The sequence below is a fragment of the Mesocricetus auratus genome, unplaced genomic scaffold (assembly GCF_017639785.1).
Source record: "Mesocricetus auratus isolate SY011 unplaced genomic scaffold, BCM_Maur_2.0 Super-Scaffold_100691, whole genome shotgun sequence".
NCBI classification, from domain to species: domain Eukaryota; kingdom Metazoa; phylum Chordata; class Mammalia; order Rodentia; family Cricetidae; genus Mesocricetus; species Mesocricetus auratus.
In genome coordinates, this window is record NW_024429267.1 from 48,445,768 (window position 1) to 48,569,369 (window position 123,602).

At 41.5% G+C, this 123,602-nt stretch overlaps 1 protein-coding gene across 13 annotated transcripts; it reads left to right on the forward strand.

The window, feature by feature from the left end:
- Nucleotides 1-15,528: 15,528 nt before the first annotated feature.
- Nucleotides 15,529-121,148, forward strand: Lrrfip2 (LRR binding FLII interacting protein 2). 13 transcript variants are annotated; one of them, XM_040739462.1, is made up of 30 exons: nt 15,529-15,841; nt 18,119-18,187; nt 39,535-39,683; nt 59,331-59,417; nt 60,925-60,975; nt 67,053-67,109; nt 67,203-67,247; nt 70,464-70,532; nt 73,232-73,273; nt 75,439-75,504; nt 76,439-76,513; nt 78,262-78,312; nt 78,393-78,437; nt 79,119-79,166; nt 79,483-79,539; nt 82,116-82,184; nt 84,133-84,222; nt 88,565-88,609; nt 90,110-90,226; nt 93,025-93,096; nt 100,699-100,869; nt 107,548-107,640; nt 109,084-109,176; nt 113,161-113,262; nt 113,513-113,645; nt 115,199-115,248; nt 115,706-115,826; nt 118,297-118,376; nt 118,917-119,021; nt 119,779-121,148. In XM_040739462.1, the coding sequence occupies exons 3-30, from the start codon at nt 39,594-39,596 to the stop codon at nt 119,887-119,889; spliced, it is 2,235 nt and encodes a 744-aa protein (XP_040595396.1). In that variant the 5' UTR covers nt 15,529-15,841; nt 18,119-18,187; nt 39,535-39,593; the 3' UTR covers nt 119,890-121,148. The 13 variants fall into 13 exon arrangements, with proteins under 13 accessions (XP_040595396.1, XP_021085703.1, XP_040595397.1 ...); XM_021230044.2 differs by lacking the exon at nt 15,529-15,841 and adding an exon at nt 16,656-16,793; XM_021230045.2 differs by lacking the exon at nt 15,529-15,841 and adding an exon at nt 17,346-17,364.
- The last annotated feature ends 2,454 nt before the right edge of the window (nt 121,149-123,602 follow it).

Sequence of the window (123,602 nt, forward strand, 5' to 3'; positions counted from 1 at the left end):
ATGGTTCATCATGTGCAATTCTCCCCCACTCCTTTTTTAAGACAGGGTCTCTCAGGCCGGGTGGCGCACGCCTTTAATCCCAGCACTCGGGAGACAGAGTCAGGTGGATCTCTGTGAGTTCGAGACCAGCCTGGTCTACAAGAACTAGTTCCAGGGCAGCCTCCAAAGCCACAGAGAAACCCTGTCTCAAAAAAAAAAAAAAAAAAAAGGGTCTCTCATTGGCCAGGCTACCTGGTCAGCAAGCCCTGGGCAATCCACTTGTCTCTGCCTATCCCACACTAAGATCACAAGGGCACACCGCCATGCCTGGCTCTTTTCAAATGTGGGTTTGGGACTGTATCTCAAGTCCACACGCTGTGTGGCAAGCACTCTGTCAAATGTGCTATTCCTCAGCTCCACTCTGTCTTCCTGAAGAGTGATGAATGCAGTCATTTCCAGGACACAGTTAACCTTATCAAGCCCAGCTCCTTAGGAAGCTCAGGAGCCTGACATCAGCATCCAGTTTCCAAGGATCCTATCAGGACAGGAGACATCCCAGGTTACCATGCTAGCTCTGCCACTCAGTGGGGTGCCTGCCCTTCCCAGCTCTCTCGTTTATTTCCCTCTTAACACAGTGGCAGGAGCTTAGGCATCTTAATCTTCACATGTAGAGTTTACCTGCTTGGTTTCAGGTTTTTAAGAGTGTAACTGTAGGCTGAGCCTCAGGCCACTTCTGAACCGTAGTGTTTTGGTTGTGCCTGTGTGCATATGCAGGGCTATTCAACTGTGAAATTGAATCTGCAGTTTAGCTGGTAATAGTCCTAATCCTAATCTAATAATGATTATTAACTATTTGGGCTGAAATGTTACAGTTTTATTGATAAAAACAATAACAGTAACTATCCTTTATTGTTTGTTATGTGCCAGTCACTATATTAAATCAAGTCAGGGACCACTTAAGGGTAAGGAAGTTGGTATGTTCAGGCAGCGATGTAGCCAAGTTTCAAATGTAGGAGAACTAACTCAGGGGTCCACTCCATCCCCGGCAATCGCTGCGTTCTCAAATCTACCTCCGCAGCTTTTGTTCCTCAGGTTCCTGGTTCTCCACCCTGGGTGGTGTGCTGCTCCATCCACACTGGCCGTGGTAGAATTTCTCTTGGCCTAAGCAACATAAAACTTCAGCAGGAGCACAATTAGCAGTCCCCATAAAATATGCCTTTGACCACTGGGAGAGGCAGTTTGGGTCAGAAGGGTCAATTTTCTGATGAATCAGTGACTAGCTCTAAATGGAACTAATCAGGCTTGTATTGTGTTGCCCTTTTCCTATGATCACCGCTCGATGATTGGGCCTTTGACTACCTCTCCTGCCTGCCCTCCACCTCCCCTCTCACTCTCCTGTCGCCCATGGACCACACTCGTATACACATTCGCACACACAGAGAGAGAGCAGCCAATGGTGAAGAAAAACACAGTTTAGGGACAGGAAAGCTCACAGAGACGCTAGAGGCTTAGAAAAAGAAAGATGGAAGAGGATAACTTCCGGGGGGAAAGAATGCTGCTCTCCCGGCCTCTAGGGTGGGGTGTCAGGTGTGGGGGTGTAGGGATCAGGAAGGCCTCAGGGAAATATGGCCCTGGGTATCAAATTAGCAACCCAGCTCTGCAAGTCCCTGGAGGATGGATTAGAAGCTGGGGATGTTCCCAGCAGCACTTGCAGGCACTGAGGCTGCCCGTCTCAGGATGGAGCATAGTGCGGCAGTGGGTCTTATTTCCAAAGCCTTGGTAGGTGAGGCCTGTGTTACCCATTATGCCGGTACTGTCACATGGCTTTGAGGAAAAGACACAGACTTGGGCCAACTCAAATTACCAAAAAAAAAAAAAAAAAAAAAAGACTACTGGAAAGCTCCCAGGGTCTTTTATTTGAAACCAATGAGATGGGCGAACAGCCACAGATCAGCGAAGAAACCGTGAGCTGATGGTTGTATTGTCACTAGCGTGATTTTGTGTCAGAGTACCCAGGCTCTCTGGCTCTGGGCCTGAAGTGTCTTATGCAGCCTCTGACTTAGTTCAGCTCCCCAGGAGCAGAGACAGTAAGAGTGCTCTCGTGGGGCAGCCTGAAAAGGAGCAAGGGAAATGGGATAGAGCAGGAAATGGCCAAGCAAGCCTGGACCCAGCCTGCTGACCTGTGAGACCTGTAGAGAGAGTGGCTGGACAGGAGCTCCCTGCCAGGCACTGTGGAGCAATGATGTACCCCATAGCCACTGGCTAGGGGCTGCCTCAGTCGGGGACAGACTTTTTCAAGCATTTGAGGACAAGGCGATTTGGTAGAAAGGGGCACTCATGAGCTTTATCAGTTAACACTCAGAGCAGCCTCCGAGACCCTGGGCTCCAGCCCCAGGCCCACCCCAACACAGCCTTTAGGAGTTTTCACTAGGATTTCACTAATACATAGATAATTTGGGGGAAACTGAAATTTTTTATTACATCTGTCCTTCCAGATCTAATGTTTATTGGTGATGTTAAGAATGCTACCAATGGGCTGGGAGACAGTTCAGTCAGTAACATGCTTGCAAGCATGAAGACCTAAGTTTGATCCCCAGAACCCATGTTAAAAAAAAAAAAAGACCAGTGTGGTGGCGTGCAATTATAATCCCTGTACTGGGGAGGCAGAGACAGGTGGTTGCCTGAGGCTTGCTGGTCTGCTCACTTAGACTACCTGGTGAGTTCCAGGCCAGAGAGAGACCTTTTCTTATAAAAATTGTGGATGACGCCTGAGGAACAATACCCAAGGCTGTCCTCTGGCTTTCACAAGCACACATATATGCGTATATGTACCTATATACACCTGCACACAAATAGGAGGCATGGAGGTACATATCTATAATACCATAATCCTAGTATTCAGGAAGTTGAGGCAGGAGGAATGTGAGTTCAAAGCCAGCCTGGAAAACATGGTGAGACTCTGTCTCAAGAAAACCAATCCCAGGGGCTGGAGTGCCCAGCAGTTAACAGCACTTCCTGCTTTTGCAGAGGACCCGGGTCCTGCTCCCCAGCAGCCACAGGTGGCTCACAATCACCTGAGATGAGGCGGCTGACATCCTTTTCAGGTCTCCAGGACCCATAGTCTCTTCTGCTCCTATACCCACATGATGCACACACACACAAAAATCCCCAAATACGTAAGTTAATTAAAAGGTTAGCATTTTAAACATTCTATTTTGTTTTTATTGTTATGATGCTGGAATGAAAAAGGACATTGAAATTTGAATCATTATTTGTCATGTGTTATATGAAATTTTTTTTCTTTATCTTATTCTTTTACAGCTGGGAACTGAACCCAGGATCTTCATGAATGCCAGGCAAGGGCTAGGCAAGCTACCTTTACCCCTGAGCTACATCCCCAGTCCTCTTCTTTCTTTCTCTCTCTCTCTCTCTTCCTTTCTTTCTTCCTTCGTTTCTTTCTTGTTTTTTTTTTTGTTTCTTGTTTTTTTAAGACAGGGTTTCTCTATGTAGCTTTGTAGACCAGAGATCCACCTCCTCTGCCTCCCGAGTGCTGGGATTAAAGGTGTGTGCTACCACTGCCCAGCCCCCAGTTCTTTTGATTAATAATTTAAAACGTCAAAATGATTCTTACGTTACAGGCCATACAAAAATAGATGGTGGCCAGATTTGTCCCATGGGCCACAGTATGCTCACCCCTGTTCTTATCTCCCAATTCCTTATACTCTATTGAACAGAATAAATACTGGCTTTTAATATTGAGATTATAACACACTGTTTACAGAGACTAGAGTAACTTACTGTCTCCTAAATTGATGAGTGTGCATTTAGGGATATACCTATAAAACATTAAACCAATATAGGTTTCTTGCTTTTCTATTTCTAAAGGTGTGCTTGTTTTTACATGTATGTGCCTCTATGAGCTTAATGTGAACCCCTTGCATGCGGGTGCTGGTAGAGGTCAGAGGGTGTCAGATGCCCTGGAACTGGAGTTCTAGGAGGCTGTGCGCCACCTGATGTGGGTGCTGGGAACTGAGCCCTAGTCCTCTGTAAGAACAGTAAGCACTCTTAACAGCTGAACCATCTCTGCAGCTCCATGGACATGATTTTCTTATTTCTTAAATCCCTATGCAACATAGGAGCATGCAGAAATGACCTCATATTTTAAAATTCTCTGTAGTTGTGTCTTAGTTATCTAAATGTATAATATGCTAATTTAATTTCTGTTGTTAACATACAGTTAAAGGGGCTTCATGATATAACGTAATGAGGATGCCTCAAATTTGTGTAGCATTTGATAGTTTACAAAAGTTATAGTTTCATATGTTATCTGTTAGGATCCTCACAAATGGCCTGGAATTGGGCACACAAGGCCTTAGTAGTATAATTGAAGGGAGAGAACTTCCCAAGATTACACGAGGGATAAGGGAGCAGTTGGAGTACTCTGGTCACATCCCTCAACCACAGAGTTACGTCCATAAGATACAGTCAAACAATTCACGAGCCGGGCAGTGGGTGAATCTGCTTGCCCAGCTGAAGACTGCAGTGTCTCTCACAGGACGCCTCTGCTGCACCTCAAACTCCATGTGCCCAGTTGTGGGAAACCCAGACCTTCCTCTTTCTTCCCCCTGCTTCCATAAGTCTAGGAATTAGAGTGATTTCAGCTCTGGTTGATTGACCCATGTGACAATAGCTGCTGTGGAAACTGGGGGCCTGCTGTCACTGCTGAGTCCAGAACATTTTGAAGCTATGCCCTTGAGAAACAATGCTCTTATCAACTTGAATTGCCACCCACAGGATTTGTACATGGTGTCCTTGTACCTAATAAAGCCTGACCTGATAACTGTGGCCCCATTCAACCCAGGCTCCAACTACCATTGCCTTGATGGCTTGCTTAGTGACATGCAGGCCATTTACAGGAAGTGACTTAGACTGAACTTTGTGGTGGATACTGTGCATCTCTCTGCTCAGTAATCTGCAGGAAAAAGGGAAGCACACTTTCCTTGGAATGGACATTTAGACACATGAGCCCAGTGCCAACAAGCTCAGGGACTTCACTTTGTGAGTCTGAGTTGCTGAAATAAAATACCGAGGACTGGGTGGTTTATCAACAAAAGAAATTTATTTTTTCACAGTTCTGGAGGCTGGGAAGGTCACAGTGATGCACTAGCAGATCTGGTGCCTGGAGAAGGTGCATTTGTCAACTGACAGCTGTTCTCTCACTCGGGGTGACAGCTCTGCCTTATGTCTCTTTTGTAAAGGCTTTGCCACCATGACCTAATCACCTCTAAGAGTTCTATGACTAAATGCCAGCTGTTTGGTGATTAGGATTTCAAATTTTGAGTTTTAAGCAGAGATGAATATTTAGGCCACAACATTATTATAATTATTTTTCCTTAAAAATGAATTTATCTGACTACAGGTAGAGATATTTAATTGGGGATACTTAAAAATAATCAGTAACTTTACTTCCTCCTCCTCCTCCTCTTCCTCCTCCTCCTCCTCCTCCTCCTCCTCCTCCTCCTCTTCTTCTTCTTTTGTTTTTCGAGACAAGGTTTCTCTGTGGCTTTGGAGGCTGTCCTGGAACTAGCTTTTGTAGACCAGGCTGGTCTCAAACTCACAGAGATCCACCTGCCTCTGCCTTCCATGTGCTGGGATTAAAGGCGTGTGCCACCCCCCCCCCCGCATAACTTTACTTCTTAAAGATATTATTTTTGATTATGTATATGAGTGTGTGCAGCTCTTAGTGCACATGAGCACAGCCTCAGTGGGGACCAAAGAGAGTGTTGGATCCCCTGGAGCTGAGTCACAGGTAGTTCTGAGCCCCACACAGGTGTTAGAAGTCAAACTGGAGTTCTCTACAAAAGCAGTCTATGCTCTTAACATGCACTGGGTGTTGGTGGCGCATGACTTTAATCCCAGCATTTGGGAGGCAGAGGCAGGCAGACCTCTTTGAGTTCGAGACCAAGCCTGGTCTACCAAGCAAGTTCCAGGACAGCCTCCAAAACAATACAGAGAAAAACCAAAAAAAAAAAAAAAATTGCGGTTATGAGAACACACAGTTCACAGTTCAGTAAACAGTTTTGTACATTCTAACATATTCTGTCGTTCCTGTAATAGAAAACATAATAGCTTCACTCCATTTGTTTCATCATCATGCCCCATTTTAAGTGCCCAAACCCAGTTTCTACAATCCTGGTGAGTGGGGTCACAAGGTGGAAGTTCCCTTCACCATGCTTGTTAACAGAAGCTGCTCCACAGCATGCCCAGGGCCAGTGTATACTGTGACTCTAGAAACCACTCACTTAGGCCTGGCCTGGTGCCCATCTTTATCATTGACTTCAAGTACTTCTGAAACAGAGTAGTGAATGAGAAAAGCCATCTCCAATTCCAGAGACAGTTTCCAATTCTCTTTATACCAAGTGGCGTGTGTTCTACAGCAAGTTCTTTTCTCTCTTTTAACTTGAAAACTTTTCAGACAGGTATATACCACACAGTGAGCGGGCCTCCCTACTCTTGACTCTCCCTTTTCATGCCCCTCCCCCCCTCCCCCGTGCCCTTTGTTCTCTAGATAACTTCACTTCTATTTTCATTTTTTATATGCATGATTTCATGTAACTATATGAAATCCAGGAACCATAAATGTCGTTCTGGGCCTGGCTTAACTGGTTAATGTAACCTCCCACCAGTTGCATCTATTTTCCTGAAAATGACATAACTTCACTTTTTTTTTTAAAGACAGGGTTTCTCTGTGTAGCCCTGGATGGCCTGGAACTCCAGAGATCCACCTGCTTCTGTCTCCCAGGTACTGGGATTAAAGACCATCTGACTAACTTGACTCTTATTAGCGGCTAAAAAAAAAATTCCATATGTATATGAAGCATGTTTTCTGTGTCTATTCCACTGTTGTTGGACATAATGGTTGGGGGTGTCCACAGCAGATTTTAAATGTTAATGGTGGTAATGATGTGTCACACACAGTGGGGAGGAAATAACTTTTCAGTATAGAGGAAGCATGAAGCTAGAAAGGAACACATCTGTAGATGTGTTTTCAAGATTCTATACTGGTAAATGTACTTCTAGCTGATTCACTGTCATCTGTGGTGGTTTCCCAGGCCTCTAAGTCAGCAGCCACCCTGTCCCCAGGGCACTGAAGGAAGGCAAATGAATACTTTCCTGCAAACTGACAATAGGAAGGAATTATAAAGACAAGAAACAACCTGCAAGGCCAGGTGGGAGTGTTCTGGAAAGAGAAGTGCTGAAATACTGACCGTTCCAGATGGTTAACTTCTACACACATGCCTCAGTGTTTACTCTTTTTGGTGACACACAGCAGTGACAACTCATTAACAGCTTGATGAACGAGCATGGGGCACGAAACTGGGACACAGTCAAAGTGTCAAGACAGATTTCTTTTCCTTCCCTTAGTTCTGTTTCTCACATCTGTGATTAAACACTTGACAGAAAGAGGTAGGAGGGATTTACTATGGCTTAAGCTTTAAGGGAGCTTCAGCCCATCACGGCAGAGTTGATGGTGGTAGGTGTGTGTGGTTTGGGCTCTTCACATCTTGGTGGATCAAGCAGAACAGTGCTCAGCTGAAACTTCAAGGCTAGTTCCCAGCAGCCCCTGTCAATCACCAAGGCATGTTCTCTCTCTAACATTCCCAAACCTCCCCAAACCACACCCCAGCTGGGAACCCTACTCAAACCACAATATTATTCTTTAAGACAGACTGGCTTTGAATTTAACACTGTCTTCTCAGCCTGCCTGGGATTGAGATCATAAATGTGCCACCACACCCCAGGCTGAAGGAAACTCAGGCCTTTGTGTAACTGGCACAGCAGGCATTGTTTTTTGGCCACTCATTCCATTTTCTTTTTCTTTTCTTTTGGTTTTTGAGACAGGGTTTCTTTGTGTAGCATTGGCAGTCCTAGAACTCGCTCTGTAGACCAGGCTGATGTCGAACTCACAGAGATCCTCCTCCCAAGTTCTGGAATTAAAGGTGTGCATGACAATCTGTCTTGAAGAAGAATATTGTGGTTACAGTTATGAAGTAGCAATGAGAGAATTTTATGGTTGGGGCCACCACAACAGGAGGAACCTAATTAAAGGGTCACAGCACTAGGAGGTTGAGAACCATTGCCCTGGGGACAGGGAAAGTAAACCATTCGGTGGGAAAGTAACACCAGAGTTCCTAGGAGAATCTCTTTCTTGAGGGATCTAGAGTTTGTGTAAAATCAGAGTTATTGAGAACTTCCTTGGTGCCTCAGAAAGTCTGAGTACAAAGCCAATATGGAAGAGTCATGGGATTTTTGTTGTTGCAGAAGGTTCTTTTACCTAACCTGAAATGGCCACAAGCTGCAGTAGATCAAAAATTCTCCCTCTGTCTTTATTTTCCCAGGGTACTTCAATGTGTCTAAATGTAATATTTACAAGAAAACAGTTGGTGATCATCACAAGTTCAAGGCCAGCCTGGGCTACAGAGTGAGACCAGGCTAGACAGGAACGCAGAGTGAGACTCTGTCTTAAAACAATGAAAGTTGACCTTTTATAAAAATAGAAGACACAAAAAGCTCTGTATTTAGGTATTTAATTTTATTCCATGCACATCTGGGGACATGGTGCTATGGTGTGTAGAAAATAGATCTTTCCTCAAAAAACATATAATCTTGGGAAGACAAAACTAGTATTTTAAAGGCCAGGAGAGGGCTACAGAGATGGCTCAGCAGTTAAGAGCATTGGCTGCTTTTTCAGAGGATCTGGGTTCAACTCCCAGAACCCACATGGTGGCTCACACTATCTATAATTATAGCTCCAGGGGATCTGATGCCCTCTTCTGCCCTCCACGGGCACAAGGCACACATGTGGAGCAGACATGCATGCAGGCAAATACTTACACAAAAAAAAAATAAAAAATCTTTAAAAAAGAACAGTTGAGCATGATGTTGCACACTTTAATCCCAGCACTCAAGAGACAGAAGTAGTGGGTCTCTGTGAGTTTGAAGACAGCTTGGTCTACATAGTGAGTTCCAAGTCATCCAAGACTACAGAGGGAGACTTTGTCTCAAAAAAAAAAAAAAACCAAACCCAAATGAACAAAATTAAAGTATAAACCCTTTTGAAAACAAGTGAACTGGAGATAGTAATTATATTAATATATAATTACACATGTTAACATATAATTATATATTAATTGCATTAATATATATAAAGATCTGAATAAATATAAAGTAATTGATAACTATCTACAAACACAACTACCTATACCAAAAGGTCAAAGGCCTTAAACTCTCCACTTAATTCTCAAGGTACTGCTCATATTCCTAATATGCATTTATTTGTACTTCCTATCTAGTTATTTCATGAGTTAGCAACTTGCATACTGTGGACTTGACATTCCTGTTCAGGTGTCTACAAGGCATCTGGAGCTCATGTCTGGGGAGGTTAATTCTCTCAATCATTCAGACCTTCCCAGACTTCCACACTCTGGTTGATGGCAACCCAATCCTTTTAGTCATTCAAGGTCTAAAACCTTAAGTGTTATCTATTGTCCTTTGTCTCACACCCTTAATCCATTCTGCAAGCAAGTATTGGCATCTCTATTCAAAATTTCTTTAGAGAGAAACTAGCTCTTCTAATCCAGAGTTACCAGGCTCTTCCTGCTCTCATTCTTACTGCCCAAACTTTATTTATAGCAAATCAGCTAAAACAATTCTCCCAGTGGAGGTGACCAGAGAGACGAGACTCTTCAACAATAGCATTTTTGATGGGAAAAAGTCACAAGGTCCAGACATAGGGGATGAGTAGAATAAGTCATTGCTGATTTTGATGCCGGACATTATGATTCATTAACTGTTTAACGACCTGGGCAAACATGCAATGTGAAATTTAAGCATTATGTCTTACTGCTGTGGATGCTTCTCCAGGAACATCATGTGTAAGTTAAATGATATGTTTTGTATGATATCCTATATAAAACTTATGTGAGTTGTATCCTTGTCTCTCCAGACTTTCCTCTGCTCCAAACCATCCTTCCATGCTTCCTGACTGAGGCCCTTCTCAGCTGCCCTAACCTATTCCCACCACTACCTTTCTTTCCTGCTTGGGCTTCCCGAAGGTAGATGCTTCTCTGCCTATTGGTGCTTGGGATATAGAGAAATCTTCTTAAAGGACAACTCTTCCACTTCAAGTACTCCCTTCTTTGTTTCTCCAGACAACTCTCTGATATCTAGTTGTCTTTCTAATCCCCACTTCCCCATGTCTCCCTTCTTCCCTATACAAGATGAGCACAGCCATTTAAAAAGTTATGCATTACTCTGTGTGTGTGATGTAAGTGTGGGTGTGAGCATGACACATGAGCGTGGAGGTCAGAGGATGTGGGTTCCAGGCAATGAACTCAGGTGATTAGGATTGTACAGTAAGTGATTTACCATCCTGTAACATCTTTTTTTTTTTTTTTTTTTTTTTTCTTGAGACAGGCTCTTGAGGCTGGCCTCAAGTTCATGGCCCTCCTTCCTTAGCCTCCCAATTGCTGCAGTGCTGGGATTCTAAGTGTGTGTGCTGCACCTGACACACTGCATTAGGCAAGGAACCACACATTTTTGTGCCTTCATGACCGTGTACACCTATTAATACTTGTTGGGCTGTGAGGTTACTTTGTGAGGTTGATTCTCTTACAGGAAAGCAAGTCTCATGAAACAGAGACCTCACATCTTTCCTCCCTCCCTCTGAATCTCCACTCCCATTTAGGAAGTGTCTGGAACATAGTAAGAGTACCACAGTCATTTCAAAGTGTATTTAGGGGCTCAAGAGATGGCTCAGTGGTTAAGAGCTTCTGCCACTCTTGCAGAAGATCCAGGGTCCGTTCCCAGCCACCCACTGGTGGCTCACTACAATCCATAACTCCATTTCCAGGGGATCTGACTTCCAGGGGTACCAAGCATGCATGTGGTGCACATACATACATGTAGGCAAAGCCTGCATACCAGTAAAAAAAAAATCTAAACATGTATTACACAGAAATGGTGGTACTTCAGCTCCTTAAGGGGAGAGATCCTATTTTATGGCCATGTTTCTACTGATTGTGCTTGGTATATGAATTAAAATTTGACAAATAAACCACAACATGAAGTTTTATTGCTCATTTATAAGTGCATAAGGAGCCATCACTTGATTATTTGTGATAAGGCATTCAAATGAAATTGATAATGAAACAGCTTCTTTTTTCTTATCAACCTTTCCTCATTTTTAAGACTAAAGAAAGTACTTTATACTTCCTTGTTCATTCTTAGCACTAAAGGGCGAGCAGCCCCTTCTGGAAGAATCTGTACAGAGCCAGAACTACTCATGAGATTCTGCATTACAAGGTTATGGTGCTCTCACTATGATACTTAGGTATTTGTCCTAGCTTTGTTTCTATTGCTGTAATGAAGACCACCACTAAGACACCTTTGAGAGGAAAGGGTTTATTTCATCTTACACTTCCAGATAATAGTCCAATTCTGACTTATATCAGGGAAGCAACTAAGGCAGGAACCTGGAGACAGGATCTGAAGCAGAAGTCACAGGGTTGCTGCTTACTGGAGTGGCACCATCCATAGTGAGCTGGACCCTCCTACCCCAACCATCACCAGGAAAATGCTCCACAGACTTGTCTATAGACATTCTGATAAAGGCATTTCTCCACTAATATCCCCTCTTTTCAGGTATGTCTAAGTTTGTATGATAATTTGAAGAATGGCCCCCAAAGGCTTACATGTTTGAATGCTTGGACTGGAGGTGGTGTTTAGGAAGTGGGCCATGTTGCTGAAGGTGTTTTCCTGCGCGCTGCCGTGTAATTTCCAGTTGGCTTTCTACCTCATTTTGGATCAGATGTGAGCTCTCGGTTTCTGTTTCCCAGTGCCATGTCTCCTTGCCTACTGTCGTTCTCCATGTCACCATAGCAATGGACTCACCCATCTGAAGCTGTAAGCCCCTCAAATGCTTTCTTCAATACGTTGTCTTGGTCATGGTGCTTTGTCACAGTAGTAGAAAAGTATCTAAGACTGTATCAAGTTGACAAAAATAAACCAGCAGTGTTTAAATTCTTTTCTCTCTCCAGCCAAGTGAGGATGCTCTTTCCTTTCACTTCAACATTAGCCTCTGGCAATATTTGTGATCAGATGTATTAAAATATGCACACAGGTTTACAGAAAAATTTACTGGGGGGTAGGATGACATGGAACAGTATAAGACAAAGTAAGACAATCCAAATGAGTAGTTTTCTTTCTTTTTCCTTTTTTTTTTTTTTTTTTTGGACAGGGTTTTTCTGTGTAACAGCCAAATGAGTAATTTTCAATTTTGTTGTCTGAAAAAAGTAATTAATTTACAGATAGGCTCTCACTCTTCAGCCCAGGCTGGCCTAACTTTTGGGTTACAGAAGTGAGTCACTGTGGTGGTCTGAATGAGAATGCTCCTCAGAGGCTCATGTATTTGAATATTTGGATACCATTTGGTGCTGACCTTTGGGTAAGTTTAGGAGGTGTGGCTTGCTGAAGGGAGGATGTCACGGGGTTGGGCGTTCAGAGTTTAAAGACTCATGCCATTTACAGGTCGTTGTCTCTGCTTCATGCCTGTGGGTCAAGATCTGAGCTCTCAGCTTGCTGCTCCAGCCGCCCCGCTTGGCACTTCCCTGTGATGGTGATGGCATCTTGTCCTCTGGAGCCCAAACAACCCTTCCTTCTATATGAAGCCTCAGTCATGGTGTTTTATCATAGTCATAGACAAGTAATTAATACAACCACCATACCTGGCTCCGGAAGAATTTTTAAAAACAAACATAATTTGAGATGGGAACCATGGCAAATTTATTAGCTATTGACACATGCCATATCAATAGCTTCCTTTATTTAGTAAAGGAAAAGACACAAATCAAATATAACTGAATGAATTACACAGAAACAAATTACTATAAAGTGGTACCTTTTTTATGAAACAAAACTTAAAAAAAAAACACTAAAAAAACCAAACTAGATTTAAAAACTTGACTATAGGAGCTGGGTGGTGAAGGTGGTGCATACCTTTAATCCCAGGACTCAGGAGGCAGAGTCAGGCAGATCTCTGTGAGTTAGAGGCCAGTCTGGTCTACAAAGTGAGTTCTAGGACAGCCAGGGCTACACAGAGAAACTCTGTCCCGAAAAAACAAAACAAAATAACTATAGGTGTGTAAGATGATGCTAATGAGGAAATTAGGGTCTCTCTCTCTCTCTCTCTCTCTCTCTCTCTCTCTCTCACACACACACACACACACACACACACACTCACACAGATGAGATAAAAAGAAAATGGTAATCTAGTCAAGGAAATATAATAAGAATACAAAATAAACACACATAGCCTATGGCAATTGTATTACTAGGTTTCCATAGGCTTTTTAGGAGAAAACAAAAAATTTAAAAATGTTCTCAACACACACACACACACAAATTAGACTTAACAAAGTGGCGGCCTATTTTTTTTGTGTGTACATGAGTAATGTGCATTTGTGTTCATATATGTGTGGGTGTTTGCTACCATATTTATTGAGGCAGGGTTTCTCAGTCAAACACAAAGCTTATGGATGTGACTTGTAAGGTTAGCCAGCTTGCCCTGGGGTCCTGTCTCTGCTTTCTAATGCTAGGATTACAAATGAATTCCACACTTGCCTGGCATTTATGTGGATTCTGAGAATTCAAACTCTGGTTTTCATGCCACAGCAAGTGATTTAGTTGCAGAACCATCTCTCTAGCCCAAGAAGCCCATTAAAAGATCATTTTATTCTTTGAAAATTTCATACATGTACATAATGTATTTTGATCTTATCTACCCCAGCCACGACCACCTCTACCTTCCCCTGGACCTCAGAATCCATTTCCCTCTCAACTCTATATCCTCTTTTAAAATTATTATTATTAATAGTCCTGACCAATTATTTTATGATTTGTTTTTATTATTTTTACTTATGTGTATGTGTGTGTGCCTCTGTGTGACTATGTATGTGGAGTGCAGATGCCCAATGAAGTTAGAGAAGGGAGAGTTCCCTCTAGTTGGAGCTATAGATGGTTATAAGCCACACAATATGGTTGCTAGGGGTCAAACTTAGGTCCTTTGAAAGAGCAGTATGTGCTCCTAACCACTGAGCCATCTTTCCAGTCCGAGTCCAATTATTATTGGACATATGCACGTAGGTGTGGGGTCATCCACTGGGGCATGGGCACATCCACAAAAACAGTTACTCTCTTTTTTTCAGCAGCCAACAACAGTCAATAGCTCCTTACTTACAAGTTTGGGGTCTCAGGAGTTCCTCTGCTATCCGTGGGAAATTCTGACTGGCTTGATCCTGTACGAGCAAACACAACTCCTAGCAGCTTATTTTTAATGCTTGAACTAATGATGTTTCCAGATATATTTTCCAAATAAAGAAACATAGGATTGCTTTTGTCAAGACAATTTTGTCTAAAATTATGAAAAGACAAAGAAACATGAAAACACATTAATGTCACTAAGAGAATATATGCTAAAAATATATCAATTTCACCTGTTACAATAATAGAAATAGCTGCCTTTAATCCCAGCATTTGGGAGGCAGAGGCAGGCAGATCTCCATGAGTTCAAGGCCAGCCTAGTCTACAAATCAAATTCCAGGTTTTCCAGGATTGTTAACCAAGAGAAACCCTGTCTCAAAAAAACATTAGTACAAATAAAAGGTATAATATCAGATTCGGGCAAGTAAACATAGCAACGAGTATTTGTTATTAAAAAGGAAACATTTTATTTCTTGACATCACCAAGGAAAACCACGAAAGAATTGTTATGGAAAGAATAAATATGTACATATTTAGCCATCTCATTCTCCAAAACTGCACAAACATTTGCAAAAATTTCCTTCATCTATTAATATATCCTCAGAGCTGCCAGCCCACACAGACCTGGGGCATTCACATGTCAAAATATTCCATAAAGATCTGGGAACAGATATTTTTGGCAGAGATAAATTGTTAATGTGCAGAGAAAGACTGTCTACGACATAATTCAGGGTTATAGACTGAGTCAGGAACTCCCTGTAATGACAAAATGTTAGTGTCAGTCTAAAAAGTTCTTTACAACATTCAAATCATTTGATATCGCAGACTCTTACAACAAAAGGAGCAGCTGCCGTTTTCGTTGCCAAATAGATGGCAAAAGGCGAAGGAAAGGTAACACTACCTCCATGCCTGTTTTTACAGAAAAAGAAAGCCAGTTATGGTGGTGCCTGCCTATATTCCCAGCCCTGGAGAGGCTGGCGGCTTAATGCTCCTGGTGAATTCCAAGTCAGTGAGAGATTTTAATGTCTTAAAAAAGAAAATACAAGGAGTATGGCTCCTAAGGAAAAACACCCAAGGTCGTCTCCTGTGTAAGCCAAGTGTGTGTGGACGGACAGGCAGATACACACAGTTTGTCTTAGCACACTTTTCCCCGTGTGCTGAACCTCCAGGAATGACGCCATAATGACAGCCGCATGAACTCTAAGGTTGGTCAAGCCTTTGATGTCTCCGTGGAAATGGGCAACCCAGAGAGCCCTTCTAGAAGCCATTAGACAAAGGCCTATCATGGAATTTGGAATCTGTGGGCTTATTCGTGGGTTTCCGAATCTGCAGTCTTTGTAGGTAGGTAGTTGAGTCCAAGAGCATTTTGTGCCCTTTCCCCCAGATACCTGCTCAGCTATCACTTCCTGCCAGAGGTCTTCTCTGACCATCTTCCTCAACCAGAGACCTCACCCTCAAAATTTTCTCATCATTGCTTGCTGCTGAGTTTCACGACTATCTGTCATCCGCCTTGTTTATCTGCTCAAGTTCATTGACTCAAAAGGTAAGTCCCCGTCCCCCCAGCCCCCCAGAACAGGATCTGGTCTTCCGGTGTCTTGAACTTTGAACCTGCTGGGCTTCCAGATACTCTGGGATTGAAGGGCAGGTCCACGATTTGGTTCGTGTGTGTGTGTGTGTGTGTGTGTGTGTGTGTGTGTGTGTGTGTGTGTGTGTGTGTGCGTGCACGGGTCTCACTACGGTGAGTCAAACTCCTGCGCTCTGCCACAGGCTCCAGGGACAACAGGTGTAGGGTATCCTACCTGGGTTTATGCTAGGAACGGAACCCGGGGCTACGGGTACGCTAAGCAAGCGCCCTATGAACTGCGCTACAGCCTCGGCTGGAAATCTCTTAAAAACCAGGTGTTTGCGTCTCGTTCGGCCACACCCACCCTCCGCATCCTTTCCCACAGTCGGTGCGCCAGGTGTCTCACTTACCCAAGCCCTCCCGCCGGACCGCTTAAGGCCACCGAGCTAAGTACGGCCACGAAAGGCTCCGGTAGCAACTCTCGGGACCAGGCCGGGCCTGAGCGAGAGCGAGTCGCCCTCCCCGCCACCGCTCCATCGTCCGACGCGACCCCGGTTCTCCGCGGTCCAGGCAGGAGCCTCTGGGCCGCGCACGCCCGTCAACCCGCCGCCCGCCGCAACTACTTCCGGGTGAGCGGGTCGCCGGCCGGTGGCCCCGCCCCTCGGCCCCGCCACCGCCGCAGCTGCAGGCACCGCTCGGGCTGCGGCTCATCCCGGTTCGCGTTCAGCCGTCCCGGCCGCGGCGCGAAGGGCGCCCTGAGTGTGACGGCGCGACCGGCGGCGGTGCGAGGAGAGCTTCGTCTGCCTCCCTGCGGCCCGCGCGGTGGACCGGGTACGGACAGAGAGCGGCCGCCGCGCCCCTCGCCCCGCTCCCCGGCGGCCGCTCCGGCCCTTCCGGGCGGCGCCGCAGCCTCAGCCCGCTCCACACGCAGGTAAGGGCAGGCGACCGGGCCGGCTGTCCTGAGGCGCTGTGCCGGGGCGGCTCCGGGCTGGGGTCTCCCGGCGGGTCGCCGGCTCCCGCTCCTCCCGCCCCCCTCCCCGCGAGGGAGGAAGGGGTTACGCCCCTTGGACCGGGCATCACTTGGGACGGGTGGGTGCCCCCGCTCCCTTTGCTCCCAGCGCCCCACTCCCTCAGACTCTGCCCTCGCTGTCCCGGGAGGAGCCGCCCCGGGAACGGTGTCAGGCCGGTGGAGGGCGTAGCTTTTTAAGATGAGAGTCCCCCTCTGTTGCTTCCTTCTTGATCTGAATTGAAGCGCGGGCTTAACAGGCTCTGGGCAGGACGGTCGGGGTTAATGCTTGACTAATAAGGGGCGTTATTTACACCCACATTGTGGAGTGGAGCTCCATAGCTCCAGTCAGGCCTGGTTTCCCAATGCTGTGGATAACCAGCAGGAAGCAGGGGGACGTAAGAGAACCCAGAGGAGAAAAGTTCAAGTGTTTGCTTTATGTATTTTTCCCCCCACCTCAAGACATACAAACAACACGCTGGAACATGACTGATGGGTATCCTAAACTTTCATTATTTGTAGCTCTTTTTAAATTTTTTTCATTCAGTGACTCAGCGTTTTTGCCACACAGTTTTTGTACAGTAGGTTGATTGACTCTAAACTATGTAAGGATAACAAGTGGCTGCTATTTGTGTTGCGTTATCACAATGGAAAGACATGCGGTAAAGGACCGACGAGATGGAGTGCAGGGTAGGGATGGATACATTCTTAATCAGTGTTTGACATGTCGTCGCGGCCCCCGCCCCCCCAGTGTATGCTGGAGAAGGGTGTGAAAAGCTGCGATTACTGGGGAATGAATAGTTTTGCAGGGAGAGTTAGTTGGCTAAGTTTACCATGACGTGAATGTCTTGCAGAGTTAGCTCTGTTTAACTACTCATGCTCTGTTTAACAACTACAGAGAGACGATGACCTCGCATTTAATACACTCACACCGAATAAGAATTTCGGAAAGTGTGATTCATGTAGGAAGTTAGGTCACACTCACTGCGTGAATCATTGATACGGATCTTCACAAACGGAATAGTGGAAACCCAAGCTTGTTTCTCCCCGTTTAATTAGATAATTTTACTCTTTTTATAGCAAGTGATGTATAATGTTTGGTTCTGTTTGTTGCTGGGTGGTTATTGTCATGCACTACGGTTTGGAAATAAAACTTTAAAACTTGCAGAATGTTTTGATTTATAATCCTTTGTTAGTAACTAAATGGACTGCTGTGATTTTAACACCCCCCTCTTTTTTTTTTTAACCAGATGTGGGAAGACAAATGAAGGGGTTTAGATGCCAAATAAATGTCAGTGGAAAGAGCTACCAACACTAAGGTACGAAAAAGTACCGTGGGAGAGCCTGTACTATATAAAATAGCTTTTGAGTGGGAAGCTGTAGCACTTGGCTTTCTATCCTGAAAAATGTTGAATGAGACTATACTAACTTCTGTTCTGTTCTGGAAGGAATTGTGTATTGAAGTTTTGGTTTATTTTTAGAATTGACTAATTTCAAACTAGAAATAACATTTTATTGCTGCAGTGTAATTTGGTCATTTTAGCCTTTCAAAACGAGATGCAAAATAACTTTGAATACCACAGTTCTTGGTAGCGATGACCTTGTTTGCCCGGTTTTTGTTTTTAGAGTCCTGCCTATTTTATCTTGATTGGCAATTAGAAGTCCTATTGATTAATTGGAAAGTAATATCAAGTTTACTTTATTGGTGTTGCTTAAGACAGATATTTCTTTCATTCTTTGGCTACATTTTGGCATCTTTTTCACTTTGGATATCCATTCTTATATTCAGAGTGTTCCCTAATGTTGCTTTTTATTTTTGCCTGGCTGATAGGATAATGACTTAAGAGTTTCTTTTCCTTGTAAGTAGAGATTACTTTTGGAAAATTCCTTGTGAAAACCTTCATTGGGGACAGTCTTGATGAATAAATACATAAGGGATAAATCTTCTTAGGTTAGGACTAAAGCATCACCACAACAAGGGAAGAGAGATAGAAAATGCATTTCACTAGCTATCTATGTTTTGCAATACAAAAACAATTCTTTTCATTAATTTAGAAAGAAAGAGGGAGCGATCTCTTGCAAAGGTCTTTGTGAATTGCTTAGCCAGTTCCTAGAGTGAAAATGAACAGAATTGATGAGGTGGGGTGATACTTCTTTCGAATGGTGGGAGTACTGGTGAGACTGTTTAAAAGGAAATAAAATTCTTCTGTCTTCACCCAAGGAGTGCTGTTCATTGTCCCTACAAAACAGTGTAGTTTGCAGGAGAGTGAATGGGGGACTCCTGATCCCATACCTGGGAAAACTCACTACTTTATCCATTTTGCAGATAAAGAATACTCTATCGTTCAAAGCTTAGCTTTTAAAACTTTAGAAGGGTCAGGTGTTGCTGGTGAGCACTTTTAGTCCCAGCACTCAGGAGGCAGAGGCAGGCGGATCTCTGTGAGTTCAGAGACCAGCCAGGTCTACAAGATCGAGTTCCAGGACAGCCTCCAAAGCCACAGAGAAACCCTGTCTCAAAACAAACAAAAAGCTTTAGAAGGAAAGGATTCAAGCAGAGTTGACCCTGTGAGTAAAATGTCTTAGTCCTTTTCTCCATTTCCCCTGAAACCTGATAGAAGGGAGGACTATCTTGGGAAACGAGAGTGGCTGACATTGCACTTTGCACTTTTACCTTTCAAACTTTTGGTCAACAGTAAATTTGACTTAAAAACAATTATATTTTAGACTAAACTTATAAATTATAGAACTGGGCTTGTGTGCTATATGTTTTCATTTGTTCAGTTATTTATTTACTCTGGTGGTTGGTGTGGGGAGCCAAGAGAGACTGCTGCTTCTTGGACAGTCACTCAACCTCTGTGCTCTGCTAGTCTAGCGGGAAGGAAAGAAATAGGTAAAAACAGAGACAGTGGAAAGAGGGGAAAATGACATACATAGAAAGAAATGCTGATGATACGGGCTCAGTGGCATTTGTGAAGCCTTTAAAGACTGATAAAACATGTAAAAAACTGTCATACAAGGAAAAAAGTTCACAAACTTTTTACCTTCCTGTGTATCTACTACCTCTATCCAAGCCCCCATGGGTAATGTGTCCTTTTTTTTTGTATTCACCTCATAATTGTCCATTAAATACACAGTTTCATGTGTTTAGAAGTGTTGTTTACCTGTGCTGTAGCTGAGATTTTTTTTTGTATTAGCACCTATTCCAATCTCATTTTACTTTAAAGACAACTGGATTTATTAATTTTTTGTAGTTTTACTAAGTTCTTATTAGTAAACATTAGGTCATTTTTAGTATTCTGTAAACAGTGCTATAAGAAAAACCTTTGAACAAGTATAAGTGTATCTATGGAATATATGATTGTGAGGTTGGTTCTTAGGTTGTGAACATGAGAATTCATTTTATATTAGACTTTGTTTTTTGTTTTTGTTTTTGTTTTTTTTGAGATGGGGTTTCTCTCTGGCTTTGGAGGCTGTCCTGGAATTAGCTCTTGTAGACCAGGCTGGTCTCAAACTCACAGAGATCTGCCTGCCTCTGCCTCCTGAGTGCTGGGACTAAAGGCGTGTGCCACCAACGCCCAGCTAGACTTTGTTTTATAATAGAAGATAATGTTTTCTCAGCCACAGGAGGAAGAAGATTTTAAAAATTACTTTGTTGTGAGCTGGGCTTCATATCATGCAGTCTGTTGTCAACATTTGGGAGGCTAAGCCAGGTGATTGAGAGTTTGAAGCTGCCATGGTCTATATAACATGTAATAAGACCCTGTCTCAAATAAAATTGCAAATATAAGTCAATTTAAGACATCGTGGAATGTCAGATGATTAATTTGAACTGGTAAATGTCAAAAGACCATAGTTGAAGTCTGGTGTTGACCAACATAAGCCACTTATATTTGGTAAAATGGCTGTAGGTTAGTTTCAGAGTTTATATTTTCTGTTAATTAAAAACTTTTATATAGCGGGGTGTGGTGGCACACACCTTTAATCCCAGCACTTGGGAGGCAGATGCAGACCTCTGTGAAGTCTATATAGCCAGTTCTAGGCCTGCTAGGGCAACATACAACCCCCCCCCAAAAAAAAACCCTCAAAAAAAAAAAAACGTTTAGCTGGACGTTGGTGGCACACACCTTTAATTCCAGCACTTGGAAGGCAGAGGCAGACGGATCTCTGTGAGTTCCAGGCCAGCCTGGTCTACAGAGCTAGTTCCAGGACAGCCTCCAAAATAATATAAAGAAACCCTGTCTCGAAAAAACAAAAAACAAAACAAAACAAAACAAAAAACCAACCAAACAAAAAATTCCCACTTTTATATAGTTTCTGTTTTTGCTCTGGTAAAGTTAACTGATACTAGTCATAAGAGAAAGAAATGACCCACCATTTCTTCTTAATCTTCCACATCCTAGCCTATCTATTCAAAGTAGAATAAATGATGGAACCAGAGAACCAAAAATTCCTTTGCAATCCAGAGCACTGTGGGTGTATTCCTTTGTCAAAGCAGTAAGTAGGTATAGATTTAGACTTTATTCTGCAGAGTCAGTAAGCAGAGTAAGGGAGGTTCAAAATTTAAATTTGAAGTTCTGTAGGTGACTCATGCGTAGGGTGAGGTTGGGAGCCTTTGTCCTTCTGGAATGAGAGAGACCAGCGAGGAATAAGTACTGAGAGGCTCAAGTGTGGTGGAGTTGGAACTCCTGAGTGGCAGTTTCCCTGGATGGTGTCCAGGCTCTATTTTGAGGCCCTGTCAAGACTTGCCTGACAGATCTACCACATAACCGTAATCTGGCCTGGCCCTGCTGCAAGGCAGGAAGGCCTGTGGTTTAGGGAAAGTGGCGACTGCAGAAGAGGGAGTTATGAAGATCATGTGCCTTCAGAAGATTGAGGCCAAGTTTGGGGTGAAAGTCTGCTGAGTGTGCCTTTTACATATCCCAGCATCCAGGTGTTTTCTGTTTTAGTCTCCAGATTTTTGTTTTCTGTTATTTGTTTTCTTATTTTTGGAAAGAGTTTGATTGCAGAGAGCTAAAGAGGAGATTTTTAGAATAATGTGCATGAGGAGGAACATTGAATTGTCCCAGCATAATGCCTTATATTCTGGTTCTGGGAGCACTTACCAAGAATCAGTCAAAATGATTGACAGTATATGTGTGTGCATTGTTATGAGGGAGCCATATAGTTGAAATGGTCCAATTCAGAGTCTTTCACATTTGCCTCTGGCAGCTTGGAATAATGACTGACTGTTTTACAGGAAGTTTGGAATTCACACAGCTAAATTAGTTTCTTACTTTATCTTCCCCATGAAAGTGTTATACAATTGTATCTTTTATTTGATTTTTTTCAATTTTAATTGTTTTGTATGTGTGTGGGTGTGGTTATGTAAATTAGAGGACAATTTGAAGGAGTTGGGTGTCCCGCCAAATAGCTCCTGGGGATCAAATTCTGGTTGTAATGTTTGGGATAAGTAAGTGCCCTCACCCAGTGAACCTTCTCCTGGCCCTGAATTGTACTTTTAAACTCTTGTTTTTTTTTGTTTTTTTTTAGCAGACTGCATAGTTATCTCCTTGTGCTGTATAGTGCTGCAGGAAAACCTTAGTGTTTTCTATGTTTAGTGAGCACTTAGGTTTAAAGTTCTTTAGGTAATCTCACTTCTTTGCCTAGAAAGCTGTCACACAACTTACTGTTACACCCTGTGAGCAAGGTTCATGTCTCTGTTTCACTGCTGAACTGTGCTACAGTCAAGGGTTTCTGAAGGATTTAGCTTGCAGATATAATTTATAGATGTGATCCTGCAAATGGTTTTCTGGTCATTTACTTTAGATTAGATTGTTACTTCAAGAATTTGGTTGTGTCCCAGGCATCAGCCTGGGAATCCAGCATGGGACTAATCAAGACCCCCCTGAATCTGGGTGTCAGTGAGGAGGCCTAGGTAATCTATTGAGCCTTGGGCAGCAGATCAGTACCCATACCAAGTAATACACACGGACTTTGGACTCCCGTAGAACAATGTGAGGTGCACTCTCACCCTGAACTCTTGGGGAAGGGTCTAGGCCCTGCCCTATATGAAATGACAGACTATGGACACCCCCATGGAGGGCCTCACCCTCCCTGGGGGAATGAGGGGATAAGGGGGGGGGATGGGGGGAGGGCACGGGAGGAGGGGAGGGAAAAGGAGAGGGACCTGGAACTGACTTGTGAAGCAACCTTGTTTCTTATCTACATTTAAAAAAAAGAATAAAAAAAAGTCATAAAAAAAAAAGAATTTGGTTGTGGTGTCATTAGCATTTCATGATAATGTCCTTGGGGTTTAATATAAGGAGAGCAAAATGAACAATAGTTTCTTTTCCTTCTGTTATCTAGTTTATTCCTGTCATCTCTTCCTTCTCTCAGGCTTTCTCCCCTAGAACAATAAAACAAAACAAAAAATAAAACACAGGGTGAGCTGAGAATGGTTAAAGATTGGGAGAAACCATAGAGTGCATAGCAAGGTGTTTCTGTTTTCTGAGAAGGAACTGCTGACTCCGTGTATCCCACCATGAAAGGATCACAATTCACTTTTCCCAGTGTTTTTACTTTGAATCTTGTATATATCTTAGGGTTTCTTCATATGAGCATCACATTTTAAACTAGTTTCGGTGTAACAGATACATTTAGTGCTTTTGAAACATTTAATTTTTAAGCCATTTGCAAGCAGTTTGTTATTCTTTCTGTAGTCCCACTTTCAAATAGAAACATTTTAACAGCTAGGAATTAAAATATACTCTCTACAGAAATAAGATGTTAAGATGCTTATTTTCCTGGTAAATGGTTTAAATGATCCGTGTTTAATAAAATTGAATAAATTTAGCAAACACATGTGGTTACTATTTTTTTAAAAAATAGAATTAAGTACTCCAGCTGAGTGATTCAGTGGTTATAGGATATAACAGACAGATATTTCAGTTTCAAATGAATTTTTTCCCCATGTTATGGATAATGCGTTATTTATCTGGACAATCAAGGAAATGAGATCATTGTCTCCTTGTCTTGCCAAATTCATTTATTGCAATCCACCCTGCTTTTTTTTTTTTTGCTTGTGGTAAACTTAAGTAATATTACCATATTGAGTTTTTCCATTCTTTTCATGATGGAAAATGTGTACAATGTAAAATTTAACCTTCCGCTCCTCTTTTGAGTGCTGGGGTCCAGGGCCTTGCACATGCTACAGAAATCCTCTGTCAGTGATCTCCACCCTAACCCCTTAAACCATGTGTAATTGTACAATTTCGTGGCATTACAGTACATTCAAATTGTGGTGCAGCCACCCAAACATCTATCTCCAGAACTTTTCATCATCTTAAACTGAAAACTGCGCATCAGACCGTAACTACTCTCTTCCTCTAACCCTTGGCAGCCACTTGGCTACTTTTGGCTCTGTGATTTAACTACTCTACTCTAGGTACCTAACATATTTCTGGAATCATGTATTTGTCCTCTGTGTCTGGCTTATTTTATATAGCATAATGCAATCAAAGTCATTCATGTTGAAGCACATATGTTTGATTTCTGTTGATTACCATTTATGTCTCCTGCCTTTTGATTATTGTGAATGATTCTGCCAGAGACATGGGTATGTGACTATGCATTCAAGTCCCAGTTTGTTATTTTGTGTATATACCCTGAAAGGGAGCTGCTGAATTATGGTAATTTTATGTCTAAATATTTGAAGAATCACCACGTTGTTTTCCACAGTGGTTGTACCATTTGACTTTCCCACGAGCAGTGCACAAACATTCTGCCTACTAACACTTGTTATTTTCCCTTTTAATTTTTTTTTCTCTTGAAAGGCTTTTTGTTTTAGTTTTTTTGAGACAGGATTTCTCTGTGGAACAGCTCTGGCTGACCTGGAACTCCAAGCTGGCCTTGAAACTCATAGAGATCTGCCTGCCTCTGCCTCCAGAGTGCTAGGAGTAAGTGTGAACCACCATGCTCAGCTTTCATGAAAGCCATTTAAGGAGTTTGTGAAGTATATCTCATTGTGATTTGGATTTGCATTTTCCTAATTACTAATGATGCTGGGTATCTTTCTGTCCACTTACTGACTACATCTGTCTTTGTAGAACATACTGGCTTTGCCTTTGCCTCTTCAGTGCTGAAATTAAAGTTGTGTGCCACCATACCTGGCCCATCTCTTAATGAAAAATTATTTTATGTGTATGGATGTTTTGCCTCATGTATGCCTATGTGTGTGTGTGTGCAGTAAGTACTCTTGGAAGGGAGGTCTCTTTGGAGCTGGTGTTAAGACGTTGTGAGCTGCCATGTGATGGAGTAATTAGTGCTGTTAACCATTGAATCGTATCTCTAGCCCCACATCTTTTTAAAAAATTAGTTATATTAGTATTTTTTTATTTGGTATACACACACACACAAACAGGGTGGGATATATGTATCTGGGTGTACATACATGTGCTCACAGCATTCATGTGGAGGTTAGAAAACAACTTTGGAGGTTCTCTCCTCCCATGTTTACATGGGTTTTTTTAGGGATCAAACTCAAGTCATTGGGCTTGGTGGCAAATACTTTCATCTGCTGAGCCATCTTAGTGGCCCTTAATTTGTTATTGTTAGTGAGTTTTAGTTCTTTATATATCCTAGATATCAGCCCTTTATTTACAAATGTTTTCTCTATAGTTGCCTTTTTACTTTGTTGATGATAGACAGTATGTTTTGATGCACAGAATTTGAAATTTGGCGAAATCTAGTTTGTCTATTCCTTTTATTGAGTTTAATTTTGTCAAGTTTAACAAGAAATGTTTGTCAAATCCCATTTCATGATGATTTTCCTTGAAAAGGTTTATAGTTTATATATTTAGGTTTTGACACATCCCATGTTAATTTTTGATGTTTTGATTATGAGCCTAGTTTTGACAACCAAGCTGTCTCTCCAGCCCATGAATGAACTTTTATATATAGTGTAATCTAAAGGGTCTGATTTTATCCAAGTATGAGTTTACCAGTACCACCATTTATTGGAAAGATAGTTTATTCTCTTTTGGATGGTCTTGGCACCTCTGTTGACAATCATTTGACCACACATATGGGGATTAATATATAGGTTATTTAATTGATCTGTGGGTGTACTTTATGCCAGTAACATACTGGTTTTAATTACTGTAGTTTTGTGGTAAATTTTTAAATCAGGAAGGGTAGAAGGGAATGGGTTTGTTTGGCCTAAAATTTGAGATCACAGCCCATTATTGTGGGAAAGTAAAGGCAGGAATTTACAGGCCACATTCCACCCACAGTTAAGAGCAGAGAGAAGTGAATGCATCCATGCTGCTGACCTGCTTGCTTGATAACTTGCATCACTCTAATAATTAGAGTTCAGGGTCCAGCCTCTGCAGTGGAGTGAGCCTTAAGATAATCCCTTATAGACATGCTATAGGCCAACCCAAACTAGGCAGTTCTTCAGTTAAGACTGTCTTCCCAGGTATGACAAGTTATCGCTTAAAATAACCAGCACACTGGGCTTTTGATAGAATGTGTAGATTGTTTTTGCCAAGTTTGCTGTTTTTAATAGTGTTGTTAAAATCTGTGAGCATGGATGTTGTCTTTAAATTAATTTGTTTCCCTAGTTTCTTTTTTGCAGTATTTTTAATGTATAGACTTTTCTTCCTTGATTAAGTTTATTCCTAAGTATTTTATTATATTTAATGCTATCAATGGAATTATCTTCTGAATTTCCCTTTTGGATTGGTGGTATATAGAAATCTTTCTCTCTTTTTTTCCCATCCTCCCTGTGTCTTCCCTCCTTCCCTCCCTCTTTTCTCCAGGACACCCCTCCCCCTTGTGTTTGCATTAGTTTTTGTATTCTCTAACTTTGCTCAAAGATTTAAAGTTCGTAACTTCTGTGTGTAATTACACAAACTTAGTAGCTTGAAACAGCGTGTGTTTTATCTCCTCTGTTTCTGTGGGGCAGGAGTCAAAGAGGTTGAGCAGTTGAGTGGGCTGAGCTGAGTTTGCTGCAGTGTTGAGGCTGCACTGAGGGTGTTGACTCAGCTTAGTGTCTCTCACTGGGAGACTTACTTTGGGCAGAATCCACTTCCAAATTCATGCAGGTTGTTGCCAGAATTGATTTTCTCATGGTTTAGTACTGAGGCTTCTTCCTCAACTAGAGATCCTTAACTCCTAAAGATTCTTGTCAGCTAGCTCCTGGGGCAGCCTGCATTTGTTTGTAGTTATTATATTTTATCAAGCCACCTTGGAGAATCCATGCAACAAGTCAGCTGGCACCACAGTCTTACATAATGTAATACAGTCACGGGTGTGACATAATGTAATACAAGCCCAGGTATGACCGCTGCCATATTCGATTGGTTAGAAGTAAATCAGAGGTCCCACCCATCAGTGATATTTACACAATGGTGACTACTGGAGAGGAGATTCAGGGCAGGGAGCCACTGAAGAATTTGCTTGCTATAGCTGGTTACAAAAATGACACATTGTATATACATACCCACTTTGTTTAAAGAAATGTATGCTTTTACATGTTACTGTCTTTAGAATTACTGTTGATTTTGTTGTTATTTTGTAATTTTTTTTAAATTTTGGAGATAGGGTCTGACTATAAGTCACGTTGTCCTAGATTTACTATGTAGCCCACACTGGCCTCTAACCCATGGTGATCCTCTTGATTCAGCATCCCATGTGCTAGGAATATAAGGCATGGACCACCATTCCTGGGTTTCCTTTCTTCTTTACCTCTTTCTTTACCTCCTACTCTTTGTAACATTCCAGTTTTGAAGTCAGTAATTGATGGTTTCATTGTAATTAGATACTGTTTACTACTCAGCTGTATATTTTGTCTCTTTCTAAATTTTTTATTGAAAGTTTGCATGTGCTTCCACCCACATGCTCCAACAGTTTTTCTTTTTTTTTTTTCCAGATTTTCCTATATTTATCAACATGTAACAAATAGCAATTAGTTTATGGGACATAGAAAAAAAATGAAACAAAAATGGTTAAAGGCTTTATGAGCATCAGTATTTCCACTACTAGGCTAAGAAATTATACATGGCAGTTATCTTGGTGTGGTCCCTCAGGATTTCCTTCCCTGGCACCTACTGTCCTCCACCTGGTCCCAGACCCAGTTTACACATCAGTGACTCTCTTGAGACCACTGCTCCCAGTTACTGTGGTTTCCTGCACTCTCGTATGTGTGCATTGCTACCCAATGTGCAGTTCAGTTTTGAAAAACTGGAGGCCTGTGCCACCTGGTGTGTGTTTTAAAACAGACTAATTGCTTTTGTGGTGCTGGGGATTGACCCTGGGCCTTTTTTCATGTCTGGTAAGTGTCCTACCACTGTGGGACACCCATGACCTAGGTTAACCACTTTAACAATCCTTAAGGCTCAGTGGCTTAATGCAGTCAAGCCTTCTTTTTCCCTCACACTTACATCCTTGTCTGATGTGAGTTGGCAATCAGTTAGAGTTAGCCTCTTCCACAGTCACTGAGGAATTTTAGCTTTCTGCCTAGGGACTTTCCTATCCCCTCGGGCCTTGGAGGGCCTCACCAGTGCTGTGCATCTGACTGGTAGATGCCAGGACAGCGAGAGGGAGTGTTGTAGACTTCAGGAAGTTTGATGGCACACTTGAACTTGTGCTCTTGCCCACATGGCATTGATAGGACACAGTGAAATGACTCCCAGGAAGGGTGAGATCATACCATAACTCCAGGGTCCAGGCAGAAAAGGGGAGTAGAGTAGGAAGCCAGTCTTTGCCACAGCATTTCTCTTTGAGTGCTATATAGTTTGGCATTGGAAAACTGAGTAGCTATGGAAGGAAAGCCCATTTTGCCCACACTACATGGAGGCTCCTGAGGGCTCAGAAAATTGGAAGAGTCTTCCTTGAGCCCTTGGTGGGTATAGTTCTGGGAAAACTTGTTAATGAGTTTGGAGAAACATGGCCCATAATAATCAAGCCATCCATTGTAGCTGAAATGTTTAGAAGGTATTAGTAAATATCTAGAAAAAATGTGGTTAGGGAAGCAGGCTGTTTTGTAAGCTTTTTGCCAGTGTGTCATGTTCTGGTTCTCAGGGATAGATAAAAAGTTAAACACCCTGTTGTGAAGTAGGCCAGCCTGTCTATGCATCAGAGGAAGGGACCATAACTCCACATGAGGTCAAGGCAGACTGAATTCAGATGAAAACCTGCACAGGATTTAGGTTAAAGGGACATCCCAAAGATTGGGAGTCTAGTGGTCCTCTGTTACGTGTTTGGAGTTACATGGCTTCAATTAGTATTTTTTTTCTGAAATAGCCCTTAATGCTCCTCTTTCATGTTAGATTTATTTGTCATATGCTTAGGTCTTTTGATTGTCCTCTTTAATTTGAGGAAGCATTTTAATAGCTTTCTGAAAAAGGTGTAAAATAGGTGTTTTTCATAGTAAGGTTTGAGAAGAGCATGGCTTGATTGGGTTATAGGTTGATTGTAGGCTATCTGTGACTTTGCTTCATGAGTTTATCTTCTTATGTCCAGAATTCCTAGAAATCTGAAGGCATTCTAACCATCAACTTCTCTATGACTACTTTTCCTAGTCTTAGAGGCTTAGTATTGTCTTATTTCTAGTTTTTGAATTCACTGGGATAACTGTCCCGCACTCTGTGTGAATCACACACTGGCGTTGAACTGACCTCTTTAGTCAGTAGCTGTCCTCAACCTCACAGCCTCTCTTTCATCCTCCCCTCGTCTCTCTCCTCACTTTCTCAAATGTCACCATTGCAGACCCTGACCCTTGTGTTTATTTAAACACTGACTCTTTAGTTTCTGTCTGTCTTCTGACCTGAACCTCACTTTCCAATCTATCTGAAGTTTAGGAGATTATTATTATTATTGTTATTGTTATTATCTTGAGACAGGGTCTCTGTATGTGTAGCCCCAGCTGTCCTGGAACTTGTTCTGTAGACCAGGCTGGCCTCCAAACTCACAGAGAGCCTTCTGCTTTTGCCTTCCAAGTGCTGGGATCAAAGGTGTGTGTACCACTGCTGCTGCCAGCGCCTCACTGAGATGATTTCTTACATGTCACATTTACCCATTTGAAGTGATAGTCTTTGCAGTGGTTTTAATGCACATATAGAGCTGTCTAGCCAGCATCACCACTGCCCCACCCCAGAGCATTTTTATCACCTCGAGAAGAAACCACTCCCTTTCCTCCCTCCTGCAGGCTCTTAAAGGTAGGGTCTGCTTTCTATCTTTTTCTTTTTTCCTAGACAGTTTCTCTTTGTAGCTTTGGCTGTCCTGGAACTCACTCTGTACACCAGGATGGCCTTGAACTCACAGAGATCCACCTGCCTCTGCCTCCTGAGTGCTGGCGTTAAAGGTGTGTGCCACCACTGCCTGTGTGTTACCTCTGATGGACATTTCACAGAAATATCCACAATATGTAATCTTTGTTTCTGGCTTGGCTGAGTAGTGTCTGGAGGTCTAGTTATATTATACAGAGAACTTTAAGTGATGATTCTTTTTTTTTTTTTTTTTTTTTTTTTTGCCCTTGTCCCTCATGCCTGCCATCTAGAGATGCTGCACAGCTCTGTGGAGGTCACACTGCTTGCTTCTTGTTGGAGTCACTCTCTAAGATCTGCCGGCTATCCTCAGCTAACCTTTCTCCACTTGGCTTTATGCATCATAAATATTTATTGAAATTACAGCCTCCCACTGTTACCCATGCCTCAAAACTTAGGATTTATTGGAGTTTAAGGAAATAAATGAAGTAGTTGTGGTTATTCTTCTATATATAACTGAAACTCAATTTTATAATTTTTTACTACATTTATTTTTATGTTTGTGTATGTTTGTAGTACTCATGTGCCATGATGTGGATGTGTAGAGGAGCTGGTTCTCTCCTCCATGTGGGTCTTGTTGATTGAACTCAGGTCATCAGGCTTGGTAGGAAGTGACTTTACCAGCTGAGTCATCTCTTTGTCCTCAGCTTTTTATTTTAAAGACATTAAAAACATTAGCAACTTATATTTGAAATTATGACCATGTGTATGAATTAAACATTGAATATGGAATTAAAAAAATCAAACTAATTGAAGTGAAGATCCCCACATCCCCTTCGGCGCTTGAGGGCAAGACCCAGGGCCTCGTAAGTGCTGAGCAAGGTCTCCTGCTGCCCCTCTACTCTGCTGCTCTATTCATTGTGAAAAGTATACTGGTAGGCCTTACTTTTTGTATAATAAATGGCAAACAAAGCCAGTTTTAGTGAGGTTACTAGTTGATGCTGCAACGATAAACGGTGCACTTGAGGGCATAGGTGACTGTTTATTATAGAAATTACTAACGGGAAAAACGAGCAACCCTGATGAGTCGAGTAGTTTTCCGCCACCAAACTGGAAGCCGAAAAGGGGGTGAGTGATTTGCTGTTCATTCTTTTATTCCTTCTTCCGTACACGCCCCTAGCCACGCCCAAAAGTGGGCCTGGCTAGTGGCGTAGTTCCACCGCCCTGTCTCTAGTCATGCCTAAAGTGGGTGTGGTTAGCGGCACGGTTCCGCCCTTTTGTTACCTCATCCGCATCTGTATGCGTCTTTAGAGCATCACATGGCTAATGGCGGAGTCCTGTTTCCCCCTACAACTAGTTTTCATTCACTCATTCCATATTTACTGTACGTCTCTTGCTGAGCACAGGCTACATGAAACAAAAACATGGATAAAAGGCCAGGGTGTCATAGGGTGCTTACCTAGATATGCAAGGCCTTGGCTCCCATGCCTAGCATCAAAATCACTCAAAATGGTGGACCAGGTACAGAATTTTCAGAATTCTCACAGACTAAATGGATCCCTCCTCTATTTAGTTTATTGCTATAGTCTCAAAGTTGGTTATTAGAAGTTTATTTTTGCTTTTTGTATTATGTATGTGTGGTGTTCCTGTGTGTGTATATGTGGGTGTACATGTATGTGGAGGTTAGAGGTTGAAGTCAGGTGTCCTTAGTTGCTTATACCTTACATATTAAGGCAGTGTCTGTCTGTGAACCTGAAGGATGCTGATCACTTTTAAACTTCCCAGCTTGTCCTAGGGATGGATGTCTTGGGATGGAGAGGGAGCAGGGGACATGTCCATTTGTGCCTCACATAGCTGCTGGAAATCCAAACTCCTGTTTCACCCTTTTACAGCAAGGCTGTAGTTTCTAAGCTGTCTCCGCAGCCCAAAGTCGATGCTTTTCTGCTGGGAAGTAGCTCTGCTAATTAATGTCCATGTTTACTCAACAGCCTTAAAGCTTGCAGTTAAGTTGTGACTGGATCACCTTTGCTATTATTTATGTGCACAGCTTAGCACATTTGCTAGCTTGGTTTATATGCCATTTTCTATCTTTCTACTGTATGGGCATATTACATTTGTCTTTTTGTTTCCCTTCTATTTTCTGAGGCTGCCATTTATTGCATGATGTTGATCAGCTGTGACTTAAAGCTATTAATGTCAGCTTGTGCCATTTTCTGTTTTGTCTTATAGGTTAAAAAGAAATCGGGACAATTATATTTATTCATTTAATTTTCTCTTCTTTATTATTAATGACAAATCACAGAAACCTGGCCAAGTCTTTGTTTTTGTAGTCCTTAAGGCTGTATCATCTCAGCTGTTTTAGATGTTGGATCACCTGAGCCACTGCTTGGTGGGTGGGTGGGGTCTTGGCTTATCAAACCACAGAAGCCTAGAAGGAATCCACAGCTTTCCATTTTCGGTGGAAACAGAAATAAAAATATCTTTTCCAAAGTAACATATCCTTATACTTAAATTTTGAAGTCAAGGCATTTTCAAAAGATATAAGTTGGATTAATTTAGCAGCATTTATAATCAAGTGTACTTTAGCAGTTGTTCCTTCTTTAGCAGCTGAACAACTGAAAAACACAATAGCATACTGTTGTTAAAATGTCTAGATTTATCCAGTAACGAGACACAAACCATGACTCAACGATCCCACGTGGAGTTTTATTGGTGGACAGGAAGGAAAAGGGAGTGAGAGGTAACCAGCCCGTGCAGAGCTGAGAGAGGGAGAAGGGGGGCTGGAGGTGGCTTATAAAGGGGATGGTGTGCATGCGCACTGAGTCCCGCGACGGGTGACATAGTGATAACGTAGCCGTGTCACTGGCGTGCCTGGTTATCAAGGGGCGGAGTTAATAAAATGTCTTAGTCCCTACACATACAGCATCCAGACTCTGTGTATTTTCCATCTTTATGTGACTTATTTATTTATCTATTATATTACTCTGTTTCTTTTACATTTATGTATGTATTTATTTACGTATTTATTTATTTATTTATTTCTCTGAGACAGGGTTTCTCTGGAAATCTGTCTGCCTCTGCCTCTGCCTCTGGAGCAAATCCTATTGGTGTGCACCACCACAACTGGTTTCTATTTCTTTTACCACTATCCTGTTTCTTTTTCTCTCTCAAGCCTACATATATTTTTAAACAAACTGAATCGGACTTTACTGTAAATCTTTATGTTTTTCTGGCCGTGTGTCTGTTATCTGCTAAACAACATTGCTAATCAAAACTGCAGCTGTCTTAACTGCAGCTGTCTTAACTGCAGTTGTTTTAACTGCGGTTTTTCCAAGATGGCGGGCAAAAGTTTACCGCTAGTGCTGGCTGGCAAGTCTCTGCTTGTCTCTAGCAAAACAGAGCTCACCTGAGAAAAATGCTGGTAACAAGTAGCCATGCTTCTCTCTGCTCTTTTGTTTCTAAAATCCCTTTTAAGCTTTTGTCATTCTATGTGGAAATTCATAATCCAACTCCTGACACCATATGTAACGTGTTGTCTTCCCTGCCAGCAGCCTGGGCCCTGCCAAGCTGTCTGAACCCCCATATAACACACAGGACACGGATATTAATTATAAGCTGTTGGCTGTTTGTTATTGTTTCTTATTGGCTAGCTCTGACTTAAGTATTGCCCATAATCACCAATATATATTTTTATAAGGACCTATCTTTCCAAGAACACAGACTTGCATCCCCTCTTCCCAGGAATCACATGGCGATGGCTCTCTTCACTTCATTTCCCAGAATCCTCCTAGAGTCCTATCTTGCTTCCCTATTGGCCAACAGTGCTTTATTTACATATACACAGGACTTCCTCATCACCAGGTGATTAAAAAGTTCTACTTACTTATTAGTGTGTGTGTGGGTGGAGTGTGTAGGTGAGCCATGGTCCAGGTGAGTGGTAAGAGAACAACTTTTGTGGGCTTGATTTTTTTTTTTTGTACCTTTACATGGGTTTTGGGAATTGAACTCAGGTCTGCTGGCAGGCTTGCTTGGCAAGCACATATATCCACAGAGCTATCTTGACCCACCACCTGATTTTTTTTATAAGGGTAATATGATATTTTACTAGAGAAAGAGTAGTCTTTTCAACACATAGTGCCAGATTTTAGCATGAAAATGAATGACGTTGGATCTCTGCCCCATGCTATATTCAAAAGTTAACTTCATGAATAATAGAAGCAGGGGTAAATATTGTGGCCTTGGGATAGGCAGTGGTTTCTTGGATACAATACCAAAAGGTGAAACAAAAGAAAAATAAATAGGCCCTCCTTAAAATAATTTTTCTTTTTATGCGTATGTGTGTTGCCTGCATGTGTATCTGTGTTCCATGTGTATACAGTGTCCACAAAGTCCAGAAGAGGGCATCAGATTCTTTGGGACTGGAAGTAAGGAGGGTTGTGAGTATTGGGTGCTGAGCCTGGGTCCTCTAGTAGAGCAGCCAGTGCTGTTACCTACTGAGCCATCTCTGGAGCTTGTAGTCCCCCTCCTTAGTAGAGCATCGTTACAGATAGGTAGATAGAGGCACTGCAAAGGCTCAGCAGCAAAGACTGCACTGCTCTTGCAGAGGACCTAGGTTTGGCTCAGAGCACTCACATTCAGGTGACTCACTACCTCCTGTGACTCCAGGGTTAGGGGATCCAAGACTCTGGCTGCCACAGGCACATGTACACGTGAAGCACATACACTCAAGCACACATGTGTACACAAATAAAAATAATCTTCAAAAGGATGGATACATAGATTGTATAGGTACCTTCTGTCTGACATTTTTCCACTTTGATTTTCCCATTGTTCTCGTTTGTTCAGCTACAAAGCAATGGCCATACTGTATAAAAAGTGCCTTGAAAATTCTTGGTAGATCGATCTATTGATCCATCCATCCATCCATCTATCTGTCTTTTAAATTTGAGATGGGAATCTCACTATATAATCTTGACTGCTCTGTAACTTGCTACGTAGACCAGGCTGACCTCAAATTCATAGAGATCTGCCTGATTTTGCTTTCTGAGTTCTGAGAGTGAAGGCATGCCTTTAAAATAGCAGGCATTTTTTAAAATATAGAACAATATGATATATTTTGTAAAAAACTGCCATATTAATTATATCAAAAATTTTAAATTAATTACATCTTTATTGCCTGTTCTTGCTTGTAGCTTTGTTCTTTGTTACCTGGTTTATATTGTTCACTTTTATAATATTTTTAGTGTGTGTGTATGTGTGTGTGTGTGTGTGTGTGTGTGTGTGTGTGTGTGTGTGGTGTATATGCACATGTGTGTGGTGCCAAAGGAGGATGCCTGGCATCCTTCACTGTCATCTCCACCTTATTCCTCTGAAACAGAGTCTTTTGCTAAACCTAGAGCCAGGTTGACAGCCATCAAACCCCTGTTTTCCTGTTTTCACCTCCTGTAGTGCTAAGGCTACAGGTACAAGGCTACACCCAGTTATTTTTTACAGGGGTGCTAGGGACTTGAACTCAGGTTCTCATGCCTGCACACTTAAGTACTCTTACCCAACGAGCTGTCTCCCCAGACCTTTTTTCTTGTTTTGTCTATATTTCAGTTTTAAGTCTATCTTTAACAATATATAATTTTTCCGTACTGTTTCATTCTCTGAGATACTTCAACAGGCATAGAGAAAGAAGGCCATTTGAATGACACTAGAGAATAGTTTGCTTATCAGGCTGTTGGTAAAGTACATTGTACAAGTGTGCGTTCTCTCTGGTTGATAACCTATTATAAAAACTGTCTCACACTTATAATCCATTACTGTTCATTTATAGAATAGCAAGGAAATGTAACCACTGGTCCACCGTTTTATGAATATGGGAAGTGGGACAGATTATCTTTTGTGTTGGGTATGGAGAATAGTGTATGTTCAGACCATGGGAATAAAAAGGCATTTTTACAGTTCTTAGGATAACCCTGTGGCGTGTAGGCATTTTGCTTCATAGATATGAACCTAGCAAAACCATTATAGGTTTTGATGTTCTTTGGAGAGTGAGTTTTTGTTCAGTTTCCCCTTCTCTTAATTCTGTGAGATCCTGGGGTTTTGACTTATGTAGTTATTTTCTGTCTTTCGTTTCTTTATTCTTTTTGAGACAGGGTCTTACTCTGTAACCCAAAACATGTGAACTTGAAATCTTGAGAGACATGTCACCATGCTCAGCTACATTTAAAAATTCTTTATACCATTGTCTGTTCCTTTATTTAATTTTTATTTCTGTGGATTTTGCAATTGACTTACTCATTGGATGTACTAATCTCATCTTGATATTTGAAGGATTGTCATCTTGAACTAATTCCCTTTGCTCCTCTCTCTCCCCTGACCTGTTTTTTAATTCAGGGAATTAGACCATTCTTTCCTTTGTCGATCACTTTTTTTTTCAAGTGCATATGTAACTGTTTGTATGAGGTTACCTTTACTTTATTTTTCAAATCAAGTGTTTAAAAAACACCGCTGGGCGTCAGTGGTGCATGCCTTTAATCCCAGCACTCGGGAGGCAGAGGCAGGTGGATCTCTGTGAGTTCGAGGCCAGCCTGGTCTACAGAGCGAGTTCCAGGATAGCCTCCAAAGCCACAGAGAAACCCTGTCAGGAAAAACAAAAACAAAAACAAAACAAAACAAACAAAACCTGCAGCCAGCACAGTGATGTATTTCCATGAGGTCAGGTGCTCAAGAGGATGGGCAGCATACTGAGGTCCCATCTGCAGATAAAGAAGGAAAAGGGGCCTGTGCATGCAGCTCATTCATACAGTCTTTGCCTTATCTAGCGTGCAGCCCTGAGTTCAGTCCCTAGGATTATAAAAGACCACAGTCTAAAAATTGTAAATAAAGATGAGGAATGGCCTTTTGTCAGTTTCATAAGTTACGTAAGTAAAAGAGGTAGTTTAAATAGCTAGGTGTTGGTGGCACACACCTTTAATCCCAGCACTCAGGAGGTAGAGGCAGATGATCTCTGAGTTCGAGGCAGCCTGGTCTACAGAGGAGAGTTCCAGGACAGTCAGGGCTACACATAGAAACCTTGGCTCCAAAACCAAACCAAAATGAAACAAAAGATTCTTTCTAGAATGCTTAGTAGCTTATTAAATCTATTGTGACTCATTTGAGCCTTTATGGAGAAAGATTGGAGACCTCTAAGAAAGTTCCTCTGTACTTTTCAAGAAATAATTTATCAGTTGTTCCTTTCAGAGAGAAAAATTTGTTTGCTTCCACTCAAATATGATTTATCTAGAGTTATTTATTACAGTGAAGAGATAAGTCATTCTCAGCCTTAATTTGTTGTTTTGTTTTTTGAGAAAGGGTCTCACTGTGTAGCTCTGTCTGACCTGGAACTCAGGCTGGCATCAAACTCACAGAAAAATCCATGTGCCTTTGCCCCCTCCCCTCCCAGGACTGAAGGTATGTGCCACCAGGGCTGGCATCCACCTTTATTGGCAAATGGAAGCCAGTTTGGAACTATAGCACTGTCTCAGCAGTTGGGAGCACTTTCTACTTTCAGAGGACCCAGGCTCAGTGCCCAGACCCATGTGGTGGCTCACAGCGTCTGTTGCTCTAGTTCTGGGAGATCCACTGCTGTCTTCTGGTCTCCTCAGGCACCAGACACACATGTGTTACATAGACATACATTTAGGCAATAACTAAAATATCAAAAAAAAAAAAAGAGTAAGTAAGCTGTAGGTAATAAGTCTGTCAGAAAAGATAGGATTGGCATGAATTTCATTTGGAAAGTTATTTCTGGTGGGGTGTTTGTGCTTAATTTTCTTGAATCAAGTAAATTCAGATACATTAAAGTCACTTGCATTTTTAACATAGCCTGTTCTAATGGGGGCAAACTAACTTGGGGATCTTGGTGTGTCCTATAGTAATGAAATGTCTCCAGTTTCTTCTCTTGAAATTAGGAAAAAAACATTTAGACTTACCGGGTATTGGGTTAAATGAGCTGTTTGTTTCTCAGCAGTGTATCTAGAAAAGGGAGGTGTCATGCAGTTTGTCATGTATTTTGTACTCTGTTATGGGGAAATTTTGGGAGTGGATGTGATAGAAATTGAACCCAGGGCTTGACATGGCTTCTGCAGCTGAACTGGACCCTCTCTCTCATGCGCATCTTCATCTCAGGCTAGGTTCTCTTCATCATCCTTGTTATTAATTCCAGAAGAAGAGTTTGTCTTTCCTCTGTAAATAAGTGTATCTAATAATAACAATTGTAATAGGCTCTAGATATCATCTTTTTAAAAGTGTAATTTTATTGGCATATATTCATTTTACATAGTAATGGCTTCATAGGAACATTTCATACATGTATATATATTACTGTAACCGTGTTATGTCCCATGCTTTCTTTCCCCCCATGTTAGCTCCCTTTAGACAGTTTTGCTTCTAGCTCTCATGAATATATGTGTGTGTATACACACACACACACACACACACACATACACACTTTACACACAGACACACACACTGTCTCTGCCTGGAAGTCTCACCTATTTCTTCTGCCTAGCTATTGGCCGGTTCAGCTTTTTTTTATTACATCAATCACAACAATACCTCTTCACAGTGTACAAATACTCCACAGCACATATATATAATTTTATGTACATAGATACTTGTTTGTTGTTGTTGTTTTGTTTTTCGAGACAAGGTTCTTCTGTAGGTTTGGAGCCCGTCCTGGAACTAGCTCTTGTAGACCAGGCTGGTCTCAAACTCACAGAGATCCCCTGTCTCTGTCTCCTGAGTGCTGGGATTAAAGGTGTGCGCCACCACTGCCTGGCTTACAGATACATTCTTAATTGCCTGGCTACCTGTTTTGTCACTATATCTTCAGCACTTGTAGTACCTGGCAATAGCCAGAACTCAGATATTATTGCATGAACAGTGTTGGTTATAAGTACGCAGAATAACATACCTCCAGTTAGTTGTTCTGTGTATTGTGATTTAATTGGAATTGTTTTTTTTTTCAAATTACACTAAAAAGCAAATTTGCCTTTCTGTTACCTTAAAGCTCAATATTAAAATTTTGTTAGTATATTCTAAAACTTCAGGCTGAATGCCTTTTCTGAAATATCTTTCATGTTTGGAAATAGATTTTACAAAAAGTCATATTAATTTTATATTATTAGTTATAATTACAGCTTGATTACAGTTTTCTGAGCTAAGATAACATATCACATAGATTGTTGTGAATAGCTTAGTGAAGTTAGCAAGTAGGTAATTGATATAAATTTAAATATTCTAAAATGCACTGAAATAATTTGGTATTGGAAAAAGGTACTCAGTCATTGATTTCTTTGAGGAGAGATAGAATTGTAGTGTCAAAATTGAATGTTTAACTAAGTCTTAAGATTCCACAAGAAAAGTATCCTAACTTACTGTTTTGTTTATTTCAGGACTGAATACAAGTAAACTCATTTTTCAGAGTTAAAGAATTGTTTAAAAAAGAAACAAGATGGGGACGCCTGGTTCTGGAAGGAAAAGGACACCTGTGAAAGATCGATTTTCTGCAGAAGATGAAGCTTTGAGTAACATCGCTAGAGAGGTATGTGCTGAAGAACACAGAGGATGCGCACAGATGCTAGGGGGCATTAGGAGCACAGAGGATGCACACAGATGCTGGGGGTCGGGCATTAGGAGCACAGAGGATGCACACAGATGCTGGTGGGCATTAGGAGCACAGAGGATGCACACAGATGCTTGGGCAGGCATTAGGCACACAGAGGATGCACACAGATGCTGGGGGGCATTAGGACACACAGAGGATGCACACAGATGCTGGGGGGCATTAGGACACACAGAGGATGCACACAGATGCTGGGGGTCGGGCATTAGGAGCACAGAGGATGCACACAGATGCTGGTGGGCATTAGGCACACAGAGGATGCACACAGATGCTGGGGGGCATTAGGCACACAGAGGGTGCCACAGATGCTGGGGGACAGGCATTAGGCACACAGAGGGTGCGCACAGATGCTGGGGGCATTAGGACACACAGAGCATGCGCACAGATGCTGGGGGGCATTAGGCACACAGAGGATGTGCACAGATGCTGGGGGCATTAGGCACACAGAGGATGCGCACAGATGCTTGGGCAGGCATTAGGCACACAGAGGATGCACACAGATGCTGGGGGGCATTAGGACACACAGAGGATGCACACAGATGCTGGGGGGCATTAGGACACACAGAGGATGCACACAGATGCTGGGGGGCATTAGGCACACAGAGGATGCACACAGATGCTTGGGCAGGCATTAGGCACACAGAGGATGCACACAGATGCTGGGGGGCATTAGGCACACAGAGGATGCACACAGATGCTGGGGGGCATTAGGACACACAGAGGATGCACACAGATGCTGGTGGGCATTAGGCACACAGAGGATGCACACAGATGCTGGGGGGCATTAGGCACACAGAGGATGCACACAGATGCTGGGGGGCATTAGGACACACAGAGGATGCACACAGATGCTGGTGGGCATTAGGCACACAGAGGATGCACACAGATGCTGGGGGGCATTAGGACACACAGAGGATGCACACAGATGCTGGGGGCATTAGGCACACAGAGGATGCACACAGATGCTGGGGGGCATTAGGACACACAGAGGATGCACACAGATGCTGGTGGGCATTAGGCACACAGAGGATGCACACAGATGCTGGGGGGCTGTTAAGAGAAGCTTTTTCCTTGCTTGCCGATTTGGTATATCCCCCGCCAGTCGCCTGGGCTCTGCCGCGCCAGCCTGGTTCTAGATCCGCATGAGTCCCAAATAAACACACAGGAGGCTATATTAATTATGAAGCTGTTGGCCTTGTTCGTCTCTTACTGGCTAGCTCTGCCTTAAGTAATTACCCCATAATTGTTAATCTAAGTATGTTTCTTACCGGAGAATAGTTCCCGGTGTCCTACTCCCATGGCGTCACATGTTGACTCTCCTGTGTTTCTCCTACCCAGAATCCTCCTGGATTCCTAGCCCCACCTATCTAGATTCCTATTGGCCAGACAGTGCTTTATTAGCATAAGACTTCCCCAACATCTCCTCTTTTCTGTTTAAACAAAAAGAAAGGTCTTAACTTTAACACAGTCAAATTGTATATAACAGAACAGTTATCAAGTAAGAACATAGTTACAATATTTTAGCAAGATTTAAAGAAAATATCATCCATCCCATCCTTGTGAGTCCAAAGTCCTATATGTAGCTTATCTTTTATCATAACTAAAGAAAACTATAATTATAACTATCTGTCTTCAACTCCATCAAAGACCACAGAAGGATAATATATAAACACTAGGATTGACAGAGACATCTTACTGCCTGGACAGTCACCCGAAGTTCCTCTGTAACGTTGGGGCATCCATCTTCAGCCCATAGGCCACAATGTGTCTGGAACACTTCTCAGCAAAGCAGGAAATTTCAAACTGTCCATCTGCATTGGCAGTCTGTCAGTCATTTTTCTTTGTCCTGCAGACAGTCTCGTAGACTCTTCATGAAGCAGGAACCCTGTAAGACTGAGTTCAGTAGTCACTTTCCTGTGGGTCCTGCATGTCCAGTTTATACAACAGCAGTCAAACAGTCTAGGCAAGAGCAGTTTCTTGCCCAAATGGCTAATCTTGCCATGTTGAAAGCAAACTCCATAACAAGTTTCTTCGATGCCCATCTTCCTCTCAGATATAATTGGTGCTGCCAGGAGCAGACATTTCTCATTGTCAAAAAAAACCCTAGACCATTTTAAATGCCATGTTCTGAAGGTCTTTCAGAGGTTTGAAGACTGTCTATCTGTCTCAAATATATTTCTGTATATCTAGAAAACCTAACTTACCTAACTATAAATTCTATTATAAGTAACTATCTATAGTCTGTATTCAATTATGCATTACATTTTAGAAGATCAGTATAAGCACAATACTTAATCAAGAGGAGAAATATAAGCATCACAAAATTGACCTTGATTTTGTCTCAATAAATGAAAAACAATACCCATACCATAATTCCCCTTTTTACCATTAAAAAAGATTGGCTGTGATCACTAGCCAATTATAAACAATCCCATTTAAATGAAAACAAAGATTTATAAACAAGATGGGAATTGGGACGTCGCTCATTCCAAACTGCTTCCTGCTGGAAGGGGGCACTGTTTATACCATGGGGATCATGACAAAACTCAGAAACCTGTATAAGTCCGTATTTTCGGGGTCTGTAAAGCTCCATCATCTTAACTGTCTCAGTCGTTGGAACACCTGGTCCACTGCTTCCGGGGGTCTTGGTTCGTGAAACCACAGAAGCCTGGAAGGAATTCTCAGCTTTTCATTTTCTGTAGAAACATAAGCAAAAACTCCTTTTCCGAGTAACATATCCTTATACTTAAATTTTGAAGTCAAGTCATTTTCAAAAGATAGAAGTTGGATTAATTTAGCAGCATTTATAATCAAGTGTACTTTAGCAGCTGTTCCTTCCTTAGCAATCAAAAAACTGAAAAACATAATAGCGTACAGTATCCAGACTCTCTGTGTATTTTCCATCTTTACGTGGCTTATTTATTTATTTATTATTACTTTATTTATTTTTCTTTGAGACAGGATTTCTCTTTGGAAATCTGCCTGCCTCTGCCTCTGCCTCTGGAGTAAATCCTACCAGCATGCGCCACCACAACGCCGGCTTTTGTATTTATATACCACTTTGCCATTTCATTTTCTCTCTCAGTCTCACGTATATTTTTAAACACACTGTAAACCTTTAAAGGTTTTGTTCATCCAAGTCTGACTTTACTGTAAATCTTTATGTTTTTCTGGCCACGTGTCTTATCTGTTAAAACCGCGGCAGTTTAAACTGCCTCTTTTTTTTTTTTTTCCAAGATGGCGGGCGTAAGCATGATTCCAGCTTATCGCCTCAGTCCATGCTGACCTCCAGCAAAAGCTGCCACTTCCAGCTGTACGTACACACCTTTCAATCGTTAGCAGAGTCTCTTAAAACAACCTTGTTGGTTTTTTTTTTTCTTTTTCTTTTTATGCTGAGTCAGGAAGACTCCGGTAACCGAGCCACGTGAATCTCGGCTTGTGGCTAGCAAAACAGAGCACACCTGAGAAAAATGCTGCTACCAAAATCTGTGCTTCTCGCCGTTCTTCTGTTTCTAAAATTTCTTTAAAGCTTTTGTCATTTTATGTGGAAATTCATCATCCCACTCCTGATCACCATTATGTTAAGAGAAGCTTTTTCCTTGCTTGCCGATTTGGTATATCCCCCGCCAGTCGCCTGGGCTCTGCCGCGCCAGCCTGGTTCTAGATCCGCATGAGTCCCAAATAAACACACAGGAGGCTATATTAATTATGAAGCTGTTGGCCTTGTTCGTCTCTTACTGGCTAGCTCTGCCTTAAGTAATTACCCCATAATTGTTAATCTAAGTATGTTTCTTACCGGAGAATAGTTCCCGGTGTCCTACTCCCATGGCGTCACATGTTGACTCTCCTGTGTTTCTCCTACCCAGAATCCTCCTGGATTCCTAGCCCCACCTATCTAGATTCCTATTGGCCAGACAGTGCTTTATTAGCATAAGACTTCCCCAACAGGGGGCATTAGGCACACAGGATGCACACAGATGCTGGGGGGCATTAGGAGCACAGAGGATGCACACAGATGCTGGGGGGCATTAGGACACTTGTTTGTCAGATAGCTGTGAGGTATTTGCTAAGAACAAGACTTTAGGGTTAGTTAGCCTCTCACATACTAATAAATTTGTCCTGGTAAAATGTTCTTAGATTTGGATCCCTTCTGAATTTGATTGTCTGAGAATTCTTCTGAGATTAATTTTTCATTATAATTATGTGGGTTCTGTATGTTTCAGGCACTCATTTAGGATACTTAGAGTTTTGGAGTTCTCAGAACTGGGGCATGGCTCATTGAACCCCATAGCTCCCAGAGCTGCTGGGTGAATGTTGACAGAAACTGCAATCTGAGGTTGCTTTTTGAAACACTGCAGTGGACGTTTATTTACTTGTTTATTTTTTATGGTGGTTTTTTGAGAGATGGTCTCATGGAGCCCAGACTGGCCTTGAACTCCCTATGTAGCCAAGGATGACCTTGAACTTCTTGTCCTCTTGTCTCCACCTCCCACTGCTGGGATTACGAGTTTGTGTCGCCATATCTGGGTTATGTGGTGCTGGAGCCAGAGCCCAGGGCTTTGTACATGCTAGGCAAGCAGCACCAACTGAGCTGGACCCTGGGCTTTGCTGGAGTGTTTTGTGCTTAATTCTTTTGAATACCAGCAGAGCTTCTAGGATGTTTTTGTTTCTATTTGTTAATAACTCCAGGCGGGGTGGGGGTGGAGAGGATGGGGGGATGGGAAGGGATACTGCTTTTGAATTCTTCGAAGCATTTCCTGTTGTATGTGGGCATTAGGATAGCTCTCAGCTGGGGTTTCTTCCTGAGGCTCCAACTGTGTTTCAGATTCTGACTGTAGCTGCAGACTTGACCTTTAGTAAAGGGCTCATTCAGGGTTAGGATCGTTTCCTTTGGACTTAGTCTTTGCTTCCTCTTGAAAGCTAGTTAGTGTTTAAATTATGAATAATAGTATTTAATTTGGATTTTATTTGTATGAAATACCAGGCTAGGCAAATCTACAGAAGTTGATAGATTTGTGATTCCAGAGCTAATGTTGTACCCAAATTTTGAACTCCCAGATCACCAAGAAACTCATTTTGATGCAAAAGCAAAGAGTCTTTTATTGTAGTTGTCTAATGAGCTAACCCATTAGCTCGGGCCTGTCACCCATCCACCATGGCGGATGGCTGGAGAAAGACCCCAGAACCTGAAAGGCGAAGATCTTCAAGAGCAGAGTAAGGAGAGTGTCTAGGGGTATGAAACAGTCTCAGGATTGGTGCGATTTCAGGTTTGCATGACCTGCTCCATGTTGATTTGTCAACTGGTTCTTATGGCCCGTAGGCCCTCCCAAGGCGGTTGCTATGCTCTGTGTACTTCACTGTTGTACATTTGTCCATAAAGCACAACCCCCCAGCTAACTTCTGATTGGTTCCTTACCATGAGGAAGGCATCTGACCTCCTAGTGATTAGGACAGGAGCAGCAAGGTCATGCAAGCACATGTTAGCCTGTCATGGCTGCTAAAATGGGGGACTGGTCACTACGCTAGCAACATCAGGGAGTGATGGGTTTCTTTGTGTGTGTGATAACAGAATCTCCTGGAATTTGGCAATAGTGATGATTGTACAACTCTATGATTATGCTAAAAACAATGAATTATATACTCCAGAAGGGTGAACTTTTAGCAGGTATATATAAAAACTATTAAAAACTTTTCAGTCAGGTAAGTTGGCAGTGATATCCCTTTGCTTTTTTAATTTGAACTTTTTGTTGTTGGCATTTAAAAGTTTTTTTTCTCATGTAGCCTACTAGCCTGGCCTCGAATTCCTTATGTAAACCTTGAAATTCTGACTCTCCTGAGTCTGTCCTGTCCCCGACTCCTATTGTAAACACCGGTTTGTGTCACCACCCCTTTTAAAGTTACTTCTTACTGTGTGTGCACTAACACGGAGGCCAGAGGTTGATGCGAAGTGTCTTCCTCAATTGCTCTTTTCCGCATTTTTCTGTGTGCCAGAGGCCAGCTTTCAGAAGTCATTTTTCTCCTTCTCTTGTGGGAACTGAGGCTCAGAGTCACATACATCATCAGGTTTGTGTGTCAAATGCTTTTTCCCTCTCCCCCAGTTGCTCTTCACCTTATATTTGAGAGAGGGTCTTTCACTGAACTGGAGTTTGTCTGGCCAGTTTGTCTCTTCACCTGCTCAGTGCTGGGACTACAGGTGTGCACTTCTTTTTATGTGAGTTCTGTGGGACCTAACTCTGATTTCTATGCTTGTTTAGCAAGCATTTTAGTGTAGAAGCCCAAGTCTGCAGAAGAGTATTTGGAGTAACATTACCTAAAAATTGGGTAGGAGAGTATTGAAGTAAAGAAGAGGAGAGTATTGAAGTAAAGAAGAGTTATTTAAAAACTGGCTATAAAATTACTTTAGAAGCCAGATATTTTTTAACTAAAAATGGTATTTTAAAAATGAAAAAAAAAAGCCAGTCCTTTTCAGTGTTCTTAAGTATTTACATAAGTTATATGCTATTAGGTAAAAATTAAAATTACTGAAGTGTTTGGTTTAAATTTAGAGGTGGGTTGGGGAGAGGGTTCAGTAATAAAAGCACTTGTCCCACAAACCTGAGATGTTGAGATCCCAGAAACTCATATAAAGAGCCAGATGTGGTAGCACACATCTGTAATCTTTTCATACTTATGGTGAGATGAGAGGAGGAGGCAGGAGGATTACCTGAAAGCTTGAAGGCCAACTAGCCTGAAGTACATAATGCAGAGACCCTGTCTCATCGAAGTGGAGGGCAGAACCACTCTCAGAATTGTCCATGGAACCTGCACATGTGACCTGGAGACTATGTGTACACACATACACACCCCCCTACACCCACACCCACACCCCACACCCCTACACTTGTGCTCTGGAACATATGTATTTATCACACCCACTCCCCATCCCCCACACATGTGTCCTGGAGCATATTATACATACCACACACACACACACACACACACACACACACACACACACACACTTACACATGTACCCTGGAGCATATGTATACATACAACACAACACACACAGGAGAATAAAATCTATTTTTCTACAAATATGTGAGCATTTACCCACTCCTTCCCCCCTTTTTTTAAACAATTATATACAATGAGCAGTACTCTGATAAGTTGAAACCTCTAGAAAGGATTGTAGATAGCTGTTTTTCTGTAAATATATTTATTATCATCTTTTAGAATCTCATATGTATTCAATATGTATTGCTCATATCCATCCCTCATTACCCCCAGCTCCACAGCACCCCTCCTCTCTCTCCCAACTTCGTGTCCTTTTTTTTGTTTAATAACCCACTAAGTGCAGTTAGTGCTGCCTGTATGCACATTGGTGTGGGTGCACCTGCGGGAGCTTGGGCAGCCTACCAGAGATCACATCCCTGAGAAAACTGACTCTCCCTTTCCCAGCAGCCATCAGTGGTCAATAGCTTTCTAGCTAAGGGTGGAGCCTTGTGAGTGCCCCCCTAGCCATGCTGAAGTGTTGACTGACCTGATCTTGGTAAGTCTCGTGCGGGCATCCACAGCTACTGTGAGTCCCTTAGTGGCAAGGGCCCTGCCGTGTCTAGGAGACACTGTTCATAGCAGTCTTCCCTGATTGATTCCTGGCTCTTAATGATCTTATTTTCTTCTAGGCAGCCTTGATTCTTTTTAGTGACTGTGTAATATTCCATCGCTGTGTGTATATTTTTTATTTATATGTCCATCTGTTGGTTCTGCTTTATTGGATTACCATCTATTGCCTAAGGGCATAATAGCCATTCAAGCATCTAGGAGAACCAGAAGTTTGTGGGTTTTGATTATAGATTAACATCTTGAGGAAAAGGGTACAAAGAGGTGGATAGGTAAAAAGACAATTTCTAGCAGTGCTTTATGGAGTGGCAACCATGAGAGCTGGTCAGAGCTGATGGTAATATTGCTATTCTGAGTAATTGGTTTATTTTTAGGTCATGTATATAAAAGATTAAAGAAACTTTTGGCAAGTACAAAAGCCTTCTTAAAATGTGAAGAATGACCATAGTCGGCAGGAGTTACTGGCATTAACTCCAGCTTTCATTTCAGGCTACAGCTTCTTTTTAAAGCAAACATGAACTTTGCTTTTTTATTTATTGTTTCTCTGTTTTTGAGACAGGGTCTCTATAATCCTGGCTGTCCTGGAACTCACTATGTAGACTAGGCTGGCCTTGATTACAGACTCACCTGCTTCTGCCTTGAGAAAGGCATCTGACACCACCTGGCTGGTGTTTTGGTTTTGTTTTGTGTTTTAAAGACAGGCTCTCCCCATGTAGTGCTTGCTGGTTGGCTAGGAGCTTGCTGTGTAGACATGGTCTGCCCCATCTGGCAATGTTGGACTTCTAATATTCATTCAGCACACATTTATTGAGTACCTATTTTGTGTGGACACTGCTATGTTTAGAGGGTATGGAGTAGATGATTCTAGCATGGAGCTTTGATTCTAGAGGGAAGTAGACACAGAAGACCACGCAATGGATTCTTCCTCAAATTTTAGATACTTAGCAATTCCTTTTTGTCTTGAAAACTGGTTATCTGTGTGTGCTGTAGTCACTGGCATTCTTAGAATTGAGGAAATATGTAATATGTGTATTTATAACTTTGTTAAGTGCTTTGAGGGAACAGTAAACAGTTTCATTAAAGAGTGTGCCACAGGGGACAAGTTTGAGGGCCTTGGGAAGGCTTCCTTGGAGGAAGTGGCCTTTCACCTGAGGTTTGAAGGATGAGGGATATTCCCCCAAGGGAAAGAGTGTAGTCAGAGGACTTTTTTTGCAAGCCCGTGAGGCTGAAGGAGTGCAGTGGCTAACATTTGTTCAGTGTTCATGATTGTACCCTGGCTTAGTACTTTAGCAAAAGCCCCAGGCCTTTTTATGTATCAGTGTTTCATTGGTGATGAATATAAGCTATGGAGACATCAAGTAACCTTGCCAAGGCCATGATGCTAGGGAGGGCTAGCACTGGAGGTCCCATGGTTTATGCCCTCTTGACTGTGGTGCTTCTAGTTACCTTGGGGTGAAAACCAAGACAGAGAAGAAGAAAGAGGAATTAGCTAATTCAAGTCAGTGGTTTGCAGTTAGGGGCTAGTTTTGTTCCTTGGGGATGTTTGGCAATGTATGTAGACATCACATGAAGGGTGGCTTGGGGAAGGTGCCCTGTGTCTGTCACAGTGAAGGGTGGTGTGGGGAAGGTGCCCTGGCAGTCGTGGGAGGCTGAGGATGTTGCTCAACTTCCCAGCGCACAGCTCAAGCATTAACAGGGACGAGGCTGACCACTCTGATGGTACACTCTCATATATTATGTTTAGATTTAGTCTGTACTAAAAGCAGTGGGAAATAGTGAAGTTTTTTTGCAGGGGAGTGACATGATCAAAAGGATGACTTATTATAGGTTGGAGATCGTATCCGACAAGAGACGTCAGTGGTTGCAAGGAGGTGAGTCATGAGCCACAGGTAGTGGGGGTGGTTGGAATGGGGAGATAAGTAGTTGGTGCTTGTGAATGGCTATGGATGGGTGACAGAGACAGGCCTCTGTGGCAAATCCATCTGGATAGATGGTAGGGAGCATCAGAATGAGGGAGAAGGCTGTGATTGCATATTGGCATGTGTTGTATTTCAGGTGGCTGCGAGATACCCAGGTGAAGTTTTCAGAGGGTGGTTTTGAGAATGAGAGGTGGCTTTAGCAGATTTTTGGTATTTGGATCTGCTGTTGGTACATTGAAGTTGTTGAACTCAGTTGTGTGGACTCCATCATCTAGGGAGAGCAGTGAAAATGGTTTCTCTTTGCTCCAGGACAAGTTAGAGTTTTATCTTGGACATGTTTTTTCTTTATATATTTGATTCCGATTATTCTGTGCAAACAGATTTGCCAGAAAAATAGTTCCATATGATTCAGAATGACTCCTATTTGTAGTTTAAACATGTTGTTAGTGTTGATTTATGAAGCAGGAATCATTTTCTCAATTACAAGAAATGAATTTTTTTGTTTTGTTTTTCCAGACAGTCTCTCTGTAGCTTTGGAGGCTGTCCTGGAACTCACTCAGTAGACCAGGCTGGCCTCAAATTCACAGAGATCCGCCTGTCTCTGCCTCCCGAGTGCTGGAATCAAAGGCATGTGCTACCACTGCCCATTGAGAAGCGAATATTTTTTCATTTCTACTCAATTTAAAAAAGTCAAAATCTCCTCCTTTCTGTTTACTGTTTACTTACTAGTATGTCCTCTGAAAGTAAAGTTGTGACTTTTCTCAGAATTCTTTCAGGTGCCTTGGTGCACACAAGTCAAGCCAGTCTATTTCTCCTTATCCTCAGGAGCTGACGTCCCTCTTTCTAGCAGGTCTCCCCACCTCCTGCCGGCTTGTCACGGACTCTGGGAAGACAACCAGTATTGCTCTCAGTATCTCACTGTCCCTTGACAGTTGCTCTGTCTGGAATTAAGGGAGCATTATTCTGCTAAAGAGTTCATTTTCTCTAGGTGTGACTGAGACATTCACCTTTGCCGTTCATATCCTTCAACACTGGTACTGTAAATGGGAAGACATTGCTGGCAGCACCTCCCCCAAGTACTTTTACATGGAGACTCATGTTCCTTCCCTGGGTTAAATGGTGTCATTGCAGATCCAGGGTTTTGTTTTTCTTGGGCTATTAGTTTGTATCAAGACCTCAGTAATTAAACTTCTTAACCTTAAATTTCCTTTCTTATTTGGTAAGATTGTTTTTTAAAGATAGTTTTTGCTGTCAAAAGGTCTCTGAGTAAAAAGATGAAACAGTTGTTTGACATTAAGAAAAGATGAGTTAAAACTTCTAGTTTATTCTTTTGGTTTTATCTAATACACATTAGTGCTTATGTTTAGAAAAATTTAATTATGTGTCCTCAAGTACCAAAAACTTTCTTAAAAAGGGATTAATACAATACATTTCAAGATCTCTTTAAGAAAAATGATATCTCACATTTTGGATTGAAGGGAAGTTGCTAGGAACATGGAGTAATAACTTCTATTTGTTAATTTGGAAACCATGGCAACACAATAAATATTATGTCTCTTAATTTATCTTTCAGTGTTCTTTTGGCCTGAGTGCCATAGAAGAATAAACAAAATTAACACAGTAAATGCTGAATACAAGCTACCTGAGTTAGTCATTTTTCTTGAGTGTTTCATGTGAGGTTTTTTTTTTGAGACAGAATCTCATTATGTAACCCTGTCTGACCTCAACTTTATGCTCTTGCTACCTTGAGCTTCCAGGAGCTGTGTGAAAGGCCCATGCCTTCACATGCCTAGTGAGTGAGAAAAGATTCACTCCAGGCCAGGCTGTCCTCAGACTCATAGTGGCCCCTATGCCTCAGTTCCACGAATTTTGTACTTTGAATCCCAAGTATCTGCAGGTACAAAGACCAGGTAGCGGGGTGTGGAGAACTGCGGGGCTAGTAGCTTGCGGCCTACAGGGTGTACAACAGGAGGAGGTGATGCTGGAGGAATGGGGCCTGTCAGGAAGGGATGCGTCTGCTGAGGAGTTGGAATTGACTCTGAAAGTTATGGGGCCACAATCAGATTTTACTTCCAGGGTAATAACCCTAGCTACCATGGGATGTGTCTGGAGGAGGCAGGTCACAGTGAGGCAGTTGCTATGTTGGGAGATGATGAGAGCTTGAGGCAGGTGGTGAGAGGGGAAGGAGAGGTATAGGAGAATGGCATGTGTGGAGACTGGTGGGAGCTGGGTGGTTGGGACTCAGGGACTGAGTTGTGGAGGGAGGCTAGGAAAAGAGTCTTCATTTTATCTTCTGGTAATGGGGCAGTAATAGAAGCTGTAAACAAGAGAGGACATAGAGGGAAGATTATGCATTTAGTTAGGGATTTATTGAGTTTGGAGTTCTTGTGGAACACTATCCATCTTTAATAGCCTGCTAGATAAGCATGGTGGAGAGAAGCCTGTCTTGGACATAACTTCTGTCAGCTGAAGTCAGTATCACCCAGGAGAGAAGACAGAATGCAAAGAGCAGGAAGTTAAGCCCAGAAACTCTGACTCTGTTAAAACTTGAAGGATCTAGAAAAGAAATGTGTGTCCACATAGGATTCTGAAGGAGGGATGTTAGAGAACACAGAGGAAAACCAAAGGATTTAGTGCTGCAAGATGCCAAGAGCTTTCAGGAGGAATGAGGGTTAGTGATGTCAGCTCTCCAGAAAGAAGTGAGAAAGAACTTAGAAATTCCACTGGGTTTGGTAGTTAGAGGTCATTAGTGACCTTTGCCTGAGTAGTTTCAGTCCAGTGATTTGGGCAGAAGCCAAACTGTAGTCATTTGAACCAAGTGAGAAATGAGGAGGGAGGTATGTGAAAACGTGACTGCAAAGAGAGGACTAGATCTGAGCTGGGGTGGGGACTTGTTACTCTTTTAAAGATGGAGAGACCATGTACCTTATTGGATGAACCAACAGGAGAAGCTGAAGGAGAAAGGTGGACAGTTGGGTGGGGTTCCGAGTGGCTGAGTCTTACAAGGCAGTTTGGAGGGGATGTGTTTAGAGTGGCGGTCCTGGGGCAGCACCTGAAACAGGAGTGGCTCTTCAGTGGGACTTGAGAGAAAGGAAAGGGGACAGCATAAAGACTGGGAGGTGTCCAGGGCAGGGAGGTGTGGAGGAAGTGCTCCTTCAGGCCACAACCTGTATTTTCTACTTGAAGCACATCCTTAGACACATTTGAAAGATTTCTTCTGTTGTGGAAAAGCATTGGTACAAGAGAAGAAATACCGCTACATGTAGGAGAGAGAGAAGAAAAACTACATTGCAGAACTTTCTCCACGGAGAATGAAAACCACTGAACTTGTATTTCTTAGGAATTCTCCCCTTCTGGTTTATTTGAAACAGTCTGTAGTGGTATGATCGTTCTGAGTGGTACTATTTTGTTTCTGAAAGACTCTGTGGTTCATTGTATACTTAGAGTATATATGTCCTAAAAACAAAACAAGAACACATATCTGATTGTGGTTCACTAGGAAACCCAATTTATAGAATGTATGCATTATGTATGTCTTGTGGTTGGTTAACTCTTTGGCCTACAAATTGTTAGATACTAGATTTAGACTATTGTTAAGTAAACATACCTTTGTTCCCATACCAGAATAGTAGTCTCAAGGGAGATGTGCAATAAACGATCTTATCGAAGTAAACAGTGAGCACTGCCCAGAAGATCAAGCATGTCCCTCCTTTCTTGTCTATCCAGTGAGCAGAATTTATAACAGGATTGACAGGCCTCCAAGCCTCTGATTGGAATGCTACAGGGAGCCACAGCAGATTTAACCTAGTCCCTGTGCCTGCTAAGCTGAAACAGTTACAGAATCCAAATTTAAAGTGCAGAAAGCTGGTGAATGCTTTTACTCTGAGAAGTTTTAGTGTGCTTGTTCTTGGGGTTTCAGTAAGTTGACCCAACAGTATTTAGCCAGGAGTCTCGGGGAAGGGAGAAACTGAAATTGGAATTGGGAAGCTTTGAAGATTCTAAGTGAAAGTGGCAAGAGCTGTTGGGAAGACTGGGGGGGCAGGGGGGACAGTCTGTTGGAAGGAAACAAGGGATACTTAGGAGTCCTGAGGTTTGGGATTGAGTAGGTATGTGGAGGCCTCCATTGCTGGAGACTGGGGACTTTGGAAGTGAAACTACCCATTGGTTGAGGGTGGAGTTGGTTTCACTCACTCTAGGTCTGCGGGTAAGCTCATCTTCTGGTTGGTAGAGGTGGAGACTTTGATTATGACCGAGAAGTCCGTTTGTGATGCTGGATTTGAATCCTCATTGGCTCACAGCTGAAACTACAATCAAAGATGAGCACAAAGGCTGGGCACAATCAAAGGAGATTATCTGTACCTGAGTAAAGGAGAGGCCTGAGAACCAATAGGACCAAAATAGTGCAGTTCCTCAAAGAGAACCAGCACTCATTTGAAAGCCGCCCAAAGCAAACCTCTGGTTTGTCTGAGGACATGGGCTCAGACTCAGTGTATAGACAGGTTGGAGTAGCGCGGTTAAGAGTATAGATTATAGTGAGTCTCAGGATGTGGGTATTGGTTCCGAATTTGCTAGTTAGGTGATATTAATTGTCCCCTGTATCTCAGAGTTGAGTTTGTGGATTTAAAAGCAATCAGCCATCTAGTCTTGCTAGTAAGTCAGTGCTCAAATGAGGCAGTCAACGCAGTGTGAAATTTCGTTTCGTCCACTCTCTGCAAAGTATGGCTTTTGTTTATTTGTTTGAGATGGATCTTGCTATATTGTCTTTGCTGGATTCAAATTCCTGCGATCAAGATCCTTTGGCTCAGCCCCCAGACTACTTGGGACTACAGTGCCCACTGTGCCAGGTACAAGTTTGGGTTTTGATTGTGAGGAGATTATTCTGATAATATTGTTTAGTTTTAGGTGAGGGTATCCCTTAACAGACTTACCACAGTTTGAATTGGATTCTGTTCTGTTTTCATAAGCTGGTTTCTTAGACTCGTTCCCAGACCATGATGTTTAAAGGGTTAATTAGGTTTTATTTAGTAGTTGGTCCAAGAAATGCTATATATTCTGTATCCTCTTTGAGATTCCTGGTGTTTGTTGTTATTAAATATTTTGACTTAAAAAGTTCAATCCAGTATTTCCTAAACCACTTATGTCATAAACTCTCCTTCCTCCCATTTATACATTAATTTTTGTGAACTGGAATTTTGTATATTTTAGTATTTGTTTAGCACTCTCTCTCTCTCTCTCTCTCTCTCTCTCTCTCTCTCTCTCTCTCTCTCTCTTTCTCTATGTGTGTGTGTACTTGTGTGTGTTTGAGACAGGCTCTCATGTAGCCCAGGTTGGCCTCCAGCTCACTTTGTAGACAGGATGGCAGACTTTTGATCTCCTGCCATTGCCTCCTGAGTGCTAGGACTGCAAGCATGTGTCTCCATACCGCGTAACTTAGGAGGGGCTTGTTGCATTCAGTCTTATCTATTCAGAAAGCTTAATTTAAGTTCTAGGTCAGTGGGTTGGAGAGATGGCTCAGTGGCTGAGAGCACTGGGTGTTCTTGTAGATTCTCAGCACTCACATGGCGGCTCATAGTCTATAACTCCAGCCTCAGGGGATCTCACACCTTCTTCTGGCCTTTGTGGCTTCTGCCTTTACTTATCCTAAGACCCAGACACACTTGAAGGAGCCATTTCCCATCTCAGCTCCTACTTCACATGCTTTTAAATCTTTTTGAGATTTATTTTATTTTATGTGTCTGAGTGTTTTGCTTACATGTATGTGTAGTATATCACATGTGTACCTGGTACTTAAGGAAGTCAAAAGAGGGCGTTAGGTGGCCTGAAACTAGAGTTACAGATGGTTGTGAGCTGCATGTGGGTGCTGCAGGAGTAACAGACTTCCTAAGCACTGGGCTCTCTGTACCCACACTTCACAGAGTTTTGAATGTTTTCTTTTTCTTTTCTTTTTGTTCCACCATGTTTGCAGATCAGCTGGGTAGTAGTGTTAGACTAGCCTGAGTCTACATGTCCACTAATATTGATGCTGGTAGATGAATCTCCTTTCCCATTTTGATTTAGCTAATTTTCATGGCATGGCATCTATATTCTAGTAGAAAATCCATTGTAAAAACCTCAAGATCTCTCAATGTTCCCCTGCTACGGGACCTGAATTGCTGAGTTCAAATGGTTCTTCTGCCTCAGCCCACTAAGTAGCTGAGACTGAGATTACAAGTTCATGCCACAATAAGACAGCAGTCTCTGCTTATTCCAAGCTATCCTGAAACTGGATGTGTAGCCCAGACTGACTTCAAATTCACAACTCTCCTGCCTCAGCCTCCTGAGTGCTGGGATTCCAGGCGCACATCATCATACTCACCTCTAGTATGGTTTTAATTTTAAAATTGAATGAATTTCCCCTGAATGTTGCAGCTCTCATTTCCTTAATTTCCAAATGTCCATAATGAAAAATTCTATTTTTTTTTTTGGTGTTTTTACGAGACAGTCTGTTTTGGAGGCTGTCGGTCTAGCCTCGAACTCACAGAGATCTGCCTGCCTCTGCCTCCCAAGTGTTGGGATTAAAGGCGTGTGCCACCAACGCCCGGCCATAATGAAAAATTCTGATGGTAAAGGAAAAAAAAAAAACCAAACTCCTACTGTCCACTTTCTCAGTCCATGGTACCTGTGCAGGTCTTCCTTGTTTCTAGTTCTTTCGTGGTGATTGTTAAGACTCTTAGGTCTGGAGCTAATGCTCTGTAAATTCTGGAGGGTTCTGGGTTTGAGGTGACTGAGACCTGTGCTTTTTGTTGCCATTTTATTTTTCTCTTTGCCCCCAGTTTTGTCAGCAATGTAGTTAGACTCTGTCCAATTTTTTTAACCTTGTGTCACCGTTTTTCTACTCTTTCTGTACCTGTTCAGTGGGCTATTATATCCTTCCTTAGTCTTCTTGTGCCTCATATGCAGAGCACAACAACCAGCATCATTTCCAGAAACCTGGCCCTGTGGCCCGGCTGCACAGGAAACTTCTCAACCTGAATTTCCAAGTCCTCATTTTTTTTTAAATAATAACATTAGAATTTGGGGTCATTTTAGACTGAAGAACATAAATGATTCAAAATTCTGAATACTTATGATTTCATGTGATATGACTACTTCTGAATTTAGCTAAAACCTTTTTTGGTAAAATATGCAGGACATAGCCTTTACTATGGTAACCATTTTGAGTATGCATTCCTGCAGCATTATGTACATTTATGTTTTTTAACTGTCACCTGGATCCTTCTGCAGAACCTTGTTGTCTTTCAGTGCCAAAACTGCCCCCATCAAACATTAACTCCTCAAACATTAACTTCTTTCCAGCCCTTAGCTATCACCCTTCCATGTTCTGTCTCTATGAATCTGACCTTAGGTACCTTGCAAAAGCACAAGGATGGACTGTTTGTCTACCTGAGTCTGCCTTGCTTGATTTAGTGTCTTTACAAGATTCACCCATGTGGTCATATCTAAATGTCCTTCCTTCCCAAAGACTGAATGTTATTCAGTCATATGTCTGTAATATAATTTCCTATTTCATCCACTAATAGACTTCTGGGTTGTTGTCACCTTGTGGTTTTTGTAACTATTGACACTGTAAACATTGATGTATAAATGTGTGTTTGGGTCTCTGCTTTTAAGTCTTTTGTATATTTATCTTGTAGTGGAATTATTTGTATCAAATGATCTGTGTTTTGTTTTAACTTTAGTTTGAATTTAGTTATGTTCCATTTATTTTGTGTGTATGAGAGAGGTGTGCAGCAAAATAAATCTGCAGGAATGGCTCCATGGATTGTATTTCAGGGTGAAAACACTGTTGTTTCTCCCTAGAAACTGCTATCTGTGCTCATGACTGTTGATCTGAAATGCGGCCAGCTGTTTCTGAGTGCAGGCCCGCTTTGTCTGCTGGGTTGGACTCAGCCTCGGCTCCTCAGGCTGCTTGTAGTAGTGTATAGGAAGAAGCAGATAAAGAGGCTTTAAGCCCTGTTTCTGTATATTCAAACTGTGGCTTAAACACTATCTCCACGGAACTAGGTGGAATAGCAGAGGGATGAGAGAGTGTGTGTGTCTCTCTGAGTGCCTGGCTTTCCCATTGGTTGATAAAAAATGTCATTGAACAGATTTCAACAATCTATAATTCAGGTTGTTAAAAAGTTCCATTTTAGTGTAGATTTTACAGAATTGGCTGCAGATCCTGCAGGGATGAAATCAGTGTTTTTGAATTAAATTTCTAAGAGAGACTACAAGTACAAAGCTAATGTACCTAGAGTGAAAGTTCTTACTCATTGCCATGGCTGTAATTTAAAAGTATTTGAAAATTTTATTACTTTCATAGATTCAAATGTATTTGCTATCTACTGAAATGTAACTTAGCCTTGAAGTCTTTTTCCATGAAGTACAAACTCTAGTAAGGAAGTGACATCTGCTCATAGTCCATGGGAGCTTAACTTGAGGCAGAGAATAGGTGTTTAAAAAGGTAGGGACCAGTGTCTGACTTGGGCAGAAGACTGGTTGTTCTAGACACATCTGTAGTTGCAGCTTAGTCTATAGGTTTTAGTTTAGTTTGTAAGCTTTTGGTAGAAGACCTGTTTAGCAGCCTGGGGGTAAATAGAAATTAACTGTTAGCTGTGCCTTGCGAGGCAAAACTAACTTCTTCCTAGCATTTTTGACTCCCAAACATGAGAGCAGGGCAGATTTGATCATCTCACATTGTGTATTCTTAGCATCTAATATAATTGCTTATGGAATAGACTCTTTTAAGCACTGACTAAATCTATTCTTATGATTGTCATAAATATTACAACATGGGAAGAGGCATCCTCTGTAGCTATCCAAGGGCTGATCTGGATTTGAGTAAGGATGTGGCCAAGGGCAGGGGAAATTACTACAAAGCAGAAACCAGAGAGATTTGAAAGTTCTATGTTGCACATCGAGCTGCTTATGAATTTCCGTGATACTCTGGCCTTTACCTGAAGTGCACTTGTTTATTATTTAGTAGATGTTGGGGCATGCAAGTTGTGGGGTGCCAAGAGGTGTGCAATTCTAAAAGGTTTTATGTATATAGTTGTTTTGCTTGAATGTTTGTCTGTCTGCTACTTGTATGCTTGGTGCCCACAGATGCCAGAAGAAGGCATCAGATTCCATGGGACATGAGTTACAGACAACTGTGAGCCACCATGTGGGAACTAAGAACTGAATTCAGATCCTCAGGACCATCAGCCAGTACTCATAACCACTGAGCCATTTCTCTAGCCCCTATTTTTTTAAATAGTTTTAAACACACACACACACACACGCTTGCACACACGTAGTCCAAGCAGGAGATGGAGCTTTCCTGCTGTGACTCCATTTACATCAAACACTGGGATGACTGATTATTAGAGATTGGTGGTTGCCAGGAGCTAGTGGGGAGGTATAACAGGAGGAATCATTCATGTATATGGGCTTTCTCCTTGCGGTTCTTGAGTTAGCAGTGATAGTTGTACAGTCTTTGAATGTCCTAAAAAGCACCAAATTACATTCTTTAAGACTGCACAGCTATCACTATACCACCCTGAAGACACCTGCTCTCCTTTAAAAACGGTGAATTATCTCTGATGCTTAAATTATATCTCAATTTAAGAGGGAGAAGGGGTAGAAATAAGCAGGTTGGAGACACTCAGGGATAGAGAGTTTAAATATTAGCAATATTGAAAACAAAACAGTAGCCGTTTCTCAAGTTCTTAGTCTGTACCATTAAATTGATAAGGACAGAAATACAGGAATAGAACAAGTTTTGAGGAAATAAGTAGTGATCTGTGTATTAAATGTGTAACCAAGACTAGTAGCTAAAGATAATGGCCCTGATTTGAAGAAAGATATTTGAGACTAGAGAAAGAGGGGAATGTATGAAAGTTGATTGAAGTCAGGTGAACTTGTTGATAGATACTTTGTTTTTCCAACTTCCTTGAAAGATGTGCCCTGTTGTGCCTTGTCACCAAGTCTGGTGTAAGTACTTTTGTTCTCATGTAAAGCTGAGGTTTATGTTACTTTTCAGGCAGAAGCCAGGCTAGCAGCAAAGCGGGCCGCCCGGGCAGAAGCAAGAGACATCCGCATGAGGGAACTGGAACGCCAGCAAAGAGAGGTAATGAGAAGTGTGGTCTTAGCCTATGCGAGTGCGTGCGTGTGTGCACTCGTGAGTGTGGTTTACTGGGGTGAGGGGTGAAAAACAGGTTGGATGAAGGAGAGCTCTCACTGTCTCGAACCTCCATTTCCAGGGCTCAGGAGTACAGAGGACTTTTGTGAGATACAAGGCATTACAGTACGATAATGTTAGGGAAATCCCCACCAGGTTGGACATCTTCTTTCTCTTCAGGGTGCTGTCTCTTCCACTTGAGTGTTGATCTAGGTCTTGGCTCTCATAGGTCAGCAACTGCATTTTCTTTCTAGGTAAACCAGTTAAAAATGAACACTGAGAGAGGAGGGGGTATTGCAGGCAATATATGAAAAGAATGGGCTATTAAAAGCATTGGGAAAAGCCGGGGATCCCTGGGTGGCAACACTGAAGATTCCTTCATTCTTTACTTCATAATCCCAATTCTCTGCCTTAAAATAACCAACTTAGGAAGTCTGTTCTGGACATTTTTCTGTATTTTCTTACTTAGAGTATAAATATGGTTTCTGCCCTCATTGTTACCATCCTTACTGCCAACCCTTCTATTTCTATAAGATGTGGGGAGACATCTCTATAATGGGTCATTTGCTAAATGAGGACCAGCCTGGAAGTTTTAGAATGGAAGGTTTTGACATGACATCTCTGCAGGTCCAAGTGGAAACATCACAGCGAGCCCTTATCTCCCTAGCTAGCCAGCTGAATCCTCAGACTTACCATTTTGAAGCATATTTAATAATGTAGGAAATGTTCATGTAAGTATATGGACAAAATCCCCAAGCTGAAAAATTGGTAGAACACCCCAAAACAAAACTAAAACATCCAGTGCCAAAATATAGGGTCAGAAAGACCTGGTTTGGTTAGTACTTTGGTTTGACAGTGTGGAATTATAATTAGTCTAATGTTTTTCTGTAGCTTACAGATTTATATTATATTATGTTTTGTCAACAGAAAAGTAAAAAAAGAATAGGTAAATGAAAATTGAGCTAGGATGACATACTGTTAACTTTCTGATATGGACTTAAGTCTGAAAATTCTCACAAATATTTTGACTGTACTTATAAAGGGGTAAACAATTTATTTCCATGTTATCAGAAGATTTTCTATTGACAAGTTAAAAAAAGGATATTTATATATTTGTGCTCTATGTTGATATTATTTTCTCCCCTTGGCTACCGTTTCAGTATCAGATGCAGTTCTTGTTTTGAAATGTAATGTTCCAATGCATTGTCTTTATACTCCTAAGATTGTACTAAATTATAAATAGAAGAGATAGTTATTAGCAGAAGTTCTGTCTGTGCAGAAAACTATGTTTCTTTTTGTTACTGAACAAATTTTCTTAGTAATTTCTTTTATTTTCAAATTTAGGTTTGAGTCACCTATTGTTGTTGTCTTAGGCAACTTTATACGATTAAGATTTTCTTTTGGAGACTGTGGTATATTGAAAACCATTTAGTTTATAAAACCTTTGTATTTATAGCCCTCTCATCACTGCTCTGACCGGAAGTGGGGACAGATTCAGAAGTGGCTGGTAGGCCAGGATTGCCTGTCCTGCATGCTGTGATAAACTGTTGAACTAATGCAACATTGAAGCAAAACATTGACTAATGGTTTGCAAAGTAGCTTGGTTTGTGTGGACCTAAAGGTCACAGAGTAGCTGTTCTGTGTGTAGTAGATCAGCTTGGTGCTCAGAGTCCAACCATTTTCTTTGTGGTCGGTAGCCTCACTTTGAGTTCATGAGAGTCTAAGATTAAGAAAGAATCAGTAAATGAATGTATGCTTTAGTAGTTTAGGCCAGACTAGAAAGTATTAAATACAAACAAAAGCATATATTGAAAGTCTAATATTTCATTTTTCTGTTGAGGAGCTGTGAAGATAACCATTTAAAAGAATCACTGATATGTGTGTGGCAGTGAGAGTGTTAGACTTAGGAGGTTTTGGTTTGAGGTTTAAAATGTGGTTGGTGAACCTGAGTTAGGTTAACACATGCAGAAGGTGGGAGCTTGTTTCAGATGGAGTAATCAGCACTCCTCTCTTCTTCTGCCCCTGCTCTTTACTTCTGTCAAATGGGCTCTTCCACTCCCTTCCTCCTTACTCTCTGCTCCTTTGCTCCTGAGCCCACAGCCCTCAGGTGTGATAGTCTTGATATAAACTATACATGGCTATTAAATTTTTGGTGAAATCTATGGTGTATAACCATACATTGGACTCTCTATTGCTAGATGATTCCTTTCATGTCAAATATTTCCCTTGATTCTCTCTCTCTCTCTCTCTCTCTCTCTCATGCACACACACACACACACACACACAGAGAGAGAGAGAGAGAGAGAGAGAGAGAGAGAGAGAGAGAGAGAGAGAGAGAGAGAGAGAGAGACTGGCTTGCTGGGATGTGAGTAGGGAGTACTAGAAACATGAAGCTCAGGAATGAAGGAAGCTACTGTGTGTCAGCACCATACTGGAACTTTTTACCTTGCTTTACCATAGGGGCACTCTCCATTTTGTAGATGGGCTCTTTAGTTTTTTTTTTGTTGTTGTTGTTAACTTAAAACAAATCTAGATATACCTGGGAAGAGGGAATCATAACTAAGGGATTTTGTCCATCAAATTGGTCTATGACCATGTCTGTGAGGCATTGTCTTAATTACTAATTGATACAGGAAGGCCCAGCCCACTGTGGGTGGCACCATCCCTCGGCAGGTTGGCCTAGCTGTATGAGAGAGGGAGCTGAGCAAGCCAGAGGAAGCAGTGTAGTAAGCAGTGTTCCTCCATGGCATCTACATCAGTTCTTGTCTCTCGGTTGCCTCCCAGACTTCTCTCACTGATGAACTGTGACCAGTAAGCCATGTAAACCTTTCCTTTCCTCACTTGGATTTGGTCCGTGTTTCATCACAGCAACACAAAGCAGACCAGGACAGGAGACAGGAAGGAGAGGTATAGTGATGTAAGTGGCCTGTTTAATCATTGGCAGAGCCAGATAAGGTAGGAAGGAGTGCCACAACTGCTGACAGGTGGAGCAACGAGGGGGAGGGTGGGCTGGGGCTCCCTGGCTTTCCCTGTTTCTCATGGCTCTGATTTCAGGTTGCGTGCCTCAGTCAGCGTCATGTTGGTTGTGGCTGGAAGAATAAGTGCTGTTTCTAGTGTTTTCTCATCTGAAACTGAAGAGCAACTCCAGGCACCTTTAAAAATAACGTTTGTAGATGGAGACAATGGCTCGGCATGTTCTTGAGGCTGTGATTTTCTTTTACTAAAATCACTTTACCTCACTTTAAGTGAACTTTTAAAAAGAATGTGTTTTTTTTTCATTAACCTAATTTGAGTATAGCAAGATAATTTCCCAGAAAGTTTTGTTTTGAACTGCTTGTACTTTATTAATTCTTGTGAGAAATTCAGTTGTCATTGCAGAATCTTTGCTCCGTCTGTATTTTGCCATTACTGACACTGGCTGTTTATCCACAACTTAAAAATTTGAGAATACTGAGGCCTCACTTAGGCCAGGCAGAAGCTCTGCCTCTGAACTTTACCTCCAGCCTGCTTTTCACTTTTTGAAACAAAGTCCAAGTGAACTTCCTGGTCTGGGTATTGGGGTTGTCATCCATGATAGTGGCCAGTCCTTAGACAGCCAGGGAGGAAAAGACTCCCAGAAGTTTGGGCTAAATATGTCCCTGTCATTTAAGGCATTGTCATGCTTGGATTGTTCAGTCCTAATAAGGCCATCCAGGATTATGACAGTGGTTGTTTTTCATGACTATGTATTTAGTACCTAAGAACACAGTTTGCTGCCATCTGTTTTATTAGCTAGTGGTGCTATTACTTAAGGAAAAGCCACCGGTTGTTCCGTGTAGTATTGTAGTTCCTACCTGGACAATTAAGAGGGCTGTTCTTCCATGGAAGGAAGCCCTGCGTTTGTGGTTGTTTTTGTGTAATTGGGCTGAGCAGGGTGGATGTATGGTAGATGTTGTATTCATGGTTCTGTGTTCTGCTGAGTCTGAGGATCTACATACAGGCCCCAGCTTTATGCTCTGGGAGAGTCCTCCTTACCCTTCCATGTGATAACTTTCTACCCTCAAGACAAGGGGTCAGATAAGACTCTCTAAGGGTTCCAGAGCCTAAAATTGTGGTGCCTGCCTATAATCCTGGTAAGTTGGGAGGCAGAGACAGGAGGATTGCTATGATTTTGTGGCTATTTTGGTTTATTGAGTGAGACCCATCTCAAAAAACAATTCTGGAGTAGTAACTAAGGTTTTTCAGACAGTGTTTCCTTCTGATTCCTCACATTTGCCACTTAGCTGCTTTTCACAGCAAGGAGGTAATTAAGAACAGCCTTGTTGCTACTGAGAAAAGATGCTTTCCAGCTCTTTAGGCATGATAAAAATTTGCTTTGCGCTTTCCCTACATTTAGACTAAGCATACATTTTTAAAAATTGGATTAGAGAAGTGCACTGCATTTTGGTAGCCTTAGTTATGTTCGGGTAAGTAGATTTAAAAACTGATTAGAGTTAAATTTGATTTAGAATTTAGTTTTTCAGTTGTGCATTGTGTTAGGGTTTTCTAGAGGAACAGAATCCATGGGATGAATAAATGTAAAATAATTTATTAAATTAAAATAATCACAGCAGTTGTCTTGCGCTTGAGAGGCTGAGAACCAGGTAGTTAGTTGCTTGGTCCTTTTCACTGGGTGCTTCAGTAGTTGGAGTCATTGCACAGGAGCTGTTTTCTAGCTGTTGGGAAGTCAGCAACTTGGTGTTTGACCTGTTCACAGATGGGGTACCTTGCCAGTCTGGGTCTGGTGCCAAAAACCTGGAAGGTTCCCAGACAGCCATTCTTCCTTAATCCAGTCTGGAGAACTGGTTCTGCTGTCAGCAGGGACCAGAGGGTCAAACCAACCCTGCAGTGGAAGGGAAGGCCAAATTACCAAAGGTAGTGGTTTTCCTCTGCCACACCCCTTTTTGTCTGAGCTGCTTCTAGAAGGTGGGTCTCCCGTATCTGTTAAAGTGGGACAGTTCTTCAGTTGAGGCTTCCTACTCGGGTGATACGGATTGATTCTGGCAAGTTGGACCTTCACACAGTTCCAGCATTTCAAGTAGTCAGCCACATGTGGCTAGTGGGCTACCATAAATATTACACATATAACTGTTTCTGTCATCACTGTTGGACAGTGCTGGCTTAAAGTATGTCTTTTGACTATGAAATAAATGAGTCATATTCTTTGTGCGAATGACTGGACAGTATGGAACATAAATCTCTGTAGCCTTTTTAGGTCCAATTTTCTTTATGTCTGTCTGTCTGCCTGCCCATCCATCCATCCATCTATCTATCTCTCTTGCCAGGTGGTGTGGTGACACAAGCCTTTAATCCAGCACTCAGGAGGCAGAGCCAGATGGATCTCTGTGCATTCAGGGCCAGTTTGGTCTACAAAGCGAATTCCAAGACAGCCAGGACTGTTACACAGAGAAACCCTGCCTCAAAAAACAAAAACAAAAAAAGTTTTTTAAACTTGATTTATTAATGTTTTATTTTATGTATAAGTATTTTCTCGGCATTTATGTATGGGGATCATTTGCATGATAAGTGCCCGGAGTGATAAGAAGAGGACATTGGATCCCCTGGAGCTACAGATGGTTCTGAGCCTCCATCTGGGTTCTGGGAATCAAGCCCAGATCTTTTGGAAGATCAACAAGTACTGTTAACCACTGAGCCACCTCTCTAGCCCCTGTGTCAAATTTTCATTGGAATTAAAAAGAGAAACTGCAGGGCTGGGGAGATGGCTCAGTGGTTGAAAGCACTGGCTGCTATTCCAGAGGACCCAATTCCCAGCATCCACATGGCAGTGGTGGGGATCCAACACAGACACAGACACACATGCAGATAAAATAAATAAGTCATTAAAATAAGAAAGAAAAGCTACTTAAATATAGAAGTATATCGATATTTAACAAGATTTTATTATAATTGTTTTGATATAATTGCAAATAAATAGGGATTCATCTGTCCTTATATCATTGATGGGGATGTATTCTTCAGATGGGCTTTTGTTTGTTTGCTTTAGATACAGGGTTTTAATTATGCAGCTCTGACTGGCCAGGAACTGACTTGTAGACCAGGTTTATCTCAAACTCACAGATGATCTGCCTGCCTCTGCCTCTTAAATGCTGGGATTAAAGAAATGTACTATCACATCTGGCTAGATGGTTGTTTAGAAGTACTCTATGGTTGGTGGAATGGAAAGGAAGGACAGAGTAAAGGGAGGAATAGATATTCAACCTTGGATAGCAACTTAGTACCCCAAGTGACACTGAGGGATATGTAAAATTAATTCACTTGTGTGATCTAAGGCTTTCTCGTTACTTTGAAATCAGTTCCCACTTAACACTGTATGCTCTGCTAACTCACATGTCTCCAAGACTTTTGTGGTATCACTTACAAAAAGTATAAATTGGTGATTAATGCCTAGAGATCATAGTACCCTGTTCGAAATCAAGTCATCAAATCATCATGGTATCTTTGAATAGACTTTGGGACATTTTTTAAATCAAGTGTAGCAGTGTATACAGTGGATGTCAAAAGATGATTTTTTTTTTAAATTACAAAGATTGAGACCAAAATGAAGCAGTAAACTGTGGTACTTTGGTTGAATTATGATTTCTGTTTATAGATGAATGGCCAGAGATAGCCCTGTCTGTTTTTTAGCTGCATGGTGGTCTAGCTGGAATGCTGTGGAGTGTTGTAGCATTATTTCATTTTGGAAGATAGCTGTTGATATGTGAGCCCACCTAGATAGTTAACTGTAGTTTTTAGTCACAATGGAAATTACTTTTGCAAATCAGACCTTAAAATTCTAAAAAATCAGAAATTCCTTATGGTGCCAGCTGACCACATTCTGGGAACTAGGTCTTTGCTACCCATGGCTTAGACTTTTCCACAATCTAACTGCTGACGGGCAAATATGGAAACATTTAGAATTGCACACAATTAAGTGTACTGTTAGGTGTAGTCAGTCTCTTTATAAGCTGCTTAAGGCATGATTTAGCTATCAACTGTGAAATGTTTATTATTTCTTAGTAGTTTATCACATTAATACTCAGAGGTGTATTTCCTTATTTCTTTTATTTTTCAGTTAGAATAGTGAGAGGAAGGAAAAACAAAGAACCAAAAAAGCTTCCTTACAGTGAGCACTAGATTACAACCTAAGTATTTTTGAAGCAGAGTGCATTCTTCTTTGTACATTTATGACAAAGTAAACATTTCTTCTTGCCTGCATAAGCTAGCACTTACAGTAAAAGATAAACATCCGCTTTCAGTGCTCAACTCAGCATCTGTTTGCTGAGTGCTGTTACGTATTTTAACCTCCGTGTGTTGAGCTCTCCGGGCCACATGGAAATAATGAATGCTAGAACATATCCATACCTACTGAAATAATATCCCTGCCCCAAGTGTGTCTGCCTCTCCACCCAAAGCATGTGATGCCACCAAACTCTGCTTCGGAACTGAAGTGTCAAGCCCGCTTATTCTAGAAGGTGTCCTGTGCTTTTGACTGGCTGTTTTTTACTCCTCTGCTCTGACAGTTACTGGCTCAGTGATTAATTATCCATGTACTTTCTTCTTTCCCAGGAAGATTCAGAGAGGGCCAGGTTTTCTCACCGGTCTGGCCATCACCGCCCTTATCTGGTTTGTAGTGACATATAAACTTGCCTGTGATGCTGTTCCTCATTGGTTTCATGTAGTCACAAACTTTTAATGTGTTTGCTTTTATTTTATCAGGGAGTTGAGGATACACTGTCTCTTCGAAGCCTTGGCAGTCACAGGGTTGGTATTCTAAGTTGTTTACACCGAATGGCAAAGCTTTTAACAATGAGCTTCGCTCAGCATCAATGATTATCTGAACAGACACTGCCTCTGCATAGCATAAGTGAGCAGTGCTGATAAGTTCTTTAATAGAAAGAGATGCTTTCTCTCAAATCATTGCTAGAAGCGAATTAATTCTAAAATCTTGAATATTTTTATCTTAACACAGGTCTGTTTTTTGCTTTTTGTAGAAATGCCTTTGATTTCAGAAAAGTATCACAAAATGATAAGATTAAGTTTTATAGAATAACATCGGCTTTGTTCGAATTTTTAGTTTTTTCCTGCTTTCTTATCTTAAACTGACAATCTATTGAATGAGCATAGCTTTGGGGCTAGTATGGCCAATTACAATTATGATTACATGGAACTATTGACTTGAAATTTTTTCTTGCCATATATATAAGAATTATGCTTTGACATTTAATTAATACTTTATAATGTGCCAGCCTTTTAGCATAGATCATTATAAGTAGAGTGAGGGTTTGCTGCCTAAAGTCCTGCACGTTGTGCTGAAGCATGACTTCTCCTCTTACTTCCTAAGGAATTGTGCCTGAAAACAGTGTTTTCCATTTGTGTTATTTATATTTTTCACCAGTAAAGTCATCTTTTATATTAAGAGGTGTTTTGTTCCAACTCTGATTTCCTTTTTACTTTATATATAAATGTACTGCTTAAGCTGTTCTGACATACCATGTATTAACATTTTTAATGTTTATTAATACTCCATTACATTCCAAAGCATTGTTTTCTTTTGGTGTATGCAATCTATTGTGTCTCTAGGATAACTTTATAAACTGGTTTTAAGTCATAAGTTACAAATTTTAGAGTACTTACAACTTTTTGAAGAAATTTAAGATAACCAGTGACTTAAAGAGGCTTTATACATGAAAGCTGGCTCTGCAGTTAAAAGCACTTGCTGCTGTTGCAGAAGACCTGGGTTCAATTCTTAGCACCCACATGGCAGCAGTTCACAGACTTCTGTAATTCCAGGTCTGGGGCGTCTGAGGCCCTCATCTGGCCTCTGCAGGCGCCTGGGATATACATTGTGCACATACATATGAAAACACTCCTTAAAATTTTTTTTTACATGTTTGAATATTTTTTTAGGAGGAAAATGTATGCATTTTTCCTTTTTCTTTCCTTTTTACATATTTTTTTATATAATGAGCCCACAAAAGTTTTAAAGTTGAGAGTCAAGGCTATAAAATATTCCCCTGTTGCTTTTCTGACCAGTTTCTTTGTTTTCAGTTACAACATGAAGTATGAGTTTTCACAAATTTATTACTGAGATGAGTATTTGTAAATTTGCATATGGCTTTGGAGGAGCTGGATTAGGTTAGTTGATCTTTAAGTTTGACCTAAGTTAGGGGACTTTAAGTCAACCTCTGAATAAAAGAATCTGTCTTTAAGCTGATAAGGAACTATTCACCTGGAGTGAGTATAAAGCTACCAGGTAGATATCCCTTTAATGGAAATTGTATCAGTAAACATTGGAGATGAAATTTTAATTTTTTTTAAATTATGGTAGCTGTAAAAATGTGTTCCCATGGGTAGAAGAACATTCTGTATTTTTTTGAGGTTTGTTTTAGGTGCATTGGTTCTGGAATGTATATCTGCAGCATGTGTGCCCTCAGAGGCCAGAAGAGGTTGTCAGATCCTGTAGACCTGGAGTTACAGATGATGTGAGCCCCTGTGTGGGTGCTGAGAATTGAACTCAGATCCTCTGGAAGAGCAGGCAGTACTCTTAAATGCTGTCATCTCTTCAACCCAAACTCTTGGTGTTTTTATTTTTTGTTTTTTAAAGATTTATTTATTTATTTATTTACATATACAGTATTCTGCCTGCAAGTATGCCTGCAGACTTGAAGAGGGCGCCAGATCTCATTACAGATGGTTGTGAGCTACCATATGGTTGCTGGGAATTGAACTCAGGTCTTCTGAAAGAACAGCCGGTGCTCTGAACTGTTGAGTCATCTCTCCAGCCCAACTCGAGTGCCAAGGATGTAGCTAAGTGATAGTGTTCTTGACTAGCATGTGCAAGGAAGGACCTGGGTTTAATCTCCATCACTAGGAGAAAAACCTCATGTGAACTTGAAAGTAACAAAGGAGGTTGTACTGTCCTCATGTGTACACATTCAGCATATTTTACATGTATAAACCTTTGCAAAATTAAGTCTGAAAGCTCATTGATATATTGTATTTCTTTTAAACAGTGTTCTTTGTTTTTGGTCACTCTGGGGATGATCCTTGTTCCCAGTGCTCCTCCACTGAGATAATTTTGTTTTGTTTTAATTCGATGACATTAGGAATTCCAACCATTTGTAGTTTTTGTTTGTTGTTTTGGGGGTTGGGCCCAGGGTATGTGATGGATCACTCAGCTAGCTCTGGATTACTGACTTTTAAAATGACTTTACCATTTCCAGTGATCTGAATAAATCAGACAATTTTTGTCCTCTGTAAAAATAAATATGATGGTTTAAAATGGTGTCCTAAATACACTTATGGTTTACCATATAATTTAGAGGTTTCAGTGTTTCTTTACCTGTGTTTGTAAACTTAAGAGTTGTGTATTTAAAGGGCTCTGCACGTTTATTTGGTTTTGAAACATTAGCAGTATGTGGATGTGGGTCAGGTGCACTTAGGTTTTATGCTGCATTTTTTAGGACTTTGAACTTTCCTTTTGCCCAGTTGTTTATCTTTCAGAAACTACTCTATTGAAAGGTACCCAGCCAGAAGCTATGTGTGTTGAGAATGCTATAGACATTAAGATTAAAATTTAAAAGGACAAAGGAAGCCTGAGCCTGAAACCAGGCAGGGTGGGAGGGACAAGTAAGTCAAAGTCTTGGACTGGGAAATGAAACCTTGTATGCTTGTTTGTTACATACGAATAAATTGCTAATATGGGTACCGGTAGTAGCTGCCTTAAAAAAAATACTACAAATGCTTGATTATTGCTTTGTGTACTGAATACAAGAAGACACTAGTAGACATCTCAAATAAAGAAATAGTGTGACTTTGAATCGTAGGATAATCAGTATTCCTCATTAGTGGAGATTTTTACTGCTTAGTTACTCTTTATTTAGTTCCTCGTTGTAAATTAGTGGTTTTGAAATAATTGTAGTGAATTCAGTTTTTAAATTATTCTTTAAACTTGCCTTGTGTTTAATTTCACTGAAGAGTTCATCAAAGGATGTTACTGGGACACACTGGGGCGGAGCCAGTACACCCAAAAGGAGAGACATGATGGTGTGTAATTCTGAATGTGTGTGCTTAGGTTTTTATGAGTTTATTGTTGATTTTCAGGGTTTTGGACATAGGAGCAACAGGAATAGTCTAACAACACACGAGAGTTTCTACCTTGTTTTCCTGTGAAAAATTTTAAAGCAAGTTTCTCTAGGAATCAAAATGCACCCCCACCTTTAAAATACTCTTAGTTCCTGTTACCATGATAAACTACTCTGACCAAAGCAGCTTAGGGGAGGAAAGAGCTTACTTGGCTCACACTTGGAGGTCACTGGTCCATCCTTGAGAGGAGTCAGGGCAGGAACTCAAGCAAGAGCTTGGAGCAGAAACCATGGAGTAATGCTGCCTGCTGGCTTGCTCACAGACACATACTTAGCTAGCTAGGATGGTCCTGCCCACATTGGGTTGGGCCCTCCCACATCAATTAATAAGACAACACCCTCCCCTCCTACCCCCCTACCCCTCACTGTATGCCCATAAGCCATTGCACTAGGAGTTTTCAGTCAAGGCTTTACCTACTCTTAGATAACTATGGGCTATGTCAAGTTGACAAGACTCTCTAGGAGAAATAGGTTATAATAGCATACTTGGAAGTGTTTTAGCCTGAGTCCTTAATGTTCTCGGTTTTCCTTCTTTTGATAAATCATCTGTTTTTAAGTGACATTGCTACCAGCTGCCATTTATTAGAAAGGTTCTTTTTGTGTGCCCAGTTGTTAATGTATCCACTTCATGGATTTCCCTACTACACACACACACACACACACACACACACACACACACACACACACACACACACACACACAAACATATATATTCTGGAACATTTAAAACTAACTAGATCTTGCATTATATTTTGAAAAAAGAAAATTGGAATAAGTTTTTTTGACTCCACTTGTTAAAAATCAATGCCTTTGTAAAACGCCCTGACAGCTATAGTAGGCTGGTCTACTTTGCTGAGGTAGAATAGTTTATGTGTATGACCATGCAACTTAAGTACTGTATGGTGCTGTATGTCTTGGTCATGGTTTTTTTTTAATAAAAGAAATGCTTTGATTGAGAAGGAAATAAATTAAACTTGTATAGACAAAGGATTTGATTTTCAGAGAACAGTCACATACAGTGTTTTCAATGAATTTTACTGGTGGTAGAGTTGTACCATGACCCTATACTAACTGGAATACATTTTTTGAGGTTTCTCAGTATATGTTCTAATGACTGTCTAAATTAATAAAGACAGACAAGCTTTGTTTTATTTAACTGTTATTTTAATGGCTTACCGAAATTAGATTGTATATTTTTATCTTCTAGGATATTTTAAACTTTATAAATGTGAAATATAGTTTATTCCTTTGCCTAGTCTATATATACAGATTTCTAGTTCTCTGTGTATATGTATGTATGTGTGTATATCCCATACATATATATGTAGATATATAAAGTGTATTATTGAAACAAGTTTCAAAAATTACATATAAAAGTATGTATTCATATGAATGTATAATATATATTTTTATCTTTTTGAATGGCTCAGGCTAGCCTTGAATTTCCTACAGCCTCAGCCTACTGAGTGCTGGGTTTAGAGTTGTGTACCACTGTGCCTAGTCTCAAGAAATGATGACAGTGCTTCTGTTTACAACTCCTAACTGCCAGTTAAACTCACTGGTTTAACTTCAAGAGAGGATCAACTTAAATTTAGGGAAAGGTTACTTTGGGTCAAGTTTTTGAATAATATTACCTGAAGCCCTAAGTCAGTATAACAATGTAAAAGATATTTTTACAAGATAGTATTTTTAAATGCTTTGTGATATATACAAAGTACAAACTTGTAAGCTCAAATGCTGAAAAAGCATTGTTAGGAGACTAAAGCCATTCATTTTCTTGGGTTTAAAACATGATTTTAACCATATTAAAGGAACCCACGTGGAAATGTGCATTCTCTGGTCCTATTCATTTTGAATAGCTTTTTGATTTGAATTCAATGTCATTTGCTTCTCTGCTGTGCATTCCACATTTTGTTCTGGCTTAGTTTTTCATTTTGTTGAGCATTTTCTTGAGGAAATACCTCTAAGATTCAAGGAAGTATGCTTGCTGTGATTCCAAGATTATTCTTTTGCAAGCCAGACCAGCTGTGTGCTCTTCCTTGCTTTTGCTGTCTTTCAAACAATGGCAAGCAGTGGTAGCAGTCACAGAGATGAGAAGGAAAGTGTTGGTGGCTTTAGAATGGTTTTTAACTCAACATTGAAAGCCTTCCTTAGGCTGCATTGTTCTGAAATATCCTAAGGTTAAATCATCTTACTGTTACTGATGCTGAATTTTGTTATTTGAAAGGAAAATAGAGGCTGAGGTGAAGTGCTTGCACAACATGCCCAAAGGCTCTAAGTGCAGCCAAAAGTTGGGGTTGGGGAGAATACAACCTTCTGTATATTTAGTTGGGGTTCTGTCTCAAACCCCAAAGTAGCTAGGACTACAGGTGCATATCACTGTGCCTGGCATTAAACAAATTTTAATTACACATGCAGTTTAGCAATAATTTCTACTAAAAAAGTAAAGATTACATCTAGATAGAATAGCTTTTGCATTTAGTAATATTTTTACTTTTGAAGTAGCACTGTTTTAATTTTAATAATGACCAAATGTTGCTTTTTCCCTTGTGTTCCTCACTTTGGCAATGCAACCAACTTTCCCACTTTTCTGAACTGCAGTATGATACCCTCAAGAACAGATCATCAAGAGTTTCATCATTAGTATGTAGTGCATGACTTTTTTTTAACGTGTGAGATTTTTCTTTCTAAACACTAGTTGTTGCTAATCATAGACTATGACTAACTTTCATGGTTTTGTTACGATATTTTTGGGGAAAATATATATAACAAAACAAAACCATTGTTTTTGTAATTGTTGCATAATCTGTTACTGGAATAATAGCTTTTCCCATAGACTTCAGGATCAGGCTGACAGCATAGTTCAGTGGTAAAGCTCTTCCTTAGCATTGTAAGGCTGTAGGTTTGTTCCCCACTACCACAAAAATAAAAAAAAGTAAAACACCTCAAATGGACAAACATTTACTGTAAGAGCCAAGATGTCTCAGTAGTGCAGTCATAGTTCTGTCTTCCACAGAGGAGCTGGTTCCCTGTGCTCATGTGCTGCACAGTGGGACTAGTTTGCTTATTTTTTAACTTCCTGTTTATTTACTTTGTCTGTGTATGTGTATCACGTGGCATACACGTGGAGGTCAGAGGACCACTTGTTGGAGCTGGTTCTCTCCTGCTACCCTGTGGGTCCCAAGGGTTGAACTGTAGTCATCTGGCATTAGGCCTGGCAGCAAGCATCCTCTGAGCCTTCTATCTCTCTAGCCTCTGACAGTATTCTGATATAGCCTATGCTATAGGACCATAGATAGACCTGTGCTTCATATCATGTGTCATAAGCTGGCAGATTATTAAATAAAACATGTAGCTGAAATTGACCAAGAATTTCGACTTGATATATTGAATTAGCTAAGGAAGTCAAACTGGCTTATTTTCTTTGGGCTCTGATTATGTTGGTAGTTTGCCCACATTTCTATGCTGCATAGTTTTTACTTTGATGTTACAGTAAAGTATAAGAGAATATTCACAATGAGAAAGTGAGCTTACTCTTACTGTTGAGGATCTGACTGTGAAGTGGTTTTCCTAGGGCAGCCTGTTACCCTTGGTTGTTGTAGGGTACTTGGTTTTCCTAGGGCAGCCTGTTGCCCTTGGTTGTTGTAGGGTACTTGGTTTTCCTAGGGCAGCCTGTTGCCCTTGGTTGTTCTAGGGTACTTGCACCTGCACAGTCTCATTACCTAGATTGAGTTTATTGTCTGCTGGTTGTTGAGTGATAGTCCTGACCTTTGTCCCCTAAGGGAAGTGATGTTTCTATATAATTATCTTTTCAAAGTACATCGTGTAAACTTAAGTACATACATGGTAGGTACTCTCTTCTGAATGGCATATGCCATGATCTACTAACTTGGTCTGAGGGCTGGAGAGATGGCTCAAGGGTTAAGAGCACTGACTGCTCTTCCAGACGACCTGAGTTCAGGTCTCAGCATTCATGTTGGCTGACTCTCAACACCTCTAACCTAGTTGTGGGAAATTCATGCCCTTTTTGGCATTTGTACACATAGAACATATGCACATAAATACATACACATAAATTAAATCCCCCCAAAAAGAGTATTGTTTTCAGTAATGAAATGTCCTTTGGTTTATTTACAGCATTGTTTTTGCTTTTAGATAAGATGATTAAATTAGGAGGAGGAATAGACTCTTGCCACCTATAGCTTCCCAGAGAAAAAGAAATGGGGGATGAGACTCAAGTGAGGTGTATGGTGAAGGTCCCTTGTAGTTGGAGTTTTCTTTGGGCCACCAGCTCACAATTTGGACACAGAGACCTATTGTTAATTATGAGAGCTCATTACCCCATCTCTTCATACTGCCCATGCTGTTTCCTCCATGTCTGCCTGGCGACTTCACCTTCTTCTTCCCAGAGTTCTCTCTCTGCCTGGAAATCCTGCCTACACCTCCTTCCTAGCTATTGGCCGTTCAGCTTTTTATTAACACCAATCACAGCAATACACCTCACACAGTGTGCAAATATCCCACACTAGTCCTGTAGACGTCCTTCTGACTCTGTGTCCTCACTAGGTTCCTTTTAGCGGGTCAGACATCAGGTTAGTTTAGTGGTCATAAGGGTGGTAAGAGAGGGTGATATGTCTTCAGACTGCATATCTCAGCCTTCCAAGTTCAGTCAGTCTCTTAGGGCAGGAAGTAGGTTGCATGTGTACTACTTTGTATCATATGTACCTTTGCTATTATTTTATGATGAATTTCATTCTTAAAATGTCAGTGCAAGACCATTAAGGTTAACTTACAATTTTTACTTACAGAACTATTCTTACAGTCACACCTATGGGATGAAGAAGTGGTCTTCTGGTTCTCATAAAGACCCCCTGGTTAGTTTTCCTTTGGAAATTTGATCTAGTTGTGATATTATGGGCAGCACCAAATTACAAGTGGGTTTTGGTCTGAAAGATTGTTTTTAGAAACTTGGAATGTACTTTCCTGTAGAAACAATAAACTATGTGATAGAGAGTTCCCATGTGAGAATTTTCAAGCCCTTTCACCTGTGTGAACACACTGCAGAACTAATAGGCCTTCCATTCCAGTCACTTGGCCAGATGTTTCTGTAGAGAACAAACGCTACAGAATGCTCACTTGAGGTTCTCTGAACATCCCCTTTTCCTTATTGTGCTGTTGACAGAAATGTAGTCCCTAGCTTGATGCCAATTCTGGGTTCTCATGGGAGCATGGGAGGATTCCGGTAAGAAGGAAGGAGGGAGGAGAATGTGGCCTTGGTATATAGGACCTGGCGTTTTTTATGGCCAAGTGAGGTGTGAGTGATGGCAGAAGGCAGGGCCAAGAGTGGTGTGGGGGTAGAAACAGGGCCTGCAAGAGGTGTCAGCAGTAGGAAGGGAGACCCTAAGCCAGGGTTCATACACTTGCTTAACCTCTAGCAGAGGGAGACTTGAAAGATGATTTCTCTGACCTAGTAAATTATTCAGTGGTCCTAGGTTTTTCAGGGGGCATTCTTAACTGTAGGAAGAGAATAACTCAGTTATTTGCATTTCCTTTTATCTTGTTTTTAAAGTAGTAATAACCTTGTTTGAAGTAGTTGACCTTTAATGCCCATTCCTTACAAGAGATTTTAAACCATTGCTGCTTTGTCCCTTTCTTTGCTGTGACCCAGTACTTTAAAGGCACTGCCCTGGGGAAGAAGGAGCCTTGAAAGTATCAGATTTTGTCTGTGTGTTCAGATTTTGTCTTGGCGTCTCATTGCATCAAAAACATTTAACCTGAAAAAAGTGTGTTAAATTTTGCTTTTTGCAGAGTGGCCTCTATTTTGACCAGAGAAACTATAGCAGTCTTAGACATAGCAAACCTGCTTCTACCTACTACTTTCGGGTTTGTCTAAAGTCTTTTGGTCTCATGTATCTTACCTACCCTTAACACATCTCTAATCTCCCATTTTGTATTTTGACTGTTTTGTAACTAATCTATGAATGGTTTGAATGTACCAATTTTGATAACGGATTCATATAGTCCTTGAGTGTGTCTTCAGTGAGAACTGTTAAATCACCATGTTTGTAATGAAAAATTTTAAACAGAAAAAGAATTTGTACAGTGAACATCGCATACTATTACTTAGATTATATAGTTTATTTTGTTAGTCACATACTTATTTTTCTATTACTGTATCATTTCATTTTTTGTTTGTTTTTAAGACAGTTTTCCCATGTAAGTAGCCAAATCTCAAACTCAAGGTTCTTCTGCCTCAGACTTCTAGTTGCTGGCATTAAGGTGGGGACCACAATGCCCAGCTTCTATCTAGTTTTTTGATTCATTTAAAAATAACCTATAAGAGCCGGGCGTTGGTGGCGCATGCCTTTATTCCCAGCACTCGGGAGGTAGAGGCAGGTGGATCTCTGTGAGTTCAAGGCCAGCCTGATCTACTGAGCAAGTTCCAGGATAGCCTCCAAAACGATACAGAGAAACTCTGTCTTGAAAAACAAAAACAAAAACAAAATAAAAAAAAAAAACCTATAGGAATCAATACACTCCCTGATAGATACTCTCTTAAAAAGTTGGCATATGAAAATATAAGCTACATATAGGATGAGAGGGATATTATTATTTTTGGAATATTAATGCAATGTTAGAATCTCCTTTTTCTTTTTTGTTTGTTTTGGGGGATTTGCTTATTTTGTTTGTTTTTGAGACATGGTGTGTCTCTGTAGCCAAGGCCTGGTCATCTTGCCTTAGCCACTCATTTGCCCAGATTGCAGAATAGTATCTCCACAGTCAGCTAGAATCTTATTTTTCCCCCCAAGACATTTAACATTTAAAGTATACTGTAATGCCTGGTACCCTGTACATTTAAAAGTATTCAGGAATGGGAGCTAATCTACATGATAGAGTAATTCATTAGCACTTGCAAGACTCTGGACTCAATTCCTTGTACTGGAAAACACAGTCAACTTAAAAAGCTGTCTGCACATACCATTTCACTATTCTTGTTTGTGTGTGTTTAGTGAAAAAGAACTGAACATTATGTCTTATGTAATTTCTTTATAAGAAGTACTTTGAGTGTGTGGACTCAGGTGACTAGTGCTGCTTATGTGGTTAACTAACTGCATGCTTTGTCCATGCCATGTTTTCAAAGACAGGCTTTCAAACCTATTTGGAAAAAAGGAGTGATAACAGCAACTAAGAGCTCACCACCTCAAGTCACCTGGCCAGGCCCACTGGGAGTCTGTCACAAAATACTTGACAGTGCCCAGAAACTACTGATGACTTGTCTGAGGCTACCATTTGACACACTCCCAGTGCCATAGTCCTTTTTTTTTCTGTGCTTTCCTGGGTCCCCGTCTCACATCCTGCCAATAATTTTCTAATACCAAAAGGTTGTACATAATGATAGAAGACTGCTAGAGGTGATTTTCTTTCTTACCCCTAACAGTTTGCATTCTGAAGTTTCTAGCTCCTTCTTTCTTACTTCATGAGTTTTTACACTACTTTCAGCACTTGGGGCTTGCTAATAAGTTATGGGGTCTAGAACCACAAGCATAAGGCCTTCTGCTTGCATGATGGTGAGGTGTATTCTCTCGTGTTTCTGTTTTTGCTTATTTCTATTGCTCTGCCTCTTTTTGCAGTCTTCTTCCCTGTGCAGTGACCCACTGGGGACATCTCCGATTAAGAACAGGGTTAGTACTTTGAAGGAGTGTGTGGCCATCCCAGTGGCCCTTGCCTTTCTTTAGGTTTAATTAGTGCACTTATTCCATAGGCCTCCTCTACTGCAAATTCTGGTGTGCTGAGAAGTGCCAGCCTGGTTTGTACTTCCTTCTGCCAGTTGTGCTCTGTGCCAGCACCGCTGTCATGGTGCTGATTGAGCTGTGTGGCTTTCCTGTCGTGTGTACTGCAGAGTATGCTGCTTGTGCTTATGATAAAAAATGAAGAGCATGAAAAATAATCCTGTTCTCTTTGCCAACATAGAAATGGATGACTTCTGGAAGCTTATGTTAGGAATCTGTTTCCCACAAGGAGATAAACTCACCTGGGTCCGACTACATTCAGTTAGTTTTATTTGGTATAGTCATGACCCTAGGCTGTGGCAATAAAAGTCTACCAGGCAAGCTGAATTAAAAACATAACCAGTAGCTTTGTGTGATGTGCCAATTGTTTGAGCTTCTAGCTGTTGAATGTTCTGTGGCCAGGTTCAGAAGACTGGAGCCCAGAGTGCTTATACCTGATTACTTCCCCACTGTTCTTTTAAGAGACTAAATTAATTCATGTTAGCTTCCTCATGTTAGAATATGAGGGTAAAAAAATACTCTAGTTTTTTAAACAAGTATATTGTTGAAGTCATAATGAAACTGAGAAGTGAATCGTTTATGTCAGTCAATATAACACACCATCCTCATTTTTTGAATTATGAACTGCCAAAATAATAAATATATTTTCAAAATAACACCAGTGCTAAATAAATAAACAATATTCTTTTGTTCTTCAGGCATCATTGTATGATGGTGGATTATATAACCCTTATGGTTCTCGAACTGTAAGTCTAAATGGGAAGGGGGTGGATACAGGAGGGAACAGGACCTGGTCATTTAGTCTGACCCATTCATTCAGCCAGCTGTGAGAAGGTGACTACTGGAGATTATGGGTTGACAGATGAGGGAGTCTTAGAGAGTCTCTGTGGGCATCTCCTCCCCTTTTGAGGGTGGATGGGTGTGAGGTGGAGTGCCAGACAAGGAAAAACAGCCATTTCACCTTGGGCACCAGAGTCAAGTTAAGAGTAGGGTCACTGTATTCCCAGCGGAAAAACTGTGCTGGCCATTGTTGTAAAGCCTTTCTCGTTGCGAACTTTATAGCCATCTGAGTACAGTTACTACTCATCGAGAGCAAGTTCCTCCCGGAGCAGCCCTGTGGTGAGCTGTCTAGTTTAGTTGTTCTGCATTCACACTTAATAGAGTGGTGTGTTTCACTGTCTTGTGCATGGATTATGTGCTCCCATGTCCATAAAAATCAAATACTAATATGTGCTAATTGTTTGTTTTTGTGTGGACCCAAGTAATTTCTTAACCGAGTCTGGAACCGAGGCCATTGGACAGGCTTAAAGTTTTTGTATTGTCATCTGTGTGAAACACTTTGCCTTTTAAGTACTGATAGTTCGTGTCTGGAGTGGCGCTCTGGGCTTTCCCTGCATGTGTTCCTGCATTGCCCTTTCCCTTGCTGACCAGCCCTTCTGTCTGTGGAGTTGTGAGAGAAGTAAAACAAACCAACTCATAAAGCTTGTTACATATGACTGCCTACTCTCTCTGGAACATTAAGATTTATTTTGCAGTTTATGTAGGTAAGTAATATCAGTAAAGGACAAGTCCAGAGTAAAGCTCCAGACAAGTCCTCGCATGCAGCCTGTTGACATGCGTGCTTTCAGAGATGTTTTGGACATGTGCTTTTCATTTTGACTTCCTTTCTATCTAGTATGTGTTATTCCTCATGTTTTCTTAAAGTATCTTTCTCTGTCAGTGCATACAGATTTATAGCATCCTTTTTTGCCATTGTTATTATTATCTTCATTATTTCAAACAATTAAGCCATGTCCCCTTTTCAATTATTTTCTCTTTGGGATAGTTTCATATCATCTAATCTTTTAAATGCCAGTGTACTATCCCATGAATGCATAAATACTCATTTTTAAAATCATTTTACTATTGATGGTCATTTAGATGGTCAGACATTTTTTTTTGTGTACACATGAGCTGTGTATGCCCACATGGAGGTCAGAGGTCAAAGTCAGGTGTCTACATCTGTTACTCCTCTGTACCCTCTTTGTTTAGACAAAGTCTCACTGAACCTAGAGATCACTGTTTTGGCTAGACTGGCTGACCAGTAAGCCCCTGGAAACCACTGTCCCCCAGGGCACACACTACCATACCTGGCTTTTACATGGGTGCTGGGAGTCCAAATTAAGTCACTCATGCTTGCACAGCAAACACTACCCATTGAGCCATCTTCTCAGCCCTAAGATGAACATTCTTATGCGAATTCTCTGCCTCTATTTCTGTCTTTTTCTTCCTTACACACCCATACATGTGCACAGACAGTATATTTACATGAGTATATCTGTAAGGCAGATTGTGTATCAGGAAATGTTATAAATATAAAAACATGATTTTTTTAAAAAAAGATTATTTTTGTTTTTGATGTATATAAATGTTTTGCCTACATATACATGTTTGTACCATGTGCATGCCTGTGTCCACAAAGGCTAGAAGAGGATATTATTTCCTAGAACTGCACTTATAGGAGTTTGTGAGCTACCATGTGGCTGCTGGTAACCAAACCCAGGTCCTTTGCAAGAACAACAAGTGTTATTAACTGCTGAGCCATCTCTCCAGCCCCTCCTATTTTTCGAGCCAGGGTTTCTATGTAGCCCTGGCTGTCCTGGAAATTATTCTGTAGACCAGACTGGTCTTGAACTCAGAGATCCACCTGCCTCTGCCTCTGCCTTTGCATCTGCCTCCCAAGTTCTGGGATTACAGATGTGCCCTACCACCACCCAGCAGATGTTTACTCTTAACCCCTTGTATACTCAAAATTCTACTTGGCAGTTTTCAGACCTGGTGACTTTTTTTTTTTTTTTTTTTTTTTTTTTTTTGGTTTTTACGAGACAGGGTTTCTCTGTATTGTTTCGGAGGCTATCGGTCCAGCCCGGCCTCGAACTCACAGAGATCCGCCTGCCTCTGCCTCCCAAGTGCTGGGATTAAAGGCGTGTGCCACCACCGCCCGGCAGACCTAGTGACATTTTTAATATGCCAAATGTAGTATCCCCCTACAACATTTTTTGATAATTTATTTTAAAAAATGCAGCAATGTAAGTCCTTTTCCTTGTGAGTTGGCTAAGTTCTGTTTCATCTGTAATTTGGGTTCAGAATTACTACCTTAGTGATACCAAAATGGTGTCTTAGTGACATCAGCTTGGGGTAAACTATATGCCAAAGATGAGTTCTGCCCATGGAGTGGGAAGAACACAGTCCTGTGAAGGATAATAGTGCCATCCTCACCAGCTGTGGAAGGGTAAGTACCAGGGAGTGAATCACTGCCTCAGGGCTTTGCTGGCAGGAACTTCTTTGACATGTTATTTCATTTTTAAAACATCTTTTTTCTTTCCTAAGTTGAAATCTTAAGTGTATTTGTTGACTTCTCAAGGGACTTCACGGATCTGCAAGTCTAAAAAACCATGACCTCCTTAGCTGATTTTTGTCTAGTTTACTTATACCCTCACCGGTGTTTAACTTAAATAAAATAATTTTGCTTTATTCTTTGTGCTTTGGGGAAGTATCTTGATTTTTAGTGATATTTCATTATGCGTTAATTTAATGGTCCACAGTGGTTCATGCCAGTTATAGATGCTTGTATAGAGTGGCCTCCTGAAACTCTCCCAGTGTGTTTGTAGTCTGTGAGACCAACGGAGACACTGAATCTTTTTCACTTTTTGTAGTCCATCGATGGTGACACTGCAAGCATTGTGTCTTCTGATCGTGCCAGTCATGGGCGAAGGGACAGTGTGGTGAGCATGGTCTGCATGCAAAAATACAGCTTTTACAGTGGCAGCACTGTATGATTATGTGAAATTTACTGCAAAGTAAAATTTGTATTTTCCTTAAATACAGTTTATATGAACAATCTGCTTTGTAATGTGGTCTTGAGAATGAGTCATAGACTCACGTGTCTTGTATGTACAAATCATTTATTGAAAACTTTCTCTTTTTTTTATACACACAATTTATCTGCTTATTTTCCAAAATGAACCTCTCAAGCAAGAGTCACATTTGCACCATCATATAGTGCTTGTGTGTAAGACTGTGACCTTTGTCAAGCTGTTGAGGGCAGGATTTAAAATCAGTCCAGATAGTTTACCCAGTTAATCATTGTGGACATGGTAATAGTTTCATGTCAGTCTTTAATGAAACTGGAAATTTTGCAGAGTGACATTTTTGTTCTCTATAAGGAACCAATGTTGAAATTAGAGTAGGGGACCATGTGTCATCTTGGAGCTAGAATAAAGAGGCCTGTGAAACTGCAATTCCTTCCAGAAAAGGTGCAAACTCAATTAATGTGGACGATTGTACACCTAGAGTTCTCATAAAGGGAGCACCACATGTTTGTGTGAGATAAGTTGATCTAATTAAAGCATTTGTGTCCCTCAGCCATCCAGGTATTATCATGGCTGAAGGAGAGGTAAACGTTGTAACCCTGAAGGCAGTGGAGGTGGGGCTCTACAGTGATGGTGCTGGGCTTGCCTCAGCCTCAACAGCCTGTAGTTGTTCCTGTCCAATGGAGATGCCAATGGCGGTCTGCTTTGTTGTTAGGCTTAGTAGCTATATTCAGTGAGTAACTCTGGAAAACACCTTTCAAACTTCTAAGGTTATAGGTACTAGTACATATTATATATAGATCAAGTTCTAAAGAATGAAAATGTCATTGGTTGGTCTTGTTAGCCTTTGGCACACTTTATACTTTTAAAACCATTTTGTTCCCATAATGGGTGTCTGGATCTACTTCTTGGGGTGAGGAATTTTATTTTGCATTTTTTGAGATAGGGTTTCTCTGTGTAGCTTTGTAGACCAGGCTGGCCTTGAACTCACAGAGATCTGCCTGCTTCTGCCACCCAAGTTCTGGGATTAAAGACTTGCGCCACCACCGCCTGGCTGGGATGAGGAATTTTAAAGCAAGGCAAATAGATAGCTTAAGTTCAGAATGACTGATTTGTAGGGTATAGTCGTTTGACAGTAGTTATCGGAATGCCTTTATATCTGTGGCATGGTGTTAAGTGCTAGGAATGATGTGTTAAACCAAGGAGAGATGGCTGACATTACAGAGCTTATGTCCTAGTAAAAGACATAGAACAAACTAGTAAAGGAGGGGACACAAAAAGAAGACAACTTAGGGTATGAGGAAAAGAGCAGGCGCCTGTGATAGAGGACATTGAGGTGGGTATGTGAGAGTGGCCCTTGGAAGAGCTCTGTCTCAGAGACCATGACAAGGGACTTCCCAGGCCAGTCTTCCTCATTGTTTTGTCCAACATTTACTGATGTGACATGTGAGAAGGAAGAACTTATTGTGGAAATCGAGTATTGCCAGAGTTGATAGCTATAAGCAATTATAGTATTGTAAAATGCAGTAGAGATTCGGTAGTGGCCTGACACTGCCCTCACCAGTCGAAGGTTCCCAGTGCTTCCTTGTGGAATGCTTTTCTGTCATGAGCTCCAGCAGAAAATGGTCTGCAGCATAGAATTGCACTTGATAATGTTGAAAGAGCTTCTTTTAGGGAGTGGTGACTTCACTCAGGTACCTCTTTTCTTTTTTACTTTTGAGATAGGTCAGTTGTAAAAGTTTCCTCTATTCGTGATACTTTATCAAACATCAAATTAAGACAGGCACCCAATTTCCCATTTAGCTAGTGTTCTTTTTCTTCTTTCTGACTTTTAAAGCATCTCATTTTCTCTGACTGAAAGGTTTCTGCTGCTGATTACTTTAGTCGCCCCAATCGTAGGGGGAGTGTTGTCTCTGAGGTAGATGACGCCGGCATCTCAGATTTGACCAGCGTGAGTGTTTTGCATGGGGTCCTTGTGTTGTCACAGGTGTGTGACTAACTGCTTTTATAGTAGCTTTTAAAATTAGGAATTTAATAACTCCTTACATTTACTTGAGCTTATTAACATGAAACATAATCATTTTGGAATGTATTTGTTAAAATGTACTTAAAAATCCCTCTTTCTCTTACCCTGTGGAAACCCCCCCCCCATAGAGAAATCAATAGCATCTTTTGTGATTCCTTATACAATGCTAATTTTGTTTGGTATATTTTTTCACTGTTCCTTTTTTCTGAATTATTACAGAGCCAATCCATTTACATCATGTCATTTCCTAATAGGTAGTTGATATGCATACCTAGTCTACCATCCCCAAGGACATCAACAAGTAGTTTCCTAACACCAGCTTGCACTTGGCCACATTCATGTGCTTCTAGTTTACTTTTTATCCCTGCTTGGTTTTCATAAATCTATGAAGTGTTAACTTTAAAAACTGAATAATAAAGTGTGCTTTTAATTGGTAAAATGCTACTGATTTTCAGTAGCCAGAAAGAAGCTGAAGAGATTTAAAGTTGATCCGATGGAGGCACCTCTGTACCCACCCTTCATGTTCATTGTGACCTGCCTGCTGAGCTCATTGCTCCAGCCCCTCCCCCACCCGGCCTGGCACCACACAGACAAGCCCTGCTCTGATTGTCCAGCACTGTGGAGGGGATGAGATGTAGTAGTTCTTCCTGGAAATGCAGAGATCGTTTTTATTAGCACTTTACTTATGGTAGGAAATAGCTATTTCTGAACTATTTTAATCCTAGAAAGTAATCTTAATTATTTTAATTGCAGTCCTAATTATTTCACATTACTAGCTTAAATTTGGCCATTTAGCAATCTCATCTTGCTGTAGATTGAACCAAGAATTTTGTCTATTATAAAATTAGAAGTTGGTGTCCCAGTTATTCTGAGATGTTGCCCATTTTATTAACTTGCTTAGCAACCTCTTTTTATTTTTAAAACATTTTCATTTATTTTGTGTATGTATGTTCATGTGAGCATATAGTGTGGAACACAGGTGTAGATCAGAGGACAGCTCGCAGGAGTTGGTTTTCTCCTTTTATGTGGGCCTGGGGATTGAACTCATGTCCTGAGGCTCAGTGGCAAGTGCCTTTTACCTGTTGAGCCATCTCACTGGCCCAGTGGTATCCACTTTTCCCCATAGATATAACTGAATTTACTGTGTATACCTGTTTTCTCACAATTCATGATGCCTGAATTAGTGGTTATATCCTTTGTACATTTAGTTCTTGGCAGTTTGCTTTAGTAATTATGTAGAAATGAAGAATGTTACAATTCATGTCGTTCTGCCTCTGTTAATTAAATACCTCTTTAATGTAGGCAGAAGATTACTTAGAACAGGACTTTTAAAGTTTTCCTGTTATTTTACAGCCTGAAATCCATTGCCTTTTGTATTTTTAAGTACCTATACAATACCATTAATTTTGCTTTTTGGTAATGTCCTCTAGACAACTGACTGTCTGTAATGTGAAAGCCGTACGCTGTAGTTCACCACACTGGAGCAGGTGAAAGGGTACATACATTGGCCGGTCCTTCCCTGTCCCCAGCTCTGCTTTTGCAAGGTGCTTTCCAGCTGCTACTGTGGGCCCATTGTATGCTCACAGGGTGAGATAATCCTGGATCCAGGAGGTGCTGGAAAAGGTTCCAGCCAGTTCTACAAGACTACAAGATTCGTATGCTATAACCTCCTGTCTTGTTCTGTAGGTTAGGCTAGAATAAAGGAAAAGAGTGTAAATGTGTGCTGACTTACTGTTCATTGTACCTGTTTTTTGAAAGAAATCCTTAGCCAGATTCACTTCAGGAAATCATTAAACCCATTGTTCTCTTCCCTTCTATGGTTATGGAATCAGCTCTTCTTTCTGTGTTTTGTTTTTCATTAATCAAGTTTTAGATAACCTTGTCATTATTAGGTTGAGCATTCTTCATATAAAAATCCAAAATTCATACTGTTCTAAAATATTAAAGTTTTTGAGTACCTTCATTGTACTATATAAGTTGGATCGTAGTCAAGCTTCAGTTACACTAAAGACAATGTGTAAAATTAGCCTATGTGTATAAAGTATGCAATGTAGATGCATTTTATGTTTAGACTTGGGTACCAGGCTATCTCAGTGTGTGTGATTGTTTACACAACCGGAAAAAAAATCCTAGATTTGAAACACTTCTTTTCTCAAATATGTCAAATGAGGATATTTATTAGAAGTTAATGGATAATTGTGATCTACTGAGTACATTTAACAAATCACACTGTAAACACTTTATTTAAAGTATGCTTTCACACCTTAAGCATGATTAAATTTTATTGCATTTAAAAAGCCTTTTCGGGATCTGGCAGGTACTTTCAGTCACCATTATAAACATTAGCTTGTCATTACAGTACACCTGTATAGGCTCAGCCTCAGAAGTGAGGCTGAAGGAGTTGCTGGTTCAGTCACTGGAGCCAATGTAATTGGACGGCAGCTTCCTGCTGGCGTAACATTCTTGAGCTTTGGTGCATGATCAGTTTGAATTGTGACAGCTGGGATCTGTTAGGATACAGTGATCATGACAGAGTCAACTTTGTGGTGGCTTGAGTGATGCAGCCTCTGAAATGTGAGATTATTCCAAGGTGATGTCTAGTAAAATGGGTGAGTTTGAGGGTCATTTTTCTAAGAAAGGTGATATGAAGAAGGGTTTCAGATGGACTTAATATTCTAATTTTGAGTACTTCTTTTCTCATTAACTTATTAGCAGGAAAGAATCAGAAAATACAAAATAAGGCGGTTTATGAAAATATACTTCTTTACTTTTACTCTGAGGGAGGCTAACTATTGGATAGTGCTTGTCACCAGTGCAGCTTGAGAGGGGTTCTTCCTCATTTAGACCAGAAAGTGGCAGTGTTAAGCTCCAGCTGTCTTTGCTTGCCTGTTGTAATACATTTCATGATATTTTTAAGTAAGTCCAAATAAAATGATTTCCTTTTGAAAGTATTACAGCAAGAACTGAAACATCAAAACCCAGCATTTGTATTACTGATAAGAGTACAAATTAAGAATAGGTCTTTATCAAACAAGGTAACTGAATAATAATAAAAAATACACTAGAAACTTTAATACCTACGCAAAGGAAGAAATGCTTCCTGTTTTAGTAATTAACTGAAGGTTTTCAGACCTCCTTCTGGGCTGGCCTAGGAAGGTTGATCTCAGAGTTCAGAACTGGGGATACTTTATTTTCATTTAGTTTTAAGTTCCTGTGTCACTTTTCCTACTCTGGCTAATAGAATATGCAAGTATAAATATGAATGCTGGAAGTTCATGAAACATGTTCAGATCCAGCTGGGACAGTTAGTAATGGCTCAACCTCCAGCAAGGTTTCCCACCTCTTAATTTTTCCCCTTAATTCTAGTTAGAATTTTGGAATAGATCTTTAAGGAACCTTCCTCCTTGAAGCAGGTCTGGGAAGCCAGGGGAACCTGAGTTAGCAGCAGAAGACAGATTAGTCTGACTGCAGCATGTTGAGATAACGTGCCACTGTGGAGATAATCAAAATAAGTGAAGCCTGTGAGCAGAGATGGGTGGAGTGGATTCTGAGCCCTTATACACTAGGTGCTGTTCTTGCTCAGTACAGAGAAGGACATTTGATACAAGGCTTGCACTCTACTAAAGATCAGACAACAAACAAAAAGAAGGTGAAAGGTGTGTCTGTCTGTGGCTTTGCTGAAACACTTGGGGTTGATGGTCCTTGGCAGAGCAGGGCCTGGTGGGGAGGAAGGCGGATTTTTTAAAATTAATTTTTATTTAAATTAAAAACCAATCTTATTTTACATACCAATCCCTGCTCCCCCCTCCTCTCATTTCCCCATCTACTCCTCAAGGATGGTGAGGGGAAGGTAGATTTCTTATACCCTTTTGTACTGCTTGAGTTTGCTATGTGTGTAAGAAAATATGTTTATATAACCTGCTTTTGGCATTAAATAGTTTTATGCATGCATTCTGTGTCTTAATAATGCTTAAAACATTTTTGTATTGACAGTTGCAATGCTCATACTGAGGTTTGTATGAATTTTTCTTAATGTATTTATTAAATACCATGAAAAGAAAACTTTGTCTAAACAATCTAAAATTTTTAGTCTATGCAGCTTGCTTCCAGCAACAAACTAAAAATTCTTTGTTTCAGTTTTTCTGTGTTTTCCTTTGCTTCACACATCACTGAACTTAGAAAACCCATTGAGATTGCTCGACTCCCCATAAAACAGGAGTCAGATGCTGAACACCTTCTTGATCTTCTTATCTCTTTTTTTTTCTAGTTGGATGAAAAATCAGACAAACAGTATGCTGAAAATTACACAAGAGTAAGTATAAAATCCTTGATGGGATGGAGCGCTCAGGGTCAGCCCCATGCTTCCTATAACTCGTCCATTCTGCTCAGCACAATTGGCCAGTGGAGCTGCTGTTCTCATCATCTGTTTCCTGTCCTCGACCCCTCAGAATTCCTCCAGCCTTAGATCATGTGAAAACCCTGGGAAGAGAGAAGCCTGCGTTTTATTTCATGGGACGTCATCCCTAAAGCTCTTGGCTACTCCTTTGATTCCTACTCTCTAAAAACTGAAATCGAGAAGACATTAAACATGAAAATGAAATATCTAGGAACAAATCAACAAACCCATATCTTTGATTTTTTTTCCTTATAGATTAGTAGTCCCTTCTGTAAGAAAAGTAGGATATCTTCCTTCTAGAGCAGTACCTTTTTCGGAAAGTTTCTGTTTTCTAAACATATTTTTAAGAAGTGAGCTACTGTATTAAATTTCTTCTCTGGGGCGTGAGTTGGAGCAAGGTTTCTCTGTGTAGCTTTGGAGCCTATCCTAGAACTCACTCTGTAGACCAGGCTGGCCTCAAACTCAGAGATCTGCCTGCCTCTGCCTCCTGAGTGTTGGGATTAAAGGTGTGAGCCATCACCTCCTGGCTTTACTGTATTAAATTTTGTAATGCAAGGCAAAACTTTAAGCTTTGCTGCACTCTAGAAAAAGCAAAATAATATTCAACAAAAAGCAAAGTAATATTCAACCCAAATAACCAACACATTTCATTGTAGATCAGCATAGATGTTTTGTTTTGTGATGTTTGAATCAGAGTCCTAAGTATGTAGCCTAGGCTGATCTTGACTTTTTGCCTCATCCTATTGCTGCAATTACAGTATTGCAAGATGCCACGACACCATACTCCACTTAATGATGCACTTTGCTCACTCTTTTTTCTCTAATAAGTCCTCAAAATCTGGTGCATATTTTATACTCACATCTTATTTGAATCAGCTACATTTCAAGTGGTTTCATATGGCTCTTGACAAGTATTCCAGCTAGCACAGATCTCTGCTATTTATTAGTCAAGAGTGTGGTTTTGGAGAGAGCAGTCTAACTTCGTAGCAATGTGTGATGGTCTTGCTCTTAGCTACAAATAGGTTCATCTTTCTCAGCGAGATGAGCTGTTTAAGCAATGTTAAGAACTAAAGTAGGGAAGTACTAATTTGACATGAGTTATAAAGTTCTAAAACAACTCTAAATTAGTCTGACAGCTCACCTAAGTAGTTTTTGAGTTTAACAAAGATAAGCCTAGAATACAAAACCTTCTATAGAAATTATTTTCACCTTTGAATTTTGAATTTCAGATTCTGATAAAGTGCTTGAGATAATGGAATGCTACTTGGTGTGGCTGGCCCCTTTTCTCTCTCCAAACCAATGTAAACTACCCATGTGAATTGCACTCTGGACTGTGTTGCTAGACTGTTCATCTGACGCTCTCACCTGCTCCTACCACTCTGCCCATGTCACAGTGTCATTTTCTCTCTTTTCCAGCCTTCATCTCGAAATTCTGCCTCAGCAACGACGCCTCTAAGTGGAAACTCATCTAGACGGGGCAGTGGGGACACCAGCAGCTTAATAGACCCAGACACCTCTTTAAGTGAACTGCGGGTAAACCACAGTTTGTCTGCCTTTGCAAAGCAGTTTTTTGTTTTTTGTTTTTTTGTAGTTCATGGAGCTTTTAATACTTAATGTGACTTATGGGGAACAAAATAGGGTAAAGACATGGTTATCACAGCTCAAAATTCCACCTGAATGTTTCAGAGCTGATAGGAAGGGAAACGGGTCATTTTTTTTTTCAGTTATCTTTTCTGAAGATATGATGACACTGTGATGGATTCTGCCAATGACAAACCATTATGTAATGCATTTGAAAGTAATTCTTTAAGAATGACCTTGCCATGTTTTAATTGGAAAATATTTGCATTTACAAAGAACAAGCAGACTATGCATATTATTAGCCTTTTGAGCCATTATCACATTACAGTATTTCAGTATGTCATAGTGAAGTATAATATTTGGACAACAGTAATACCTCAGGTAGTAGAAAGCTTACATGATTTATTAGTTGTGTCTCAATCTTTACTAATAACCCTTTTATTTGGGAGATGAGAATGTAACCAAAAATTATGTTGATGGTCTTATTTGCTGAACCTGTTATCTGAGTAATGGATCAAGACTTGTGAGAAAAGCAACATTCACTCACTCACTCACTCACTCACTCACTCACTCACTCACTCACTCGTCCACCTTTGAGAGCCAATCATATTCTGGCCTTCAGGAGATCACTATTCACTGAAAAGACAAACTGATTTGAGCCAGTTAAACCAGCTAATAGTATCCAGTGATACCAAAAACAGGATAAGTTAGTTCAGAAAGACATCATTTAAATTAGACTAGTAACAGGGAGAACAAAAGGCTTTTCAGAGAAGCAAGCTCAGATATAAGTCTTGAAGGAAGAATAAATATAAAGCAAGGAAGCTAGAGGGGAGTCTATCTTGAATGAATTCTGAGAACTTGAAGGTTATTGCCAGAGCTTAGGATAACAAGGAAGGAGGAGATGCTGGTGAAAGAAATCAGGGGGTGGGGATAAAGCAGGTGCAGGATATGGGGATACACATGACAACTGTGCTGTATTGGATAGGAAAGCAGTATGATATGATTTGCTTTCTTAAAAGTAACTCAAGCCACAGTCCTGAGGGAGCATTAGATGGCAGGAGATACATAACCCAGGCTTCGAACAGTGAGGATGCAGTGGGCAAGTGAGAGCTTTCAGGGGAGAAGATGTGACAGTTGGCCTGAAGTGAGTTTGCAGCACTGAGTTTAGGATGGGCGTTACGCTAGAGAGGGAAGATCAGACAGGTTTCTGCCCTTTCCCTTCCTTTTCGTGAGGTTGCTTATGTTAGCGTGGGTTGGCTTGAGCAGATGGAAAGGGAGGCTGAGAGTTGAGGGAGAGGAGAGAACAGCTGACAGCAATGTCTGAGGTAAGCGGAGAGCAAGCTTACTTAGCTGGAGGGCATGCCTGTGGCCATGTCTTCGCATAGCAAAGGAGTTTCATTGTGGACTGGGGCAGGTGCCTGTCTGTGAAAGAGCAGGTCAACTGCTAATGAGGAGCTAGCTGTAGAACAGTGGCGGGGAGGAGAGTTGATGGGGTAGTGCAGCCATGCCTTGGAAGATGTCAGTGCTCTCTGAACTCTGCTGACCAGGCATAAATTGCTGGGGACTCAGAATCTGGATAAGGAAGTGTCTGACCTTTAGGGGCTGCATTCTCATGGGACAGAAGGACACTGAGACAACTTCTAGTTTTGGACTTACGTAGCTTGGGTCATGGTTTTTTCACCTTGAAAGAATAACCTCTGAGGTGAGATGAGCATTTGGGTCCTGGTGCCTGAGTCCCAGTGGCCCTCTAGGAAGATGTCTGTTGAATGAATCAGCAAGTGCAAGGCTGGCTCACCTGTCGTAGAGGGAATGAGATAGACACGGAAAGCACAGAGCAAGATAGCCTCCAGCATCCTTTTTGTTGCCATTGCTGCACTCAGAGTCCTGTTGCAGTTATAGCCCATCTTGACTTTACATGACATGATTGGACACAAGAAATAATATTTTCTGTTTAAAAGTTGCCCCCCCCCTTTTTAATAATTTATGGAAACATTTGGAGCAAATGCTCTACTCATCCTCTAAATAGAATCTATCATTGGAAATTGTTTTCATTGTATTTAATTTCCTTCACTTCCTCCAAGATCAAGTAGCTAGGTGATTTAAAAGTAACGTAGATAGCTCAGAGGTTAAGAGCACCGACTGTTCTTCCAGAGGTCCTGAGTTCAATTCCCAGCAACCACTTGGTGGCTCACAACCATTACAATTCAATCTGGTGCCCTCTTCTGGCATGTAGGCAGAACACTGCATATGTAATAAATAAATAAATAAATCTTTAAAAAAAGTAACTTAGTTTTTATACTGTATTACATTTTTTGAAACTAATGCATGAAGAATAAAATTTGCTTCCAGTTAACTTACTTTGTATTTTACTAATTGCAAATGAAGTATTATACTAAGAAACATTTGTGAAATTAAACTTATATTTTCAAATGCTATAATTTGTATACATTTTAGTGTATATATATATATATATATATATATATATATATATATATATATATATATATTCCTGCTCCCATTTTCTATGCTGTTTTCAAAGAATTCAGTGCCAAGAAAGTATTGATACTAGATTGATTTCTCTGGTTCACTGTTATCTGAAGGTTTGCTTCTTGCAGTGGTTTGGGAGTGGAGGGTATCTGCATTTTTATATTTGGATTTCTCTAGTTTTAGTTGAACTAAATTGTGTTTTCATCTGATTCCTTTGAATTTGGAGATATATTTTTGCGACGGTTCCTTCCTATGTCCTGCAGGACATCTATGACCTGAAGGACCAGATACATGATGTAGAAGGGAGATACATGCAGGGGCTTAAGGAACTGAAGGTACAGGGCTCCTCATAGCCCATGCATGCTCTGTATGCAGAAGTGTTGGTAGTGGTCCCAGAGTCCATTCACGTGCTGCTCATAGCTTTACTAACAGTGTTTGTCTTTCAAGCATGTGCTTAACCTGCAGTGTACAGGACAGGGAAGCTTGCAGTCTAGGCTTATATGCAGTGCTCAGTGTGGGTTTGGGGGGAAATCTGAGCAGAAGATAATATAACTTGTACTTCTATTATTCTGAGATAGGGACTCTGTGTAGTTCAGGCTGGTCTTAAGCTTGTCCTCTTGCCTTGACCTCAATGCTGGGATTCTAAGTGTGTGCCACCACAGCCAGCTCCTTACAATTTTTATGATTTGTTAAATATTTAGTTGTCTCTTGGGTGTTAACCATAGAACATTAGAAATAACACCTAAAAATATTCTAAGGATATGTATTTTTTTAATTTTTTTTTCCTCGAGACAGGGTTTCTCTGTATTGTTTTGGAGGCTGTCCTGGAACTCGCTGACCAGGCTAGCCTCGAACTCACAGAGATCTACCTGCCTCTACTTCCTGAGTGCTGGGATTAAAGGCGTGTGCCACCAACGCCCGGCTTCTAAGGATATTTTTTATTGAGAACTAGGTTTTGAAATTCTTCCCAGTTCAATGAAAGCATTGCCTAATTCTGTTACCAAGTCCAGCCAGTCTTAGAAGTGGAAGGAGGAAGCCATATTATGTCCCTTTGCATGCTGAGTTTTAGCTGTCTGTACGTTAAGATTACATATGTTGAGCCGGGCAGTGGTGGCGCACGCCTTTAATCCCAGCACTCGGGAGGCAGAGCCAGGCGGGTCTCAGTGAGTTCGAGGCCAGGCTGGACCAACAGCCTCCAAAACAATACAGAGAAACCCTGTCTCATAAAAACCAAAAAAAAAAAAAAAAAAGATTACATATGTTGGGCTGGAGAGATGGCTCAAAGGTTAAGAGCACTGGCTGCTCTTCCAAAGGTCCCGAGTTCAATTCCCAGTAACATGGTGGCTCACAACCATCTGTAATGAGATCTGGTGCCCTCCTCTGGTGTTCAGACATACATGCAATGCAGGCAGAATACTGTATATATAATAAGTAAATTAAAAAAAAAAAAGAATCCGTATGTGACTTCAGAGCTGACAATGTGGCTCAGTGAGTAAAGTAGCTCACCACCAAGTCTGATGTCCTGAGTGGCATCCCTGGAACCCACAGGTAGAAGGAGAAAACTGGCACCTGCAAGTATCCTCTGACCTCCACATGTGTGTCCTTGCCTTTGTGTGTATGCACATGCACACGCGCGCGCGCACACACACACACACACACACACATGTATACAATAATAAATGTAATTTAAAAATTTAAGAGATCTGATCTTTAAAAAAATAATTTGGAGGTCAGCTTGAACGACCTTTATCTATTCCCAGCAAGGATGTCTGTTCTTGCCAGTGTAAATGTGTCAGGCAGACATTTGGTTGTAAGTGGCATTTGATTATGCTCCCATTCCCATGTTTTAGTACAAAGTTCAAGCTGGATATTGTGAAGAAACTAAAGGTTTCTTTAAACATGACAGACTTAAGATCCAAACACCAGAAAGTCTCTAGAAGAGTAAATGCAAGGCATTCCAAAAGGTGATTCAGCACATGTCACATCTTCAGGAGCAAGATTTCCTGCCTCCTTCCTGTTATGATCTGAAACAATCCTATTGCCAATCAAACTTTTTTATGTAGTAGCATGGTCCAAAAGAAATTCACAGTGAAGACATGGTACCAAAAAGGATGTGAATCCATCCTGTGACGAGTGCCCCTGGGGGCTGAGGTGAGGCTGTCAGTAAATGCCAGAGCTCAATCAGTTGATGGGCATTTATTTTTACTGATCTAAATCTTAAGGTTAACTCCCCCCTTTAGGGCTTAGTGGTATAACTTACACCTTGCATCAAGGGAACAAATCCTGTATGTGAGATCCATATATTCTTTCTTAATGTTTTACACAACAGCGCATCCAGAGAGCAATCAAGTGAGTCAGAGGAATTCCTAACTGCTTTTTGTTGTGATTTCACTTAAAATATTTTCTCCATATTTTATACCTATCATTTATTAAATTCATTGAATGAAAATACCAACAAATTTGATTTACAATTTGAACAGGTAAGATGCCCTCTCTTAATTATTTATTTTATTTTGGTTTTTTCAAGACAAGGTTTCTGTGTGTAGCTTTGGAGCCTGTCCTAGAACTTGCTCTGTAAACCAAGGCTGGCTTTGAACTCACAGAGACCTTCCTGCCTCTGCCTCCTGAGTGCTGGGAAGAAAGGCATGCACCACCACTGCCTGGCACCCTCTCTTAATTCTTATCAGTGTATTATTGAACTTGACTTTAGATTTCTATTTATTCTTGAAATGATTCATTTTTTTTTGGAAAAAATTGCAACAAAAATGTATCTGGTTGGTGACTGACCATGGTGTTGTGGCATATTATTAAGAAGGGATGTTGCTTCACTACTTACAATACTGTTCATGATTATTATGTTTACTTTTGGAGTGTTTCCCCTAGATTCCCTGCCCCCTTTCCTTTAATGAGGAGTGTTACAATGTTTTCCTCATGCCATAGAGTATCCTGACAGTATGTACTATTGCTCAGAAAATATAGTAAAAGTATTAAAAAGCATAAATGATAGAAAAGATCCATGAACTTTCTCTGGGCACACTTAGTGTATCTGGTCTACTCACTTCAGATAGGATACCAGTAACAGTCCAGAGGAATGTTTCTCCTCCAGCCTAGCTTGGTGAGCTGGTAAGCTTCTAGGGCTTACTTACAGGGGCATGGGTGACTCCCCACACCAGACAGTTATATCACTGAAAAGTCACCCCATCAGGGATTTAGGCTTCTCCAAAGCTGCATAGACACCTCCCTCCAGTTCAGTTTCCACAGTCTGTCTGCCCCTGCACCTTCCTAGGTCATATGCATCTGGGGCAGAAGTACATTCAACTGGCATGGAGGTGCAGAGGTGAGAGAATGGCTGGGAATTTGAGTGAGGAGCTAATGACCTCTCCACCTTTTCTTATGAGAGAATGTCAAAGGTGCTAGAGTTACTGTGAACTGCCTTACCTGGGTGCTGGGAACCAAACTCAGCAGTGTTCCCTCTTAACCACTGAGCCATCTCTCCAGCCAGAGAAGTGTTGATTTGTTAGACAGCTGATTGGGCCCTGTAGGTAGCTTTTACTGTGTGGCATGTTCCACCCATGTTAGCACTGACTATTTGATTTTTTTCCCTCCACAAATTATTATTGTGCATTAAATCCTTTGGGCTCAGTGTGTGTATTAGTCAGGGTTCTCTAGAGAAACATAACTGATAGAATGAATGTGTGTGTATATGTAAGTATGCATATACACACATATAACTATATAATTTATATAAATAATTTATGTATATATGAAACTATATAAATGGGGTTTATTAGAGCTACTTAAAGACTGTGGTCTTAGCCGGGCGTTGGTGGCGCACGCCTTTAATCCCAGCACTCGGGAGGCAGAGGCAGGCGGATCTCTGTGAGTTCCAGACCAACCTGGTCTACAGAGCGAGTTCCAGGACAGCCTCCAAAGCCACAGAGAAACCCTGTCTCGAAAAAAAAAACAAAAAAACAAAAACAAAAAAAAGACTGTGGTCTTACTATTTCAACAATGTCTGTTTTCCTAGGGAAAGTCCAAGAAACCAATAGTTGGTAGGTCCGTGAACTGGCTATCCCAGGTGGTCATCAGTATATTCTGGAATCCCAAAGATGTAGACTGTAATCCCAGGGAAGAAATGAACTTGTTAGTAATACAGAGGGCAAGCAGGCGAGAGCAAAGCCTCCATTTTCATGTCCTTTACATAGGCTACCACCAGAAGGTGTGGTCTAGACTTAAGGTGGGTTTTCCAACCATAAAAGATCCAATAAAGAAAAATCCCGCAGGTATACCTTGGGTTTTACTTAATTCTAGGTAGAGTCAAGCTGACAACCAAGAATAGCCGTTACAGCATGTGTATGCCACATGCGAATGATCCTAGCATTTGGAAAGTGGAGGCAGGAGGATCTAGAGTTTAGGGTTAGCCGGTTGGTGGTATCGCACACCTTTAATCCCAGCACCCGGGAGGCAGAGGCAGGCGGATCTCTGAGACCAGCCTGGTCTACAAGAGCTAGTTCCAGGACAACCTCCAAAGCCACAGAGAAACCCTGTCTGAACGCCCCCCCCCAAAATAAAAGACTTTAAGGCTAGCCTTGGCTGTAGGAGCCCTTGTCTCAACAAACTGAAGTCAAGGGGGTGGGGGAGAACAGGAAAGAAAAGAGAGGGGAGAGAGAAAAACACCCTTGGATGAACCAGGCTCAGTGGTACACTCTGGAAGCCCCAGGTACTTGGGAGACTAAAGCCGGAAGGTGACTTGAACCTGTGAGTTTAAGATCAGTATGAACAACATAGCAAGAACCCCTATATCAAAAAAAAAAAACAGCTTTTAAAAAAATGGGGGGTGGAGAGATAGCTCAGCAGTTAAGAGCACTGTGTGTTCTTCCAGAAGACTCAGGTTCAATTCCCAGCACCCACATGGAAGCTCACAACTATCTGTAATTCCAGTTCCGAAGGACCTGACCCCCATGGCAAAACACCAATGCACATAAACTAACAATAAATTTAAAAAGATACAACAAACCTTTGGGTAAGCAAAACAGCAAAACCACAAACTACATGATTTCAGATGCCAGAATCAACCCTATGTGTTTATAAAAGTGTAGAATTCCGAAAGTCCTTTCGCAAGCTGAGAGGCACATCTGGGTACTTCCCTTAGGCAACTAGAATCTTTGCACCCTTACCTGTTGCTAGCTTTAGCAAGCAACCACTTGTGTCCAACATAATCTTGATCTAACCAGAACAAATCCAGCTCTGAGTGATGAAGACACAGTTCTTACTTTATGTCTCTGAGGGCCCTAGCCCAAATTTACATCTTCCATTCTTCTAATCCCTGTAAGTATATATTACCTTTACAAGGACTTGACATTTTGGTGGCAAGCAGTTATGATTAATCCCTTCCTTGGAATGTGCTGGGCACTACCTTAGCCTTTTCATCAGTTTGTTGCATTTATTCAACTAGGATTTGAGAGGAGTAGAGCAAGAGCAACGCATCTGCCTTTAAGTTAAAAAAGAACTGTTGAATGAAGAGTTAATGGACTAGGAGAAGGAGTCTTATCAGCTATATGAAATGTTCACTTTATGCAGCGAATTAAGAATAAAATGATGAAGATACTGAATTCAAGTACTTCCCAAGCTAGTAGAGGTTTCACAGAATCACCTGGAGCTACTTACAATAGAAATCTCTGTTCTCTACCTCCAGATTTGTTATTCAATGGATCAGAGATGGGTTAAAAATTTATGTATTTTCATAAAACTGACTCAAAATGTGAGTAAAATTAGGATATTTTTCCACCTTGGCTTTTGAAAAGTCTCTTTTAAAAATATTTATTTTTAATTTATGTTTGAGTATGTGGGTGGTTGCCCACAAAGACCAGAAGAGGCATCAGATCTCTTAAAGCTGGAGACACAGGTAGTTGTGAGCTGTCGTAGTAGGTGCCAGGAATCAAACTTGGGTCCTCTGGAAGAACAGCGAGTGCTCTTTACCACTCTCCAACTCCACTTTAAGAGTCTGTGGTGGCCGGGTGGTGGTGACGCACGCCTTTAATCCCAGCTCTCGGGAGGCTGAGGCAGGCGGATCTCTGAGTTCAAGGATGAGCCTTGTCTACAGAGCCAGTTCCAGGACAGGGTGCAAAGCTACAGGGAAACCCTGTCTCAAAAAACCAAAAGAAAAAGTGTTAATTGCTTTTTACAGGAAAATCATGTTGCACAATTCTTACATGGACCAGTTTGTATCATGTATTTTGTCCATGTGTTTAGTTTTTGAACTTTCTTGGATTCTGTTATTCATGAATCCCATTTTATATGCTACTGAACTATAATAAGGATTTTTTTCTACTGTTAGCTTCTTGGATAAAATTTGATAATACATGAGTAGATACCATTGAATTTGCACCTTCCTATAGTTGACTTTTTAAAATATGCCTTTTTAATCATATCTGTATTCAGTTCTGGTTTGTGAAGTATAGAATTGCTGGATCGTGTGCTTAGAGTGTTGACCATCAACGGCAAACTGTTTGATGAGGAGCCACTTCCACTTCCACCAGTGGTGTAAGGGATCTGGCTGCACCGCACCCTTCCTAATCCTCCTCTCTAGCAGGGGGAAGGAGTCTGTTAGGCATTGAGGTGGCTCTTCTACTGAGCATTTATCCTCAGCTCTGTGCCTAGAGATTTGGTTATGGAGTCTAGCCATTTCAGTAGATGAGACATAGGACCCCACTGGTTTTAGTGTACGTTGCCTAATAAATAACAATGCTGACATGCATCCATGTACTCCTTGGAAATTCATGTGTCTGTCCTCTTTGGGGGATCTGCCTATTCAAGGTGTCATCACCCTTAGTTTTGAACCTTTTGTTGTTGAGTCTGAGTCTGTAATGAGATGGATGGAAGTCAGTTATCAGAACACTTACAAATGCTTTCTCCTGTTATTTGTGTTGCTATTCTCAGTGTAAAGTTTTAAATTTTAATAGGGTTTCCTTTTTCTCTTTGGCTGATAGTGCTTTTCAGATAATTTTTATTTAAGACCATTACCTGCCCAGAGTCTTGAAGACTTCTGTATTTCCTTTAGAGTTTTATGGTTTTAGCTTCACATTTAGACCTTTGGTTTATTTTGAGCTAATTTTTGTGAGCAGTATTGGGTAGTAATTCATCTTTATTCATCAAAAGAATGACGTCCCAGCATCATTCATTCCTTTCTCTTTGTATAATGTGGACACCTTTGTTGAATAACTGATTATATGTAAGGTTCTGGAGTCCTAAGTCTATTAAATGATTTTGGTTTGTTAAACATTTGTGCTAGTTAAAAAAAAAAAGAATCTCTAAAAGTGATTACTTTTTTAAATGGGTTTTTCTTTTTATCTTTTAATAAGTCAATAGGCAATTACAGTTATCAAGTTACTTGTTTTTAAAAATGTATATTCTATTTTAGGTAAAAGCTTTTGAATTATATAAAATTTTAGGCACTGTGAAATAGCTCTTAAATAATTTAAAATGTTCATCCCATTAGCATTTGCACACTGTGGAAATACTGAAAACAGAACCCCCAAAGTGACAGAATTCAGAAGTGTGCGGTTGTGCTGAGACAGGCTGTGTGCTCTCAAATGGCTGCGCTCCAACCCCAGTCATCTTCTTGTTAAGAACTAAAAAACTCTTCTGCAATGCTAATGACTGCATTTTCTACTTCTTAAAAACACATTTTCTGCACACCTTTTCACTGCTGCTTTATTTTGTGTTCTTGGCATGCACAGAGAACACTTCCCAGAAAGGCATTAGTGTCTTTCTTTCATCTTTCTGCTACCTGTGCATGCTACTAAACAGGGAGTCCCTGGCCTGCTTGTACTGTGTGGAAATGTGCCTTCATATGTGCCAGGCTGCACTTTGCCGCTGGGTCACTCATGTGTAGCCACCATGTTGTAGATAGCAAGCTATTGGTTTTTGTCATTTAGGAGTCTTTGTCTGAAGTAGAAGAGAAATACAAGAAGGCCATGGTGTCCAACGCACAGCTAGACAACGAGAAGAACAACCTGATCTACCAAGTGGATACCCTCAAGGACGTCATTGAAGAGCAGGAGGAGCAGATGGCAGAGTTTTACAGAGAAAATGAAGAGAAATCAAAGGTAGCTGTCTACCATGTTCTTGGTTCAGAAAATCAAAGCCTGGCATTTAAAGAAGATGGGGTTGGCGGAGTCTGAAGAACTGAGTGGTCTGAGAAATCACTCACTGCCCTATCAATTAAAATCGATCCTTTTTTAGGTTTTTAAAAACTATATTACAATTCAAGTATTATTCTTCTAACTATGACAATGACCTTCAGTTGCTTCTTTCTTTCCATTGTAAGTAGAATGATACAGAACTGAGAGAAATAAGCAATTTTTTTCTGCAAGCTTCTAAGCTCTTCAAAAGATTTCACTTTCCAAATAACCAGTTAATTAGAAGCACCAGTTTAAATACAGGAGTCAGAAATTGACAGATATTTTCTTAAGAAGTTACATACATTTGGGGCCACTGTCTAAATACCAGATTTGCCCTTGGGCAGCTGCAGAAAATAAATGGTTATTATTGCCAGAGATTGGTTACTGCTATATTGCCAATACAGAAAAAAATTAAGAAGACAGTTTAGGAAATACATATTGATTGAGTTGCAAACAGTCATCTGAATTGTACATAGTAAATGGAACGACAAGCTGAATAGTGTTCGATGTTCGATGAACTTCCATGGTAATGGTGTCCAGTGTAAGCTCATTGATTGAACTGAATTTACTGTTCAGGTGAGGACATTAGTAACATATAGGAGAGACTGCAGTTCTGGGGACAGGAGATATATGGGAACTCTAGTTTCCTCTCAGTTTTTCTGAGCCTATTTGAAAATGCTGCCAGGATTAGATGTGTGAAAATAAGTATCCTTCATGTTAGCTCAGTGATGGCCCTTGAAGAGGATGCTTTGGAGACACTAAGTGCTGTGTCCCGACTGTGTGGAATGTATTCTCAGGGCTGGGGACAGAACTCAGCTGATAATTGCTTGGATACCTAGCACCTGTGGAGGCATGGCAGCACACATCTGTGACCACAGTGCTAGGAGTCACAGATAGTGGATTCCTGCAGCACACTGGCCAACCAGCCTGATGCGATCCATGAACTTGGAGTTCATTAACAGACTTGTCTCAACAATGAGGTCGACACCAACTGAGAAAGAACCTGACCTTAACCCATGATCCTCCACATACACATACATGCAGGTACATCCATTCAGAAACATACATACCACAAACATACAAAAATATTATTTTCTTTTTTTTTAATTTTAATTTTTAAATTTAAATTAGAAACAAGGTTGCTTCACATGTCAATCCCAGGTCCATCTCCTTTTCTCTCCCTTCCTCCCACGCCCTCCCACCCAACCCCCCCAATACCACCTCATTTCCCCAGGGAGGGTGAGGCCCTCCATGGGGGTTGTCCATAGTCTGTCATTTCATCCAGGGCAGGGCCTAGACCCTCCCCCAAGAGTCCAGGCTGAGAGTGCATCTCTCATTGTTGGATGGGCACCCAAAGTCCATTTGTATGCTAGGGATAAATGCTGATCTACTACCCAAGACCCACCCACATTCAGGGGGTCATGATCAGTCCCATGCTGGATTCCCAGCCATCAGTATGGGATTCAAGAGCTAATTCTTGTCAGGTCAGCTGTTTCTGGGGGTTAAACCAACCCAGTCTTAACATCTTAACCCCTTTGTTCATCAGTCTTCCCTCTCTGTCACTGGGTTCCTTGAGTTCAGCTCAGTGTTTAGCTGTGGGAGTCTGCCTCTGCTTCCATCAGGCATTGGATGAAGGTTCTGTTCCCCAGACTCTCTGGTGGTGGAATTGTAGGCTGGCACTCCCCAGATCTATGTCTAAAATCCATATATGATAGAGTACATACCATGTTTGTCTTTTTGTGACTGGGTTACCTCATTCAGGATGGTTTCTTCTAGTGCCATCCATTTGCTTTCACATTTCAGGATTCCATTGTTTTTTTTCTGCTGAATACTACTCCATTGTGTAAATGTACCACATTTTCTATATCCACTCTTTGGTTGAGGGGCATCTAGGTTGCTTCCAGGTTCTGGCTATTACAAAAAAATGCTGCTATGAACATAGTGAAACAGATGTCCTTGTATGAATGTGCATCTTTTGGATATATGTCTAAGAGTAGAATTGCTGGGTCTTGTAGTAGGCTTATTCCCATTTTTCTGAGGAATCTCCATACTGATTTCCAAAGTGGCTGTACGAGTTGGCACTCCCACCAGCAGTGGAGGAGTGGTCCCCTTTCTCCACAACCTCTCCAGCATAAACTGTGGTTGGTGTTTTTTATTTTATCCATTCTGACAGGAGTAGGATGGTATCTCAGAGTTGTTTTGATTTGCATTTCCCGGATGGCTAGGGATGTTGAGCACTTTATATGTTACTTGACCTTTTTCCTAAGCTGCTCTTAATATTCTTTTATTCTGTATATTTGGGGTCTTGATTATTATGTGGTGAGGGGACTTTTTTTTGTGGTCCACTCTATTTGGTGTTTTGTAAGCTTCTCGTACCTTCATTGGCATGTCTTTCTTTAGGTTGGGGAAGTTTTCGTCTATGATTTTGTTGAATATATTTTCTGCCCCTTTGAGGTGGTTTTCTTCACCTTCTTCTATACCTATTATTCTTAGGTTTGGTCTTTTCATGGTGTTCCATATTTCCTGGATGTTTTGTGTTAGGGATTTGTTAGACTTAAAATTTTTCTTTGGTCGATGAATCAGTTTCTCCTAGTGTATCTTCAATACCTGAGATTCTCTCTTCTATCTCCTATATTCTGTTGGTTATGCTTGCATCTGTAGTACCTGACTGTTTGCCCAGCTTTTCTATTTCTAGCATTCCTTCATATTGTGTTGTCTCTATTTCAGTTTTCAACCCTTGCACTGTTTGAATTGTTTCTTGCAATTTTTGCTTTGTCTTTTTGTCCATTTGTTGAATTTTTTGGTTTGTTTTTTCTTCCATTTCTTGCATTTTCTGGTTTGTTTTTTCTTCCATTTCTTTGAGGTATTTTCCTATATCCTCTTTTAGGGCCTCTTATCATTTTCATGAAGTTGTTTTTAAGCTCATTCTCTTCTGCTTCCAGTTGCACTGGAATGTTGGAGTCTTGCTGGTGTGGAGTTTCTAGAATCTGGCAGTGTCCTATTTGTTTTTCTGTTGTTGAGTGTGTTTTTGTATTGTCTCTTTCCCATCCCTTCTTCTAGTGGGTGCAGAAAGAGCCCCTTACTGGTCTGGTGGTTAGGGGACCAGAGTTTCCTTTCGGTGGGTACAAGCAAGTCCAATACTCTGGTAGTTCTCCTCATCCTGGTCCTAGTCCTGGTCCCATGGGTGGAGAAGAAGATCGGGAATCTGGGGTGCATAGGCTCCCACTGTCCATTTGCAGGCACACATTGTCCGTTTGCAGGCACTGGTCCAGTGGGTGGAGAAGACCAGGAAACTGGGGAGAGTAAGCTCCCACCAGGAAGGGAGGCTCTCTGGCAGTCCCCAGGCACTGGAAGGCAGGCCAGGATACAGGGCCCGGTTTACCTGGTCCCCTGGTCTCATTGGTGGAAGAGAAGACCAGAAATCTGGGGTGTGTGGCTCCCGCCAGGAGGGGAGACTCTGTGGCAGTCCCCAGGCATTGGAAGGCAGGTCCAGATACAGGGCCTGGCTCACCTGGTCCTGATCCCCTGGTCTCATTGGTGGAAGAGAAGACCAGGAATCTGGGGTGTGTGGCTCCCACCATGAGGGGAGGCTCTGTAGCAATCCCCAGGCACTGGAAGGCAGGCCTGGGTACAGGGCCCGGTTTACCTGGTCCTCTGGTCTCATTGGTGGAAAAGAAAACCAGGAATCTGGGGGTGCATGGCACCCGCAGGGAGGGGAGGCTCTGTGGTAGTCCCCAGGCACTGGAAGGCAGGCCCGGTTTACCTGGTCCCCTCGTATTATTTTCTTAATACTTATTTCAATAAGGAACGAACTTACTGACATTTAAAAACATGTTATTACTCAATGATTAATTATACTTGTCGTTCTTCAAGGGGACCCAAATTTATTTCCCAGCACCCACATGAGGTAGCTCACAACCACTTGCAACTCCAGTTCCAGGGGATCTGACACATTTCTGGCCTTTGTAGGTAGTGGCATGTGCTACACACGCACACATGCAGATATTCACACACACATAAAATAAAAACAAGTCTTTAAAATTTCTATTGATTTTGAACATGGAAGAAGTGTGCAGAGGCTCTAAGGAGTCCATCTGCTTCCCATTGCTACTGTCAACCCATAGTTAGCCTGCCCTGCCCTTTTCCTCTAATCTACATTAAATTCTAGTCATCTAATTTTAGCAATTAATCTTGACAGACTACATGTTTTCCCCTTTAAAAAATGCAATAAAAATATTTCAGGGGCTTGAGGTAGCTGAGCAGATAAAACACTTGTCATACAGACTTGAGGACAGGAGTTTGGGTCCCCAGCAACTATGTAAATACCAGGAGGACATGGCAGCCCTCCTGTAATCCTGGAAAGCAGAGACAGGAGAACTGGAGTAAGCTGACTAAGGAGACCAGATGAATTGGTCAGCTCTGGGTTTAACGAGAGACTCTGCCTTACAATAAAAGGGAGAGAATGAATACCTGACATCCACCTCAGCCTACGCACACTTACATATCTGACACCCACGGACATGTGCTTGCACACACATGCACACACACACAAGACCAGTTCATACTTGAAAAAATTAATGTCAATTCCTTTATATTACATACCCAGCCACTGTTAAAATGTTAGTAGTTTTAAAATGCCATACACAATTTTCCATTTTCTATACATTGAAAGAAATCAGAAACTAGCCATGGTTCTACACACTTCAGAATTTGAGTCAGGGGGATCATGACTTTATGGCTAACCTGGGTTATACTGAGAACCTTTCTCAAAACAAAACAGAAACAGAAACTGGGTATGGTGGCACACATCTTTAACCTAGTATAGGGGAAGCTGAGTCAAGAGAGTATTTGTGAGTTTGAGGCCAGCCTGGTCTATTAGTAAGTTCCAGGCCAGCCAGAGATGTACAGAGACCCTGAGTCCTTGTGTCATACCCACCCCACCCCAGTCAGACCTCTCCCAGCCACACCGCCCCAGGATCCAGATAAGTTCCACACTTTGGAATTAGCCGCTTCCCTCCCCTCCCCCATACAGTTTAGATACTGAGGAATTTTGATTGCCTGTCCCAAGAGCTTGCTCTTCTGAAAGACTTTGCCTTCTCATTCCCACGGAATCTTTCCTGGCCCCCCTGCCCTCTTTAGTTCCTGGGAGCAGGCTGTCAGGTGTAGAGATGTTACCAAATGTAACCAGAGCCCTTTTGGCAAGCCAGCTCTAGGAGGAGTGTGGTTCTTCCTACATAGTCCAGATAGCTGGCTGTCTTATACTGTAGCTGGATGCTTACTTAGATCCAGTTCCAGGGGATCTGATGCCCTCTTCTGGCCTCTACAGTCACCAAGCAATTGATGCACAGACATTCATGCCAGCAAAAACACCTATACATATAAATTTTTTTAGAAGCATTAAAAATGATTCAATTCATATATAACTTCCCTTTGAAAGCCTCTGCATTCAGAGGATAGTACATTAACATAAATGTGCATCCATCACACCCACACAGAGTAGTTTTAGTTTCATCCTGTCAAGTAGGAGCTGCATACTCTGTACCCGTCATTTTCCTGTACTGATCTCCTGGCCCCAACTAACCACTGGCCTTCTTTGTATCTATATAGATTTCCCCATTCTGGACTTTGATATCAACAAAACTATAAAAGGAACTCTCTCATGATCGTCATCTTACACCTAGTGTAGTAATCCAGAGCCACTCTTGTTGTAGCACACATATAAGTGCTTCATTTCTTTTTATGGACTGTTAATATTCCATCATTAGGGTAGCCACATGTGTTGGGAGGTTCAGTAGCATTGATTGATATTTAGGTTGGTTTTCCCTTTGGCCTTTTATGAAAAATGTTGACATGAACACTGTGTAGTTTTTGTGTAGACATTGTTTTCCTTTGTCTAAATACTTAGGAGTGGGGTTGTTGGGTGCTCTGGCAACTGCACCAACCGAGTGAGGCATAGCAGACTTTACAAAGCAATGATAGCATTTGGGCCCATTTCACTGTTTATGTTCTTTGCCTACATCCTCTCCGTTATTTACTAGTGTCTGGCCTATCAGGTCTAACCCTAACCCTAACCCTAACCCTATCTCTATCTCTCCCTTGAGCATGTTTCATATTGAAGCTGTTCCCTTCTCATTCCCTGAGCATTTCATGTTGTCAGTAGTTCTTTTTTGTTGCTGTTATTTTATTTATCTTACTTAGGAGTTCTCTAAATGGAAAAATAGTAATAAGTCTTTGTGTCTGAACATAAATTATAATTTCTTGTATAGCTTGTCATTCCTATCTTTGTGTGGTAGCTTTTGCTATTATAAAATTTTAATTTTTATGTAGTCTCTTGCCCCACTTACCCTTTATTATTTTTGGATATTGGAATCATTTAAAATAGTTTCCTCTAGTTCCTCCTTTTTAAAAAGTACCTACATTTTGAAGTCCCTTCTGTTGTGTTTCTTACTTCCATCATACAGGATGGAGACTGAAAGTTTGACCCCTTTCTCCAAATTCAAGTCAAGGCATGAGTCTGGATATCAGACTTGGCCTCTATGTTAAATTATATATGTTCATCTTTATATACCATCTTCTGTAACGGTATCATTCACTTAATAACAGGAGTTAGAAAGGCAGAAACATATGTGCAGTGTGCTGCAGCATAAAATGAATGAACTCAAAGAAGGCCTTCGACAGAGAGACGAGCTCATTGAGGTATGTACTTGACCTGTGGGAATATTTGGTTTTGATAACTAGGTAGATGAGTTGGATAGGATGGTGGTGGCTTGTTGGGAGAATGTTACAATGCTATAAAGCAGTGGTTCTCAACCTTCCTAATGCTACAACCCTTTAATATAGATCTCTTGTTGTGGTGACCACAGCCATAAAATTATTTCTTTGCTACTTCATAACTGTAATTTGCTACTCTTATGAATCATAATATAAATATCTGTGCTTTCTGATGGCCTTTGGCGACCCATATGAAAGAATTGCTTAGCCCCCAAAAGGGTTGCAACGCACAGGTTAAGAATTGCTGCTATAGAGTTTGTGTAAACATTTCTCTGTCTCAAAAATTTTCCAACATGAAATATAAAAGCAAGTCTTTTTCAGGTCACAGACTTATCATTGAGGGAAGTCAGGGCAGGAACCTGGAGGCAGGAATGTTGGCTGTTCCACGCAGCATTATCTCCAGCTGGGGAACTCACTTACAATCAAGGAAGACACTAGAAACCCTGGAGGGTGCTGTATGCGAGCTGGGTAGCTCACTGGTTGGCTGAAGCTTACATTCCTTTTATAGCTTCCTTATACAACCCAGGATCATATGCCCAGCCAATGGTAGAGTGGGCTAGGCCTCTCACATCAATTAGCAATCAAGACAAGTATTCACCTGAGGCGTTATCCCCAAGGGATATGAGAGAGAGAGAGAGAGGAGAGAGAGAGAGAGAGAGAGAGGGAGAGGGAGAGGGAGAGGGAGAGAGAGAGAGAGAGAGAGAGAGAGAGAGAGAGAGAGAGAGAGAGAGAGAGAGAGAGAGAGAGGGAGAGAGAGGGGGGGAGAGAGGAGAGAGAGTGTGTGTATGTGTAGGGGGCAACTAAGTAGGGCATATTCTTAATATTTTAGTTTTTGCCAACAGAAAATCAGAGTGATGAAGCTGAAGATATGTCTGTCCTTTTTTTTAGTTCTACTTTAGTAACATTCAAATCTTCAGTTTGCTATCTCTGGTAAAGGATCATTGTTCATAAGCCAACACAAGTTTCCTTTGGCAAACAGAAGTGATTCCATGTTTGGGTAGAAAGGCAGTTATCACAGGATGGATACACAGGAGTGCTGTGTGTACACAGGAACACAGGCTGGCCAACTACCTCAGAGCTGCTATTGGAACAGTTAGTTTTTCCTAGTACCTTTTTTGACATTGCCCCACCCCCTTTCCTTGTGCTGGAGATTGAACCCAGGGCCTGTGCATACTCAGCACACCCTTAGCTGTGTCCCACTGTCCGCCTTGCTAACTGTTGGGCAAGCCAGTGCTACAATAGTCATCTTTTCCTGTTCTGTTGACCTCCCTTTGTAATTCATCTGCCTCCTTTTCGTTCTGTTTTCCTTCTTCTAATGCCCTTGCCTTTTCTTTCTGCTTTTATTATTTCCCTCCCCTTCTTCTTCAGGAGAATCAGCGTCTCCAGCAGAAAATAGACACCATGACAAAAGAGGTGTTTGACCTCCAAGAGACCCTGCTTTGGAAAGATAAAACAATTGGGGTATGAGAGGAAATGGGTCATTGGAGAAGTTCATTCCTGAGGAACAGACCAAGAAAATGTAGACAATATTAATAAGCAGAAACAGTGTGCTTGAAGAGAGCTTCTCTTTCCAGACTCTATGTTTATGAAGCTCATCAAAAGAAACCTTTAAAAGAAGTGTTCTTTATTCTCCAAGGGTTCCTATCCCAGAGCAACCACAGGCAATCTAATTCAAAGTCTGTGGGTACCTGGCTTTACATTCCACAAGTATGGATTAAAAAAAGAAGCTGGAGGTGGAGATGGGGAAAATATCTAGTAAATTGTTGGTGAATAAAGTAGGAAGAGATTACAAATCAGTTTAATTATGGAAATGATTAGGAATGTAGGATGCAGGGCTGCCAAACTGTAACACCATCTCTAATTATAACCCAGCCCTCTCCAGTATGGGGCCTGGTAAGGAAAATGCCCTCGCTGCTGCTTTGTTTAGCACTGCAGGTACACTTCAAGCATGCTGAAGGGTAGCAAAACTAGTCCCATCCCTAGTCCATAGGGCAGAAATTCAAAGAACAAAAGATACTTTTAGATAATTTTCTGAAGCTTGTTACCAAATTTCCAAAATTCCATCAAAAACTAGAAAATCTTCCCAGGGGGCACTGCGATTGTGAATTACTTAATTCATACACGCTTTTCCTTGGGAAAGTGAAGTGTTATGGGGAAGGAGGTTGTGAGGAAAAGTTCAAAATGGACACACCGTCTGGGATGGCCGTCTTCTGAGTCAGGAGGCCTGGAACTTCTCATTTGTATGGCTTTCTTAGCATTTTAAAGTGATTATCTCCTACTAGCTGGCTAACTAAAGTAAAACTACACACCCATGAAGTAGTTCAATAAAATAGACCTTGGCTTTCCTACTAAAAAGTCATACCAGTGCTGGCTATAGTAGCGCATGCTTTTGATCCCAGAACTTGAAGGAAGGTAGGCGGATCTTGTGAGTTCTAGGCTAGCCTGGTCTATGTATTGAGCTCTAGGCCAGCCAGGGTTACAAAGTATAACCTGTCAAAAAGAAAAAAAGAAAGAAATGTATAAGTGTACATGTTGATGGCTAAGATATAAATTATTTGGCTTTTAATTGCCTGAAGAATTATTGCATTTTTCTGTTAGATGTACTTAACTCTTCAAGAGTAAACTTTTACAAACTGCCTATAGAGTGCTTGCCTCGCAAGCATGATGCATTGACTTTGGTCTCCAGAGCCACCACAGGTGGAAGGAGAGGAGAGACTCCATAAAGTGATCCTCTACTTCTACTGTGGGTGTGCCCACACATGCATCATATACATAGTAATAAATACTTCCTTTTGAAAAATATTTCATTTTGAGGAAAGTTAAGATTCACACACAAGCCGGGTGGTAGTGGCGAACGCCTTTAATCCCAGCACTCGGGAGGCAGAGGCAGGAGGATCTCTGTGAGTTCGAGGCTGGGCTGGACCAACAGCCTCCAAAACAATACAGAGAAACCCTGTCTCGTAAAACAAAACGAAAAAAAAAAAAGATTCACATACAAGTGTAAGAAATGATACCAATATATCTCCACATAGCCTTTGCTCAAAACTCTTGCAGTGCTGTGGAGTATTGGAACCAGGGCATGTCTATGGTACAGTGAAGATAAAGCCTCCATTTCTCCTTTTATAGACACCCTTCTTCTCCTTGCTTCTTGCAGTTCTCTGTAGGTACTCAGCATAGAGTAGAGTAGTGCATAGAAATGACGTGGGCTCTGGGCCAGCTCAGCATCAGTTAATTCTCATTTTCAATAACTGCTGTTATTTAATCTGTTGCCTAGCATTTTTGCCTGTTCCACATCTGAATGGATTTTTAATGCAAAAATTAGATGTTAGATCTTGGACAAAAAATTACTTAGATCTCTGCAAAGATGTACTTTTTACTCTTTAAAAATCTGCTGCAGAGGCAACTGCTGCCTGGAGCACAGGGCGGTGGTGATATGACAGGCAATACAGGAGACTTCAGACCTAGAACAAATATGTTTGACCCAATTAGAAGGTATTCAGTAGCTTTCAGGCTTTGTGGTCAAAGGAACAAATACAAAGGAAATATTTTATTTTCCTATCTGTAATTATAGGAAGATGAAATTTTAAAATCTAACAGTAAAACAAGGGCCCAGTACTATAATTGTGGAAGAGCCATGTCCTAGTGTTTGCTGGAATTCTTAATTTGTGATTGGTCTATTCCTGAGAGGTCTTTTGGGTTCAGTGGGGTTACTGACACAGCGTATTGTGAAAGCGACCGCCTCCTCTGCTTCATGCCGTGATTCCAGCACAACTGCATGCCATCTTTTGTAACGCACATCTAACCTGTGGTGCAGGTGGTGACTGCTGTGTCCTTAACACACATCTAACCCACATAGTTCAGGTGACTGCCTGCAGACAGGTAATGCTCCTGTCTTAGTGTTGCAATTGTTGTTAAGGTGGTTCATACCAGCCACAAATGTTAAAAGCTTCAGAATCTAGACTCTCAAGTCACTCACTTTCTAGGCAATTGGAGATAAATTAGATGTATGAATTCCCACCACTTATGGAATGAAAGGCAGTTATTGACATTGCAGTGTGAAAAATGAGGAGAGGGCTTGCCTAAGGGATTATGTGGATGGCCATGAAGGAACAGAGTGCAGCCTGTGGGGGCTGTGATGTCAGACTGCTCTCATGTTCTTCCCTTGTGGGGGCTGTGATGTCAGACTGCTCTCATGTTCTTCCCTTGGCACCACTGTGACTTTGGACAGGGAGACAGAAGTGCACCACTGAGGGCAGAAGTGCCAGGGCTTCACCACCAGCACCACCAGAATAGGATTATACCGGTTTTCATTAAAATCACTCAGTCCGTGCCAGTAATCCCAGTAATCGTAGGTGGACACTGCAGAACCAGGAGTTCAAGGTCAACCTTGATTACATAGCAAGTTGAAGGCAATATGAGACCCCTCTGTTCAGTAACAAGGATAGCCACTAAACACTTTCTAGCCACCAGTAACTAAGCAGCTGATTTACTTTTTGACCTGGGAACGAATTACAACTTAACTTTTTGGGCTAATGCTGGATAAAACATTAAATGCAGGAGAAATAAATAATAGGATTCATTAAAAACAGTGCTGCCGCCAGGTTACTGTGCACTTGGTTTCATCTTGGTGTTTGAGTGTGGTTTCAGATTCACTACTGATGACCAAAGTAGGTTCTTTCTTCTGCCTGTGCTGCTGTCCTGAAAGCTGTAATGCAGGAAACGGGGGCCTCCCGAGGAAAGCCCTGCTGCCTTTCCCAGACGCTCAGTGTAACTTGCAAGCCCACTGTGCCTCCTGAGTGGGCGCTGCCGATAGGTCTGTCAGATGGGTGGCTTCTGATGTGTCTAGTCCTCAAAGCTAGATTTGAAACTCCTAACCCATTACCCAGCTGGGCCAGTGTTCAGTTTGTGTTTGATTTTTGTTTTTCTCATTTTATTAACTAAATTTTATCAAAATCCATTTAACATAGTAGGTTGTGGGGAATCCCTCTGAAGCTGAGATGTCTTGGGCCAAGTGGTAGCTGAGTACCTTGCTAACCCCAGAGAACAAGCAGACACCAGTGTTTAAATAACTTACCCAGACTTGCTCTTCTTCCCAAACAAACACCTTCATTTTAAATCAAGCACATTCATTGTTAAAAGTGAAACGAAATGTGTTGGTTTTTTCTTTTGTTCACCAAATGAAAATGTCCTGAGGAAGTCAGGCAGGAAATCTTTGTGTGTAAAGATGATTTTCACATGATGAGCATGTCTTGCCAAGTTCATGCATGAGCGCTCTTCTGTTTAACCCTTCTGCAGCTGTGCACACAGACTGCTTCCTCCCTGCCTGCTGCTGTTTCCACACTTCTGACATTCTGCCTATAGGTCTTACCTGCTTATTGGATTAGTCACCTTTCTCTTGCTCTTTTTCTATGCTGTTCTTTCCCTTGCTACCCTGCCTAAAACCAGGCCCTAGAGAAACAGAAAGAACACATTACCTGCCTCAGGAATGAGCGAGATGCGCTCAGAGAGGAGCTGGCTGATCTGCAGGAGACAGTGAAGACAGCAGAGGTATGTCAGCCTGGGCCTTCTTCCCCTGCTCTGGCCGTATTTCTTTCCTGGCCATAAACAACAGCCTTGACATGATGGTGGACTTGATATGATATGAAGGTGAGCTCTTTCCTCCACAGAGGTATCTCACATAACTAATTCTAACGAGTTTTTACCCATGGCAAACAAACACTTGCAGAGATGCCTCAACAGAACTTACAGTTTCTGTGTGAGTTATTGCTTGTAACAGTAAGTTTTTTCTTCCTCATAGAAACATGGCTTAGTTATAATCCCAGAGAGCACTCCCAATGGTGATGTCAATCATGAACCTGTGGTTGGAGCCATTACTGCTGTGTCTCAGGAAGCTGCTCAGGTCTTGGAGTCGGCAGGAGAAGGGCCACTAGGTGAGACACTGCTTGTTATTTCATTTTGGATTGATGTTGGACTTCTAGCCCAGGATAGGGGTGGGGGGAAGTATAGGGCTATTTAGACAAGAATCCAGAAACACTGTCCTCCAACATTCTTGACCTTGGGAAGGCAGCAATGTGGGTTAGCACTGACGGAAGCATTGAAGGTGTGTGCACATTGCCTTTCACGTAAACAGACTTGGTGCAGAGTCCAGAGTGCCCATCCCAAGGGTGCTCAGGGCTGGTGGGGACTTGCTAGCATTTGTCCAGCCTCTCCTGGCCCACCTGAATTTAGAGTCTAAGCTCATCCCGGGGCTCTACAGTTCTTTGACAGCATCTTTCTTAAGGCAAGAAATGAATGACGGAGAAGACACATATTGGATTGTGACTTCTAGGGCAGGCTTCCAGGCCTGTTAAAAGTGACCCTTAGAGAACTTAATGACATCTCTCCATAAAGTCACAAAGAGACCCAGCAATTGGCCCCACAACAATCTTACTCTAGACGAAGGAAAATAGCATATATAGATACTGCCATTAGCTTGTTTTTCTCTTTTACGTGTGTATGTGTGTGTGTAGTTTTCTTAAGGGAGTGTGAGGCACTATAACAGCACAAGCTAAAATATTTTAAAGTTAATAGGCATGTTGTCCTATGTAGAATTTTAGAAATGCAATTAATTGTTGAGCACTTTGATACAGGATGCAGGTGAGCTCGAGGGGAGATCCTGCAGGCATGCTCATCTTTGGCATTTGACAGTCATTTACAAGGCCCACTCTCAAAAACTATACAATCGAGTTACAAAACAAAACTCCAAAACTCTTTTAAGTAAGTTTACCATTTTGTTGGTTCCCATCCATAGCTGTTATACCCTGATAGTGTATAGAACTGAAGATAGCAATGGGCAGCTCTGGGGTTCCTCCACCTTTTGGGGGTGCTAAGGGAACTGGAACTGTCATGGCTGACCCTCATTTGTTATGGGGTCATTGAGCAACGGTGAGCACTGCTTAAGCTGATCCTAGGAAGGATCAGCCCCAGGTTGGAGCCCAGGGTTGCCTATGCCTGGTTTTCTTGTGTTCATCACTAATTTAGCCACAGGTTTAAACAATAGTTTAAGCCCACTCCAGGTTTTCTGATCCACTAGGCTCTCACTCGCCTGCTCCCACATTAGCCATCACAGGCCCACTGCTGCCAGTATTATGCAGCACCTTGCTTGGCACTCCTGGGTCCCACTCGTGTCCCATAGCCTGCTCTCCACCAAGGTTTGGAACTTGTGAAGACAACTGGGAAAAACTTGCACAGTTTTGTAACAACAAACAACTGGTTTCCTCTGGACTCCAGTTTGTCTCAAGGCAGAAAGTCACTGCTCTGGGAGCAGACATTTTATTTAGTGTCATAAATGTCACTGACTGGAAGCTTGTTTAGAGAATATTTTTTTGATTGCAATTAAAGCCTTTGCTTTTCATGTTCAGAATGTAAACATGTAATTTAGTAGATGTTGGCTATTTATGAGCACCTTTACAAGTCCAGTTGACAGCTAACCCACTTGTTCCAGATGTGAGGCTACGGAAACTTGCTGAAGAAAAGGAGGAGCTCCTGTCACAGGTAAGATGTCTGCTCATCTGAAACCATTAGTTCATCTAAGATAGTCAGTAAAATGCTAATGAATTAAATGGTCATTAGAAATCTCTGTGGGTGTTTGACTGGAAGTCAGTGTGGCTGAAGGCTGTTAGGTTTAGGGTATAGAGGGAATGAATGAGGTGATCAGAAGCTGTGATTAGAGTATGTGGAACTAAATAATCTAGGGAGTATGGGTATCTAATGTTGAAGTCTTGTTATTATATGTTATATGAAGGGCAAGGGCAAAAGGAGGTAGATGGCAGAATCCTTGAAGGGGAGGTGTTTCAGAAACTGGGGTCTATCAAGGGAGCATGCCCCTACTTGATGAGATGTGTATTGAAATGGTCAAGTCCCTGGGCTTCACCTCCAGAACCACCACAGAAAGAGATAGAGAGACTGAGGCAGACACTGATCTCACTGGTGACTTCTACTTCCATTTCAGATTAGAAAACTGAGGCTGCAGTTAGAAGAAGAACGGCAGAAGTCTTCCAGGAATGATGGCACATCTGGGGACATGGCAGGACTGCAGAATGGCTCAGATTTGCAGTTCATCGAGATGCAGAGTAGGTACCAGGGACAGGCCTGTCTGCACTGGCGTGTAGTAGTAGCATGTATCCTTGGAATAGAGTTGGATGTGGGCTGCTGGAGTCCAGGAGAGTGGTCCTGGTCACTTAGGAACAGAACAGGGAGTCTGCTCCCTACTGACTTCCAGGGATGGCATGGGCCAGTCACTGACCGCATATGTCTGAGCTCCGGTGTGGGCCCTTCTTCCATTTGTGCTTTTTCTTTGGAACTCATTTAGAAAATTGAGGATTTTAAGACAAGCTCATTCATGTTGAGTTTCTGAAATTTCCTAGTTTTTAGCAAAAATTCATGTCTACATGAAATTAAAGACAAGGCTACAAAATATAGTCTGTTTACACAAATTATGTTTCCTTTCCCTTTTACTTTTGACCCCATATTGTTGGTTTGTTTGAGACAGAGTCTTTCTACATAGTCCTGGCTAGCCTGAAATCACTATGCAGACTGGGCTGGCCTAGAACTCACAGAGATCCACCTGACTCTATCTTCCAAATACTGGGACTAAAGGTGTGTGCTACCACACGTGTGTTTTAAGTTTCTATCTACTGTATTCACCCTAAATACCAGAGTATAGTTGTCCCAGTATCCATTCTTACAGTTACCCTGTTGGTAATGGTGTGTAACTTACAACAATGGGCTTTTATTTTTGTGAAGGGGCTTTACTGATAATGCACTTTAAAATCTTGGCTATTTGTCACCTTTTCACATTAACAATCGACTCAGGCCAAATGGAGGAATTGGGGGTTGAAGCTTATTAGTAGTAACTTATGTGGTTTTGAACCTCATATTCCTTGATAAGTAGTTGTAGAATATCACTTTGGTGTAGTGGGACAGGAAGGTGACAGAATATGGGAAGGCTAGTTAGGATGCTGGTGTGGTGAGCTTGACCAGTATAATGGATGCCAGCAGTCCCAGAGGGCACAAGTAGATTTTGAAAGATTGCAAAAGCAGCAGATTCTAAAGGAACCAAGTTGATGAGGAACAGGCTGGATTCTGTGTGACTGCTTCGTAGAGTCAACTAGGTAATATAGGTGGGCTTTGCAGGTGGGGTTAAATGACCTGAGTAGCCGAATGGAAGCCAGGACTGACTGCTGAGGACAAAATGAGCAGCTGCTGGTTCTGAACAGCAACTTGACTTGTAGTGAGTACAGTTTCAAAACATACATTAAATAGACTTGTACACAGGAAGGAATCAGTGTTTGAAAGTGATAAAGTAGCTGCACATTTTGATAATCAAAAGGTTATTGGAGATGTGAATGTAAATCAGGACTATAACTTCTGTTGTAGAGCTCATGAATGGAATGTTCTTTCCACCACCAGAGGTGACCTTAACATAGCTGCTTTATCCATTTTTTTTTAAAAATAGTCTCATTGTGAAGCCCAGGCTGATCTCAAACTCATGATCCTTTTGTTATAACCGCCCAATTTGGAATGTGGGATTACAGGCAGGTATTACCTCCTGTGGTTCCTGTTACCTTAAGGCAATAGTAACAGTCCAGTCAGCAAAACTACTTGCACTAAACACTTCATAGATAGGCCTACTATTGTTCATGTGAAAAACAGAGGAAAGTTCTTGGGCAATCTGAATTATTTCCTTTGGTGGGTTAAATAAATGTTCTACAGACTTTGCAAAGAGTGATGTTTTTAACTTTAGGATCGGGTGGGAATTTTATCCCACCCCCATTTCTAAACTTAACAGCTCTTTACATCATGGGTATGATGTACATCTTATGATCTGTAGCTATATCCATAATACCACCAGGTTATTGAAAAGCATTTATCAGCTTTATTGAAGCATGTACTGTAGATCACTTGGCTGGGTCCATAAGTAGATTTAAGAAGACTAAGGCATGGTCCTCCTCTTTATATACTCGAAGAGTATTACAGAGCATAATTGTCATAAAGAGAGTGCAAATAAAATGACCAAGGGAAGAAGTTACAGTTCACTGGAGTCATGGAGATGAGTGCATCGTGTTGAGACTGGTGAATCAAGAGTGTGAGAGCAGAAACACTGCCTGGGAGCTGGAAGGTTACAGGATTGCATTCAGAGAAAACGGGGGCCCAGAGCCGGCAGGCGCCATTGCCACCCTGTGAGCTTCCTTTCTCAAGGCTGTGCTCACATGCTTCTAGAGCAATGGTTAACCTGCCTAATGCTGTGGTGATCCCAACCATAAAATTATTACATAGAATTGTTACTTCAGAACTGTAATTTTGCTACTGCTATAAATCGTAATAATATCTGATATGTATCCTGCAAAGGGGTCTCAATCCACAGGTTGGGAGCCACTGACCAAGAGAGCAATGACCTTGTTTCTACTCTTAGTGCTAGGGACACCTCTGAGGAGAAGTGTAGGAGCCTCCAGTATAGTAGAGTCCAGAATAAGAACTGCATGTCCTCTGTGTGCTCCATCTCTGGAGATGCGTGTAATTCATGATTATCTTCTGTTTTAGGAGACGCCAATAGACAAATTAGTGAATACAAATTCAAGCTTTCCAAAGCAGAACAAGACATAACCACCTTGGAACAAAGTGTGAGTACTTCTGTGAGGCGCCAAATTATTTAGACGCCATTAAATGCTATCAAATGCCTCAGCCTCTTGCATCCAAGTGGCTAGACCTTTGACTTTCTGTGGGTGGCCTTGGCAGCTGGGTCTCTTCCAAAACTCTGTATTACAGTAGAAAACCCACCAGAGAACACATGGTGTGGTAATTCAACTTTGTGTTTGCTCTAAATGACAGGAGTAGGCCAGCAAGATGGCACAGCAGATAGATACTTGCTGCCAAGCCTAAAGATCCGAGTTTGATCCCCAGGATCCACATGGCAGTAGACAAATGGTTCCCACATGCTGTCTTCTTATCTTGTCCAAGTTAGGATTTCTATTGCTGTGCTAAAACACTATGACCAAAAGCAACTTGGGAGGGAAGGGTTTAGCTCACAGTTAACACAGGAAATTGGCCCTATAGTGAATGACTGCAATTGTGATCCTTGGCTCCTCAGTGACACTGAGTTTCCATCTTGCCTGCCAAGCATTGGTGGAAAACCCTAGAGGCCTGTGTGCTCATGTTTACAGATCAGCCGGCTTGAGGGGCAGGTGCTGCGGTACAGAACTGCTGCTGAGAATGCTGAGAAAATAGAAGATGAGCTGAAAGCAGAAAAGAGGAAGCTTCAACGAGAGGTACTGTGTGAACACTCTCCTGGGGAATACACTCCTAAGAAAGCCACACTGTGGAAGAAATTTGACTCTAGTCAAGTGTGGTGTGCATGCATTTAATCCCAGCACTCAGACACAGAGGCAGGTCGACCTCTGTTGGTTACAGGGCAGCCTGGTCTACATAGTGAGGGCTAGGCGAGCCATGGATACATAGTGAGACCATGTCTCAAGTAACTAAAACCAAAAAGATCTGGTAAACAGCGGGGCCACTTGCCCATCATACAAACTTTGGACCTGCAGTGGCTGCCATTGACTTTTTTTTTGGTAAAGCAGCAAGTAAAAATGTATTTTTGAGCCAGCGTTGGTGGCGCACACCTTTAATCCCAGCACTCGGGAGGCAGAGGCAGACGGATCTCTGTGAGTTCAAGGCCAGCCTGTTCTACAGAGTGAGTTCCAGGACAGCCTCTAAAACAATACAGAGAAACCCTATCTCTAAAAACCAAAACCAAACCAAACCAAAACAAAACAAAAAAAGTATTTTTGGGTTTTGCTTTAGATGACATCAGGGTTGTTTTTTTGCAGCATTTACACTTGTTTCATGGCTTAAACAATCCTCAGCACCACTGTTTAGGCCTCTAGCTGCCTGGAGAGAGGTGGCAGCTGTTTGGGGACCCCATACATGGCTGTCATATTAACAGAGCTCCCATCTCCAGAGGGCAGAAAGGAAAGGATCCTGGACTTTTCCTCTGACCACATAAGTGACTGCACTCTTTGTCTGCAGCTACGAACAGCACTGGACAAGATCGAGGAGATGGAGATGACCAACAGCCACCTGGCAAAGCGGCTAGAGAAGATGAAAGCAAACAGGACGGCCCTTCTAGCCCAGCAGTAGGGAGGCGGCCCTGCCATCTGGGTGCTCCTCTACGGGCCTTGCCCAGAGATAGTGACTCTTTTGTATATTGACACAAAGCCCTTCGAGTACTGTTTGAGTCTCGTCATTAAACAGCCACCTTTGTATTTTATAATTTATGAGAATGAAGCAGGTTTAATCGTCATGAATTTGGATTTTGTTTGTAGCTCACTTCCACAGTGAGAACTAGTCTGTGCTGTTTTTTCAGTGTTCTAGAATCATGTTTTCTCACCATCTTCCTCCAGCTGCCTCACTGACTAGGCACTTGGGAGGCCTTGGTGTGGGTTCTGGAGGATGGCCATCCTGAGTGCTGAGACACTTGCTGGAGACCTCAAAACACAAGTGCCTTCTCCACGGTGTAATGCAGGCTTAGAGACCAGTGGCCAAGATTCCTACTCTTCTTACCAGAGCAATTGTATTTCAGTGAGGAAGTATTCAGGGGCCGGGGGGTGTCTGTATTTCACTCAAATTTCTGTTTGCAGGAAAAAGCTTTTTTTTAAAAAAATAAGAAATTTACATAAAAATGTTAGGAATAAGATATGGGGAGTGTATATTAAACTTTATTGCATGGGGCAGAGGAAGTCTAGGCTTATGCTCTTAAAAGAGTAGGGTCCTTAGTCTCTGTATCTGCTGTGCCATTCCCGTATTTTCATCTGCTGCTTATTTGTGAACTGAAACCCCAGACAAGCGTGAGGGGTGAGGGAGGGACAGTGCAGGCAGGTAGGGAATCCACCTGAAGAACTATGAAGCCCACCTTTCTGCCAGCCAGCCAGGATTGGTGGACATAGTCATTGTTACAGAAGCTTTTTTAGGACAAATCATGGCAACCATGTACAGTTCTGTCTTGTCCTCTTATTTTCTCAAGATGAAATATTAAGTTGTTTTTTTTTTTTTTTTGAGAACCAGGGTCTATGTAGCCCAGGTTGCCTCCGCCTCATAGTCGTCATCGTTGGGCCCCTTGGGATTCCAGGCATTTACCATCATACCTGGTTCTAGAATAAAAATGCTTAAGATCTTTAATTTCATCTTTGAAGAGCCCACTACACGGTCTCCCCGCTCCCTCTACTGTAGCCACTTCATAGGGTTTGTGATTCTCTTTTGTCACAATCAAGGTGGTTTCATGGGAATGATTACTGTAGCTCAAAGTGTTTACAAAGAAACTACATCGAGGAAAAGTCTAATGAATCAAAGCCTCTTAATCCAGACTTGCAACTAGATAATAAAGTTAACTAAAAAGTGAATGATAGTTGTTCCCTTTTTTAGTCACTAGCCCTTCAATTTTAGGATATGGAAACTGTCCTGAGTTGAGAGCATCCTGTGCATTTCCCAACAGGAACTACAATTGTATGGGTGGGGCGGGAATGCAGATTTAGCATATCATCTAAGCCAATCAGGTGGCCCAGCTCTTTACTTGGGGAAATTACCTCTTCCTTTCCACTCAGCCTATACCCGTCCTGGGCTCATGAACCTCCCCTGAAAAGCCCCAGCCCTAGCCCTTGTTGTTTTAATCTTTTCCAATTAAAATGACTATTTCTTCATTAAGACACATTTCCCCTGGAACCTTCTCCATTGCTTCCTGTGGTCTGTGCTCTACTTTAAACCCTTAGGTATCCATCCTTGGGCTGAGCGCTGTATTTCTGCTGAGGCAGGACTTGACTTGCCACTAAGGTGGCTTATCTGGGCACTGAGGAGTTTATATTTTTATTACTGGTTTTAGAGAAATAAAGGCAAAGAGATTCATTTCATGTGGCCATGTTGAGAAGAACAGATAAAAGGGTTCTGGAACCCCAAATTAATTTTCAAAGTGTTAACGGTTTGAAAAAGGGAACAAAGGAGACAGTCGGGGCTATACTGCACTGCTGATGAAGCAAGCCATGTTGGCAGGCCAGTGGTCTGACTGGTAATTAAGTTCAAGGTCTATGAAAGGCTCTGGAGAAGTGGTTGCTGACATCTCAATGGTTTCTAAGACATAATCATTTCCCACTCCAAGGTGCAGCCTCATCACTGTTGTAGTTTCTCATTTTGATAGATAGAAAGTCTGTCCTATGAGTGTTAGTTGGTAGTCACCAGTCCTCTTACCCTCAATTCCAAAGTAACTCCAAAACAGAATCACCCAGGAGGAAAAAAAAAAAAAGAGAGATAAAACCAAAGAAGAGCAAAATAGTTGCTGAGGGCTGTGTCTCTTTTTTGCTTCCCCAGAATCCTCCAAACAAGAACCACTAAGTGAGCTAGCTTAACTCTGACCAGGTAAAGGGCTGGGCAATGATGCTTCAAGATTTGTCCCTAATAATAAATTAGCCTTGACTACTGACAGTAAGAGAGTCTCAGCTGAAGCTTTCTCCAGTCAACACCAACTCTTACATATTGTATGAGTAACTATCTTTTCTTACTGTTAACCACATACCTGACAAATGGATGGACTTATTTTGGCTCACAGTTTAAGAGTCAAGTCCATCTGACAGAGGGGGAGTGGCAGAATTCATGGGAGGATATGGCAGATGGTTCTCAAGCAGGGCACCTTTCACTTGGCATTCTGTTCACACTTTTCAAGAGAATTTGCACATCAACATGCTGGAACTGCAGTGAGTGCACCCTCGGTGTACAAAGTGTAAGGTTTCTCTCTAGCTGTGCTCATCTCCTTAATAATTACAGACTTTGTCTGCACCCTCCTTTTCTGCAACTTTAAACATGTTTCAAACTTTCTGTTTTGAACTGTCATTATCAACCTCATCAATAAACTCAGTGATAACCATGCCACCACCCAACGGTTAAGCTGTCTTCAAATTGCCTCTGCCAAACAACTTAGTTCATTACTTTTGAGTTCAGCCTTTCTCAAAGCCAGGTCTTTGTCAGCATGTCACATGAACTGCCTAGATCCCACGACAGTCTTTGTTCCCCCTCTCAAACCACACAGCCAAGCCCCTACTGGCTGCAGTTCTTCTAAACATGTACCAGAATCACCCATTAAGTTTTATTTGCAGTATTCCAGAGCTCCCCAGCCTCTAATTCCAAACTTCCTCACATTCCTCTTGTATACCTCTTCCAAAGCTTTTAAACCACATGGTACCTTCATCAAAGCAGCAACCTTGGTTGTTCATACCAATAACTTAAGACAGGTTCGTACAGGAACAAAATCCATGGGATGCATAAAAGGGATTTACAAAGAAAAGACTAGGCAGTCTAAAGTTGGCTTGTCTGCAAGTTGGAGAGGTAGAAAACTTGGTAGCTGCTTGATTCACATGGCTAGCTGCATTAGTAGGCCTAATCTGGCATCAAAATCCCTGGAGGAGTCTTGGTATTGTGTCTACCTTGGGAGACCGAAGAAGATGAGTCTGAGGGCAGCATCAGTGATGGATACAGGCAAGTGTACACTTTTCCTGAGATCTTCTCATACTGGAAGTTGTTCCTGCTACCCACGTTGAGGGTAAGTCTTCCCCAACAGGTTATCTGATCTGGAAACACTGTCACAGACGTGCCCAAATGTCTTCCCTAGGTATTCTAAATCCAACCAAGTTGTCAGGACCACCTTATACATGTTTGGGACTATTTTTTTTAAAAGGCAGGGTCTCTCTCTGTTGTTTCCATTTGTTAGGAACTTGCTCTGTAGACCAGGCTGGCCTCAAGCTCACAGATCCACCTGCCTCTGCCTCCAGGTGCTGGGATGGAGACATGTACTGCTCATGTCCTCAGGACTT

Coding starts and splice junctions, on each gene's coding strand:
- Lrrfip2 (XM_040739462.1), top strand. CDS start 39,594: ATGGGGACGCCTGGTTCTGGAAGGAAAAGGACACCTGTGAAAGATCGA. Junction 88,610..90,109: donor ATGCTGAAAATTACACAAGA/GTAAGTATAAAA, acceptor TCTCTTTTCCAG/CCTTCATCTCGAAATTCTGC. Junction 115,827..118,296: donor GCAGTTCATCGAGATGCAGA/GTAGGTACCAGG, acceptor CTTCTGTTTTAG/GAGACGCCAATAGACAAATT.